General features: G+C 40.7%; 1 protein-coding gene across 5 annotated transcripts; it reads right to left on the bottom strand.

Annotated features, from left to right (window-relative positions):
• Window positions 1–48,416: 48,416 nt before the first annotated feature.
• Window positions 48,417–125,898, bottom strand: SLC6A2 (solute carrier family 6 member 2). Of its 5 annotated transcripts, XM_054840973.1 has the most exons (14): window positions 125,504–125,898; window positions 103,419–103,550; window positions 99,396–99,633; window positions 85,985–86,123; window positions 85,039–85,173; window positions 80,692–80,795; window positions 78,020–78,144; window positions 77,161–77,273; window positions 74,044–74,172; window positions 71,255–71,354; window positions 62,626–62,726; window positions 59,707–59,874; window positions 57,131–57,202; window positions 48,417–55,528 (listed from the first exon to the last, which is right to left on the bottom strand). In XM_054840973.1, the coding sequence occupies exons 1-14, from the start codon at window positions 125,808–125,810 to the stop codon at window positions 55,505–55,507; spliced, it is 1,887 nt and encodes a 628-aa protein (XP_054696948.1). In that variant the 5' UTR covers window positions 125,811–125,898; the 3' UTR covers window positions 48,417–55,504. The 5 variants fall into 5 exon arrangements, with proteins under 5 accessions (XP_054696948.1, XP_054696949.1, XP_054696951.1 ...); XM_054840974.1 differs by lacking the exon at window positions 59,707–59,874; XM_054840976.1 differs by lacking the exons at window positions 59,707–59,874; window positions 62,626–62,726.
• Window positions 125,899–144,179: the final 18,281 nt, after the last annotated feature.

Genomic DNA, 144,179 nt, shown 5'->3' with positions numbered 1-144,179 from the left:
TGGACACAAGAAAATACAAATCCTCTTACAGCAAAAAGAAACTAGTAGTGATAGAGGTTAGTGGGAAGAAACAAATCCCATAAGCACCTGTGTCATGTCTCCTGTGATTTTTTTGCCATTGATCAGACTGCTGGGATATCTTGAATTAGATGGAGTGCTGATATGTTCTGCTACAGTCAGGTTTTACACAAAAAGAAAGATAATGCTATTTGAATTACCATTTCAGGCTACTATGCATTGGTCTATTACACTACTTACTGTTTCTGCCACTCTGTCAACATTTCAGTTGAAAGGCAGTTTGTTTTCTTCTGGAATGAATGCATCTCTCACTTTCTCTGCTCTCTCTCCTTAACTGGTATCAATAGTTTTTTGTTGACAGTAATAGATTATCTAATATTGGTCATGATCCAGCTAGGGAGTTGGTGGTTCTTTAAACATCTCCCAAACTTTAAAATCTTTTCTAAGGTTTTGTTTTAAATGTTTGTTTCAAGTTCATATTTGGACATGTAGAAATGACAATTACTTAGAAATGACATTACTAAAAACAATAAATTAGGCAATTATTTACTCTCAACAGTAGAATATTTTACTACTAAAAAAATTAAAATTTTTTTTTCAAATTGCTGATGGACTTTGGCTGCAGACTGCAGTGTAGCTGCTATAGAAAATTCCAGGAAAAGGTATAAAATGCGGAGTAAAAAATGTCAAGGGTAATATTTGTTTAATGTTATTTCATTCATACGTTTATATCCAAAAATGTCTCTTTAGACCATCTGGGAGTTGTACTGTTGAGTCATGTTAGCCTTTTCCTTTTTCACATTTACTCCATTTTGTTTGTACTTCCAAAATCTATTTTATTTTTCTCATTTTCTCTTGCCCTGCTGGTTTGTTCTTTCTTGGCTTTATTTTTAATTAGTTAAACATAAGTGGCCTTTGACATAGCAAAGATTATGAAAACAGTGGGACATTGGTTACTGCTTTGAAAGAGTAAGGCAAATATTTTTGTGTGTGTGTGCTCCTTGGTCTGTTACGTCTCTCCTGGGGTTGTATTGTCAGTGAGTCAAGTAGAAGATCCACTTGAAGGGGAGAGAGGGAGTTTGTTTAGAATCTTAGTTAGCTTTCTATGTATTATGGCTAGAAACCCTAATAAATCTTAGTTCCATTGTGCTATGCAAAGCTACAAATGCGTAATGAGAGCCTCTGAAGCTTACAGCATGAAGCATTAGGATAGACCAGACCTGGCAGGGAGATGAAATTTTAATTTTATGCATGCAGAGCAACAACCAAAGATTTGAAGCCAGCATCTAATCATGTTTAAGATCTCTTGAAAATCTGTCCTCCTAGAATGGAAGCTTCTATATGGAAGCTAGCCTACTGGAAATATCGCCTTTTATAGTCATTTCAGAGTCACAGGGGGAGATGGTGACATGAGGTCTGAAAGTGTTTCCCAGCTCTGGTGCCATTCCAGCACTGTAAGCTTGAGAATATACCCTTTCACTCCAAACCCTGTAATATCCAGTACCAAATGTGGTCAGACTGTGCATGTTTCATCTCCAGTTGAGATTTGTGTTGTATTTTATTTGAAACTGCAGCATTTCATGATAACCAGAGGTGGTGGCAATTGAGGTAGCTGATTCTATTGCAAATGGACAATAAAGCTCCCTGAATACTGAAGGCATGCATACTCTTCCCTTGCTTGACTTAAAGCAAAAGATGTTACTGAGATTCTGCAAGTAAAACTTAAATTTTGTCAAAAGGAACATACAAAGTAGTCACAGAATCCTGCATCTCTCTGTACATTTCTCTGTAATGGAAATCATTTAGCCTCAAAGAGGTTCAAGGGTGTTTCCGTAGAGATTTATCAAAAGATAGAAGATCTATACTTGTGTTGTCTTCCTAGAGGAAACTGTTTAGGAATTAACCATTGCTACTTTTCACAGGGGAGAAGTATTAAATGCCTTGTGACTTGCCTAGAAGGGTCTCTATAGGTTGCCCGGAGAGGTTGTAGCTGGAATCATCAAGGTCAGGTTGGACGGGTCTCTGAGCAACCTGATGTAGTTGAAGGTGCCCCTACTCACTGCAGGGGGGTTGGACTAGATGACCTTTAAAGGTCCCTTCCAACCCAAACCATTCTATGATTGTATGATCTTTTGAATTCTGTCTCCTGAAACCAAACAGGTCTGTTTCAGGTGGCCATAAAAAGACTAGTTTTCCTTATCCTAGCTGTAGATCCCTCAGCTCTGAGATGTATTACACTTTAAGCATAACTCAGGGCCTCTTACAGTTTGAATACAATGCAGCATGATTTACGAAAGACTGAAATGAGCATGTGCCCTAGAAAATAACAGGTTTCACATCCTGTATATTAGAAAGCGTACATGAAATGTACAGTGGATTGCTGAACTTGGAGGTTTTCAGTCATGGTCATCAATACATACTAATCTGTCTTGTAATCAACCATGGTAGTCATACATGTTAGTGTGGACTCTACTCTCTGGGCCTCAAAAATCAAGGATGGGATTGGAGTTCTACTTTTGGGAAGGCCTTGAAGGGTCAATGAACCAATAAATCCTCAGGTTCCTGCAGCTAGTCAGCAGCTTGCATTTGAAATGCAGCAAACAGTCTGTTGCCCTGCTACTGTAGGTAAAAGTTAGGTGGTAGTATACAGAAGTGGAGCACTCTGAGTTCAGCTCCATGGAAATATTTATATTCTTATAAAACATCTTCCATGAAAGAAGGCTGATAACAGAAGCACTGATTCAACTGTAACAAAGCCACAACAAAGTTTCCCCTGTTGCAGGAGCAAAGTTCTTAAGAAATGCCAAACTTTTAGCTGTTTAAATAATTTTAGAATATAAAGCCCCACACTTTGAAGATTATAGAGATCAGAGCTAAAACCAAAGGAAATACAGTCAGTAGGAAATTATATTATCTGTTTTTTAGCAGTGACCAACTACAATCACACTTTTTAATGTATTCTAAGGTACTTGACAGTGCAGGCTATGAAGACTGTAAAACAAGGATTCAGAGATAATGAGCTGCTTTAACAGCCCTGTTCATTCCAGAGCTTTTATCCAATTCACACACCTGGATTTCAGTATTTCAGCAGAATGAGGGGGTTTTGCCTCTGCTTTGCAAGTAGTAGAGCAGGAGAAAAGTGCCAGTTTATCTTACTGAACTGGCAGAGGCAGCCCCCATTTAGTCCCTCTGAAAATGTGATCAGTTCTTGCCCTAAACCTCTGTCAGCCATGAGAGAAAAGGTGGGTGAAACTCGGGGAAGGAAGGCCAAGAAAGGCTGTTCCCGAGAACAACGTCTTATCATCCAACTCAGAATGTACTTAACAAACAGAAAGAAGGGCCACAGCAAAAGAGCTCGAGTACAAAAAAGAAGATTGTATACTATGTGTAACTGTGGTCCAAGCTTCAAAATCCAGTATTTCTGCTCAATATTTTATAAACTGCTTGAGTAAGTTAACTCCAAAATAATCAGGAATGTGAGTAATTTTTAGTCTAAATGTGGGCCTGGAGGCATGGGGTTTGAGTAGTGGAAAAGCATCATTTAAAGTAGTACAGTAACACTACTGTGACCTGGTATCTGTACTTTCTTTGCATGATAGTTGACATAGGTGGATATTGGGAAGAAAGTTGGAATCCCTTTTTGAATAACTCCACGACATGCAGAAACTTCTGTACTGAGGGAAATAAGTTGGTTTATCTAGTTTTTGATGCCCAAATATGTAGCTTCTTGGAATTAAAGCAAGCAAATGTTCCATGCACATTTTTAACCATCCACTGTAATATTTTTGTCTATTGTTACCAGGAAATCCTTCTACATTTGCATCTAAAATATAATCTGGCCCTTGTTTGTTTTAAACAGTGCTATTTTCTTTATTATTTTTCCAGCTTAGTTTTGTTATAATCTGAGTTTAAAGGTGATTGAAATGTCAGCTTTGTAGGTGGAAGCAAATACTTATTACTGTCTAGAGATTTCAATTAACCATTACAGAAATGAAAGTAAAGATTGAGGCTGTGGGGAGGTTGTCAGAACAATGAAAGTGATGGAGAGAGTTTGGAAGCAGTACTAGAAAGAGGGAATGCAGTTTATAGCATTTACCTATAACTTAACCTCAAACCAAGCAATCCATCTGAGGATGATCTTAAAGCTGCTCATCTAGTGATGTTAGTCACTCCTGGAAATAAAATTTACGGCATCATTTGTTATAGCGCAGAAATGAAGGAAACTAAGAAATGAACCTGATACTGAGGATTAATGTGAAACAGGAAAAATGCCTCTGTTGAGCAGTGTTTACCCAATATGTGTTGGGCTTCACATTCTTACTCCTAGATTTATTTTCATTTGTGTAGGAAGCACTTCTTTTAAGTAGTGCTTGTAAGCATATAGCTCCGTTGTGTGTGATTGCCAAAGATGTGCCTTGTTCTATTCTTTTGTAAGAAGGAATTGAGAAAGGGCTGTTAGCTACAAGCAGAGTGGGGAGAGAAGAGGAGCTTTAATGCAGTTAGCAGTCACTTAGTTTTGTGATACTGCAGATTTGTGGTAAAGGCACTTCTGAACTCAGAAAACAATGTGTTACCTTCACATATTAAGTGTGTTTGGTTTTTTTGTTGTTGTTTTTAAGATAAGCAAAAAGTACTAATTTTGGCTAATGTTATGGGTAGTGTGAGCAGTCTTCTCCTTGGAGGCCTATGGACTTTCTTCTATTCCATGGAATGTATGCCAGGAAAGCTTCTTGTGCAGAACAGTTCTCAGCCTGTACAATCATAAGAATTAATTTATGTAGGACTTCCAAGAGCTGTGTGTTGGTATTTCCCAAATACTTTAGGCTGGTGCAGTTTACAAGCATGGTCAGTATTGTCTTGTTTATTCCATTGAAATGAACGGAAGGAAAACAGAGGCTGAGTTCGGAATGAATACTTTTAGAAATATCACTGCACCATGGAGTTGGTGGTGGTGAGACTACTACCAGCTTGGCATTAGTCATGCACAGTTGTAATTCTGCACTTTAGAAATGATGTGCTCTAGGCAGAAGGAACACCAGTGATGACATGGTAATAAAAGGTACCAGAAGGGCTTCGCCTTGATTTGGTCAGGTTACTGTTAAAGGGGAAAGGAAGTAATCTGTTTGGGACATACGAGCTTGAATTAAATTGTACATAATGTTGTCTCGAATGAACTGATGAAAATGAAAAAGAAATTCCACAGATAAGTTTAAAAAAATGGATAGTGCCTTTAAAATGATACAGGGTTTCTGCTATTGTGTTGGAAATATAAAATAGTTGACACTGAAAATGTCAATAGTTTCAGCATTTGCCATACAGTTCTGACATTTTAATAGTGACCATTGGAGCTTTTATTAGTTTTAAATGCATCACTTAAATTATTTTAGCAAATTATTGGCAGTCCGGTCACCTTTGAGAACTGACATCCTCTTTTGGGACTACAGCTATTGGGGAAACAGCTCTTAATTTTGATGGTTACAGTCAGTGAAATGAGGTCAGCCATATAAAAATGGACACTAATTTCCTACAGCTTGCATTTGCATTTTACTCTGGGCAGGAAGAAAGACTTGAGAGGTGATTTTTTGATTTTTTCTTTTTTTCTTTCTGAAATGTGATGTGTATTAACCTTTCTTTAATGGTCAAAAGTTGTAAACTGGGCCTTTGGAGAGCTCATTCCTCCCTGAATTTGGTTCCTTGGCTGGCTTTTGCACATCACTTCCCTCTCTGTGCCTTAATTTTCAAAGTTTAAGAAGTTGTGATAATGACATTTTCTTAGAAAAGCATATTGAAGTTAGTGTTAGGAAGAAATTAATTTTTATGACATTTGTAGAGACTATAGAAGCTTCTCAAACTATTTTAGAAGATGACAGCTGTGGTTTCCCTATTGAGAACTTAATCAGTACAGAGTTAGTCAGTGTTTTATGACCACTAATGAGAGGCTTATATTAAAAGTTTCTTGTATTATAATATTGAATGTAAATGACACTGAACTAACACATGTCAGGAAGATAATGGGAAAACCAGCATAACTAAACAAATAATTCCGTGCCATTCTCACTTTCAGTACATATACCATATACTTGTTTCACATATAAATATACTGCAGAAACAATATTAGAAGTATATCTCTTGGGCACCTGAGTGTCCATTTTAGCCCAACAAAGTAAAATGTCTGGTGTGAGGATCCATTCCACAAAGTTTCATATCTACACTATGTGCACAGTAAAAGGAATCCCCATCCTCTGCTTCATATGGGGAAGTGAAGCAAAGTTCAAGTTGAATGCCTTTTGGCTGAAGAAAACTTAACTGCACTTGCCAAAGTATACTTAACCTACATGAAACTTTCTGGGTTGCAGCTTTTTCTGTAGAATGAGGAATTGCTGTGAATGCATAGTGTATTTTGGTTGTCGCTATTCTTGGCCTTCTTCGTAAAAGAAACAGCATAATCTATGACTGCTATTTATAAAAGGACTTTGACCCTATGCCATAGTGTTGAACTGTAAACAGATTGCTTGCCAGTTTTTTAATCAAAAAAATTAGCATTGTAGCTGAACAAAAGCTCATAATGACAACTGACTCTTTTTTAAAAATACCTATTTGGTTAAAGTTAATCAGTGTAGAAATAGTCTAAAAAACCCCATTAGATTCCTTTTATAACTTCTAAAATGCTATGTTTACGTGTTTGGTCTTTTTTATTAAATGTGATTTTTAATGTGGCCTGGAGATTTTATCTATTTTGTTATAATTTAGAGTTTTTTCCAGAGCCTGCTAAGGCTCTTGGAGTCTTGACTGTGACACCGCCAAACTAACTTATTTGCTTCACTTAAGTCGAATGTGTGGTGGGGATCTTCTGGCTTCTGTACCTGCAGAGATGAGTCTAAGATTCTTTACCTGAGCTCAACTGATTGGTTTATATTTCAGTTTTCAGAAGGAAATCTCCCATGCAATTTAAGTTGAGATTCTTTTCCCTTTTGAGGTGAACACTATTTAATAAAGGGCCTGTATAAGCCATCTCTAATTCCATGAATGGAAGGATTTATAATGATTTATGTTCTCTGGCATATCAGTTCATTGCATATCTTAAATATTGCACCAGCAACTTGAATTAAAAGGTGTGTGAATGATGGAAATAAACATGATGTTTCAATTTCACTACTCAAAAGATGGTAGCAAATGGAAGGAAACAATGAAGGGCAGCAGCTAACTGTCTGTTTTCCTATTCAGACTCAACAGAAGCACTTGTAACCCAAAATGTTTAACCAGTCCCTTGATTCAAAGAAATCTAAATTTATTCAGTGCAATGGAAGACTTGGTCTCCTCTCTTCTGCTGCTCCCATGTAGAGGAGCTGCTAAGGAAAATGACAGAAAAGTACTTACAAAGACTGGGTTAGTGAGCAATAGCATCCATTTGTTTTGTGGTCTTTGTTTCTTTGCTTTTCTATCATCAGGGCCAAACCCTCTACTGAGCCCAAATGCATAGTCTATGGCAGAATGTTTAATAAAATTAATAATTTCTGAGAGTTTTGCCCCTGTAAAATAGTAACTGCATTCGTGTGTGAGGATTGTATGTGAGAAGGGCAAGAAAGAGTTTAGCTTGCTTTACTGAGGTCTTATCCTGACATAGAGCTGTTATCTATAATGGGAGACCTTCCCAAAACCCAGTTTGGTATTTTATTTCCATCTTTCCTGTTCTGCTAAAGTAAGTGCATTAAGATTTCTTAATGAGTTTATTAAATACATGATTTTTAGTTTTGATTCAAGATGAAGGATTCAGATATCTGTTCTGTACTCCACACCTAAGTATAATTTCAGTTGACATTAATAAGATATATGTGCATATTTATGGACATAGTGCTTTAAATATTCTTTTATGGGTTAAGAGACACCACAAGAAAGGCTATTGTCTCTGACTCAGCTGTGATTATGTTTTTAAAGCAACATTTACCAAACTTTGATCTGTAGATTAATAGCCATGTTTTGATAACTTCTTGGTTTTGTCTGTTAAGTTACAAGATAAGAGTTAAAAATCCTTTGGCTTGGCATAGTTTCTTTGCTATTGTTGGGACAGGAAGCTGTGCTATTACAAATGGGCATGTAGCTGGTTCCCAGTTTTAACTATATAAAAAGATTTGAGACTCCCTGCTATATAAAGTTCAGTATGAAATGTCTTTGGTGACCAAAATCCTGTGTCCAATGATGTGAAGCTTGCCGTTGACATAACTGGTATCAAAGCTAGGTATGTTCTATAGGTCCTGATAAATGGTCTCATTAGTAAAGTACTCTCTTGTAGGAATTGTTGTCTAGAGACAGAGGGGATACAGGGAATATGAATCTACCAAAGCTGTGATACAAAGTCCTGGAATATTCAAGTGTGCCAAAAGTGATTGGCAAACCAGAAGGTTCTATGTGTGGTAGAATATGGTAGATGAGAAGAAAAATGTAGTGGAGAGATCTGAATGAGAAAACAAAATGAGTATAGCAATAGGCAAATAGTTGGTAAGTCTTGAACGGGCTGAGGGAAGTGAGATGAGAACGGAAGTGAGACAACAGCTTCCTGGCTTCTTAAGAAGAGACTGTTGGGAGAATCTAGGTGAGTGATAGATGAGAATGGCAGATAACTGATTTGGCCATCTGGATGTGCAGCGTAAAATACACACTGAAGGTGAGCTACCTCTGAGTGGAATCAGTGGGAGGGATCAGAAGCAAATCTTGATATTCATCCTCTAATTTCTTTGGAAGAGAAGGGGAGCTGGGTTTGTACCTTCCTTCCCTTCACTTTGCTGAAGTGAAAGCTGTATAACTTTGTGTATCTTTCTGGCAAACCCAATTAATCTGTCTCTTAAAGAAAAAAAAAAAAGCTTGTAGCATGTCTTCTGTGCAAACTGCAGGGAGAAAAGGAGCTGGCGTACATGCTCATGTGAGAGAGAGGCAGTCTCTGTGTAGAATGTCATGGCAGGAAGGTCATTCAGGCCCATTTCTCAAAGAAAAAGCTGTAACTGATCTTTTTATACTGTTTCTCCCCTGATACTACTATCCTTCACTTTTCCACATTGTTTGGAAGCCAAAGCAGCTGTGCTGCACTGTAGATGTGAGTGCTTTCTGGTTATAAAGGGAACAGATATAGATGGAGATGAGTAACTTCTATGGAACACACTTTTGCACACACTGATTAATTGTGCTGTGTCAGTGGCCTTGAAATGCTGCTGGAGACACTGTGGTGCCTGCAGGTTTTCCCAGCAGCTTTAGTCTCTTTGTGTCATGGAAAGATTAATGCTGTGAGACACATGACATAAGGGTATAAGCTGACCTGATATGCCCTGTGATGATTTTTGGAGTTGGTAGATAAGGTTGTTCTCCAGCTTTCTTGTTTATAATGAGCTATTATCTTTCTGCAGGATCCTGCAAATAGTGCAATGACCCCTCAGTAATGCATAGGGGCTAAAAAGATGTCCTTTTATGGTAATCTCTTAGATGTGATAGAGTTTTCAGTAAGGAGTTAATGTTGGAAGATGATTGTTGCTGCTACAGTGGATCACACAGGCAAGTTTACTTTTTGTCTTTTGGTTATAAAATCTAGGAGGAGAGCAAAAAAAAAAACCAAAACCCAACCAAACAAAAACTTGAAGCAAAGTTCCTGATGACATTAACACCTACAGGACCTACTAATGGCAGGGAAAAGGGAGTGTCAGCCTATTCCTCCAGCCAGAAAGAAGTGAATACAACAGCTGTAATTCTTCTTACTCAGATATTCAGAAAGCCTGATCCAGATCAAACCCTCCAGCGCCAAAGCTCTGAAGCTTTGGCTGTTCACCCTTAACTGGAAGGCAAGGAAGAAACAGCTTTTTCTTTGGAAGGCCCTCTTGGTATACTAATGAAATCCTTCTGCAGGTGACACACCGTCAAAAGTTTTCTCTGCTTAGTTTTCTCTGCTTCCTTTTGAGAGGATGTTTTAGAGATGTTTAAGTGGTTCCTTTAAGGACTCTGAAAATTAGTCAGGGTGTGTTTTCTGGGAGCCTTATCTATTGATCTTGAATACAAATCCATAGTCTCCCTTTGTGGGGTTTTTGGGGTTTTTTTGGTTTGTTTTCTTTGAGAATCATTGGGAAGGAAAGGGTTTGGCGAACTAGTCACAAATCTTGCCATGCTTTAAACTGTCCTAGAATGGTGCTCTCCAGCAGAACTATTTACGGTCTGTGGCTTAACAGATGACAGTATAAATTACCTTTTTTTTCCAGAAGGTGAGACTGCCAGTTACAGCTCTAGTTGCTATAAAGTATGCAGCAGGTTCTGCTTATAAAGAATCATAAAACTGAGGGAAGTTTCAATATGAGGGCACTGAATGTTGAAAAATAGTTCTCATTTCAGAGCATACTTCTGTCTTGTTTAAACACATAGCTTTTTGCATTATTCATTCTTTTGACTTCAGTTTGAACAAAATCATCCTGAAGTAGCAAGGTTTTTTCCTTAGTTTTATGTGCATTTTTATAGTCATCATATTCCTTTGGTGGCATAAGTGCCTATTTCCATATTAAAATCAGCATGTAAGAACAAATAAGGCTTTTTTAATTCGAAAAAATTACATAATATTTGAAGGATATGAATTGTTGTCCATTCTTAAATGTCGTGTGTCTTGGCAAATCTTACGACATCATTTGATTAGATTTTGTCTGTCTTTATGGACATAGTGTTAAAGTTCTTTTCAGAACTAAATCATATATTTCTGTGACTTGTGCTCTGGCTGCTTTTCCTGATAGCAACAAAGCATGAGAAATTGTCTGATATATAAAATACATATTTATTTGTGAAGACTTCAAAATGTTGAGGGCGGAGGGAAATTCCTGTAGCAATGTTTCTGAAATCTCAAAAGCTTTCCTTGCTTGCTGATGTCCTGTCACAGCTATCTTCTGCAAAGTATGCTGATAGGTGTCTGGTATTTGTCTTAACACTGTTTGCCCTGGTGGTGAATAGATATATAGAAAAGAGAGCAGACAATGATTTAGCAATCCAGACTTTGATTCTCCCTTGCTTTCCAGACTCAGCTGTTGTGGGTCTTTCTAACACTGGAGGAAAAAAAAAAGTGAGATGAGGTGGATCATAGCAGTTAGTTTAGTTCCCACTCTCCCGTTCCATCATTTGTTTATTGTTTCCTCACCTGTATGAAAGACCAGTGTCCTACCATCATGATGTAAATGGGTCTTATTAGTTGAGTGAACAGGCTGCAAAGTTGTGGCCTGGTAGTAAATATAAGTTTGTTTTGAAGTCGCATGTTCTCTTTGTAATCATTTTATCTGGAGACCTGCAGGAATCTACTATTTTGGCATTGGCTGAAATGTACCTATTGCTCTAGCAGTTGTTAAATAGACTGAACTGGAAGATTTCCTGCTTGAACAAGCTCTTAGGCATGCACTGACATCCAAGCATACTTAAGTAAGAGGACCGTAACTGGTCTGAATCAAACCAAATTAATCTTTTCAGGTGATGGTAAAATGGCTTCCTGTTGCTTTTGGCTTTTGCGTCTCACTTGCATTATTAGAGGGGTTGGGTTTTCCTTTGAATAGAATGATCTTGGTCTGATCTTATTTTCCTGAACATGCCATGTTTCCAGCCTAATAAGGATGTCAGAAATGCTGGGCAGGGAAGGTTTCTGAATAATCCACCAGGAGAAAGGCACTGATAAGATATGAGAATAATCTATGTGTAAACTGATAATGTTAGGTGATCAGCAGAGCTGGCAAAGAGAAGGCATAGTGAAGAACTGGAAGTTAGGAGTTAAAGCTTGTAACAGACTCTGTGTGTGTGTATATGTGTATATATATTTATAAAATTATCTGCTAAATTGCAAGGGGCATTTAAAATCAGTTTAGTATTAAAATTCTTTTGAGTTCTGACAATCATAATTTTTTTTTTTTTTTTTTTTTTCAGCAGCTCTGACAATGAAGCTTGTGGGGACATATTCTCATTTAGGCCAGGAGAGTTGTTACTACAGCTTAAGCTAGGAGATAGCTTGTTATTGAACCAGTCCTCCTGTTCAGCTTTGCACTAGCAGATAAGCTTTATCAGGAATTGAGAGCCTCAGTACAACTGAGAGGCAAATTCATCCCTGAGGTAACTCCATTGAAGTCAGTGGGTTACAATAGCTCACAGGGAATATTCAGCACGAAATTCATTTCTATGTAACTAATGAATTTTATTAAAGAGGTAGATTAATGGGACTTAGTTTTTAAATCTCATGGTCTATTATCTTCTTGTCTTGTCAGCCCTGTTTACTTCAACAGGAGCTGCCATTCTAGTCAATAGTAAGTAGTGTGTCTCTATGGCAACTTCAATAGAAGACTGATTTATTTGTATACACATACATTTTGTGCCTCATTTATAACTTATGGGATATGTCTGAATCACTGCAAACATAAAGATTTATAGTTCTGTCTTTTAAATAAATCAAACTCTACCCTGTTGCAGGCCCACCAAGGGAAAATACTGAGTGAGGCTTGTGCACAGAAGAGGAAACTATGATGTGCTGTAGGAACGTTAGATCCAGATGGGGTGTTATACACTGGTCCTTTACTGAACACCTATAAGTTGTACACTTGAAGCTGTGTACATACTATTCCTTTTTAATCTTTGTAATTTGAGGAGCAATTCTCAAGCTGAGCCCCAAGATAAGCCCCACTGGCTTTCTAAAAGTATCAGTTATTAGTCATAATTACTATTTCTTATTGTTAAGTATGTACAGTTATAAGCTTGTTCCATGTGAAAATACATGGTATAAAACTTTTGGGTTTTTCCTGGAGCACAAAATCCATATTTCATATCTATCTAGAATAGCTGCATTTTATTCAATTATAGTTATGTTAAACCTACTTTTTAATGTATTCCATTGCTTCTGAGTGATTTTAATCTAAGCTTAAATCTGCTTTTACTTTTACTTGTGTAATTCTGGAGCTAGCTGCTGTTTTCCATGCTTGAGCTGAAGGTAGAAGTAGACTCGAGTGGACTTGTATTGTGGAAAAAAATAGCTTAACAAACTTCTTATAAGTTAAGATATTTATAAATGTATGGAAAATATTACCTAAGTAGAAGGCTGCAACTGAAACGAATCAAGAATATCAGCTGTGTATACTGTATTAACAAGAAAAGCTGAGAAATTGCATGAAATTCACTGTGTTTCCTTTGGAGGGTTCATAAAACTTCTATGAATAAGCTTATTTCTGTGAGGGAATTAAATACCACAGCATTCATTTAATAGCGAAAGAATAAGGCATGACAAGGTTACCTAAACCTATGCCATGAGTCTGAATGTACCTCCAGGTAACATTGTGGACCTTAGTGATGTGCATTTAAAATTGCATTATACTTATTCCACATTAAAAATAAAAACCTTGGTACTGTTAGGTACTTTAGAACCTTACCTAACTCCAAATTTTGGTATGGGTGGGATATGCTACGAAGAAGTGCTTCCTGATGCTAAAAGTACTTATTTGTTAACGCTAAAGAGCTCTCGTCTGCCCCTAGATATTGTTGTCTAAGTAGTTTCTGCAATAAAAAGCCCCAGTATCTCACGTCAGGCTTGTTTATTATCATTGCTCCTAAAATTTCTTTGGTGTTATTTTTATGAAAGCCAGACAGTGTCACAAAAAAGCTGTGGAGCCCTATGGTGCTAAGAAACCCTGAAAATGAGTCAGCCTTAAATAATTTGTAACAGACAACAATTGCTCTGTTTTCCAAATATGTGAAAACTATTAGCAGTTGCTACACAAGTTAATTTGACATTTAATTGCATGGTATTTGTCTGTGAGCCAGAAAATATATAGAGCGAGCTTTGTTTATTGTCATGTTATGCACCAAAAGCATGTGTGTATCAGCTTACCCCTAGGATAAATACCAACTTTTCCAACAATTATTTTTCATTTGGGAACCCTACTCTGTGGTGGAACTGCAACTTTTAAAAACTTTTGCTGCATGGGAAATGACATTTGACCTGACTTATAGTTGGCAAGACATGGGGAAAGGGATGTCTGAGTTGAACTGAAATCATGTATGGTGTTATTGCCAGTTTTAGGCATCTGTGGCGTTCTGTCTAAAGACAGATGTCACAATGTTTGTGTATCTTGCTCACCAACATAAAGGGATGTATGTGTATTGTGAGACTGGTTCTAACAGCAGTCTTGAAGCTACTGCTTTTCCTCCTGGTCTAGCCACATCAGTGATACCCCGCAAGAGCTTGTGATGGAGATTGATTTTTGAAGACAGATTTACTGCCAGTTTTTGGGGCAGTAAAACCATTCTGCAGCTCAACACAGCCCTTGGTAGTTTGGTTGTCTTCATGTCTGCATACATGTTTTATTTATTCAGAAGGGAGCGGTCATTTTGGTTTACAGGTTATAGTTTTTCTTGTGCTTCAGATTTGCTTGCTAGGTCAGAGGCTTGAAATTCACTGCCCATGTATAGCAGGAGCACAGTTTCTGTGTTTGTAAACCCTTTAAATATCTTAATCTGGTGACTTGGGGACAATTAATAATGTTTTGGTAATGTATTTTGATAGATAGTTGACAAGAAAAATGCTATTTATAGGGATCGTATTGCATAGCCCATAGTAAACCTTGTTTATAAATGGCTGAGGCTGTTTCGTTAGAGAATGCAGTCTGATTACAAAGATGGGGAAAGGAAAGCTTCCTTTTAGAATTCTAATAATGTTGTTCCAGATTTAAAAAAAAAAAAAATTCTTAAAAATAATTCCAGCAAGAACTATTGAGGAACTTTGATCATTTGAAAGCACAATTCTATGTCAACAACCTGATGCTTGTGTAATCCTGGAGACGTTTTTCTGGGAATTTATACATACTTTTTCTTTGGCTCAAGTGAGATCATAAGAGGAGCCCATTTGTTTTCTCAGAGAAAAAGGCAGTGTCATTGTCTTTCAGAAAAGACGTCACCCTCGCCAAAAAATCAGCATTCATGCTCAAAACTGTAAACGTCCAGCCCCTGCTCCCAGGCCAAAGCTGCCAGCCCCAAAAGGCCTGCCTGCCCTGAAACCTCCCTCAGCGGCCCTCACACAGACCCACTCACATTGGGGCTGCGGGCTCGCCTACCGGAGCAAGGGCTCAACATAGCACCTTACGTCACCCTCGACCAAAATCAGCTTCCATCCTGAAAACTGTAAACGTCCAGCCCCTGCTCCAGGCCAAAGCTGCCAGCCCCAAAAGGCCTGCCTGCTCTGAAACCTCCCTCAGCAGCCCTCGCACAGACCCACTCACATTGGGGCTGCGGGCTCGCCTACCGGAGCAAGGGCTCAACATAGCGCCTCACGTCACTCTTGACCAAAATCAGCTTCCATCCTCAAAACTGTAAACATCCAGCCCCTGCTCCCAGGCCAAAGCTGCCAGCCCCAAAAGGGCTGCCTGCCCTGAAACCTCCCTCAGCGGACCTTGCACAGACCCATTCACATTGAGGCTGCGGGCTCGCCTACTGGAGCAAGGGCTCAACATAGCACCTTACGTCACCATCGACCAAAATAAGCTTCCATCCTAAAAACTGTAAACGTCCAGCCCCTGCTCCCAGGCCAAAGGTGCCAGCCCCAAAAGGCCTGCCTGCCCTCAAACCTCCCTCAGCGGACCTTGCACAGACCCACTCACATGGGGGCTGCGGGCTCGCCTACCGGAGCAAGGGCTCAACATAGAGCCTTACGTCACCATCGACCAAAATCAGCTTCCATCCTCAAAACTGTAAACATCCAGCCCCTGCTCCCAGGCCAAAGCTGCCAGCCCCAAAAGGGCTGCCTGCCTTGAAACCTCCCTCAGCGGCCCTCGCAGAGACCCACTCACATTGGGGCTGCGGGCTCGCCTACCGGAGCAAGGGCTCAACATAGCGCCTTACGTCACCCTCGTCAAAAAATCTGCATTCACGCTCAAAACTGTAAACGTCCAGCCCCTGCTCCCAGGCCAAAGCTGCCAGCCCCAAAAGGGCTGCCTGCCTTGAAACCTCCCTCAGCGGCCCTCGCAGAGATGCACTCACATTGGGGCTGCGGGCTCGCCTACCGGAGCAAGGGCTCAACATAGCGCCTTACGTCACCCTCGTCAAAAAATCGGCATTCACGCTCAAAACTGTAAACGTCCAGCCCCTGCTCCCAGGCCAAAGCTGCCAGCCCCAAAAGGGCTGCCTGCCCTCAAAACTCTCTCAGCGGCCCTCGCACAGACCCACTCACATTGAGGCTGTGGGCTTGCCTACCGGAGCAAGGGCTCAACATAGCACCTTACGTCACCCTCGTCAAAAAATCAGCTTCCATCCTGAAAACTGTAAACGTCCAGCCCCTGCTCCCAGGCCAAAGCTGCCAGCCCCAAAAGGCCTGCCTGCCCTGAAACCTCCCTCAGCGGCCCTCGCACAGACCCACTCACATTGGCTCTGTGGGCTCGCCTACTGGAGCAAGGGCTCAACATAACGCCTTACGTCACCCTCGACCAAAATCAGCTTCCATCCTGAAAACTGTAAACATCCAGCCCCTGCTCCCAGGCCAAAGCTGCCAGCCCCAAAAGGCCTGCCTGCCCTGAAACCTCCCTCAGCGGCCCTTGCACAGACCCACTCACATGGGGGCTGCGGGCTCACCTCGCCGAGCAAGGGCTCAACATAGCGCCTCACGTCACTCTTGACCAAAATCAGCTTCCATCCTAAAAGCTGTAAACGTCCAGCCCCTGCTCCCAGGCCAAAGCTGCCAGCCCCAAAAGGCCTGCCTGCCCTGAAACCTCCCTCAGCGGCCCTCGCACAGACCCACTCACATGGGGGCTGCGGGCTCGCCTACCGGAGCAAGGGCTCAACATAGCACCTTATGTCACCATCGACCAAAATAAGCTTCCATCCTCAAAACTGTAAACGTCCAGCCCCTGCTCCCAGGCCAAAGCTGCCAGCCCCAAAAGGCCTGCCTGCCTTGAAACCTCCCTCAGCGGCCCTCGCACAGACCCACTCACATGGCGGCTGCGGGCTCGCCTCGCCCAGCAACGGCTCAACATAGCACCTTACGTCACCCTCGTCAAAAAATCAGCATATACGCTCAAAACTGTAAACGTCCAGCCCCTGCTCCCAGGCCAAAGCTGCCAGCCCCAAAAGGCCTGCCTGCCCTCAAAACTCTCTCAGCGGCCCTCACAGACACCCACTCACATTGAGGCTGTGGGCTTGCCTACCGGAGCAAGGGCTCAACATAGCACCTTACGTCACCCTCGTCAAAAAATCAGCTTCCATCCTCAAAACTGTAAACGTCCAGCCCCTGCTCCCAGGCCAAAGCTGCCAGCCCCAAAAGGCCTGCCTGCCCTGAAACCTCCCTCAGCGGCCCTCGCACAGACCCACTCACATGGCGGCTGCGGGCTCGCCTCGCCGAGCAAGGGCTCAACATAGCGCCTTACGTCACCCTCGTCAAAAAATCAGCATATACGCTCAAAACTGTAAACGTCCAGCCCCGGCTCCCAGGCCAAAGCTGCCAGCCCCAAAAGGCCTGCCTGCCCTGAAACCTCCCTCAGTGGCCCTTGTACAGACCCATTCATATTGGCTCTGTGGGCTTGCCTACCGGAGCAAGGGCTCAACATAGCACCTTACGTCACCCTCGTCAAAAAATCAGAATTCACCCTCAAAACTGTAAACGTCCAGCCCCTGCTCCCAGGCCAAAGCTGCCAGCCCCAAAAGGCCTGCCTGCCCTCAAAACTCTCTCAGCGGCCCTCACAGACACCCACTCACATTGAGGCTGCGGGCTTGCCTACCGGAGCAAGGGCTCAACATAGCACCTTACGTCACCCTCGACCAAAATCAGCTTCCATCCTGAAAACTGTAAACGTCCAGCCCCTGCTCCAGGCCAAAGCTGCCAGCCCCAAAAGGCCTGCCTGCCCTGAAACCTCCCTCAGCGGCCCTTGCACAGACCCATTCACATTGGGGCTGCGGGCTCGCCTACTGGAGCAAGGGCTCAACATAACGCCTTACGTCACCCTCGACCAAAATCAGCTTCCATCCTCAAAACTTTAAACGTCCAGCCCCTGCTCCCAGGCAAAGCTGCCAGCCCCAAAAGGCCTGCCTGCCCTGAAACCTCCCTCAGCGGCCCTCGCACAGACCCACTCACATGGGGGCTGCGGGCTCGCCTACCGGAGCAAGGGCTCAACATAGCACCTTACGTCACCATCGATCAAAATAAGCTTCCATCCTCAAAACTGTAAACGTCCAGCCCCTGCTCCCAGGCCAAAGCTGCCAGCCCCAAAAGGGCTGCCTGCCCTGAAACCTCCCTCAGCGGCCCTCGCACAGACCCACTCACATGGCGGCTGCGGGCTTGCCTCGCCGAGCAAGGGCTCAACATAGCGCCTCACGTCACCCTCGTCAAAAAATCGGCATTCACGCTCAAAACTGTAAATGTCCAGCCCCTGCTCCCAGGCCAAAGCTGCCAGCCCCAAAAGGCCTGCCTGCCCTGAAACCTCCCTCAGTGGCCCTTGTACAGACCCATTCATATTGGCTCTGTGGGCTTGCCTACCGGAGCAAGGGCTCAACATAGCACCTTACGTCACCCTCGTCAAAAAATCAGCTTCCATCCTGAAAACTGTAAACGTCCAGCCCCTGCTCCCAGGCCAAAGCTGCCAGCCCCAAAAGGCCTGCCTGCTCTGAAACCTCCCTCAGCGGCCCTTGCACAGACCCATTCACATTGAGGCTACGGGCTCACCTATTGGAGTAAGGGCTCAACATAGCGCCTTACGTCACCCTCGTCAAAAAATCAGCTTCCATCCTGAAAACTGTAAACGTCCAGCCCCTGCTCCCACGCCAAAGCTGCCAGCCCCAAAATGCCTTCCTGCCCTGAAACCTCTCTCAGCGGCCCTCACACAGACCCACTCACATGGGGGCTGCGGGCTCGCCTACCGGAGCAAGGGCTCAACATAGAGCCTTACATCACTCTTGACCAAAATCAGCGTCCATCCTCAAAACTGTAAACGTCCAGCCCCTGCTCCCAGGCCAAAGCTGCCAGCCCCAAAAGGGCTGCCTGCCTTGAAACCTCCCTCAGCAGCCCTCGCAGAGACCCACTCGCATTGGGGCTGCGGGCTCGCCTACCGGAGCAAGGGCTCAACATAGCACCTTATGTCACCATCGACCAAAATAAGCTTCCATCCTCAAAACTGTAAACGTCCAGCCCCTGCTCCCAGGCCAAAGCTGCCAGCCCCAAAAGGCCTGCCTGCCCTGAAACCTCCCTCAGCGGCCCTCGCACAGACCCACTCACATGGCGGCTGCGGGCTCGCCTACCGGAGCAAGGGCTCAACATAACGCCTTACGTCACCCTCGTCAAAAAATCGGCATTCACGCTCAAAACTGTAAACGTCCAGCCCCTGCTCCCAGGCCAAAGCTGCCAGCCCCAAAAGGCCTGCCTGCCCTGAAACCTCTCTCAGTGGCCCTTGTACAGACCCATTCATATTGGCTCTGTGGGCTTGCCTACCGGAGCAAGGGCTCAACATAGCACCTTACGTCACCCTCGTCAAAAAATCAGAATTCACCCTCAAAACTGTAAACGTCCAGCCCCTGCTCCCAGGCCAAAGCTGCCAGCCCCAAAAGGCCTGCCTGCCCTCAAAACTCTCTCAGCGGCCCTTGCAGAGATGCACTCACATTGGGGCTGCGGGCTCGACTACCGGAACAAGGGCTCAACATAGCGCCTTACGTCACCCTCGTCAAAAAATCGGCATTCACGCTCAAAACTGTAAACGTCCAGCCCCTGCTCCCAGGCCAAAGCTGCCAGCCCCAAAAGGCCTGCCTGCCCTGAAACCTCCCTCAGCGGCCCTTGCACAGACCCATTCACATTGGGGCTGCGGGCTCGCCTACTGGAGCAAGGGCTCAACATAACGCCTTACGTCACCCTCGACCAAAATCAGCTTCCATCCTGAAAACTGTAAACGTCCAGCCCCTGCTCCCACGCCAAAGCTGCCAGCCCCAAAAGGCCTGCCTGCCCTGAAACCTCTCTCAGCGGCCCTCGCACAGACCCACTCACATGGGGGCTGCGGGCTCGCCTACCGGAGCAAGGGCTCAACATAGAGCCTCACGTCACTCTTGACCAAAATCAGCTTCCATCCTCAAAACTGTAAACGTCCAGCCCCTGCTCCCAGGCCAAAGCTGCCAGCCCCAAAAGGCCTGCCTGCCCTGAAACCTCCCTCAGCGGCCCTCGCACAGACCCACTCACATGGCGGCTGCGGGCTTGCCTTGCCGAGAAAGGGCTCAACATAGCGCCTCACGTCACCCTCGTCAAAAAATCGGCATTCACGGTCAAAACTGTAAACGTCCAGCCCCTGCTCCCAGGCCAAAGCTGCCAGCCCCAAAAGGCCTGCCTGCTCTGAAACCTCCCTCAGCGGCCCTTGCAGAGACGCACTCACATTGGGGCTGCGGGCTCGACTACCGGAACAAGGGCTCAACATAGCGCCTTACGTCACCCTCGTCAAAAAATCGGCATTCACGCTCAAAACTGTAAACGTCCAGCCCCTGCTCCCAGGCCAAAGCTGCCAGCCCCAAAAGGCCTGCCTGCCCTGAAACCTCCCTCAGCGGCCCTTGCACAGACCCATTCACATTGGGGCTGCGGGCTCGCCTACTGGAGCAAGGGCTCAACATAGCACCTTACGTCACCCTCGACCAAAATCAGCTTCCATCCTGAAAACTGTAAACGTCCAGCCCCTGCTCCCAGGCCAAAGCTGCCAGCCCCAAAAGGGCTGCCTGCCCTGAAACCTCCCTCAGCGGCCCTTGCACAGACCCACTCACATGGGGGCTGCGGGCTCACCTATTGGAGTAAGGGCTCAACATAGCGCCTCACGTCACTCTTGACCAAAATCAGCTTCCATCCTGAAAACTGTAAACGTCCAGCCCCTGCTCCCAGGCCAAAGCTGCCAGCCCCAAAAGGGCTGCCTGCTCTGAAACCTCCCTCAGCAGCCCTCGCACAGACCCACTCACATTGGGGCTGCGGGCTCGCCTACTGGAGCAAGGGCTCAACATAACGCCTTACGTCACCCTCGTCCAAAAATCAGCTTCCATCCTGAAAACTGTAAACGTCCAGCCCCTGCTCCCAGGCCAAAGCTGCCAGCCCCAAAAGGGCTGCCTGCCCTGAAACCTCCCTCAGCGGCCCTTGTACAGACCCATTCACATTGAGGCTACGGGCTCACCTATTGGAGTAAGGGCTCAACATAGCGCCTTACGTCACCCTCATCAAAAAATTAGCTTCTATCCTCAAAACTGTAAACATCCAGCCCCTGCTCCCAGGCCAAAGCTGCCAGCCCCAAAAGGGCTGCCTGCCTTGAAACCTCCCTCAGCGGCCCTCGCACAGACCCACTCACATTGGGGCTGCGGGCTCGCCTACCGGAGCAAGGGCTCAACATAGCGCCTTACGTCACCCTCGTCAAAAAATCGGCATTCACGCTCAAAACTGTAAACGTCCAGCCCCTGCTCTCAGGCCAAAGCTGCCAGCCCCAAAAGGCCTGCCTGCCCTGAAACCTCCCTCAGCGGCCCTTGCACAGACCCATTCACATTGGGGCTGCGGGCTCGCCTACTGGAGCAAGGGCTCAACATAACGCCTTACGTCACCCTCATCAAAAAATCAGCTTCCATCCTGAAAACTGTAAACGTCCAGCCCCTGCTCCCAGGCCAAAGCTGCCAGCCCCAAAAGGCCTGCCTGCCCTGAAACCTCCCTCAGCGGCCCTTGCACAGACCCACTCACATGGGGGCTGCGGGCTCACCTCGCCGAGCAAGGGCTCAACATAGCGCCTCACGTCACTCTTGACCAAAATCAGCTTCCATCCTCAAAACTGTAAACGTCCAGCCCCTGCTCCCAGGCCAAAGCTGCCAGCCCCAAAAGGGCTGCCTGCCTTGAAACCTCCCTCAGCGGCCCTCGCACAGACCCACTCACATTGGGGCTGCGGGCTCGCCTACCGGAGCAAGGGCTCAACATAGCGCCTCACATCACTCTTGACCAAAATCAGCTTCCATCCTCAAAACTGTAAACATCCAGCCCCTGCTCCCAGGCCAAAGCTGCCAGCCCCAAAAGGGCTGCCTGCCTTGAAACCTCCCTCAGCGGCCCTCGCACAGACCCACTCACATGGCGGCTGCGGGCTCGCCTCGCCGAGCAAGGGCTCAACATAGCACCTTACGTCACCCTCGTCAAAAAATCAGCATATACACTGAAAACTGTAAACGTCCAGCCCCTGCTCCCAGGCCAAAGCTGCCAGCCCCAAAAGGCCTGCCTGCCCTCAAAACTCTCTCAGCGGCCCTCACAGACACCCACTCACATTGAGGCTGCGGGCTTGCCTACCGGAGCAAGGGCTCAACATAGCACCTTACGTCACCCTCGACCAAAATCAGCTTCCATCCTGAAAACTGTAAACGTCCAGCCCCTGCTCCCAGGCCAAAGCTGCCAGCCCCAAAAGGCCTGCCTGCCCTGAAACCTCCCTCAGTGGCCCTTGCACAGACCCATTCACATTGAGGCTACGGGCTCACCTATTGGAGTAAGGGCTCAACATAGCGCCTTACGTCACCCTCATCAAAAAATCAGCTTCCATCCTGAAAACTGTAAACGTCCAGCCCCTGCTCCCACGCCAAAGCTGCCAGCCCCAAAAGGCCTGCCTGCCCTGAAACCTCTCTCAGCGGCCCTCGCACAGACCCACTCACATTGGGGCTGCGGGCTCGCCTACCGGAGCAAGGGCTCAACATAGCACCTTACGTCACCATCGACCAAAATCAGCGTCCATCCTCAAAACTGTAAACGTCCAGCCCCTGCTCCCAGGCCAAAGCTGCCAGCCCCAAAAGGCCTGCCTGCCCTGAAACCTCCCTCAGCGGCCCTCGCACAGACCCACTCACATTGGGGCTGCGGGCTCACCTCGCCGAGCAAGGGCTCAACATAGCGCCTCATGTCACTCTTGACCAAAATCAGCTTCCATCCTCAAAACTGTAAAAATCCAGCCCCTGCTCCCAGGCCAAAGCTGCCAGCCCCAAAAGGGCTGCCTGCCTTGAAACCTCCCTCAGCGGCCCTCGCACAGACCCACTCACATTGGGGCTGCGGGCTCGCCTACCGGAGCAAGGGCTCAACATAGCGCCTTACGTCACCCTCGTCAAAAAATCGGCATTCACGCTCAAAACTGTAAACGTCCAGCCCCTGCTCCCAGGCCAAAGCTGCCAGCCCCAAAAGGCCTGCCTGCCCTGAAACCTCCCTCAGCGGCCCTCGCACAGACCCACTCACATTGGGGCTGCGGGCTCACCTCGCCGAGCAAGGGCTCAACATAGAGCCTTACATCACTCTTGACCAAAATCAGCTTCCATCCTCAAAACTGTAAACGTCCAGCCCCTGCTCCCAGGCCAAAGCTGCCAGCCCCAAAAGGGCTGCCTGCCTTGAAACCTCCCTCAGCGGCCCTCGCACAGACCCACTCACATTGGGGCTGCGGGCTCGCCTACCGGAGCAAGGGCTCAACATAGCACCTTACGTCACCCTCGTCAAAAAATCAGCTTCCATCCTCAAAACTGTAAACGTCCAGCCCCTGCTCCCAGGCCAAAGCTGCCAGCCCCAAAAGGGCTGCCTGCCCTGAAACCTCCCTCAGTGGCCCTCGCAGAGACCCACTCGCATTGGGGCTGCGGGCTCGCCTACCGGAGCAAGGGCTCAACATAGCACCTTACGTCACCATCGATCAAAATAAGCTTCCATCCTCAAAACTGTAAACGTCCAGCCCCTGCTCCCAGGCCAAAGCTGCCAGCCCCAAAAGGGCTGCCTGCCCTCAAACCTCCCTCAGCGGCCCTCGCACAGACCCACTCACATTGGGGCTGCGGGCTCACCTCGCCGAGCAAGGGCTCAACATAGCACCTCACGTCACCCTCGTCAAAAAATCGGCATTCACGCTCAAAACTGTAAACGTCCAGCCCCTGCTCCCAGGCCAAAGCTGCCAGCCCCAAAAGGCCTGCCTGCCCTCAAAACTCTCTCAGCGGCCCTCACAGACACCCACTCACATTGAGGCTGCGGGCTTGCCTACCGGAGCAAGGGCTCAACATAGCACCTTACGTCACCCTCGACCAAAATCAGCTTCCATCCTGAAAACTGTAAACGTCCAGCCCCTGCTCCCAGGCCAAAGCTGCCAGCCCCAAAAGGCCTGCCTGCCCTCAAACCTCCCTCAGTGGCCCTTGCACAGACCCATTCACATTGAGGCTACAGGCTCACCTATTGGAGTAAGGGCTCAACATAGCGCCTTACGTCACCCTCATCAAAAAATCAGCTTCCATCCTCAAAACTGTAAACGTCCAGCCCCTGCTCCCACGCCAAAGCTGCCAGCCCCAAAAGGCCTGCCTGCCCTGAAACCTCTCTCAGCGGCCCTCGCACAGACCCACTCACATTGGGGCTGCGGGCTCGCCTACCGGAGCAAGGGCTCAACATAGCACCTTACGTCACCATCGACCAAAATCAGCGTCCATCCTCAAAACTGTAAACGTCCAGCCCCTGCTCCCAGGCCAAAGCTGCCAGCCCCAAAAGGGCTGCCTGCCCTGAAACCTCCCTCAGCGGCCCTCGCACAGACCCACTCACATTGGGGCTGCGGGCTCACCTCGCCGAGCAAGGGCTCAACATAGCGCCTCATGTCACTCTTGACCAAAATCAGCTTCCATCCTCAAAACTGTAAAAATCCAGCCCCTGCTCCCAGGCCAAAGCTGCCAGCCCCAAAAGGGCTGCCTGCCTTGAAACCTCCCTCAGCGGCCCTCGCACAGACCCACTCGCATTGGGGCTGCGGGCTCGCCTACCGGAGCAAGGGCTCAACATAGCGCCTTACGTCACCCTCGTCAAAAAATCGGCATTCACGCTCAAAACTGTAAACGTCCAGCCCCTGCTCCCAGGCCAAAGCTGCCAGCCCCAAAAGGCCTGCCTGCCCTGAAACCTCCCTCAGCGGCCCTTGCACAGACCCATTCACATTGGGGCTGCGGGCTCACCTCGCCGAGCAAGGGCTCAACATAGAGCCTTACATCACTCTTGACCAAAATCAGCTTCCATCCTCAAAACTGTAAACGTCCAGCCCCTGCTCCCAGGCCAAAGCTGCCAGCCCCAAAAGGGCTGCCTGCCTTGAAACCTCCCTCAGCGGCCCTCGCACAGACCCACTCACATTGGGGCTGCGGGCTCGCCTACCGGAGCAAGGGCTCAACATAGCACCTTACGTCACCCTCGTCAAAAAATCAGCATATACGCTCAAAACTGTAAACGTCCAGCCCCTGCTCCCAGGCCAAAGCTGCCAGCCCCAAAAGGGCTGCCTGCCCTGAAACCTCCCTCAGTGGCCCTCGCAGAGACCCACTCGCATTGGGGCTGCGGGCTCGCCTACCGGAGCAAGGGCTCAACATAGCACCTTACGTCACCATCGATCAAAATAAGCTTCCATCCTCAAAACTGTAAACGTCCAGCCCCTGCTCCCAGGCCAAAGCTGCCAGCCCCAAAAGGCCTGCCTGCCCTCAAACCTCCCTCAGCGGCCCTCGCACAGACCCACTCACATTGGGGCTGCGGGCTCACCTCGCCGAGCAAGGGCTCAACATAGCACCTCACGTCACCCTCGTCAAAAAATCGGCATTCACGCTCAAAACTGTAAACGTCCAGCCCCTGCTCCCAGGCCAAAGCTGCCAGCCCCAAAAGGCCTGCCTGCCCTCAAAACTCTCTCAGCGGCCCTCACAGACACCCACTCACATTGAGGCTGCGGGCTTGCCTACCGGAGCAAGGGCTCAACATAGCACCTTACGTCACCCTCGACCAAAATCAGCTTCCATCCTGAAAACTGTAAACGTCCAGCCCCTGCTCCCAGGCCAAAGCTGCCAGCCCCAAAAGGCCTGCCTGCCCTGAAACCTCTCTCAGCGGCCCTCGCACAGACCCACTCACATTGGGGCTGCGGGCTCGCCTACCGGAGCAAGGGCTCAACATAGCACCTTACGTCACCATCGACCAAAATAAGCGTCCATCCTCAAAACTGTAAACGTCCAGCCCCTGCTCCCAGGCCAAAGCTGCCAGCCCCAAAAGGCCTGCCTGCCCTGAAACCTCCCTCAGCGGCCCTTGCACAGACCCACTCACATTGGGGCTGCGGGCTCACCTCGCCGAGCAAGGGCTCAACATAGCGCCTCATGTCACTCTTGACCAAAATCAGCTTCCATCCTCAAAACTGTAAAAATCCAGCCCCTGCTCCCAGGCCAAAGCTGCCAGCCCCAAAAGGGCTGCCTGCCTTGAAACCTCCCTCAGCGGCCCTCGCACAGACCCACTCACATGGGGGCTGCGGGCTCGCCTACCGGAGCAAGGGCTCAACATAGCGCCTTACGTCACCCTCGTCAAAAAATCGGCATTCACGCTCAAAACTGTAAACGTCCAGCCCCTGCTCCCAGGCCAAAGCTGCCAGCCCCAAAAGGCCTGCCTGCCCTCAAACCTCCCTCAGCGGCCCTCGCACAGACCCACTCACATGGCGGCTGCGGGCTCGCTTCGCCGAGCAAGGGCCCAACATAGCACCTTACGTCACCCTCGTCAAAAAATCAGCATATACACTCAAAACTGTAAACGTCCAGCCCCGGCTCCCAGGCCAAAGCTGCCAGCCCCAAAAGGGCTGCCTGCCCTGAAACCTCCCTCAGTGGCCCTTGTACAGACCCATTCATATTGGCTCTGTGGGCTTGCCTACCGGAGCAAGGGCTCAACATAGCACCTTACGTTACCCTCGTCAAAAAATCAGAATTCACCCTCAAAACTGTAAACGTCCAGCCCCTGCTCCCAGGCCAAAGCTGCCAGCCCCAAAAGGCCTGCCTGCCCTCAAAACTCTCTCAGCGGCCCTCACAGACACCCACTCACATTGAGGCTGCGGGCTTGCCTACCGGAGCAAGGGCTCAACATAGCACCTTACGTCACCCTCGTCAAAAAATCAGCTTCCATCCTGAAAACTGTAAACGTCCAGCCCCTGCTCCCAGGCCAAAGCTGCCAGCCCCAAAAGGCCTGCCTGCCCTGAAACCTCCCTCAGCGGCCCTTGCACAGACCCATTCACATTGGGGCTGCGGGCTCACCTGTTGGAGTAAGGGCTCAACATAGAGCCTTACGTCACCCTCATCAAAAAATCAGCTTCCATCCTGAAAACTGTAAACGTCCAGCCCCTGCTCCCACGCCAAAGCTGCCAGCCCCAAAAGACCTGCCTGCCCTGAAACCTCCCTCAGCGGCCCTTGCACAGACCCATTCACATGGGGGCTGCGGGCTCACCTCGCCGAGCAAGGGCTCAACATAGCGCCTCACGTCACTCTTGACCAAAATCAGCTTCCATCCTGAAAACTGTAAACGTCCAGCCCCTGCTCCCAGGCCAAAGCTGCCAGCCCCAAAAGGGCTGCCTGCCCTGAAACCTCCCTCAGCGGCCCTCGCACAGACCCATTCACATTGGGGCTGCGGGCTCGCCTACTGGAGCAAGGGCTCAACATAGCACCTTACGTCACCCTCGACCAAAATCAGCTTCCATCCTGAAAACTGTAAACGTCCAGCCCCTGCTCCCAGGCCAAAGCTGCCAGCCCCAAAAGGCCTGCCTGCCCTGAAACCTCCCTCAGCGGCCCTTGCACAGACCCATTCACATTGAGGCTACGGGCTCACCTATTGGAGTAAGGGCTCAACATAGCGCCTTACGTCACCCTCATCAAAAAATCAGCTTCCATCCTCAAAACTGTAAAAATCCAGCCCCTGCTCCCAGGCCAAAGCTGCCAGCCCCAAAAGGGCTGCCTGCCTTGAAACCTCCCTCAGCGGCCCTCGCACAGACCCACTCACATTGGGGCTGCGGGCTCGCCTACCGGAGCAAGGGCTCAACATAGCGCCTTACGTCACCCTCGTCAAAAAATCGGCATTCACGCTCAAAACTGTAAACGTCCAGCCCCTGCTCCCAGGCCAAAGCTGCCAGCCCCAAAAGGGCTGCCTGCCCTGAAACCTCCCTCAGCGGCCCTCGCACAGACCCACTCACATTGGGGCTGCGGGCTCACCTCGCCGAGCAAGGGCTCAACATAGCACCTTACGTCACCCTCGTCAAAAAATCAGAATTCACCCTCAAAACTGTAAACGTCCAGCCCCTGCTCCCAGGCCAAAGCTGCCAGCCCCAAAAGGCCTGCCTGCCCTCAAACCTCCCTCAGCAGCCCTCGCAGAGACGCACTCACATTGGGGCTGCGGGCTCGCCTACCGGAGCAAGGGCTCAACATAGCGCCTTACGTCACCCTCGTCAAAAAATCGGCATTCACGCTCAAAACTGTAAACGTCCAGCCCCTGCTCCCAGGCCAAAGCTGCCAGCCCCAAAAGGGCTGCCTGCCCTGAAACCTCCCTCAGCAGCCCTTGCACAGACCCATTCACATTGGGGCTGCGGGCTCGCCTACTGGAGCAAGGGCTCAACATAACGCCTTACGTCACCCTCGACCAAAATCAGCTTCCATCCTGAAAACTGTAAACGTCAAGCCCCTGCTCCCAGGCCAAAGCTGCCAGCCCCAAAAGGCCTGCCTGCCCTGAAACCTCCCTCAGCGGCCCTCGCACAGACCCACTCACATTGGGGCTGCGGGCTCGCCTACCGGAGCAAGGGCTCAACATAGCACCTTACGTCACCCTCGTCAAAAAATCGGCATTCATCCTCAAAACTGTAAACGTCCAGCCCCGGCTCCCAGGCCAAAGCTGCCAGCCCCAAAAGGGCTGCCTGCCCTCAAAACTCTCTCAGCGGCCCTCACAGACACCCACTCACATGGGGGCTGCAGGCTCGCCTACCGGAGCAAGGGCTCAACATAGCACCTTACGTCACCCTCGTCAAAAAATCAGCTTCCATCCTCAAAACTGTAAACGTCCAACCCTGCTCCCAGGCCAAAGCTGCCAGCCCCAAAAGGCCTGCCTGCCCTGAAACCTCCCTCAGCGGCCCTTGCACAGACCCATTCACATGGGGGCTGCGGGCTCGCCTACTGGAGCAAGGGCTCAACATAGCACCTTACGTCACCCTCGACCAAAATCAGCTTCCATCCTGAAAACTGTAAACGTCCAGCCCCTGCTCCCAGGCCAAAGCTGCCAGCCCCAAAAGGCCTGCCTGCCCTGAAACCTCCCTCAGCGGCCCTTGTACAGACGCACTCACATGGGGGCTGCGGGCTCACCTCGCCGAGCAAGGGCTCAACATAGCACCTCACGTCACTCTTGACCAAAATCAGCTTCCATCCTCAAAACTGTAAACGTCCAGCCCCTGCTCCCAGGCAAAAGCTGCCAGCCCCAAAAGGCCTGCCTGCCCTGAAACCTCCCTCAGTGGCCCTCGCACAGACCCACTCACATGGCGGCTGCGGGCTCGCCTACCAGAGCAAGGGCTCAACATAGCACCTTACGTCACCATCGACCAAAATAAGCTTCCATCCTGAAAACTGTAAACGTCCAGCCCCTGCTCCCAGGCCAAAGCTGCCAGCCCCAAAAGGGCTGCCTGCCCTGAAACCTCCCTCAGCGGCCCTCGCACAGACCCACTCACATGGCGGCTGCGGGCTCGCCTCGCCGAGCAAGGGCTCAACATAGCACCTTACGTCACCCTCGTCAAAAAATCAGAATTCACCCTCAAAACTGTAAATGTCCAGCCCCTGCTCCCAGGCCAAAGCTGCCAGCCCCAAAAGGCCTGCCTGCCCTCAAAACTCTCTCAGCGGCCCTCACAGACACCCACTCACATTGAGGCTGCGGGCTCGCCTACTAGAGCAAGGGCTCAACATAGCACCTTACGTCACCCTCGTCAAAAAATCAGCTTCCATCCTGAAAACTGTAAACGTCCAGCCCCTGCTCCCAGGCCAAAGCTGCCAGCCCCAAAAGGCCTGCCTGCCCTGAAACCTCCCTCAGCAGCCCTCGCACAGACCCACTCACATTGGGGCTGCGGGCTCACCTCGCCGAGCAAGGGCTCAACATAGCACCTTACGTCACCCTCGTCAAAAAATCAGAATTCACCCTCAAAACTGTAAACGTCCAGCCCCTGCTCCCAGGCCAAAGCTGCCAGCCCCAAAAGGCCTGCCTGCCTTGAAACCTCCCTCAGCAGCCCTCGGAGAGACGCACTCACATTGGGGCTGCGGGCTCGCCAACTGGAGCAAGGGCTCAACATAACGCCTTACGTCACCCTCGACCAAAATCAGCTTCCATCCTGAAAACTGTAAACGTCCAGCCCCTGCTCCCAGGCCAAAGCTGCCAGCCCCAAAAGGCCTGCCTGCCCTCAAACCTCCCTCAGCGGCCCTCGCACAGACCCACTCACATGGAGGCTGCGGGCTCGCCTACCGGAGCAAGGGCTCAACATAGCACCTTACGTCACCCTCGTCAAAAAATCGGCATTCATCCTCAAAACTGTAAACGTCCAGCCCCGGCTCCCAGGCCAAAGCTGCCAGCCCCAAAAGGCCTGCCTGCCCTGAAACCTCCCTCAGCGGCCCTTGTACAGACCCACTCACATTGGGGCTGCGGGCTCGCCTACCGGCGCAAGGGCTCAACATAGCACCTTACGTCACCCTCGTCAAAAAATCAGAATTCACCCTCAAAACTGTAAACGTCCAGCCCCTGCTCCCAGGCCAAAGCTGCCAGCCCCAAAAGGCCTGCCTGCCCTCAAAACTCTCTCAGCGGCCCTCACAGACACCCACTCACATGGGGGCTGCAGGCTCGCCTACCGGAGCAAGGGCTCAACATAGCACCTTACGTCACCCTCGTCAAAAAATCAGCTTCCATCCTCAAAACTGTAAACGTCCAGCCCCTGCTCCCAGGCCAAAGCTGCCAGCCCCAAAAGGCCTGCCTGCCCTGAAACCTCTCTCAGTGGCCCTCGCACAGACCCACTCACATTGGGGCTGCGGGCTCGCCTACCGGAGCAAGGGCTCAACATAGCACCTTACGTCACCATCGACCAAAATAAGCTTGCATCCTAAAAACTGTAAACGTCCAGCCCCTGCTCCCAGGCCAAAGCTGCCAGCCCCAAAAGGCCTGCCTGCCCTGAAACCTCCCTCAGCGGCCCTTGCACAGACCCACTCACATTGGGGCTGCGGGCTCACCTCGCTGAGCAAGGGCTCAACATAGCGCCTCACGTCACTCTTGACCAAAATCAGCTTCCATCCTCAAAACTTTAAACATCCAGCCCCTGCTCCCAGGCCAAAGCTGCCAGCCCCAAAAGGGCTGCCTGCCTTGAAACCTCCCTCAGCAGCCCTCGCAGAGACGCACTCACATTGGGGCTGCGGGCTCGCCTACCGGAGCAAGGGCTCAACATAGCGCCTTACGTCACCCTCGTCAAAAAATCGGCATTCACGCTCAAAACTGTAAACGTCCAGCCCCTGCTCCCAGGCTAAAGCTGCCAGCCCCAAAAGGCCTGCCTGCCCTCAAACCTCCCTCAGCGGCCCTTGCACAGACCCATTCACATTGGGGCTGCGGGCTCGCCTACTGGAGCAAGGGCTCAACATAACGCCTTACGTCACCCTCGACCAAAATCAGCTTCCATCCTGAAAACTGTAAACATCCAGCCCCTGCTCCCAGGCCAAAGCTGCCAGCCCCAAAAGGCCTGCCTGCCCTGAAACCTCCCTCAGCGGCCCTTGCACAGACCCACTCACATTGGGGCTGCGGGCTCGCCTCGCCGAACAAGGCCTCAACATAGCACCTTACATCACCATCGACCAAAATCAGCTTCCATCCTGAAAACTGTAAACGTCCAGCCCCTGCTCCCAGGCCAAAGCTGCCAGCCCCAAGATAGGCCTGTGTGATTCCTTAACAATGTTTAGAAAACAGTTATACATATTCATCTACCCATGCTTGTATTGTGGTTGTCAAAAGTATGGAATAAATACAGATGTTCTACTACCTCAACTGACAAGTTAACAGTACAAGTTTGTTTACTCTTTCAAAATAGTATCAAATGCAAACTGTAGCCACATTTAGTGTGAAATTATAGGAGTAACTATGGTTTCAGATTAAATGTTCAGAAATTAATTTGCCATGTTCTTTATTTGATGCCTTTTCATGTGTTTGTGTAAAATGTACATTTTATAATTCATAAGATTTAAACAAAACAACTGATCTAAACAGAATAAAGTCTGAAGTTCTTCAGAGTTAACAGAAAAGCATAATCATCATGAACCGTTGACAGCTCTACTTGTCTTCTTCATGTATGAGGCTGCAAAACACAGCTGTCAAGCTGTTAGTGGCTCACAAAAAAACAACCCCTCCATCCCTCCTTTTATTCCTGGTTTGAAACTTCTGTTAAGTAGATAAAATCTTTGAATGCATTTATTGCTCAAAGTTCTTTCTCATTATATTTTCAGTGACTTTTTTTTTAATATTCTTTGAAATGGTTAATTAAAATGTGTGCTTCTTTATCTGTATCACTCAGGAGTACTTGTGTTCTCAGACTGTCCGTATCAGAAGATATGTCTGTAAACAGTGCTTTTTTGAGAGTTGATGGTTTGGGAAAGTAAAATTTGATGGGTCAATTAGGATGCTATTCCTCTACAATGTGAACATATCATACCACAACTGAGACTCATAATTAAAGGATCTAGTTGATGAAGAGCGAAGACAAAGATTCCAGAAAGCAATTCAGCCTATTAAACATCTGAATCTTTAATGCTGTCTGGGTGATGCGTTTTTCTACTGACTGCAGAGGAAGTCTAAATGTGTATACATTAGTATTTAAATTCAAATCAGAATTGTGCGTTTAACACACACTTCCTATTTGTGTCTTCTTATACGTTCTGGCTTGCATGGAGCAATATTGGAACAGTCTTCAGTGTACCTTAACTTCTGTGGTGGCATCTGCAGAAGGAAGTGATCATGCCGTTTTCAGTAATATATTAGATATTTGCCTTTTCCTGTAACTTTAAAGTAATATGTGACACAAAAAAAGGAAGGCAACATGGTCACCAGAGCTTGTTACTGCACTTTTACCAAGATGTGTGATTGCACAGCTTTGTGGTCCTAAATGACTATGTAGGAGTTTAATATATGCTATTGGTAGAATGGACATTAGCCCCTTAGGAATTTCTTTCAGTCTTCGAGAAAAAAAAAAAACCTTTCATGTTTGCAGAGACTTGTCAGTTCAAAATTTTATATTGAATTTCAATGGATATTCATGCAAGATGTTCCCCTGTATTTCCTCTGCCATATGTCTTATTTGTCTTTGTGAACATTTCAAAGGAGATTGGCTGTTTGGTGAATGACCAAGCCTGAGAATTTTCTACAGATTCTCCGAATGCCTTTCGGTATACAGATGTGGGTATGTTTACACAGTTGAATCTGGGTAGATTTCTGGGTTGATATTTTATGCAAGTATTGCTGCTGTGGAAATTTTAGGGAGAAATGAAAACCCCCTCTCTAGGGGTTCTGCTCACTGTGGTCAGTGGCTTTGAGTTTGTAGTTTATTGTAGCCAGATGTAATACAAGAATTTTCTCTCGGAGTAAACATGCATCCATCTAGTTGCCACTGGTTGGGCACACAAAGTACATAAACAAGAAATAAGGAGGAATCTATAACTCTGCATACTTGAATTGTAATAGGGACAGGATTGGAATGAAGTGCGTTCTGAGATTTGGAGAAAGCTGGAACAACAGCTGAGAGTGTTTTTTGTTGGGTGTTTTTTTTACAAAGTTCATGTTTTGTAGAAGTCCCCTAGTAAAGAAGATTTCTATCAATGGGCACATTGCATTGCTTGACATCAAGCTGTTCTGTTGTATTTTGTATCCTGTATGAATATGTACAAACTATATTAATGATTATTATATAAAGAGGAAAACACACTGCAGGAACTTTAGCTTCAGGAATTACTTTGCTTTCTTGGATATTTCTTAACTACCTTAAATTTGGGATGGTATTTAATCTTTAATATCTATAAATAATGGAAAGGGCTTTTCTGGAAGCTTGTACAAGAGTCAAAATAGTGTGCTTGAACATACTTTATCCTGCTAAAGATGTTTGACAGGTTTTTTTACAGTTTGAAAACATTCAAATAAGATCAAATGCAAGTTTTTGAGAATGGTAGCTTTTAGATCAGGAACCAGACAGATTAATGTTTTGTGAATTAGATTAGCGTTGAAATTGTCTGAATGAGTTTGATACCAGACAGCTAACCAATGTTTTTTTTTTCCCTCTTGAATTGGATTAAACTGTTGTAGTCACAGCAATTATGCTGTGGTTTGTGGGCAGTTTACTGACTTTTATTATTTAAATAAATTTGAAGGAATTTTGTAAGTTTGACCTTTTGTAACATCAGATAACAGCAGGAGTTTGGAAGGAAAGCAGCTGGCTAAAGAACTGTTGAAATGCCAGATTTTCTCAAGCATATAATCATTATTGAAAGATGGATTATATTAAAACTACGGAAGATCTCTGAAACCTCTCAAAAAAGTCTAAAGGATATTTTTCTAATTTTTTAATGTTTAGTTCACATTGTTTTTTCTTTATTGCTATGTTGGAAATGAAGCCTTGGAAACTAAGAAATACTGGGTGGTGATTTCTATTCCAAATACTTTGATACTTTACTGATGCATTTGTTCTAGCTAGGTAGTAGCTGCTTGCATACAGAAACTGTTAAATAACATCCTCCAGAAATAAAGGAAGAAAATCCCTCGTAATGTCTGACAATCTCTGTGGAACTCTTATTTATCATCTTGACTCAGAATGGAAACATGGCAAGTAGAGATTTAAATTATAAAGTTGTTTCAAACCCAATAAAAGTAGAGGGGAAAAAAATCAGTAAAGTTAATCAAAATAAATTTCTACAATTTTGTGTACAGGATCAAAATCTGCATAGAGCATTTTTTCGTATGTGCAATCTAATAAACATCCTTGTAGGTCATTTAATTTTTGGCCCAGAAATAGGAATGTAGTATGAGTTAAAGGAACTCTGGATCCAGTCAAAGTCGTTTAACTTTATCTATCATCTGTACTTATGCTATATAACATATTGTGGTCTTATTAAATATATGAGCAAAAGTTAGCTATTCAATATACATAAAGGATTCTTTTTGCTGAAACTGTAGCAAAATGTTATGTAGAACAAAGCAGTAATCTCTTCCCTACTTTGTAAAGAAAATTTTTCTGAAACAAAATTATGGGAAGGCTAGGTTCTCTTTCTTGACAGAAACTTTAACTTCTTGCCTAAAAATACAGCTATATTTTAGAAAATACTTGGCTCATAATTTGTTTTTGTTCGACTGAGGCCCTCATTTGGTCAATTATAATTTTAATCTTATAGACACTGAAGTTGCTAACAAGACAATAATCCAAAAAGTCTATTCTAGTGTAGCTACAGGACATATAGCTGGTTTGAAAATATTTCTGGAAATCAAGCTGGTATTGCTGATAGGTGCTAATGATAGATAATGAAAAATTCAGTGATAATTCATTTGTCACAGACTAGAACTCAAAACCCAGGGAAAAATGAAATATGTCTGTTTAAAATATGAAACTGAAATATCTCAGAAGTCTTTGGGTCAGGCCCTATGTAATGCTTAAAAAGGTGTTTCAAGGGCTATTACTTAAAGTAAAACATCTAGGAGGTACCTGTGAAGTTTAGTCATATGTGGGACTCCTATGTCAGGGCGAGGCGGGAGAGCAGCCTAACCCACAGAATAGAGCCTGAACTGAACTCTTCCTGACCTGAACTTGCCTGCTGTCCTCATTTGTATTGTGAGGAATGTCAAAGCTGATATATCTCCAACAGCGTGCTGCACGGAAGGGGTGAATGGGAGCAGAAATTGTTGATCATGATTTTTTTTTTCTTTTTAGCTGCTTAATTGTATCTTAGCTTTGTATACGGTGACTTTTCTGTGCTACCTCTTTCTTGATGACAATGGCCCCATGTACATAAAGGTTAATGTTGTTTGGGCTTCCAAAAGCATTGAAAAGTCAGTGGAAAATGTGAACTACTGAACTGGCATATTGCAAGGACAAAAACATCTACTCAGATGAGTAGAAAACAGCTCATTCTGTTCTTGGATAACAAAGCATATTCTGTATGCCTAGGAGGGACATTAATATTTCAGGTTTAATTTTTAAATAAAATAGATTTAAAAACAAAGAACAAAATAGTTCAAGGGATTCAGGGTCAGTTCGGTAGGTACATTCAGTTATTCGCTCTGTAACATGCTTAACAAAAAGCAAAAGAGCAAAATAGTGATTTGAAGAGGGTTTGAAATTCCTAGGCTGCTTAAGTGTTTTAAACTAGAGCAAGGCTCATATGGACTTCTGGCCTTTCTAGGTAGGTGCATTGGCACTCAATCAGCACCCAAGATTTTCTTGCTATTCTTTTGGATGAGGCAACTAGAAATTGAAAAGCAGTTTGTGCTATTCAAAAAAGGAGAAATCAAAGTTCTCATATACAGTTAATTCTCAACCTTTTTACTTTCCCAGTAGGAATGGGGCTATTGAAGCCCACTGAAACAGGAGGCCAAATTTAGTATTTACATAATAAATAAAATCAGCTCTTTCTAACATTCAAACTTCATTGTTTTCAAATATAGACCCTTGTCTATATTTTCTTAGATTATGGAGTGTTATGGATAGTTTAATGCTTCATTCTGTTTCCAAGGGATGGCAGGTTACCTTTCTCTTGTGCAACTGCTCTATTACTTGTGCTAGACCAGATGAGCTACGAGCAGTTTAAATAGCATAGGTGACTTGAATCATTTTGAGTAAAGAGGATAAGGAAACCTGTACATAGGTTGCATAGCTGGCAAACCTGAGGTGACAGTAAAGGCAAGACAGTAACCTATAGCATGGCGCAGTGCAGCTAGGGGACAGTATTAGTGTCAGCTGGCAGAGCTGATGCCAGTCAACGTGTGCCATGACCTTACTTCATTAATGCTGTTTGTTTAGGCAGCTCTCATTTCACTCTGTGAAACGTGTTTCTCACCGTGCAGCCCTACAATGCCTTTGTCCCCTTCAGAATTTTCATTACTGATGGTGAAAGCTTAGTGACAGCAGAATTAAAAATTGGCTGTAAAGTTAAATCAGTTTTAATTAGCTTTAAGGTTTGAAAGCAGAAGCTTAAGGGAAGCAGTCAGTGACCTTTTAGCAGAACATGGAAGACAATGTTGTTCAGCTTTCAGGACCAAAGTTCTAATGAAGACAGTAGGTGGCAGAAAAATCAATCAGTTATAGGAACTTACAACAGGACAAGATCCATTATTTTGCAGTCAGCGTCTGTTTCACCTCAGGCTCAAAAATTCTGCTCTGTGGTTCTTTTAATGTGTGTTCTGGAAAGAAGTCAGGAAGTGGTTCAGATACATGTGTATTTGGTTGCAAGCAAATCACCCATATTTACTTTAAGCCTTGATTCAAGATAAGCTTCCCTTCTTGGCGAGGGACAAATTAACTTTAGTTAAATATATCTTGAACAGATATCCTTTTTTTTTTTTTTGTCACTTATATTGCACTTGGAGAAAGAACATAAGCTTTCTGTATAATTGGGCCATCTGCACTCAGAAATCCTTTGAGTCAGGTGTTCCTAGAGAGCCATTTTAATTCTGTCTCTGTTTTGGTCACTCTTGCACCATAAACAAAGTATTTTTTTGTAGAGAATTTTTCCATTGGTCTCCTAGGATTGTCTCATGCATAATGGTTAATAGCCATAATTAAATCTTTGATCTTTTATTTTAGATTTTCTGGTTTTCCCCATATAATTATAAGAATGAAGCATCACTCTTTTGTGGTACTATTTTAAATCTGTTAAAGTGATTTTTTTCACTTGCATTTGTCACTTGATGGAACACTAGGTACCCTGGCAGGTTTGTGATGGTCACTGTCTGGATGTGAGATGGCAACAACAGTGGAGAGTAAGGCTTGTTCTGTCACAGGCTGTATTTGTCACAAACTTTCTTCAGGAGGAAAATGATATTGTCAGGTGGCTGCTGTATTGCAGTTCATGGACTCTCATTCTTATCAACCTGCAGCAGCTTTGCCAAAACTGTAGTCTTATTTCCATGTCCCTTGTCTGCTTTTGGGGTGAGATGCCAGTATAAGTTTTTTGTTGAGCTCCTCAGTTAATAATTGACTTGGAAGTGAATAATGGTCATAATGACATCCCTGGACATTTTGATCTTGCAGAGATTTTTTTTTTTGCCTTTGTGTTCTTTCTGTTCACCTGTATATACATGCGTATGTGTTGATATGCAGTGGGCAATGGGAGCAATTGTCTTGGAAGACTTTGTCAGTAGCTTCTACTTTATCTTACTGACTTGAAACATCTTTTGCAAAATGCATGTTTTGTTGTCAATTTTTTCATCTACCAAAGAAGAAAATAATTATTTGCAGGAAAACTCACTGATTTTCAGAAAGAAAAAATTATCCTTAAACTCTACTATATTTATACCTAGGCATTCCCTATTAGAACTTTAGTGGCAAAAGATCAGAAGTAAAATATTCAGCGTTGTTATGATCAAGCTTACAAGGATGTGTAGGATAGCTTTCCTAGTTGTAAAATTTTATTGGTTTAAAGATAGATGTGTTCATATTCTTCAGGTGGCCCATTGCTCATAAGCAAGTTTCTCAGCTGCAAGCACTAATGAGAAAAGATAGATACCTGGCAACAAAAAGAATGCTGTTGGGGCATACATCAATCTGCAGATTAGGTGCTTCAGCTGCTCTAGCAGAGGTTTTATATGCAGATAATCTGTGAGTAATAGGTAATTTGTATTAGGTATGGTCAGCAGTAGTCACACAGCTTTGCTAGTGGAGGTAAGCTGCTTCAGGCTTTTTGAAAGGTTGTGCCAATATGTGTGGATTTTGTGTGGTTTTTATTATTAAAACTTCTTGACACTTCCATTCTTTTAATAGGCTTACTATGTGTAATAATAGTATGTGGGTTAGTGCTGAATTATATTAATGACAAGTAACATCACACGGCTTGTGGTTTTTCACAAAATTGTCTCATCTGGCTATGATGTTAGTGGGGCATCCAGTATGCTTCCATCAGAAGAGAGAAAAATTTTGAAAGTACTAGCGCAGGAGTGTGTTGCTTCTGCTCTTCTAATATGTTCATTAATGTTGGAAAGAATAATAGTGCATGATTTTCTTGGATGTAAAATTCTTACTGTATGGACTATTACATTTAAGTGATCTCTCATTGTAATTTTTAAGAGTTCCTCAGACCATAAGGTATCACAGTAAAGTTTGGGTAGCTGTGGAATTTTTCCTTAAGGCTGTGTGAGAGGAGAGAGGGAACTATGGAGACAGGGTTAAATCCCACATTTTGTCCTATATCTTCTGAATCCTTGGGAAATTTCCTCCATATTGAATTATGGTATCTGAGCCTCTCTGCAGAGGTTTTCAGATTGGCAGCTTTTGCTATGGGAGTCAATACTATCAGAGAATTCTACTATGGCAGGGATGGAGATTATAGTAGAAACACCATTTTGGTTTCTGAAGTTTTTCCTGTCTATGAATCTTTTTCATTTTTCCAAATTTAAAAAATGGCTGAAAATATGCAGTATCAATTATGAAGCTTTCAACTTTGCAATTAAATAGTTTCCAGGCATGATCAATGTCAAAATGTACAAAAAAGATAATGAGTTATGAAAACCAAAATGTAATTGCAATATATTGTTATAGGTGAAACTTTCAAAGGGAATGGAATTTCCAGTCAAAGTTATAGACAGGTGACAGTAACAGGTAACAAAACACAAACTGCATAGGTTCAGAACAGAGTCAGGAGCAGTTCATTGTAATATTTGTGCTGAAAACCAATCTGTGGCACTGAATCACAATGAATAATGTTCTATAGATGGTCAAACAATTTAAGAGATTAAAAGCAGGTCTGCTTGAATTAAAATAGGATTTGGACCTAATCTCTTGCATTCCGCACAAATCCCTACCTGTCATTTGGATACAAGGAGTCAGGAATACAGCAACCTCTTTCTTTATGTCTGGAGAGTATGCACATGTATGAAAAATTGAAAGCAAGACATTTTCAAAAAAGTGTTCTTGCTTTTGCTTGAGCCCTATTCTGTAATGTCCAGAAAATGTTGAATTTGCAGGTAATAACTAACACAAATTTCACTGTGTTTTCTCAGTGTTCCCTTAAATATGTTACTTTCATGTCCCCTGATCCAAGTTTTGGGGTTTTTTACAATATTTGGAAGGTCACTGGGAAACACCTTACTAAGTTTGTGTAGGTAACAATTCTGTTCTTGAAATTAAACTGCCAGTCTGAAACTTAATCGATCATTTGGCAAATAGGATTGTGGCTTTTTAGATTTTGATTTTTTTTTCAAAAATATCTGCTGCAGCATAATACAGCTATTAGCTCTAGAAGCAATCTGTTGCAGTCAGATTATTGTATGTGGTTTATATCTAATGGGACCTCAGAATTGGTTATTACATCTTCAGAGAACAGCTTCATTAAAAGCCACACACTGCATCTATATGATGAACTATTATGCATGGCTGAGAAACGTGTTTTTCTTATTTCTTTAACAATGATATAGTTGGTCATTGTAGTGAATATCTAGATGTCATGTGCATCCTTTAAGGGAATGATTTGTGTCGATCACAAATGTCTGAATAATCATCCTTTGAAAGTAACACAGAATAAGCTATTATTATTATTATTATTATTTAGACTTGTTCCTTTTTTCTTTGTCCAGTTTATACGATAAACAAAGCAGTGACATGAATTAGATTTTTTCCTTAAAAGCCAAGTAGCGACCCAGGTTCTTTCACAAGCTTTCTTCTACATGAAAATCAATCTTTTTAAAGTACAAATATTTCAAGAACAAATACTTGCATGAACTGGGTTGGAATTACTGAGCTGCAGCATTCAGGTTGGGAATGCTTCCTTCTGAATCTTAAACTCTGCCACAGATCTCTTTGAAATAATTACACTGAACTAAAAAGACAGCCTGTTTAAACATGTTATCACTCAGTCTTTCAAGTTGAAGAATTGGGGGCTAATAGGCCAAACAGGGCCTTAATTCTACCTGCCTTATGTTCACTGAGGCTGACCAATCTAGAGAAAAAGGTGTAATCAATCTTCAAGGACTCTAATAAATCTTCATATGAATTAGGCTAGTGTAGCTGGTCCTTCACCATCCACAGCATAACAGGCCTGGAAAATAAAAGACCGGTCACATGTCAATAATGGCTAGTCACCAGCAAAATCCTAGTGCTTGCTTGAATGCACACAATGAAGGCTCCCTGTGAGGGTACTCTGAATTCATCCATGATCCTCGTGTTGTTGCTCAGTTGTCTGGAGTCAGGGAATTGCAGAAGTTGCTTTACAGCAGAAATTGTTTGGCAGGAGAAGAGCACAAAGTCATTGAATAAAAGATATTCTGTGTGTTAGAATAAAGGAGTGTGTCATGAAACTTGATGACAGAAGAGTGGTTTTTAAGTGCAGATGTATGCAATGTGGAAGTTCACAAGGGTCTAGAACACTCCTCTATGGCACTGGAAATGCAGCGTCAGCCATGCAAACAGTCACGAGGACCAAAAGTCAGCCTGTGAAACTGAGTAGTCTAGTGTTGTACTCAAATGTCTGAATTGCAAAGGCACAGCTGAACAAATATTTCCCAAAATTGTTTATGAATAACCACTTAGACAACAATGTCAGTTTTGTTCTGTTTGTAAACTGTTATGTTCACATTTGTTAATATTGTTGCAAATAGTGGCTTGCAGAAACATCAGTAGAAAGCAAGTGCTGGTTTTGGATTAAACTGAAAACCTAATTCTGAGCATTAATCTCATGAATCTATCAGGACTGGTAATATGTGTCAATTAAGACAACTTGAACTTCAAGTGTTGTTTTACAAGCCAGTCTGTGGAAAAATCATGACTGTAGAAAAACAGTATTGACCAGCAATATTCCCTGCTTGATTGTTTTCTGGCTTTGGCAGAAATAAAGGTAATTACAAAAAATAGATTTTAATTTTAAAATGGTTCACTGTTATGTAGGTATCTTAAATGATGTTTTGGTTTTTGAGTGTCAGTGACTACAGGTAATAAAACCCCAACATTGCCTTCTGAAAATGCATGCAGTGTCATATATCTTGGTTAAAATTGACTTCTGTCCATGTAGTTTGAGAACTAAATCTTCACTGAAATGGAAATCAATGGCTTGACCATACATTTTTGCTGGAAATAACAGTAAACATTACAATTTGTTTTTTAACAAGACACTAAAGAGATGGATTCATGGTGGCTGAATTTTTAGTCTGCTTATGTGTATAAGGAGAAATTAAGATGAGTAGACACTGGTGTTAAGCTTTCCAGTTTGGTTCCATGATAGTGATTTGCCTAATGTGGAATACCTGTTCATTAAAATGTGGAAATGTTTCCACAGACACTATGTAGACATGTAAGAAAATTATTGCCTTGTTTCGATTCTTTATTGCAAACCATGAGAAGTGGAAAATTAACCCTAGGTCTCCCTTATCTTGCACAAGTGCTACTTACTCCAAAGTGATTTATAAGAGGAGGGACTCCTTTTCTGCAGCTAGTTTTCTATGTCTGCATCAAATCAAAGCCCCCAACGCCTAATCTTTCCAGCAACTCAAGTTGTATTCTTAAATGTAGTTTTGAGGAAAGATTTTCTTATTTAAACATTTCATGCTTTTTGGAGGGGATAGTTCTGCAGTTAGTGTCACCATATTTTTGGAGTAAGTTGCTCTAGTTGTCCTGTGGAGATGATGTTACTCTGAAAGCTTGAAGGAGAAGATGCCAAGTGGCAGGTGGGAGTTAAAGGAATAAACTATTCAGCACACATTTTTCAGAGAATTTCCTTTTGTGTTTCATAATGGAGACAGCAAAAGTGTAATGAACACCAAACAGCTGTGCTTGCGTGTGTGAGTAACCCTGGTCATCCCAAGAAGTCACAAACCTCATCTGACCGATTTGAGCATCAGAGGAACAGGTTACTTTTCTTTAGGGTAACTCTGTGTAGGAATAAGAAAGAAATTATTCTGATTGTTTGGTTTTAAGATTATTGTGTTGGAACAGCAAATAGGCTTTGGGATACAGTGGAAAAATATTTTAGAATGAATCAAGCAAACTTGCAGCTGACAGTATCATCAGATGTAAACACAACAGCCCATGTTTCTGCAGCATGGTATGCTTGTTTGGTGTCTTGGGGTTTTGCTTTTCTAGAATGATTCCAAAGCAGGATAGTGATGCCTATGTGAATTAAAATTCTTCCGTGCTGTAGTTAGCACAGGTAGGAAATTAAGTTCATATGGAAGTCAGTTCATATGAAAACAAGGGTTGCTAGCAGGTTTAGTATGCGTGGTTAGAATTTGATTAATTTTCTGTGCTAGGAAATGAAGAGTTGTGAACAATAGATTTGACTTGTTCCTCTAGAAAATCTGGTAGTTAGATGATTGAAATTTGAAGCACCGAGCTTTTCTATACTCTAATGGGAAATGCAGTTGTATATCTGTAAAGATCATCTAACTTCAAATACACTGACAAAATTACTGTTTTGTTAAGTATTCAAACTATAACTATTTTAATATTTTTCTTCCATAACAACAACAAAAAAAAAACCAAAGAAAAAGAGCAGTTTATCTGTAAAGAATTTCAAACTTCATTGTTTTTTGTCAAGAAAAAATGCAGGAATTCTTGAAGACTAAAGGTATATATAATTCACCTATCTTCTGGCCAATAATTTTTCCTGTTATTGGCTAGCTGAGTTTTGAATGCCAAGTGGGCTTTGGATCTATCTGGCTGAATTTCTGCCCAAGCTAATGTGAATTGGCATTGTGTTAAGATGTAATGATTTTAAAAAGATCAGCCAGTATTATGAAAATCTAAACACATACAGTGCAGTAAGGATAATACTTAGCTTTTACAGAGCACTTTTCATACAATGATTTTAAGGTACTTCATAAGATATCAACTCCCTTACCCTGGTTAGCCATTCTGTTGAAACATGAATTGATAGAGTGTAAGCCCATAAAGAATTATTTTTACTTGTGACTCCTTGTGTTATTGCGGTGTCTCTTAACCTTTTAATGCTTCTGATGTTTAAAAACACACTTGCTATTAATGTTTGTTTAATTTGCAAGATGTATTAAGCTTCTGAATTACTGAAATATTTTATAAGGATCTGTTATGACTTAACCATTCATGTTTTCACTTCCAAAAATGCTGCAGGGTTTCAGGATAGATTAGGAGCTGTTAGCTATAGAATCAATCCTGCTGTTTGAAAATTTGTGGTTATTTCAGTTCTGCAAGAACTTCTCTAGAATGTCTCTATATTCTTGATAGTATCTCAATTTTTACCTGTTCTTTTGATCTCATAAGAATCTGTGCTTTTCAAGTACTTCAGTCCCATAAACGAGGGGAGGGCAGAGCAGTGTACATCTTCAGCCTTGTAAAAGCTGGAACAGTGGTTTTGAAAGTGGAGAAACAGACTTGATCTAAAGTTGTTTGAGTAGACTTCAAAACTGGTTTATTTTTGTCTTTCATCTATTTTTAATGTGCATAAATAAAAAACTCTTTTAGCCCTTAAATGCTGAATATTTTTTGTTTTATTCTTTTTTGTTTTGTTCTTTCACCTCTGCATGTGATGCAAGGCAATCAAGCTGGAAATTCCGTTTGTTTATTTTATTGTATATCTAATTTTTTGTTTTGAAAAATGTTTCTTTTACTATAGGAATGTTTGGGTTTAACTTCTGTTTCCTATATATTCTGCTTTGTCTTCAGTGCTATGAATCCACAATTCTGTCCCTCCAGGATGGAACACTTCCATATTTTAAACCTCAGCTTTTCTTTCCTTATGTATTTCAAGCATTTAGAATGGTAATGCCTGGATATGAGACTTTCTCTGCATTTTTAAGGCATTTAAAATTTAGTGTTTAAGTCAGAAGAAAATGAATTCTCTAGCAAGATTATCCTGCAAAAGTAATTCTGAAAATAATCTAGCACAATAATTTATTTAGTCATGGCATGAACTGTGTATATTTGTCACATCTCATCCATTCTGTTTGTAGATTTGCCCACAACTGATGTTTTCCAATCTGAAGTAAAAGCAGCCGTGCAGATTATGCTTGGATCTGGCATAACGTTTTTTTGGGTAGATATCAATTTTATGCAGCTCTAGAATATGTCAAGTTATTTTGAATATGCAAGTGGAAGATATGATGGCTGTTCCCTTCAGCAACTTATTTGTGCATGTTTATGTAAATGATCTCGCTCCTTTAACAGGATCCATGCTGGCTCCAGATTTTCATTGTTGGCTGAGGGGGATAGTTAAAACTAATGAGCTTTGTGTAAGACCAGAAGATTGGTTCCTTGTCCTGTTACTATGAAATTTGAGAGAACTGTGCTTCACAATGCTAAATGTCATCTGCTATCTAGAATAATTCAGTGGAAAATATTCAATATTTGGATGTACATGGTGCCTGGACCTATAAATTTATGGCATGCTGTTTATTCCTGTATTCTGAAGGAACATAGTGGGCACTGACCTATTCTGCCATGCCCAAGAATTATTAATCTGGTAGCAAGAGTATGAAGATGATTTTATGGGAAATGGTTAAACAATAAATTGTGATAGCATAGGGAAAGATCGTATTGATGTAAGAAGAAAACTGTAGTAGTCCCTCTAAATGTGACTCTTTCTCTAAATTCAATTTAATCTTTTATATTAACAGCACTTTAAATACAGAGGTGGATACCTGATCCAATTTTGCATGTCTCTAACTTGCATCTAGAAGCATAACAAGAAACAACAGAATATAACTTGACAGCTGTAGTGGTACATTAGCTGAAGGGTTGTGACTGGCAATTCTTTTCCTAGTCTGTTTTACACGGTGATTTTGCAAGTCTGTCACTGGCCCTGTGAGATAATTTATCTCTTTTGCAACTTTGGCGAAGTTTGAGGGCAGGACCCACGAGGGCACTTGGCGTCCTAGGGCATAGTTCTTCAGTTCTTGACTCTCAGACTGGAATCCACAGGCCTGAGTTAGGCAGTAAGCTTCCTATGTGTGTGTGTGTGTAACCTTCTTGTAGAGGGAGGAGATGGTGGACTTCTGAGATTGTGGGCCAAGGCATGTCCAAGATGTATCTTATGGATCGGGACGTTTGTCTGCCTGGGACTTCTATAAGTGACCCTAATAATACGCTCTTAGGAGGACGTTAGGAAGATAAAGGCACAAAGAGGCTACGTGGTTGCTTTCAGGAGGGTACTAAAACCCCCACAAAATTCATAGGTGACTTTGAAAATAGTGCTGAAGAAAATAGACATAAAGGAAGCTGGCATATGGCTGGATTGGGATAAGAGGTAGCAGGCAGCAGCAGATAGTTTCGTTGGAAAAGATTGTTGAAGTTACTTTCAGAACCAGGTAAAATGGAGACCCTTTCAAATGCAAAGTGCTTTTGCCACTTGAATGATTTAAAGTCCTTAACTGAAAATAATACTTTTCCATGCACATGTGAAAGAAAGCTAAGGCAAACTTCTTTCTAAAATATTGGAGAGTTTATAGGAGGGTACAACATCACAAGTTTTTTTTGTGCTTTAGTAAGTTTTAATAACTGTAAGAATGAAGCGTTCTAATATTTGGCTTGTGAAAGCCATTGCTCTGGTCTGTCTAAGATCTTGCAAAACTTTATAGAGATATGCAATATTATCACTGTTTTTACAGTTGAGGAAGCAGAGAGCCTTTCTGTTCTCTAGGAATTACTTCTGATTTATTGCTGGAATTACACATTGGTGGATTATGCAAGTGAGCATTTCTGGTTCTCGATTATAGCAGTTTAAAAAAAGGCCGAACTGATTTATCTTTGAACCTTTTTAAAAAGTGTTGTTACTTGTAGTTACTACTTTTAAACACATTGCATCTGTTTTTCTCTCTCCATTCTCTTTGCATTTACAAGAGTGTAATGTTTTAAATTTTGGCAGCATTGTTGATTTGCGTTATAATGAAAAAAAAAAATCAGATGTATTCTGACTTCTCCCCAGCCTTCAATTTTCTTTTCAAAGAAACTTGTTGTGCGTCTGCATTTTAAATTAACTTAGGCTATAAATATTAGCTTAGGTAACAGGGCAAATGAAAATTTCGTGTTTAATTGTATGAATTGAGATGCTGAAGAATGAGACGTGGCGAAGCAGTTGTCTTTACTACTAACAGCATTGGTACCTGATCTGCCTCTTCTGTTTTGGGTGTTGAAAAAGGATGTGACTTAAGTTGCTGCTTTTAGAGTAAATTAGGGGAATATCAGAAGAGAAAATTAGGGGAATATCAGAAGAGATGTAGTTATCCATAACCAGACAGGAAACTTGGTTTCTATAGGATTTCCAGGAGGGCAAAATTCCTCCATTATTTTAAGTAAACCCTGCCTAGTTTTACTTTAATAATATGCTAACGCTGAGACTGAAAGACTTACCGATTCACTGATGCTTGGTGAAAATGTGGTAGTGAAAAATGAAAATTTTAAAGAGGCTTTTGTTGAACAGCAGAATAGATTAAAAGTGAAACACTTCAAGTATTTTTGAAATTAACTTTGAATTATTTTAACACTTATTTGTGGTTTTAAGTGTTTTACATTATTTAAAACTGACATATCAAAATTTCATTATTCAGTTTTTCAGATGTATAAAAAGTAATTTAAAACACATTTTTCTTACTTGCTTGAAGGCAGTAGAGGAATATAATCAATCGAAGGCTGTACCTTAACTTTGAGATCTATTTAAAAAAAAAAAATCAAAACAAAACAAAAGAAAACAAAATGCTGAGGGAAGTAGATTAGTCTCTGTATGTGCCAAGTTATGTATGTAGATAATTGAGATTTCTAAAGGTACATTTTGTTAGGCAATAGTGCTTCACATCATTTTGTGATGTTCCATAGGGAAATAAGAAAATGGTTTGGTTTAGTAAAAAAATCATTATCTATTCTTCCTTTACGTCGGATAAGACTAGCCTGTTCCTGGTTGATCTATGCGTTAAGAATAATGCTCTTACGGCTATTACAACTTATGGTAAAGTTAACAGGACAAAAGGAATTGCTTGTAAAAAGGAAAACAATGTAGCCTTGGGGAATTACAGCTTTTGTGCTATGCATTTTGATTCATGTACCTAGAAGATCTTTATTATTTCCTTTCAATGTGTGGTTGTGAAAACTTCATTGTATTACTGTAATTACATTCCTGAAAGGAGTTCAAATGTAGAAATTAATCTGTTCACAGCATCCACTGGACACCAAAAAGATGTGAACTATCTCATGAAGGTTGAGAGCTGAATAGGGTTCCTGCTCTCTGGCTTTTGTTTTTAGTTGTCTGCTAGTCTTTAGAGTCAGCTCAAGGCTGGCTTCTAGAAGCCCTTCCTGCACTGCTGTTAGGCAGCCCTGCTCCAGGAATGCCTGTCCCTGGGAGGCAAGTGTGCCACCGCTGGGGAGACCTCTGCAGAGCCAGACCCGTTGTCACTATGAAGCTGTAGCTGGGAATAGTGTTTATAACAAGCAAAACTTTCATTTCAGCTTTTAATTGACTGTCATAAGTAAATTCTTGGTACATAAGACTTTTCTTTATACTCTTTTTATGTGCATATTTATCAGATTTTATTTAAATAATTTTATACACAATATTGGAATAATCTGTTACATTAATACACAGCTTAAAACAGTTCTTATTTACACTGATCACAGAAAGACAGACGAATGAAGACAAATACTTTACATTCACCATCTTTATCAGCATTTTAAGTATAGTTAACCAGCACACATCACACACATCCATATCCATATTTATAAGAAATGTAGTTGTTTCTAATTACACACATGGGCATGTGTCTCCCTTGCAAAAAAAAAAAAAAAAAGAAATGCCTTTTCCCCCAGATAACCAAAGACTTACAAAAAAAAGTCAAATGGACCTGCAGATTGCATAATTAATGGCATCAGGAATGGAAATGTGGTGGCTGTGTTTGGACATTTTTGGTCACTGGGGAGCTTTTGGAGATCATTTTTACTGTTGGTGTGTTTTGAACTCCTACGAAAACTTATTCCTGAAAACTGCAATGTGATCTCTTGCTTCGGAAGTAGACCTACTGGACACTAACACATTTGGTTTAATGTTAAGTTGTCTAACAACACAAAATTGCAGCCAAAGAATGCTCTGAACTTTTTTGGTTTTTAGGATATAAATTAAAAACACATGACTTCCCTTTATGAGATTAAGGCAGCAATGGAGAATATTGTGCTACAATGTGCATTTAGCTGTAGATAATGTTTTATTCTCCTTTATCACATTTTTACATTTATAATCAAAGGCCAACATATTATTGAACTAGACTGGCTGACTACAAAATCTTATAATGGAGAAATAGGTCTTGTGTGATAACCTTGTTACATCAAAGTTGAATTTCTCGCCTTACAATATACACTTATATTCTATGAAAATTAAAAAAACTGGTAAAAATATTAAAATATTTCCTATACAGAGGTACCTTTATCTAAGGTAAAGTCTAGTCACTGCTATAAAAAGGCATTAAAAATTAAGTAAAACACTGGTGTAAACCAAGTAAATGCTCACTATAAAGCTTTTATTTGTAAGGCAAATCTTCATTAGACCTATTAGAAGTTATTTTCAAAATGTACTATTTGGACATTCTCCCTTTAACTGATACTACCCATAGGAAACAAAAGCTAAGTCTTGCAGATAGGCTCACAGAGAGTGCAACATAAATTACAAATGCAGGTCACCTGCAAGTTTTGAGGCTTCTTGGCAGTGACCAAGAAACAACATGACACCTTTGAGAGCCAGCTTAAGGCTTAGTAGTTTTCTTAGTTCACTGAATTTATTCTGTTCCCTTATTAAAGAAATTAAGCAACTTTTAGTATGGTGGCAAAAGAAACACCTTTAAAAAGGAGGAAAGCAAAGCACACAGGTGGCCCAATCTTGCCATTGGTGCTTAGGTAAAAAAAGGCCCACTGTTCACACCATGAAAACTAATGACAGTAATGGCTTTACATACATGACGGCTGCACTGCTGGACTGAGGCTTAAGCCTCCCCCCTTCTTGGCTCCATCCCAACCACTTGCATCTAGACACCTATGTGTTCTTATAAGAAGGACAGTTGCACTGAATACAATAATGGTATCTCTGTTACTTAGTCTTTTGGCTGTCTTCTGTTTCTGTGTGCTTCTACTAGGTTAGTCATACAGTGATTGCAATTTGTCTAGACATATTCTGTTTTTAAATTGCAAATTCTGATCAAATTCTGTACTTAAAAGCAGCTATATTACACTGTTAGGTTTTTCTACTGGTTCGAATGTCTTTATCTGCCATCTAGTTCTCTATATAGTAGTCTCTGATGCGTGTAGTTGTATCTAAATTCAGTCTCGGGCAGTGAACAGTACCACTGTACAAATTAATCACTGGCTGAGGATCTTGGTCCTACATTGATTTAACTTTTAGTAGGAAAAATGTGCAAAAATCTGACCTTTTTTGGCCTAGGAAAAGTTTCTCTGTGCATGGCATGGCTTGCAAGTCTTGTCATTCCCCAGTTAAGCTTAAGCAGGCAAAACCAAGTAATTGTATATCTAATCACAGCTAAGGAACACATGTGTGCCTGCTCGGTCAGTATGAGTGGTCTTGGCTGATTGTCAGCAAAACCTGTCCTTTGAGAATATGGATTAGAGGGGGGCAAGTGCTTAAGTGCTCAGCTGATTAAGTTCTAAGAAGATTTCCCAACTGTTTTGCAGTATCCTGCACTACATTGTACCTTTTCTCTAAAAGAAGTGAGAATGGCAGGCTTTCTCATGTACCAGCTAATATTGGCTTAGTAAATCTGTAATGATTTAGGTGTCCAAGCAGCTCACAGATGCCTTCCTGTATGGTGATTTCTGGCCAGCTTTGCTTAAAATAGTCTATATGCTGCTTTCAGCTTGTATATAGATATGAACCTAGTAAGGTCATTTCAAGGTCCTGTTTCTGACTTCTGTGATGTATTATAAACAGTTTAGCTTGATATTCTAACAGCTTAACTTTCCACCTATAAGCTAGGTCAGGCCAGAGTCACGAACAGGAACATGGCTATAAACCAGAGGCAGATAGACTGAAAAACTTTTCCTGTGGAGGAAAGTTTCTGGAAGTGTCTCTAGAAGATCTGTTTCCCTGTACTATAGCCAAGACTCCAAACTTGTTTGAGGGTCTAATCTGAAACATCATGTTGGCCTTTAAGGAGGTTGAGTTCTTGCACATGAGCTGATCTGCGGACCATAAATATTAGTCCTGAGAAAATAAAGTGTATTAGAACACACTTATTTTACTGCTCCAAGAGGCTCATCAGAGTGCACACAATTTCTGCAGGTTGATTATATACTGTCATTTGAGCTGTGATAACTGTCTTATATCTGAGTCCTTCAGGCCCATTTGAAAATCTTTTAACAGGGCACTGCAAATAAAACATTTATAAGTCTCATCGCTTTTGAAATTGCTGGTCTACAGTTTAAATCTGGTTCTTAGGAGAGAAATTCCTAAATGTTTGCCAATGCCTCATGAAACTTAATGAATCAATCCAGGATATGAATGAAAAGTACCTACTCCTATAAAAGCAAGTATCAGCTAATTGATGCTGTTTGAATTGGAAGAACTGCAAAAGAGACATTAAAAGCAAAAGAACTTTCTATGTGGCCTTCTACAATCTAACAGTACAAAGTAAACTTAATTCATGTTAAAACAATAGTGTAAGAAGTAGATGTATATACAAAATGTTCGGGTTTGACCTTTTTAAATAATAGCATTTAAGTAGTATTTTGCTGAAAGAAATGACCAATTATATTGAATTTCCTCTGGGAAAATTACATACAACATACATTGCACGTGCAGTTAGGGAACATGTACAATAGTAACAGCCAAGTATTTCTCCTGCATTCTATATTTAAAATATCACGTTTGATCTTGGATTTCCTGCAAAATCCCTCACCAGGGTAAGATGTCTTTCAAGTGTTGCCAGGGTGTATGCCTCAGGACATGACAGAACACAAGAAAGACTGACAACAAGGGCCGAACACTAAATAGCACTAGTGCTTTTTGGACTGTTGCCCATGAAAGACCCACTGTTTCTACCAGAAATCTAAATTTCTGGAGTTTTAGTAATGTAGCTTTAGAACAGTGACAAGTACATGAAGAATTAGTCTGCTGAATGACAGCAGGAGTACAAAGGAAATAGAGAATCTCTTTCCTTGGTGCTGACTTTCTGTGGCTTGATGAAAACGTATGGATCACAGGCAGGTCTCTTTCACTGACAGGAAGAAAGGGCAGGAGGGAGATGCTAGTGTATGACAGCTGCTTCCTTTATCAGATTACAAAAAGGCTTTCAAGAAAATATTTTCTAGAACTGTCAAATCAGCTATTTGTTTCACACAGTTCTTTCCACTGGCTTGTTACTGAAACAGCAGCACAATTAGCAGGCAGGTGATACTGCATCTTGAATAAGCTTGTATCCAAAATTTTCTTTCTTTGGAAGTGGGTGGCCTACTCCATCAGCATATACTTGCCATCCTATGGGGATATCTGGGAGAACACCAGTCCCCAGAGTGGGTCTGTTCCCACAACAGGTATAGCTGAGGGAAGGAGTGACCTGCTTGGCTGAAAATTCAAGACTGAGTTAGAGGAAGACTTGCAGTTAAACTGCATGGGTGATAAGGACCATTTAAACTACAAATGGTTGAACTGAAGGGACATGAGTATCTTAGTGGCATTTGATGTTTTCCATATTGAAAATGTACTAGGCAGTTCAAAGCAGGTGCCTAAGAGGAGCTGAGTGCTGGAGCTCTGGCTTATTGGACTCTCTGTGCCATATCACTTAGTCGAGGAAAAGAATATAACCTAGTCTTCACAAAGGTATTTGTCATTTGAGTGGATGCTAGTTTGTGTCTAAGGGCATCATTTATTGTCCAAGAGGCATGAGGTAGTTGAACATCTTATTCTGTGGAGAATTGAAGACATTGTTCTTCATCTCTGGGACAGAAGTCGTATTATTTTGGGGGGAGACTTCCTTTGGGCGACATCTTGAACTTAAAGCCTTGCTGTGCAGTCATGCAATGTGTATTATCTTTCTTTTTCATTCGAGCTATTCCTGGTAATAAGATTCCTGCTTTCTCCGATTTGCCTATTGTCTTCTGTGTAGATTGCAAGTTATTTGTAAATGAAACCTCAGAACAAGATGGCAATAGTGCAGTGGAGTCCTGAGCTATAAATACTACACTAAACCTAAGAAATTATACAGTAATAGAAATAAAAATAATGTAGTAGGTAATTGCCTTGGGAGTTGGTATTAAAAATACTATCAAGCCCTAACATGCCGTGTAAAGCTGATTTCACTCGCATGTTAAGATAGCTTTGCTCCTGTTCCAGAGCTGAGAGATGATGAAATGTAACTCTTCCTGCATGGGTTTTGCTATATGGATGGTGGTGATGCGGTGTCTCACAAGTGAACATTGATGCAGGTTGTTAGCATTTCCAATCATGAGCAAACCAAATAATGTATAGTAAGACAAGCTATTGAAGCTCCACATTAAAGAGCCCCCAAGAGTTTCAAAACATGGTGGTAATTATGTCTATGCTAAGAAGCTTTTGAGCCATGCCAAGCCAGTGACTGAAGCAGCTGTGTTATTGAAAAGTAAGCTTTGTAACAATGAAAAGATTCTCATGTAGTTTAGCAAACAATAAAAATGGGATTAACTATGAAGTTGGTGGGATGACTTTCTTGAATCCCTGAACATATTTTCACTGTTTGGTCTTTTGTGTAATTACAGAACTAGGACCGCAACATTTGAAATTCCTTTATTATTGAAATATATTTAATAACAGGGTTTAAACAGCTATTGGTCATCAGCTGAGCCAGAAAATATGACTTCCTTTGTGATTAGAAGAAAGTATCTTTTGGGTTTAAAACCCTGTTTAAGTAAAACTGCTATTTGTCACAGAGTCTTTAAGAAAAGGACCATACTTGATATGTTTCAAAGTATTGATTAGGTTGGAGGAAAAGGATAAATAAGGAGAGAAATTTCCTTTCCATTATTTTGAACAGAAATCAATGCTAAATGGAAACAGCCAAAATCACTTGGGACTTTTAAATTGGGCTATTTTTAAAAAGGAAAAAAACCCTCAACAAAATTTGTATTATAAATAAAAAAAGCCCCATCCTTTTAAATGATCTTTTTAAAAAGAGGAAGCACTACATACATTTAAAAGACAAGCTGAATTGAATGTATAAAAGCAAAAAAAAAATTCAGAGGTAGGGTCCAGAGGTAAACTCTGGGCTGGATTCAGCTGAGAAGCTACTGCCTCTGAAAATTACTGTAGATCTAATGATAAATAAGTACAAGAAATAACTCAAAGCTACCAAATCTAGTGATCACTGGAAAGATACTACAGTGATAAGTGACCACAGAAGAAGAACAGCACCCAAATGCAGAGTTTGTTCTGTATCTTCTACCTTGCATAATGCTACCAGAGAGAAGAGCTGGAATAGGCTTTGAGAGCTGAGTATGCCTAAAATACCCTTCTAAATTATTCCACACAATCTTACTACGGTTTGGTAGATGAATCCAGGTTAGATTATAATAATAGCATGTTCACAGCAGGAGAATAAAGTCAAAGTTTGGTATTTTGGTGCCTCTGGGTAGACTATGTAATTCTAAAAGTCATCCTCTCTATTTATTTTACATTCTTTGTTTGGAACAAAATATAACAAAAAGATGTAACAAAGTCTGTCTATTTGCATGTAACTTTCATACTTAGCTGAAAAAAGTCTGTAGAGTATGGATCATATGACAAAGCCATTTTAATTGTTGATATAAGGGAATATATTTTTCATTAAGTACAGCGTGGTAGTAAACTGTATTCTGTACCTAGCTGTAACAGGAATTCTGTTCCTGCTGCTCTTCAGCTTGTATAATTAAACTGGACAGAAAATGGCATGGACATATACAGACAGCAAAGACAACCTTCTTCACCAAGAGAAGAAACTAGTAACAAACCACTAAAAATGAAACACTGAGACTTTGCTTCAGAAGGATGCAAACTCATATCCCAAAGGATAGTATGGCAAGAAAGCTAATGACAGTAGTACGTGGTTAAAGTTGCTCTTTCCTCATAATTGAGATGTACTCTTTCCTTAGATCTAGAATGTTTCAGGTGGTGTTGGTTTAAAATGGGTTGTGGCATGAATATCTGAAGTAATTATTACTGTCAGAAAAGTTTAATTCACTTCTTCACGATAAAAGAGCATTTAACTTATGCTGATTGCTTTTTTCCTCTCCCCCTCCCCCCCGCTCCCCCACTTCTGCCAATAGCAAAACTCACAAGGTTTGGTCATGTAGAGATCTCATGGCACCAAAGGATATAAGAAAAATGAAACAGAGTCTTTAAAGATCATTTGAAGCCAAGTAGTAGAAGGGAGGCATTGAGAACAGAGAGCAGATGTCTTCCCTCAAAGAGTCAGTAGATAAGCTCTGAGCCAGCCTGGTCCAAGCATGATTGAGGGAGCTTTGAACTTGACTTTTCTGTATTCCCAGTTTAGCTTAACATATTGGCTTTTTTCTCAACCTGTTGGTTGTCATATTGTTAGCCAGTGTTGAAGCTGTAAGGGAACAGAAGTAGTTGTTTAATAACATTATTGATTCCAATGATGATAATGAGAGATGTTTTAAATACGTTAGTTGACAAATCTAGAGTTACAAAGAGGTTTCAAAATCACAGATAGATTATAATTAATTTCTGTGGATTTGCAGTGAGAAATGTGCTGAAAATAAAGGCTATTTAGTCAGCTCTCAGTTCAGTTTTAAAAATCAGAACTGCTGAACATATATGAGAAGAAAACTGTTGGGTTTGTTTGGTTATGGTAGGCAGTGTTTACAAACTTAAATATCATGAACAAATTACTAACTATGCTTTAGCAATAACAAAGCTATTCCTAGCTGTTCGTTGAACACAGCAACAAATTAATATGCCCTAGTGTTTGGCACGGTTTTAGGCATCATTAGGAATTTACTTCTAAGTACAGTCTTTTCTAATTTAAGTGAAATTAATTTGCTTCCTTTTTGCCATTATAGATTTGGGTTCAGAAGACTGGTACTGTGTAGGAATGGGTGTTTATACCCCATTCAGACAGAACATCTGCCTCTGGAAAAATCAAGTTATTACTTACAGTTGGAACATTAAGTCTTCAGACAACTGAGGGCAGGAATAGGGAAAAGAGAAGGCAGGAAGAGGTGCTGTGCTACTACTTATTCTTGGCCACATCAAATAAATTGTGGTGATGGAACAGGAAGCCTTTTCTTCCTGCTTGCATTCTGCATCCCATAAATCTACACTTGGATTATTTCCTTTAAAATTCAAAATTATACTTCAAACAGTATTTTTCAGAGTAAGCAAAAGGCAAATTTCTTTTTTTCAATACCAATATACGAACCACAACTATAAAATCTGGGTCATGTTTTGAGGTGATGTGCATAATTCTAGTTGCTTTCAACTTTGAAGACAGAAAGTGGTCTGGCATGAATGCTGATAAGTGTAACAAGCTTCATATTTGCATCCCTTTTATCTTCTACAAAAAGGACTTTATTTCAATAAGCTCATTTTATTTGCTAAAAGGAAATCAGTGTTTGGAATCCTGTAGCATATTTTTCATGGCTGTTTAAGAAGTCTCCAGCAGTGTTTTCAATCAACCGTAGGCCTATGGGGAAAGCCTATTCCATATAACCTAGCATTTTATTGCATCATGGCCATTATTTTTAAGATCTGACAATGGATATTTGTTTTGCTGTTTACCATGTGTTGTGGTACATAATTGGAGTTTAGGAAACATGATTTCAGATTGCTGTGCAATAACTGAGGGAGAGGCTATGACCTGTTCAAATGCACATGATGGTAATTTGGAAATACATTCATCTCTTGGTAAGATCTCACTGTATTCAGATACAATTTAAAATATTGGATTCAAGTGATCTGTACAATTGTAAGTTCTGCTTAGTTGAGGAAGGAAGGTGCCAAAAGCCTTCCAACAGAGTTGATGTGTGTGGTACTAAGCCTCCTGCATCTTGTCATGCTGGCAGGGAAAAAAAAAGAACCACAGACCTGCAAAGGTATCCGCTATGAGGAAATTGATGCAAACCTGTAGCTGTTGCTAAAGTCAGGAAAGAGTTGGTATCAGAAGAGGAAGCATGGTGAAAGGAGTACAAACCTTAAACTGCCTGACATTTCCTTGGGCCACGAGTTGGTGCTCATTTTCAGGTGTGATGCAGTAAGCTAGTCTCTAAACCAGATGGGAAGAAGAAGAAAAAGTCAGCCATATGAAGTGGGATTATGTCTGTAATCCCCAATCTATAATGGGGAAGTAGCATGAACTTTATTTAAAAAGGTAACTTAAATCTTTAATATCACTGCATCATGTGCCCTTAACTCAGCCACTGAGTGAACAAGCTTATTATAAGACCCTTGGTATTAGCCTTTCATATAAGAAGCAACAGTAGAAAGTTTATGCAAATACTAAATCCAAATATTTAGCGAGTGCATATGGAAAAGGACATCAGGAACAAGTTGGTATCGCAGGCCTTATCCCCTAAATTCACATTTTTCTGTTAGTGCTCTGCTAAGGTTGACTAGTCCTAGTGGGAGAGGAAGGAGTTACTGTTTCCCAGCTCATCTCCCTTGTCTAACCTACGCTGTGCCATTTTGTTTCACATGTAGATTTTGATTTATCGTGAACTTTCGACCAACTTAAGGAGTTCCAATTAGAGTAAGAGCATACCTTTTCCTATACTTTTAAAAGCCACAATTTAGTGCACCATCTCTTATTTTAATTATTTGGATGCAATATACTAGGTTTTTTGCTATATTTCTCATGGGGAGACTGAAGAGTTGCTGCCTACAGGAGCTGTAAAAGACAAACCAGAACTTGCTAACACTACAGAATGAATGAGCAAATGTTTTTTTGGCCAAAGGCTTCTGCATCCCAACATCAGTAAACTTGTGCCAGCTGGCAAAAACTTGTGCAAGCTGGCAAAAGCCAGTAGAAAATGGGTTTGTAAACCCACAGGAATGGAACAAAACAGAGGGCTTATAGAATTGCTGGAAGTGAGAGCTAGAAATTCTGTACAACATTGAGATGTCAGAGATGATGAAAACAGGGCGGGTGAAGAGGAGTTCCTGCTTTGGCCTGCATTTCTGAGGTGAACATTAAGTGCGGTGACTGTACTGGTTCAGATACTAGGCATTTATCCCTTTGGGCCCGCCAGGTCAATGCAAGGGGGATGCACCCTATCTAGGTAAAGGGCGAGATCCTATTTTCTACTTAATTGTCTGTGTGGTAGTGGTGGTTCAGTGATTTTTGCCAAAGAGCATCAATATCTTGCTACACCATTCTGTATCTCTAGCTGTAGGAAAGGAGAGCAATAGAACTAGGTATAAGTCAGAAAGGCTAGATTAGGTTATAAAATTACAACATATGATAGGACAAAAAATGCTGTATGGTGGTGGTGAGTCTTACTTCTGAGTGCTATTAGAGATTTTAAGACTATAGATAATTTCCTTTGACAGTGATGGTGAAATTAATATGATCAGTGAACTTTAATCCTGTGCCGTTTTGAACTGATAAAGTACAGGGGAGTGAACTGTTAGGAAGTATGGATGGATTTTTTTTTTCCCATAGAAACAGATTCTTTTAAATAGGATTAATATATTAGTATTACACATAAATATATAAATGAAGTTAAAAGAACACTATTCAGGTTGCAATGTTAGTTCTTGCTGTTAGGCAAATCATTAAAATAAGATGGTCACAAATTCTTTCTCCCTCAGTTTCTGCTTTATTCAGTGCACGCACCGAGCATATTATGCATGAAGTGGGTTTATGTAGTGCAAGATGCTGCTGTGTAGTACCCTGGTTCTTTTACTGGGGTAGTTAAAAAAACAGGCTAGATGAGATCATAAGCGGTGCCTATATCTGAATTTTCTTGATTTCCAGATCTATTTCAGCACCTTGGTCTATCTTGAACATTAAGTTTCTTCACGCATTTTGATACTAGTTATGAACAAACAGAAAAATCTGCATTAATTCTAGCCTCGGCCGAATGTTGAAATAATCCCAGTAAATAGAGGATAAGGATACATATTTGACAGAGAGAATGAAATACAAAGTGGATGCTGTTAAAGACAGAATACCAGGCTAAATGGATCTCTTGCTGTGACCCAGTAAGGCATTTCTACTGTCCTTGCTGGATGCTCATTAAATGAACAAAGGTCTTCCTGAACACAGGGTACTTGGGGGCACATCCCACCCTCCCAGCACGTGGATATGTTTAGAGACTTATAATGCTAAGATAGGAGAGGTCTGAATTAACTTTGTACATATAACAGTTTACAACACTCTAGTAAAGAGTGAATAAATCATACGTTGGACTGATCGCTGTTTAGTTAGGACTGTATGAAGACCATACCTCAGAACTGAATATGGAGATACCATAATTTGTATATTTTTTGTTAATAAGGAAAAAAATAATCTCATCAATTGGATTAATTATATCAAAAAGATTTTTTTTCAGAATTATTATGGCGCTTTCTTGAAAGCTAATTTCTATCTAGAAACTCAAACAGCATGTGGTAATCCTACCTCAAAACTGCAATCCATCTGACAGTTGGATCTGAAAGGTCACTCATAAATAATAAGTTTCAGGAGTAAGAGAAACAAACTGCCAACTTAGATCCAACCATTTCATTTCATAGCAACATTTCATGACATTTTATTAGCATTCCACTTACTTCTTTAAAGGTCCCACGCACATTCATAAATTTATAGATAATATAGGCAGGCACAAGTATCATTGAAGATAATGCTATTCCCCAGCCAATGCGATTTGCCCAGAGAGGGAAGGTGTAGTCATCGTAGGTCAAAGGTTTGAAATTTATTATGCTGACTATGACAACAAACTAGGGAAGAAAGAATAAAATGAACCACAGTTTTGAGATGAAGAAACTTAGTGGAAAACTGATTTCATGTGTTTTATTAGGCAGCCACCCTAAGGTATATTTCAACCAAGCTTTACCATTTACCTTCATCCTCTTTACTTTGTGTCTTTTACTGCTTAAACTGTTGAAGTTCTTGATGCATTTACTAGTATTAACAATTCAATTTAACTACGCTGGACACAGCTTATTTGATATTTTGGTGGGAAGATCAGGTGGTTGTCTGCTACTGCTAACTAGTGTTACAGATATAAAAATGGGATTCCGTAGTCAAGAAAAACCTCTGCAGGATCCATTGTTTTCCCCTTCTTTGTTTCTCAGAGGCATTAGGCTTCATTTAGAAGTTTTGTACCCGTTTTTCAGTGAGAGGCATGATGCAAACTCCAGCATGATACATTTACTGAGGAAAGGTCAAGCAGCTTTCAGGCCTGGAAAACAAAGTAGTTGTTTTTCTCCTGCTGGTGTTAACTCATCCAGTACTAGATGCAGGAAGGAAAGAGTGGGGTACCACCCTATTTCCCTCCTGCTAAATGTATATGGGTTATGTAATATGCAGAGTTCCTTGATTTGGTTCTCTGGGCCTATACATTCTGCTCCATATAGTTATTTCAAGTTAAAGTATTTTGACTGTAGGGTTTCAAAGGCTGCACAAGGAGAGTAATGGTGTAGGTTAAAGGAAGCTGATAGTGTGAAATCCAGTTAGAGAATCCATTTTGAGATTTTTTTCTTGGGATGATGTACATAGCTGCAAACAGTATGGAGAAAAAGCTTCAAGGAGATATTTCCTAATACCAGATACCTGACCAACCCCAACTTACCTTTATCTTACAGAGAACTGTATTTATCCTTAGCAACTGCTGTAATACATTACCAGTCCCAAACAGGAGCAACTTTGTGCTAAGCATGCATGGGATTGTTAGGGCAAGAATTATACCGAAGTCTGACAATTTTATAGCCTTTTCCATATTATCCTAAACTATATATATATGTATATCTCCAAGGAACTATATCTGATTTTTTTTTATTTGTATTTACTATGCTTATAGTCTCGGTCTCTTCTGGTGAGGCAGTTTGTATGCTTCATACAGGTGGTATAAAAATGCTGTTTCTTAGCTCAGTTGACAAAATTTCTAGAATTTGTAGTTTTAAATTATGTAGGCTAATTGTGGACTGCCTTTTTCATGCTAGTGAACATCTTTATAGTTTTTAACATATAAATTACTAAGTTAAACCATTTTAGTGAATTTAATGTAATTTGCTTTGTTTTCTTACTGTATTGAATAACAAACCCAAAAGATAGGCTGTAAGAAAGTAAATTATATATACTTTTCCCCTATAACTCAAGATTGTTGCCTTTTAGAAAATTAAGAAAACATACAGCTATAGCAAAACTGCCCAGTGTCCTCCTACCCAGTATGATATCATTTCCATGGGATTTAAAATATATTGGTACCCAGTAATTAAGTTGATATGTTCTCAAGTTAGCACTTCCAGCTGGAAAAAAAATTGTGCATTGTGATGGCTGAAGGATGCATTACCTACAGATTCATTCTGACCCTTATGTTTAGAGGCTTTGGTAGAAAGGTATCAGGGCCATTTTCACCAAGAAATCTTAAGCTGCCTGCAGGTTAGACTGAGAATCACTTCAGCTTTCTCTAGCTAGTTTCTAGAACTCTGCTCTTTGTAAAATTTAAATTTTCAACAGTCTCCTAGTGTGCAAAACCTAAGGATGTTTGGTGCAGCATTTTTCCGTTCTACTTGAGTCAGCCTGTTTGAAGTGCTGCAGGATAGAGTTCCATACAAGCTTCTCTATAGAATAGTGTTTAAAAGGATAATTAATACATGCTTGGTAGGTGCTTAGTGATGAATTAGGGCCAGAAGCTTTTATAGAAGGAAAAAAAAGTGGACCTGAAGGCTGTCATAAAAGCCTACCCAGTGTATCTTTGGAATACCAGTACTGCATTAAGAGTGCACAGCTTTAACGCAATTAATAGTCTCGTAAAATCATAGCGAGGTCAAATTTCCATATTATTCATCCTGACCTTTTGGTTTACAAATATGCATAGGAAGAGATCACAATATAAAACTGTAATTTAGTTCTGAATCTAACCTTTACATAAAGCAACCAAATTCAGACTGGGGTTTTTTTTTCTCTCCCCCAAAATGTAATGAAGCACTTGTTTTTCACATGAAGCAGCTTACAAGGTATATTTAATACATCTCTTCAGTGTTTCACATAGCTAATTACTGAGTGTAGTTGCATATTAGTTATTCTAAGGTGTCATCCCACAATTCGGGGATCTTGGTATTGTCCAATGAAAAATAAATTCTTGCTAACACAGTCTCTTATCCCCGGTTAATTTATTTCCCAAAAGAACAATTTATGTTTCATATGCATAGATGCTGGGGGGACTGGGAGAACATTGCCTAGGTGTTCAATGTTCCCTAAAGAAAACGGCTTTCTTTAAATCCTGCCAAAGTAAAGGAACAGAAGATGACTACAGCCACAAATAGCTTCTCTTTCATGACTGAAATGTATTATACAAAATATAACCAATGCCATTAAGGAGAAAAAAGAATTAAATCGGAGTGTCTTCTGTTCATCCTGACAACATCAGACATAGCAATGAGTATTGTGCTCTTGATACCTCTTGTATATTCTAGCAAGCAGCGTACTATCATCCTTTCCGTGATGAAATAATTATCAACACTTACCAATAAAAAAGCAGGGCTAACAAATTTCCAGCACAGTCTCCAGTAGAGGCCTGGCTTGAAGCCCATCATTTGTTGGATATCTTCACTGAATCTGTCCACACCTAGGAGGGATGTGAACGTCAGACAGGTGTAAATCTAAACTGATGAGATGCTGGCATACCCCAGAACATCTGCTTTTTCAGAAAGCAGACAGTAATAACTTCCAAATCATATGATATATAACATGCCTGTGAGCACTTATGGTCTGTTGCAAATAGCATTACCATTGAAAAGTGGCGTTTCAGAAATATCTAGAATTTAAGTTGTGAATGGGACACATATTTTTTTAATAGTTTTGGATAACTGTAACCTAATTACTCAATTTTTTTTTATGAGTACACTGAAGGAGAACCCAACCCCTTATTCAAAAACTGCTTACTCCTAATGAGGTAGATTCATATGATTATTAATTTATCAAAGGAACTCTATTTGTTTCACTTAATGGCATACTTCACTTATCTTTCACTGTTTCACTAAATACCACAGATGTTCATTATATCTATGACAAATGTCATTTTACCTTTCATCACCTTTCCAAGGAACCGGGTAGGTACTTCTTCTGCAGTGTAAGTATGCACAAAACCACAGTAGCTAGAAACAGGTGGCCTTTTTTAAAGTATCCTGTTTGTTTTTGAAAATTATAATACCAACTAGAATTTTCTAAAACTGTTACCTCTGTATGTATCTAAATAACTAGTAATGTAGCTGTTGTAGATATCTTAGAAGATACATGATTTGTTCATGTGAGTAAAACCCAAGAGTAGTCAGAAATTTTAGCTGCTGCAGTAATTAAGACAGCAGAGGATAACATGAAAATCATTAAATGAAGACATAGATCAAAGGTAAGGCCTGCTAATTGTACCGGGAATGTAGAATATGGGTTTAGAAATGTGGATGGCTTGATTGCTTGATTATTATCAAAACCTTGATAGTAATATACAATATTTCAGTATAAGACTTTGTATATTAGTGTGCAAGAAGTAATGTACAAGATTTCTATTGTCAGGAAAACAGTATTCTATTCAAAATCACTCAAACGTTAGCTACCTGCAGTGGGATTCACTGCACTGCAAAGAAACAGAGGCACCAGAACAAAATGTTTTACAAGTGACATAATGACCAGAGGGCAGAAGAGCTGCAAATACCCAGTTCTCAGTCTGTAATACTCCATCTGTTCTGAGATTTTGTGTGCGTGTGTTGACACATGTGTGCGTATTTAGTACTTATGTCATTTGAAGTATTAATAGTTATAAAAACAGTGTAAATAGTTGCAGTATAAATCTCTTCCCACAGCCAATGCAGAGAGGAAGATTGTCTGACCATGGTGACTCCCCTTCAGAAACACTATCTAGGCAGTGACTTCAAAATCAGAATAGGTCGTGCTGTGCAGGCCAAGGTGAAAACAAAACAATGTGCTGTCCTGGGTGTCTCAGGACAGAACAAATTGTGTAACAGCAAATAAGGAAAAAATGGCACTTCAGTCAGTGTCTTTCAATTCCTTATGGGTTTTACACATTTAAGTCAGTGTTACAAATTCTGTGTCTGAATACTTTAGGAAGCACTGCACAAGCATTATGTGCTTTCTGTTAGTGGCACTAGCCTGATCTAGCTAAACATTTTGAGTAGTCTACAAGGGTATCAAGCTGTCTGTATCTGAGAAATGTTTTTTTTTTTTTTTTTACTCTACTAATAATAAATGTTAACTTGCATGCTTTGAACTTTCTGGAAATACTCTGGTCTTCAGTGGGACATTTTCCATCTTTAGCATTTATTGGAACACTTTTTTGCATTAGGTAATTTATTATAATTTACTATGCAAAGCAAACATGCATTTTATCGTGACTGTAAAACATCCATTTGAATGGTGGCTTCTTCCCAGTGTTTTTAATTGATTCTATTTTGATTGGATTTACCAGTATGAGATATCTTGCAAAAGTTTAATCTAAGCCTGTGCTATTTTCTACACTGTATTTTAGAATGGGATTATTATCACTGATATAAAAATGGGGGAAAAAAATGTCCTTCTCAGTTATCTTTAAACAGAAAACAATCTCTGACTTTGCACCCGAGAGACATTGGCTTGCAGAGTAGTTTTCTCTAGTGCAATCTGTCGTGTCAGACTACTAAGTTTGTAATTTGTTATACTTGATGTGTTCAGAAGGCTTACTTTTAATCCTGAACCCTATTAGGTAAAGAACAGAAATGTGGCTTTTTGCCATGAATATTTGTTTTTTAGAGAGGATGTATAGTTTATCATAATAATTGTTTCTTTTCACATGGAGCAGTTCAGTAGGATATATATAAAGTATTTAATGTAAATAATTATGACAGCTTGAGTTAGTCCTTTACATACAGCTAGGATGTAACATATTTACAGGGTCTGGACATTTGAGTGTAAACTTCTCTTTGATTTCCACCCCCCACAATATTATGTACAGGTGAAGCAAAGTAGCCAAAAGAATCTGCAAATGCTCTTTAAATTTAATCTAATGCTATTTGCAATGTCTTCTGTGAACTTTAAAGTGACTGAACTTCAACTGCTATGAATACTGAGTGAAATTTATCATTGTGCAGAAGGTCAAAGACAAGGACTAGATATTTCCAAAAATTTTATTCATAGGTTTCTAGACAGATGTACCCAGAGCTCAAATAATGCTTTGTGTTCATTTTCTACTAAAAATGAGGGACAAGGAGGCCATGTTCTCAGGCTGCTTTTTCAACAGTATGCTTTTTCAATACTATATGTCTTCAAATAACTGTTCTAAGAATTGACCTGTAAAGTAGAACATAGCTATAGCTACAGGTGTACGGCTTGGTTTTGTTTTTGTTTTTTCCTAGTTCTTGAAAGCATTTAGCCAGGTTTTTTGTGAATCTGTAGGATAAACCAAAACAGTGGGTGACTTGTTTAGTTACAGGAAGGAACTGGTGTACCGCAAACAACACTCCAGATTACTTGCTGGAAACCTGGTGTTGAATATTAACATAATCTTGCTTCTCCAGTGAAAAACAAGTAAGAGATACTTACAAATTATGATACTTAAAATTTATGCAGACTAGGAAGAAAGTGAAAAGTAGATTTGGCTACAAATGCAAGTTACCCTCCTCACATGGGGACAACCTTCTTTCATTTCAGTGATGCAGAGATCAGAGTTCAGATCGAATGAAAGTCTGCATGTTACCAGTACCTCCTGCACCTGCTGCCTGCTAGACCTTTGTGAGTCATTTTGCTGTATAGGCTCAGCCAATGGCTTGCACAGAAGTCTTTGAGCAGGTCCTGGCCCTGAGGTGAAACTGCTCAGTGGCGGTAGCTGAAATCATTAGTGGGCATGTTTCCAAAAAGTAGTGTCATAGCTCCAACAATCATTTGGATCCCTACAAACAGTCTTTGTATGTGTTGTTTTCCACTCCTGTCTTGTTTAATTATGCTATGTTTGGAATTCTTTTTAATTTGAAAAGTAAAAATTAGTAATAATGCCTTTAATGCCATACATATGATTTAAATGAATCCAAGAAATTAAATGAACTACACTGAAATAGTAGTAAGAAAAAAAATATATTGGATCAATCTTCAAGTTATTTTGCACTTAATTCCCTTTCCCTGTGAATGTTCCTTCACTTTTTTTCCCCCCCATATTGAGTTTTAATTCTGTGGATGTGTATAGCAGTGTGTGAGCTCACACAGTTTATACGCAAATGAAGAGTTGTAGTGAAACTGCTTCATTGATCCATCCTATATTTTGGCCCATGGGAATTACAGTAAATCACAGAACGATCAAATTATTTGTGTTGGAGGAGTTCTTGGGAGGTCTTTAGTTCAGCCTCTTGCTCAAATCAAGGTCAGCACAATTCAGAACAGCTTTCTTATGGCTTTGTCTGTTTGGGTGTTGCAAACCTCCACGAACAGAGTCAGCAAGCACTGTCTGGGCAAACTGTTCCAACGTTTAATTATCCTTATATAGAAAAATTATTTTTCTCCTTTCAATTTGATCGTGATCCCCTGTCTTCCCATTGTGTACCTCAGTGAAAAGCCTGACTCTCTTTCTTGATAACTTCCTTGTAGGTATTGGAAGACCACTGTGAGGTCCTCCCTAAGCCTTCTCTAGGCTAAATAAGCTCAGTTCCCTCAGACTTTCTTCACAAGGCATGTGCTTTAGCTCCTTAATGTCTTCGTGGACCACCACTGGACTCTCTGCAGTTTAACACCACCACCTTTTAGTGCAGGTTAAAAAGAGGATGCAGTATTCCTGGTGCAGTTTAACAAGTGCCACGTAATAGAATAATCGCTTCCTTAATCTCCTGTTTATGCTTCTGGTAGAGCTCAGTATGCTTTTGGCCTTCATATGCTGGCAGGTCACCCTTCTGACTCATTTAGCCTGCTGCCCACATCCCCAGGCAGCTCATCTTTGAGTGCGAGTAGCAGATGCAGAAGAGCATCACTTCTGGTTTGCCCACTTAGCATCTATGCTAAGAAGTTCTTCTGATACCTTCATCTCTAAGAACCAGGGTCTGATCTGGACACTTTAAGTTGCCTAAAGAAGGCTTCTTCCACTTCCTGACACTGATCAGGTGCTCCGTAACGATATTCCCCGCAATGTCACCCTTGCCTCTGCCGTGACCCACAAGCACTCAGCCATCCTGTCATCCATTCACTACATTGAGTTGCTCTTCTGCACATAAAGATGACACCTGCTCCCTGCTTCTGTCCTAATGAGCATGTATCTATCAAATGCAGAACTGTAGTAATACAAGCCTTCATCTAGGAGAAGATGAGGAAAGACCTGTGTTTTTCACGCAATTCAGCGATCATTGGCATTGGGAACATGAGAAAGAAGGGATAAAAATAATATAGAAGCCATTGTGTGGTGCTCATGTGCAAGTCCTACAAAGCACGGAACAAAAGGTATCTGTTGATTAGCCATGTAGTGAAGTAACAACAACCGTCCCTTCTTGTTCCTCCTAACTCTGGAGTGATATTGATATTTGGTGGTGGTGACCCTCAGCCAGTGGCAGTAAAGGAGTAAGCCATACCAGTACCATTCCCAGAGAAGGGTAGCTGTGCTAGTGTAGAAGCAAGCAGAACAATAGGAAATATTTCCCCACCATGGCAGTGCACTAAGCTCTCCAAGTTGGTTTGCTCCATTTGTATTTCAGTTCTATGGAAATGTGTGCATTTATTCTTGTCTCTTGTGCCAGGCACACATCCATACAAAAGCATCTGTGAGCAAAGCTGAGTTCCAGCAGTCAGTACTTGGTTAATTTCTTTCCTTTTTGCAAAATCCAACAGTCTACCTTAGATTTTTTTTTTTTTCAAATAAACGCACCTTTTGGTCTGAAATTTCAGCCTAAGGGATCCTTTTTGGAAATGATTTAAGTAAACAAAAGCAATGAGATTACAGGTGAGGATGAAGATCATTGCTAGCTCATACTGAGCTTATTCTGGTCATTCAGGGAGATGTTCACATTAAAATCTGACTGAGTAGAGATTTTCCTGCAAGTGAAACTGAAGAGCAGTTTGTATTAGTGGGAGAGATGTCTGGCTTTTCTTAGAATATTCATCAGAGGGATGATATCAGGGTTGCACAAGATGAAAACTAGTAACAAGCTAGCAGTCATAACTAAAATACATCTGCATAATAAAACAAACTAGCTCTCCTTTCTCTTACACATACAGGTGGCCTTTGCAAGAAGAAACTTCACAGTAAGTGGTCATGGGTATAATTTGAACTAAATTTCCACCTTTTTGGTCTGTGTCAAAATGTCAATGCTTGCCTTCAGGCGGGCTTAATATTCAGCTGGGTCATTAAGGCAACTGGGGTCTATCAGAAAAAGAGAGGTAGACAAGACCATGTCAGATTTAATCAGTTTAAATAGCACCTGGGGCTGTAATAAGTTCTTTATAAAGCAACAGGTCATGCTGTGTCAGTAAAAATATCTGTCAGCTGCTTAAGACAAATGAGTAGGTATTTTCCTGGTTATGGGGAGGCAGGAGGGAGAAAGGAAAGGGTGATGAAGGACAGAAGATGCAACAAAACCAAAATTTGACTAACCTTGGCTTAGTCTGTGAACCGCATACAGAGCCTAGCTATTGTAAAGTGCAGTAAATCCTATTTTAATAGCAGCAGATAATAACTTGCCCTTACTAACTGAAGAATATTTTGATGCCTCTGCTTCCAAGCTAAGCTATGATCGCTCCTCTGCATTCAGCTTTTACAAGGATTAAAGACAGTTGTCTGTGAAATCTAGTGCCTCTGCTATTTTGAGAGAGAACAGCATATGAGCTGCTAGCTCCATGCTGATGTTGGGTGGCAGAATTAGTACATTAAAGGTAAAAACTATTTCTTTGATTGAACAGCTTTATGCATGAATGCCCTTCTTTCACCTCATTCACTCAACAGTTTTTAACTGCGAGAGTTTAACTAGAAGAACATGGTGGTGCAGCAGGGATAGATAAATAAGCAACAGAGGGAGGAAAATGGCAGTAAGTGATAATGTCTAAGAACATTCCGAATCATATGTTAATTACAAACACTACCTCTTGAATAGAAATGAAGATGACTTTCAGGGGAAGAACAATCTTACTGGGAATTGGGGCAGCTAGTTCAATACGGACTTCAATGGGAAGAAGATTTGCAGGCTGCTATGACATTGAAACCTGGTAATAATGAAAAGAGTTGTGACCAACTAGAAAGTATGACATGGGAATTAACAGGAGATGAGGATCAAAAACAAAAGCTCAAGAAACTTGATTAATCTAGCAGCAAGCAATTTCAGAGATAACTGATAGTATGGACAGTTGCAGTGAGACGACTTGTGTAAGACCCAAGATGCAGAATCCTATTGTTTTACTTGGAGAAAATGAGATATTCTTTTTTGGGTCCTTATAATTTTACTAACCCTGTCTGTTGCAAGACAAAGAACTGATAGCATTCTCCCCAAAAGAAAGGTAAAATCACTTTCAATGTTTCTTTAGCAAGATATACCTAATTCAGATTACATTGTGACTTGGTTTTTTTCCTGTTTGATTTGTGACTTAACAGCACTCTAATTTCTGCTTTTCCAGAGGTGGCATCTTTTCCAGTGATTACTTGAGGCTATGAATTGCCCTACCTCCCTCTATGATAGAGGAAATTTTGAATTCTGGGTCAGTGCTAGAACATAAAGTACTCATCTAGGTTGGGAGTATAGGGGAAAAAGGAAATGTTTGAAACACTGAATTCAGATATTTAAAAACACCTCATCTATTAAATGCTGAATTAGGGATGGGGAGAAACCTACAGGCCAGATACTCTCTCATAACTTTAAAATTGGAGGTTTAGCAGGCTATATATATAATCAAATATTCAAATATTTCTACTGTAAGTAATATTCAGTTTAACCTTTTTGTTTCTCTTCTTTGAGAGTAGTAGTAGTCAACTTCATCACTTATAGCAGAGGATTGGGTTTTTTTTTCCTTGGTGAGATCAGACAGCGCAGGACACTTCACAAGACTGTGGAGTTCCTGGAGGCTAAGGACTGAGCTCGGGCAGACTGAGTGTCCTGCTGTGTTGCCAAAGTCAGTGTTGTGGTGGAAAACACAACTTCAGTTTGGGTTTTTCCCAGTTAAGGTTATCCAAGTGCATTCATATGGGTTTAGAGCAGTGAATGTGGCTGTTTGCCATCATTGTGGTCATTTATACAGTGGGAAAGAAAAAAAATGTTTTTCTTCTTTCTTATGAAACTTGTGTATCAAATGTCTTGCTTTTTATTTATGTTACTTTAGGGAGTAGAAAAAATACTAAAGACCAAATAAGGCCAGGGAAGTTATTTAATAAGCTGGGCTTGTCTTCTGAGACCTGACTAAAGTTGTGAACCATATTTTTTTTTTTTAGGGTATTGTAGCACATCACTCTGGCGCACAATGTTTCCAACCTAGTGCCACATATCAGCTGAATACTCCTAAAGCCTGTGATATTGAGGATAAAGCAAATTACTGCACCCTTTTTGTAGCATAAATTAGTATGAAATAGTACTATTTCTACTATCTAGGATGTTGGGTATTCCATACCATGCTATGAAATGAGATCAATTTTAAACCACTAGTGTTTTACAATTAAGTAGAATATTGTCTCAAACAAAAGGGACTAATGTAGAAATTATTATAACTCTGTAAAGGCAAACTACCTTTATTTGTATTGCAAGGGGCGAGCTTGAGATTGGTCCTGGGGGAATCATGGAAAGGAGGGCCAGGTGAGCCTGTTTTAGGTTAATGTACTTGCTGTGAAACTACCAGGTATAAACCTACTACTGAAGTCATTTGCTATGTTAACAGCTGCAAAATACTGGCAAAAGTAGCAACATTTCCTTCCCACTGCAGTCTCCTTCACAAGGCAGTTTTCTTTGGCTTTGTGCAGGGTTTCAAAGTCTGGCCCACTGAATGTCTGCATTCCTGTCGCTATTCATAAATCAGATGAAAATCACTGTATGAAACCTGGCTTGTCATGTTCTCATGTGCACAAGGCTGGTCCATTTTCCCTTAAAACAATGTGTAAGCCTTGTTGTGAGCGCTTGGAATTTTAGAAAAGATTTTGCAGGTGTAAGATGAAGTGCTTACCATAAAACCAGGAAACTCCAATTGCCTCCATTAGAACAGCAAACAATATCGAAGTCCCAGCTGCAAATGTGTCCAGGAGTGTGAGCACATAAATTCCACCCTAGGATGGAGGAATTAAAAGATGCAACAAAGCAAAGTTACAAATAGAATAATCTCAGTAGTTTAGTATCTAGTTAACAGAAATCTGCTTTACTTGAAACATTATCTTAACCCAGGTATTTTAATATGGACATGGGTTCATATTTGCATACAAAATAGTGGAATCAAACTTGAAACTCTTTAAAAGAGGCTTTCTTTCACCTATGTCCCCATTGAACTGGGGAACAGAAGCCTCAACTTAGCATGATTAATGAGTGCTCTTGGCACTGGTTGTTTTCAATGGAAGTTGAAGGCACTGGCTGTTCGGGGAAATGCTCAGCAGCTTGTAGGACAGGGGCTGTCTACAGCAGTTAATAAAGATCTTCCTAAATTATTGGCAGGAATGGAGTGCTACAAGAGCTTCTGTTATTACTCAGTTTGTTCCTAAGGCAAATTATTCTGTAGTCCATTGAATCTGCAGTCTTAGACTGATGCCTCCTTTTCCCAGAGTGCCTGCATCTCTCCTTTCCAATGATCCTGCAAAGGGAGCAATTGCATGTTAAGTCTCTGTTACCAGCCCAGCATGGAAGCAGCTTTTCCCTGTTTAGGTTCTTTGCTGTGGTATTTGCAAGCCTTTGTTCAGTGGAGAGAGCAAACCAGATCATCTTCCTTCCCAACAGTGCATTTCTGTTCTTCAGTGATTCATGACTGAGAACCAGAAATGCATTACTAAAGTCTTGTTTCACTGATATATTATTTTTTTTAGCTGCAATTTGACTGCTTGTTGCCTCTTTTTACGATGTGGTATGAATTTGTGTAAATGACTGCTCAGTTTATTTAGTTCGAGCTAATGAGGAATGGAAGACCATCGTATCTTTACTTGTTTCAAAATGAACCTGAATAAAGTGTTCCACTAGGTTCTTTGTGACATGTAAACAACTGAAATCTTTGCAGTTGCAGTAGACTGTTGTTAAAATCTTTTTTTACAACCAAACTTAGTCTGACTATGCCTGTTCAGAAGAGGAGGAACAAAGGAATTATTTTCCATGTTTTTACCACTGGTATAAACAGCACTTGTACTATTTAGATCTCTAGGTGATTTTAATCTCTGCAATCAATCAGTTTTCTTTTTTCTTAGAAAAAGATGGTTTTCTGAAACAGCTGTGCATATTTACAAAAATAGAGAGAACAGTACTTAGGCCTTGTCTAGGTTTTTAATTCTGTGGGGACTTGTCCGGAAGCTGAATGAACTTTGGTTGTTGTGTTAGAAAGAAAATGTTGCTTATTGAATGACATTTGAGTTTGACCTCTTGTTTTTGCTCTACACCTGCTCTAAATGAATGCCTTTGCTATTCAAACTTAGTAAAGTGAATGACAAATATGGTTTCGTAAGAAACATGTTTTGAAAACACAGCCTTAAAATTTCAGAGGACAAAATCAAACAGATTAATGTATCACAAGGGTTTTTCTTTGTATTTTGTACACATTAGAAATGCTGTTCTTCAGTTATGTGAACCAATACATTTGGACAAGGCTGGTCAGTTGTGTGCATTCCAGCTGCTGGGGTGAACTTAAGTCTAAACAGGTGCCATTATTTAAAAGCTAGAGCTAGGTCGTTGTCTTGAACTGCTTTAGCTCACTGGAAGGCAGTGGAATTGCACCCATTGGCACCTGCTCAGGTTCTGAACCACTGACTTTCTTCTGATCTTGTACTTCAGGAAATTTTATTCCAGCTGAAATTCTTTAGGTAACAATGGAGATAGCGTGGTATTAAAATAATAGGTATTTTAAATGTTATATCTATTTTTAGTGTCTCAAGTGTTTTCCAGTTTGAGGAAACTAGAGTAAAAATATTGGGGTATTCTTTTAGTGTGAAAAGAGCTCTGTTATTTATAAACTTATACCATTTCAGTAATCTTAATAATAGATCTGGAAACCATTTCTAGGGAAGGAGAGAGCTTCAGCACATCTACTTCATCATGGCTACCTCAAGTTTCAGTTGTTTTCTGACACTTTTGGCATTTTTGCTTATGGGGCTTTTTGCTTTTTTGTCAAAAACCAACCAACCAAAAATCAACGAAAAGTTCTCTCAACCTAGAACACTGTGATTCTCATCCTTCAATTAGTCATCAAAAGCCTGGTGAGGCAACTCATTCAGGATGATGGTAGTGATAAATACAGGTTACTAGATGTTCAGGATAAGTTATCTGTGTGCTTTTTATGGTGTTAACAGTAAGAAATAAGATTCAGGTACATGAAAGAACATTAAGAAACACATGGGGGAGAGGAGATCATTATTCTAAACTTCTTTCACAAGAAGTGAACACTTATTTTCTTCAAGAAGAGAATAGCCAGATGACTAAGGGTCTGGTTACTCAAAATTCTTAATTCCTCACACAGGAATAAACATGCAACACAGTTCTATTTAATGTGATTTAAAAACAAAACAAAACACACAAAACCAAACAAAACCAACAGTAGCACAGACAGTTCTTTGGAACAAAGACTTGGAGGTTCAGTTGATAGATAATGATCTTGTGCAAAAAAGCAGAGAAGCTTCATGTAAATAAGACTAAAAATACTGTTCAGACCATAAAGTTGTTTAACAATTAAAAATTGTAACAAGTTACCTGAGCCTATTGATATTTCTATCTGATGAGGTTAACTGTATTTTTAGGGTAGGTTGTCGATGGAAACTTTTTTGTACTTACTTTTGTGATGCAAAAAAGGGCAAGTAGGAAAGTGCCAAAAGAAACACCAAAGGTAAAGAGCTTTCTATGCTGCTTCAGAATTTGGAAATCATCTGCCAAGCCAGTGATGACAGCCTCCATTCCACCCATCTGAGGAAGGGAAGGCAAGAGCTCTGGTTAAATGCTACTGACTGTTGTAAATACAGATTGAAAAATGTAAAGCAGCTTGTATAATTAATTCCCAACTACTGTATGATTTCTGACAGTTCAGCTGTAAATCACTGGTGTTCTGAAGTATAATTTATTTTCTTGTCGTAGAGAACTGAGTCAGGGAACTGGACGTTAAGTGCCATGGTTGTTGGCTCAATAGCCATATACTCTGCGGACCTTTTGCTAACTTACGAGGATAGTAAGTAGACAGTACTTTGGGAAAAATAATATACATTTTAATATACTTTGGAGAAAAAGCTGATTAGCTTAAATAACCAAGCTCCTTTATATTTCTAATAAAGACAGACACAACAAGCACCTAGGGGAAATGTACTGAACAAAGATTCAGTTTAGCCATTGACTAACCAAATCCAGTTTGACAAAAATCTTTAAAGACCTGGAAGAATCACTACATAGGAAACATGATGTAATTTTTTATTTTTGTGACAACGTAAAAGAATTTTACTTTGTTTCCTAGAAGTTAATGCTGAACTATATTGCCATTGTTTTGCAATATAGGAGAGGTACTTTCCAAGTTTTCACTGAAATTGCTGGGTTATGTAGGTGGTTATGAATTTTAATTTCCTTCCACCAATGAAAGCATTCTGCCTCCCCTCCACCAAGAAGTTGTGAAGAAGAATTCCAGTCTCCTGTCATGATAAAGAAATTTATTTAATATTTTGGGGAAGCTGGATTCTGTGCTTTTTCTGAAGCTAAGAGATCATGGCAAGACCGGGAGTGCTTGGTGCAATACAGTAGTTAGTTAGCAGGTGCTGACGTTGCTTGTCCCTTTCCTGTAGGAATTTGATGAAACCAACATTTCTGGTTGAAATCAGTAGCAGAGAGTTATCTCTTTAGAATTTGAATGATTCCTGTCTAGAGTCAAACTGCTAGGGGCAGTGGACCTATTTTTTTTTTAAAGGTAACTAAAGTTCACAAGTAAAATGTTCCAAAACCTTGTGTAGGCTTGTATTTCCTCATGTCTGGGGGTGCATCAGTGAGTGCCCTGCAGTTAAGATGGGTTAATATCTGATATTCTTAGAAGTTGTTACCGTGTTGGCACTTAAATGGTCTTGGAGAAGTTGAGATGGAAAGAGTCAGCTTGGATTATTTTGGCTAAGGACCGCTTCTTAATGTATCACAATTTATTCCCCTTGCTAATTCCCAATGCCAAGCTAGCTAGATACCTTGTCAAAATAATGTTTGCAAACATATATTCCATTTTCTGTCCTTTTCATTGTTGCTTGCTTAAACTTGCATGATCAGATTTCTCATTGCTTAAACATTTTGACAGTTCCATTTTTGTACAGATGTCTGTATTTCTGTGCCAGTGCAGGCTTATATGCATGAATAAAAGTTTTCATATTTTCATAATATAATTATTCCTCTTTAACTTTGGGGTTATTTGACTTTTAGCTTTTAAAATTTTAATTTTCCCTTCAGGGACTTAATCAGTCAAATGTGAGAGGAGAGTTGAGAAGACCACCATAAAAAATACTGCATGACCTGAGTTTTCTTGGGTAAATGATGAAAAATCCTGAACAAAACATGAACAAGCAAATCCATCTCCTTTTAGAAAGACTGACCTAAACTGTGCTTAAACCCTTCCTTTCCATCCTTCATGTGTGCTTACCATTGAAAAATGGCCAAGCTACGAACCCAGATACAATCTTGCCTCAAACTTTTCAGTAAGGATCCAGATCTTAGTGTATAAAGACAAACTTCATTGAACCTGAGCTGGAATCCAAAAATCCAAACACTTCGGAAGCATTTAGACCTGAATCTGACCTTTACAGCTCAGAACTCATTCCACGAGATCTCGTTCCACTATTTGCCTGTGCTTATCAAAGCTTCCTGCCGCAACCTCTTTTTTCTTAGTTTTGCTCTCTGTATGTCAGTTCATTCTTTCCATTTCTTGTCCTTGAAAATAAATGAAGTTTTCTGAAGCTGTAAGCAATGGAAACTCTGGGGGTTTTTGCCATTTCCAGCAAGAAATTCCTAGATCAGCTGTGTACGTTCAGAACTACCAAAGAGACTTCTGTGCTTTAGAATAGTAAGAAAACCCCTACCCTACTAAAAGTTATGAATGTTTGTTCATGGTTTGCTATTCCTTAAAGACCTTGTTTGTTTTCCCCAGAAATTAATCAAATTTTAAGCTAAATATAACAGGATGTCTTGATGCCTCTTTTGGCAAGAACAAAGCAGTGCAAATGTTGTAAGGGGACTTAGGATATTTTCTGGGCTGCAGATTCTGTGACCCTGAATATAATGGTACAGTAAAAGTCATCACATTATGAAAAGAGCAAATACACTCATTAGACTAGACATTTTACAGTAAGACAGTAGTAAAATGAAACCTCTATGGAAATATTCTGCTGTGGTTTTTAAATTGTGACTAAATTTACAGGAAATTCGGTATCATTGCTTGTAGGAAAAAATCAGACTACCTTCAGACATTTTCTGTCTTGAGCAGATTAATGAATTTCAGCACATGTAAAAACCTCTTCTAGAAACCACTCTACACAGTCTTACTGTGGCTTGTGTTTTGCAAGTAGGGCTCCAAAACCTTGTTGCAGGTTCGTAGTAGTAATAGTTCATAACACTGATGCTGGGTCATACATTTAAATAGTAATAATTGTTGATGAACAGCCCCTCTGTAAGGTCATAAAAAACAACAGTGAGTAATTATTTGCTGGCTTGTAAAAGATTTGATCTTTTCCTAAACCTCTTAAATATTGTGACGCTTTAAATATACTGCCAGGTGTAATACTATTGGTATGTTGGCTGTGACTGTGAAAACAGATTCAGGGAATATACAGAATGTTTATTTGAAATGTAATAAAGCTCCTGTTTAAGGCTGATACCTCTCCAGTTACAGAATATAGCAGTAAAGGAAAAATGTCAAGTCTAGAAGGAAAAAATACTCACAGAACTGTCGATGCCAAGAGTAAGGAGCATGATGAAGAATACAACAGCCCAAAAGGTAGATCCTGAAAGAGTTGAAATTGCCTCTGGATACAGGATGAAAACTAAACCAGCTCCTGAAATAGGAGGGGGAAAAATGATAACAGGATTGCTAAATGATGTTTCTTAGCTTCACAAAAGTGTTCATTTTAATCAATTTAAAGATAAATCATGACAAAAGTTGACATGTCAGTCCACATCACACTCTGAGTAGCTGTTAACAAAATTTGCATTACACCAAAAATATATCCAGAATACTTTAATAATGTACTCATGACAGTTTTGTACTACCAAAAAATCTATCCTGTTCTTTTCTGCTTCTGATAATCTTTTATGGGATTCACAATTTACTAACTATTTTTCAACTATGTAGTAGAGAAGGAACCCCGTGGATGTGAACTCCACTGTTTGGCAAGAGAACTCTTGAATGTGATGAGAGATACAGGAACTGAAATCATGGGTGACCTGTTACCAGTGAAAGGACTCTACAGCTGTGCTTACCAGAACCATCCGAAACAGTAACCTGTGGCACTGAACAGCAATACTTTTGCAAGATACTGTGCAGTGATAAATGCCTGTTTGATGCACAGGCTGAACTTGGGGGCAGGATGTTGGGGAACCTCAATTCAGTGGACATGAGATGAAACAATACCATTTAGAGTTCATATTTCAGCAAGGCATTTACACACAGAATTTTAGTTCCAAGTAATTTAATTCAGGTCACTTCCATGAGATTTTCACACGCTCATTTGAAACAAATAAACACATTTGCAAAGACATGGTGGACAAAAAGGGGTAAAACTTTATAAAATGAACTTCCTACCTTCAGTGGCTACATCCTCAATTTTAACTTTGTGCTCATGAGCCATGTAGCCCAATATGGAGAAAATTGCAAATCCTGAGATGAAGCTTGTGACACAGTTAATGGTACTAGTCAGCAAAGCATCCCTAATGGCGGAAAGAAGAACAGCCCAGTGAAAAAAAAACACTTTAAGAGCTAGATGGGGATGATGTTATAGTGATAGGAAGATTCTTGTGAAAACGCTAACTGTGCTATTGTCCTGATGATCAAAAGCTCGTATCAACATACTATGCTAGAAAGCGACATACTTCTGTTTGCTATTTTGATTTAAAACTGAGTTCTGTTAAAAAAAAAAAAAAATTGAACAAAGCTATATTAAATATTAAGATATTAAGGAGTAAGGTTATCGTCCTAGCTGGTAGCCATAACATAGTAAGAGTGGTCTGAAGTGAAAGAGCCTTACTATTCATCAAATCACGTGAGCAATTATTCAGGAGTATTTTTAGCAAACTGTGCTGCCATTCAGATGGCAGTGGATAATCATCCTTAATCTGTAATGAGATCCCTTCATCTATGAAGTCAGCTAGGCTCTTCTGAAAGAAATACAACTCTTTTATTAAATTGTATAATATTTAACTTTAAACTAAATTCACTATTGTAACAATGTGCATCATATAGTATTGATTGTACAAAGTCGTGGGTTTAAATTGATCTGCCATGGTATTATGATAGCTGTGTGAGTTTTCCTGGGTATTAATAACCCCTATTCCCAAACGTAGCTTGAAGATAAGTAGACCATACATCTTTAGATGTCTACCTAATCTGCACAGTGTCTGGTATGTAATGGTTTGCCGCATATGACCTTTACAACAGACGACACGGCTCTGTGAACATCAGTGATGTTTAATAAGCAGAAAGTAAATAGGATTTCTTTTCATCAGTTACACTATCCAAAAACATAGGTGTCATACACCAAACTTGCTCCTCTTCCTTATATTACTTTATTTTGATAACACTGAAGAATTTATGTCCTACAATTCTTAGGGTTTTCCTGGTGGAAGGCTGCAGGATCAAGAGATACCAGATTGGACCCATAAACTCAAATTCTTCTCAGTTATTAAAGAAGAAAATTGCTAGGTATTTATCCCTGATAAGATGGCAACAGTATTTCTTGTTTCCCACAATTCAAAAAACATTATTACATAAGTGAATAATGCTTCTTTCTACTTAGTCAATAGCTAGATTAAGTGATGCTTAAATCCTTATAAACTGAGCTGAGCTAGTTCTCAGTATCTTCCATGTAAAACTAGATCATAATTTAAATACAAATCCTCATATTTTCTGGCCCTGATTTTCAGTATTGTTACCCTACCTTACAATACTGACACTGTTCCTCTCAAAAAAGGTGTGTTGAAGCATAGATGGGACAGTGTAGTACTGAGTCATGGCTTTCATTTGGAAACAGTACTATTTTCAATTCGTTCCATTTCAAGAAAGCCTTTTGAATAAAATGTGTCAGCACATTATGGAGTTGCTTGACCAAAAGAAGGATATTTGTGTTGTAAATGCTACTGAATTGAAGCTTGCTCTTATGGTTAGAACTCAAACACAGTAGTTAATGAAACTACAGGTTACTCTTACAGGGAAGGCAAGGCTTATGAAGCAACACTGAACAAGTAGCTGCTTAGTAAGCTAAGAACTAAATATTTCACATATAGTCTGTGGTCCTTTCTTAGTTTCAAGTGGATTTTTTCCATTTCAAAGCAAAATTAGAATACAGAAGAAAAACAATTATAAAGGACCTGCTATGAATTTAATGCAAAATTATTTGCAGAAGAGACAATAAATGTTCTTTTGGAAGATTGCGATGGCTAGCATTCTAACTGAAGGGTTCTCAAACCTGGTAATATTACCTACTGCAAATAATCAGCTGGCAACCTAAAGTCACTCTGGGTTAAGTACAAAGCGCTCTGAAGTTAGTGAAAGTATTCCATGATTTTGGCTTTCAAACTATTTAAGGCAGTTCAAATCTATATATTTTCTTGTGCCTTTTCGTTTTAATGTTTTTTTGCCATCCTTCAGTTCACAATGTAATACATATACTTTCTGAATTTATATTTTATGAGAAATTTTAAAATGATGCTTGTTTTCATTCCAAAATAGAATGTTAACAAAACTTCTAAATATCAGATATTCTCAGAAGCTGCAGAACAGTTCTGGTTGAATTTCCATGGCAGTGATTCAGCAAAACACAAACTGACTTGATTTAAAGTGCATTCTTAAATTGGAATTAAAATATCAGAAGTATAATCCCAAAGCACAGAAACAGTTCTGGAAACTGGAATCCTTCTGCTTTTAGTTCCTGGACCAATAAGATTTCATCCTGTGTTCACTGTTGCTCTTAATGGTACTTTTGAAAGGCAAACACAAGCACAGTTTACACAGCTGTATAAAGTCCAAACCTAATCCTATTCTGTTTTGCTGTACAGAAGATATCTTGGCAGGTTCCTGTTGCTAAAATTTCAGTAAGGAAGACAGTGTTTCAAGATTTGGGTTGGTTGCTATATCCACACAAGACTGGCCATCATTAATAAATAACTGAAGATAAAAAGATAGCATAGTACATATTCCAGCTGCAGTTAGAGAAAAATAGTATCATTCTGAAGCAGTAATGAAAGAATAGGCTGTCTTACCTGTAACAGTTGTTGTCAAACTTATTGTAACTGGCAAATGCAATTAAAACGCCAAACCCAGCTCCTAAGGAGTAAAATATCTGAGTAGCTGCATCAATCCATACCTGCATAACAACACCAACATTGTCAGTTCAGTCCAAAAGACACATCAGGGAAATGCAAGAGTGTACAAGAGAACTGGCTTTTGAAAAATGATCAGCACTCATGGGAGTGTAAGTGTTCTCAACCCCCATGAGATGTCACATGGAGCACAGTCATGGTCTGGAATGGCTTGGGCTGAAGCAGTGGGCAAGTTCTCAGTGCATGCACGCTGCTACCACGGTGGGGTGTACCACCAGTTGGATCTGTGCTTCTGGGCTTTTCAGAGCACTGAAATGATTACATGATTTTTTTCTCCTGGGTGACAGAAATACACTTCCAATAGTTCTTGTTCCAAGCTAGTTTGGAATGTACAACCAGAAAACTAAAAATAGTTAATGGGTCAAGAGTTACAGGACATTTTCTTTCCTGTAGGAGAGCTTTCTTCATGGGATTGTTAGTACATTTTATATGATGCTTTCCTGTTTCAGAAGCTGAAGCCTGACTGACATGCTGTGAACAGAACCATGCAAATTATCTCTCACCTGTCCCACTTAAAGATGGAGTTATTCCTGTCACAGTCATTAAATTTCAGTTTAGATGCATCTTGGTCATTTTAAGACATTTCCACTAGGGAAAACATGTTTTTAATGCTATAACATTTTCTAAAGTGACCCTCCAGCCCAACATCCACTTAAGATATGCAGACAGTGATCAGGAACAATACCACAGTGCTGGTCTCCTGAATCAGAAGCCTGAAAATAGTCTACCATGGTTAATGAGGGTTTCACTTATTCAGTTGTTACACAGAGATATTTAAACAAGCATCTTCACCAGGGTGATAAATTCAATGGAGTGGATAATACTCAACATTTCTCAAAATGAGATCTTCAATGTTTGGTTAAATCTGGCAAGTGCTCAAGACTACAAAAAGCACTGGATTTCATCTCTATCTATCTCTACGAAATCAGCAGCTTGTGAGCTCCATCTGCATTGGGGTTTTAATGCTGAGCTTTCACGTTTGGCCCAACGGAAAGAGAGTGAGTGCCTTATTCCATCCTAACATGATGTATGAAAGCACTTATGCTAGCAATCTATTTTTTCCCCTCTACATAGATGACAGATGCTTTCAACTACTGCCTGCTGAAAACCGAACCTGTTATTGAACTCTGGATTTGTAGAGAAACTTAATTTTATGAACTGTTGAGAGTTAATTACTTGAAAGATAATATGAACAACAATCTATGATGTGTTTATTGCAAACCAGTGGGTAGATGGATATGATTTTTCTCAAACTGCAGTTCATACAGGACTTTTGGGTATTGTGAATTTCTTTTACAAAACAATCCTGTAAAATTAATTGCTTGCTTGTTCCTTTTATATACCCACTTACATATTCATGTTCTATCTCCACACAAAGGTTGAGATCAAATAGAGTTGTACTCTGGAGAGTGTTTCTGTGGATAAGAGTGCAGAAGGAGGGATGCAAAGCCTCCTATAATTTTTCTTTAAAACTTCTGGTAACTTGTGTTGTTAACAAAGTGCCTTATTTTTTTAAAAAGTAATTTTGCTTAAGCTATAACTAGATCTGCATGCTGCCACCATAAGGCACTTGGTTTTAGTGGTTCTCTAGATCCTTCGTGTCTTGTCAGTGGAGTTGTACTCATTATACTTCCCCTTTCTTACTATTCAAGCACCATTAAGCAGATGTTTAAGTCCTATTGATTCAAATGAGAGGGTAGCACCTGCTGCCTACCAAAGTAGTTATGCATATACTTAAGCATCTGTTGAGTAAGAGTCTTGGCTCATAATAGCTGATTAGGAAACAAATTGAGAAGATCAAGGTGAAGGGGATAAAAGAGCAGAAACCAGAAATTCCTTTAGAACTAAGATTAAATGCAAAACATCCCTTTTTTTAACTGTGCAGGATGTGAAACAGACAGCGGGACTGGTTCTTCTGCAGTTTACACTCATGTTCTCTGTTCACTTCAGCTGAATGGCTTCTGATTGATGCATAGTCTAATATATTTTATGGTAGGATATTGGTTTTATATGCATTAAAAATGAAGAAATAGAAACATTTTACAGGAGGCAGTCATCAATATTTTCAGCTTTCTTCAAGGTTGTTTATGTCATTATAATTTTTGTGCATATTCTTTCTTGGATTTAAAGGATTGCTATGTTGTGTGGAGCGGAAACATTGTGTGCACCCCCAGATATTATACAGTATCTTCAGGAAACTTGTTAAGGTGTATGAAAGAGAGTGTCTTCCTCATGTCTGATTTAACTCTGTATTTAATGCCGATTCCTTTAGCAGAACAGAAGTGTAGCTGCTGTTTTACACAGATGTTTAATGTATCCATTTGTGCAGTGCAGATAAGTATTATGACTTTGTAGCTTCTGGACTTTCAGCAAGGAATATAGCTAGGCATTGGTCTAATTAAGACGTCTTCAGGTGAATATTTTTCTCTCCTTTTTATAGATACACCCTTTGTGGATTCAATATCCCTGAAAATGAAGTGTCTCAGGGCTTGCTCAGTGCTGTGCAGTATGTGGCCCTATAAAATGAGGCAGACCTTGACATTGATCAGGATGTTATAAGGTCTTTTAGAAGACCATTTGCAAAGCCCTCTGTAGATCATTACTGTTTGTGACGTACGATGTTTCTTTGTTAGATTCTTCATTTGGGAGAAAAAAAAGTAATAAATCGAAAGATTCAGGGATGCATTGACATAGAACTGAAGCAGGAGTTTATTCTTTGGAGCCTGAGGACAAAGATTAAACACAGAAGCCTATTGCAGCAGCAGGAATCCTAATCTCAGAGCAGGAGAAAGGCTGACGTGACAAAACACTTCGTGAAACTTTTCCTTATAACTGATCTTTAGTCTTTTATTATTCTAGAGCAACTTTTTTTTTTTTTTTCTGTCTGAAAAGTATGGTCTTAGAAACCAATAACTTTAGGGTCATCCAAATAGCAGCTGCAGAAATATTAAGCCAAGAAAGAGCAGTGCACAGAATATCCTTCCAAAAGCAGAAAGCAGCTATGATTATAGAGGCCTAGATTCTGAGCTGAAGCAAGCTGGCACAGCTCCATAGACATCTAGTTGAACTTGTGATGGCTTTTTCCAAACAGCACTTAAAATATATAAGAAAAATTTAAGCACCTTCTTTGTTCATCCTTGCATCTTTGTATTTATGTGCATGCATAAGCATGAATTACTGAGGTGGCTACTGCCTTGGTGACAAAGGGGGATGAAAGTCCCATATTTGAAGTTTGGTTTGCCTATTCCAACATGGAGTGAGATGAGGTCTGGGTTCTGATGATAACTTCTGTTGTTGAAGAAATGCCAGTTTCTAAATTCAGTATTACAAAACCAAGAAAGAATTGTTTTTTTAAGAGTATATAAAATAGGGCTGTATTCTAACACTCACGTCTTTGTCTGCCTTTTTTAATTATTCAGGAAAAATCAAGATAGGATGCATAGGAAATGTACAGTGCAACTATGTACAGACTATAGACATCTCTGAAAGCTGCAAATTTTAGAGACAGTTAATTTCCTTCCAGTTGAACTATGTCCTCACTTTTCAGTTTTGTAACCATTTGAACGGCCTCATGACCCATCCACAGAGATACCACTGTCTCTTAAATTATTTATGGTATTTCTAGAATAGCACAGTGGTCACCAGATCATTGTTCTCTGTAGTTCTGAAATGCTGGTGATTTCATGAATTAGTGACTATACTCGTAGAGGTTGCTTTACAATGGATGAAATAATTCTTAGTTCCAAGGTACTCCACAAATCAAGTTGGTTTGGATATATTTAAGGAGAATGTCTTGCAATGTTGTTAAATGATAGAGTGAAATGTACATTACTTTCAATAGTAAGAGAAGAACACCATGCTATTGAAAATCTTATTTGTATGCAGGACCATGATTAGGCGAGTTAGTTCTGACTTAGAATGTTTAGCAAGGTTTTCTTAGGTGGGGATTTTTGTTTACCAGGTTAATATTAGCCTAGTGATTCAAAAAGCAAGATTTTCTTCTTGAGGGAATTCTTAGCCTTTTGAGAACTAAATTTTTGCATCACTCAATTTTCATGTATAAAGGATACTGCAGCTTACAGGGTATGCAATCAAAGCATAGACTTTAAGGGACTGTCACACCTGAAACTGTCCTTATACAGGTTTTTTTATTAGCTCTGATATTTGTCAGTTTTAATGACATTGGCAACAGGTTTACTAATAACAAGGGAAGAAGAATAAACTTACTGTGGCTTCTTTCAGTCTTCTGAAATCTATGTGCAGGTATGCATTTATTCCATTGTATGCACCAGGCAGGGTTATTCCATGTATTAACAAGACAAATAATACAACATAAGGCAGAGTGGCTGTTATCCAAACAACCTGCAGACAACAGAGATCCCAAAGGTTAATCAGCTGTTACAGAAGATTTAAGAATGTGTGAAAATTACAGCTGGCACTTTCTTGGTTTTGTCCATTCAGTTCGATGGAGAGGCTCTTCATAGGATGTCTTGGGTGAAAATGCTGTTATGTATCATGATTCTTTAGGTATGTTTACAGATACCAGTAGGAGACAGTTTTGACAAACAGAAGATTTGGAGTGCTTATACGTTACCAGCATGTGTTAGACTGCCGGTTAGCTCTTCAGCTATATATTAGTTTACTAAAGAAGTGCAGTCATTGCCTGCTATTAGGTGATGCTTTCATGATAATGTGCAAAAAGGTCTCAGATGTATCCAGCCCTAGAATTTTTGTTGAGGCATTTTCTGAGGGATGTCAGAGTAATTTCAAATTACTTTAATCAGATATTTCTCTGGTCATGGAATTTTATATAATAAAACCAAAGCATCTTAAACCATTGAGCCATTAGAACATTTGGCTAAGAATAGGAGACATGTTTAAGACAAGTTAAAGTCTTTCAAAATATTTTCTGGATGAGACCGCTAATGTTGGATTGAAAATAATATGCTAATAAAATTTCCAATTAGAACATCACACAACAAAACTTGTTAATCCCGATTCCACCTTTATTTTATTGTGTATTTCCACTGTACATATATGAAGGCCTCTGACATGGTTTGGTCCCTGAGGATCCCTCAGAAGCAGTGATTTAGTCTCTTGCATTCTAAAATTAGGAGACTTCTTAAAGGAGACAAAGAATGTACTTGAGATAGAAGGACAATATTAGCTCTACCTTTCCTGAAGTCTTCACGCCTTTCCACAGGCTAAAGAAAAGAATGATTACCACCACCAAGAGGCAGAGGGAAAGTTGCCAGCGAGGCAAGCCAAGGTCATGGATTCCACGGCTTTCGTGCAGGTGCAGAACTCCTCGCCTATACACCAGATACACAGAAACAAAGCGAAGTCACTGGAGGGAAAAGGCTTTTACCTATCTCATCCTGTGGACAGCAGAAATGGATGCTGCACTGCAGTAGTAGCTGCCCTACTGACATCGCTAGCAGTTAGTGGAACCTGTTTCGTGAAGCCATGTATTGTGCTTCTTCCCACAATGCCTTCATGGTGTCACTGGCCCATCAGTGTTTGTGGAGCATCACAGTGCCATAATAACAGGACTCTCTCCTTCACTGAAAGTGTTTGAGGATTTTGGAAGTGTCATTTGTTGATTCTTGCTTGAACACTGAACGGATGCCCAGAGACACTACAGAACCTCTGTCCTTGGAGATTGTAAAACTTGGCCAGTAAAGGCCTTGAGCAGACTAATCTACTTTTGAAGTTAGCCTTGCTTTTGGGTAAGGAGTTGTATTGGATGACCTTTAGCGATATCTTTCAGCCTAAATTATTTTGTGATTCTAGATAAGCAAACAGCTGGCTTCCTGCAACTTCAGCAGTTCCAGAGTTACTTTCAATTTCTTTTTGAATAGGCTATTGAGAGGGTGCAAATGGGAAAATTACTTGGAACGGAAAAGCAACAGTTGGTAAATTTAAATTGGATATAGTGCTGAGATGTTCATTGAGACAGTGGAGTGATAGCAGAGGAAATTCTGTTGCTTACCAGGGCAGGTAATTCTTTTGAGATCTATACAGTGAAGTGGATTGAAGTGTAGAAGAGTACTTGTCCTCCTGACTGGTGATATCTACAATTAGAGTTGCCAAAACACACTGCGCAACAGGCACAGGGATATGGGAGAGATATATATTATAGTGGATCTCACGTCCTTTAACTCAGTTCTGTGCTATTGAAGTGTCTCTCGCTGCTTTTTCAGATCTAAAAAATGCAGAAATAGTTTGTTTTACTGAAAGATGTATTTGCAGAGAGGAATGGCATTGTGGCTGGAGGCCTGCACTAGAGAAGAATTGCAGAGCTAACTCCTGGTTCTGATGTAGATCACAGGATGCTGGCTCAGGGATTCAATTTCTTAGTGTTTCAGTGCCCATCCAGATAAAATGGTCATGACCTTCCTTGTTTCCTCTCCTTTATTACCTTTTATTTGCTGTGCACTTTTTGGGTAAAATAGGAAGTTGATTTCTGTTGGCTTTTCTGAGCACCATGATAGTACAAACAAATTGAATCAAAGAAGCCCTGTTTGCTGGAGGACCTTGACATGTTTTATGAAGATAACTAAATTTTAGAGAAACTGAAGTACTGAGTGATTTTCCCTGCATGACTGCAGACATTTAGAAACTAAATTCTGAGGAGTATAATTTCAGCCTTATTGGCTATCTCCATACAATCTCTTACTAGATAGATGGTGCTTCAGAATTAACTTAAGCACTTGTCTTATCAAGTTGGAGATGAGTGACATAGTTGAGTAAGTTCCCAGATAGGGTAATCCTGTGTCAACTTAAATGGGGAAAACTGAAAAAGGTCTCTGTACTACTAAAACTGTAGAAACATGCTGGGAAAAATAAGGCCCATCTAGCAATAGGAGAGTTGCATACAATTCCCTTTTGATTCCTGAAGCATCAAGATATGATCAACTAAGAACTGTAATAGTTCTGCTTCTGTAGTTTTTACGTTTAATAAGAAATGCTGTATTTTTGGACTGTTTCTATGATTTATCCCAGTTGGATAAAAGATACTTGTAGAAAGCATCCTCCTAAATTAAGCAGCTGATCTGTTTGTTGCATTGTAAAGCTAATAACAAGTGAGACATTAAAAGAGTAGTGACCATGTGTTTGTGGCATATATTTGAGAATGTTCCTATTTAGAAAGTATGAGATGAGTTTAACTCTTATTATACAACAATATAGCTGTACAACAATATAGCTGTTACCTGTGGAAACAGTAAAACATAGAGGCTGACTTCTTGATATCTCACCTAAAAACCTATTATCTTTAATTAAATGTAAATAATTAAGTAGGTCTCATTCCACTTTGGTTAGAGTGTGAGTGAAAGCTACTTGTATTTCTGCTGATAAAGTATAATTTGCTAGAGGATCCACAGATGTAAGTGAATCCTGGACAGGGATGCCTGATTCCATTCTAAACTTACCAGCTTGGGCAGTGATAAGCATAGCTGGGAAAAGCTTCACAGGCTTCTGATCAGAACATTTGTCCAGGATCTTGGGAGGGTTTTGGCAGTCTGTGCTATCACAGTTACACTGCTATTGCTATCAGAGCTGGATTTTGTAAAGACAGACCTCTGGATTATGATGTGTAGATGTCTACTCAGACAAACAGAATCTGAATTTGCATTCTTTGTGCCCATTTAATGTTTTATTCTTCTTGCCCAAATATTTTCCTGGATTTGTAAAGAAGCCTGCTGCCTTGCGTGTTTGCTTTCCAAGAAGCAGCGAGCAATGTGTCTTACTGTTTGGAACACTTGCCAGAACTGCCATTTCAAATGTGGGATTCCCAGGATTTTCAGGAGAATCTCCATTCCAAGAGTTCTTCTCTCTTAATCAGGGTAAGGGATCATAAAATAGGAAGAGAAAAATACTTTTGTAACCGGACAAAACAGCTGTGTAACTGGGCAGCTAAGCAAGGAAATCTTCATAGACAGCTGCTGTTTCTGAGCTGTAATTCTGGCGGGTTTTGCTTCCTTTTCCTTTTTTTTTTTCTTTGTAACATCTAGATAAGTCATAGAAGCTTTCTGAAAGATGCCCTTTTTGAAGGTTGCTGGGAAGTAGTTTGTGAATGTTTACCTATTAGAAGCTACATTTCTGTTACAGCAGCACCATAAAATATAAAAGATCTAGTGCTAGACTGCGATTTAAGTTAAGATGTGCTGACATATGAAGAGATGGAGGAGAGAAGCAGCAGCCAAAGTATTAGATAGACTAAACCTTACGGGTTTGAAGGATAGAGCTCTGTAATGTTCTTTGAAAAACAGTCATTTTTTGGAGAAGAGCAAATTTGAAAAGAACTTTGCATTCATCATTTTCATCCAAGTTAGCATACATCAGTGATGCTATAGAAAATCCAGTTAACTCAATTATGCAACAATTATTCTTGTTTCACATCAAGGAGCAGGAGCAGCTGAGGCTATTTTTACCCTGCCTCTGTTAAGGCAGGTTGAGCGATAAATCCCTGACTGGCTCCTTTAGATTATACTCAGTCACTTCCATTATACTGGCCACAAAGAGGAAAATGTGAAGGAAAAGATACTGCAAGATTCCCCGTTCAGGAAGCTCTGAGGTCGAAACACCTGAATTTTCAGCCTTTTGATATTACAGCACAATAATGCAATGTGGCCAACATCCATTCCTGAATTCACTAGCTGCAAGTTTGTCCCATTTCCCAATGCTAGAGACATGTACACGTCATAGACAAAATGGCATGAACTGATCTGTCTTACATCTCTAAGCCAGGGACCCAGAGGAGATGCAGCACCAACTATTATCAGCCCCTGTTGTCTGTCAACTTCTTTAAACTATGTCTAAAGCTTCCGAGAATGTCCTAAGTAAAAGCTTCTGGAAGTGATTCTTGTTTCATAAGAATAGAGATATTTGTCCAATTCTGCTAACAAAATAAACTCTCATAATTCAGAACTCTGAGTCAAAGAGAAAGGAAAAAATCAGAGGCAGTAAGACAACTAGAATTAGTATTTTGCCTGCAGATTGTTGTTATTGAGAAAAGAATGAAAGTAGATGAGAAATATGTGCAAAAAGGTGAAGAAAATGTTATGGGGGGGAAAAGACAGAAAATAAACACTAACAGATGGAGCTGACAAAGTAGAACAGGGACCTATTATATTATGCTGAGCAAAATACAAGAGGAGCTAATAAATTGTTTAAGCTTTCAGATAGTCTAGTCAGTGCTCTAGCAATATTTAGTTAGTACAGCACCAAGAATCAAAGAACATGCACTAGAGATAAGAAATTAACTTTTTTTTTTTAAAAAATCAAGGATTTGTGCAAAGGTGCCTGATTTATGCAAAGACTGCTTTCCATGTAAGGGAGTATAAATTACATTTGCAATGTCTTTGACACCGTACATCACTGTAAATATGGGTCCCAAGAGTCTTTCTGCCTATCTGCAAGAGGAACAGGAATGTGAAAGGATTTCAGACTGAAGCTGCGTTCAGATATTCTGGTTTCTCTTTGGGAAATTTCTTCTGGTCCTCGCCTTCCCTGTGCTCTCTGCTGGGAACATTCCCCATGTCACCCAATAACTCTGGCACCAATTCTTGCCTTACTTCTACACTGCATTCAGCTAAAGGGAAATAGTGCACCTCTGTTGAAATCAGCAAAGGGCAATTTGCTGGTACCACTGTGTTCTGTTTTGTCTTTGTGCTGCACTTGGTGTCAGATCGCAAAGACCACCAAAAGGCCAGCTGTTTGGTATTCACACATAAACCCTGCAGAAGACAAATTATTGAGGACGCAGGAGGGCAGCTGCTCAGTGGGACTTAGTAAATGAAGGATCCAGTCACTGTTCTAAAATAGGTAATGTTGGAACCAATAAATTCTTTTCTGTGTCCTGGTGTTCCCATCTATAAAATAGGGATTATTATAAACCTTTGCTTTGTCTCCACTCTGAGCAATTCAGAATATACTCTTTATGGAAGTGGTGAGTACTGGAGTATAAACAGAGAACCAAACCCAAGGAAAAAGAAATGCCAAGGGTCGTGATCTGAAAATTATTCTGTATCTTATTCGTTCCAAAACATTTATTCCATAGCCAGAAAACAGGAGGTAAGAGTTTTAGGTGTAGAATTCTCCCAGACTTTTTTGTCAGACTGGTTCTTTCTAAGGACTCTCTTGTATTATTCATCCCTAGAGAGATTTACACGACTCTTTTGGAAATTTAGAAGGTTTTGTACAAGCAGATCAAGTTAAAGATCTTGGAGTAGGCCTCTTTTTTCCCAGTCCCAAATCAATTATGATTTTAGATTTCAATCCAAATAGGATTACACAGCTCTATAAGCTCATTCTGTTTCTTTTCATTAAAGGCAAAAGTTATTTGCCTAAATCTGATGTGATCAATAGAAGGGTGTCATTCATCTAAACAATTTTTAGATATGTTGTATCACATTTGTTCACATTGCAAAAATGTCATCAACTTGTCAGCAAAGTAGTATGTTAACTAACAAATACATTTGTTAGTTAACATATTAAGTACTTATAAAAACTTAAGTCCTTCTAAGAACTTCCAAATACTTTTAAAAGTTTGTAGTCACTTTTATGGGATCAAACCCAAATGGCTCGCATAGACTAAGTATCAGCAAATTGGCTAAGATATAAATAGATACAGTCCTGGTCTCTTGAGCTCTGTTCCCTGTTCTGGTAGTTAGACTAGTTTTTTATCATTTAAAACTTAATGCAAATTGTAGATTGAAGATGCTAAAAAGACTGTCAGTGTATACAGCATGCAATCTGTAGAAATTAAGTTACATACTCAATTTAGAAGGCAATTTGAAGCATGATAATTGTACTCAATTAGAAGGCTCTCCGACATGCATCTCTTGTGTTATATATTTGGGCAACCATAGTTCAGTTGTCATTGCTGCCAATTTCCTTCTGAGTATAAAATACAGTTGGTTCTTTTATCTATGGAAGGTTAGGTTATCTGCTTTAAGCAGCTGTGGATGGAGTTCCTCTTACACAGAGTTTGCCAGGCTCCAGGTATTTTTATTCAGGTATAGCACTGCTTAAATTTAGCTGTACTGTTTCCACAGCAGTTTGCATCTACAGGGTGTATATCCACAGCTGTGTGGGGCAGAGCTTGTGGTACAAACCCTGCAGACCTGAGTTCGCTCCATGCAGATTGAACACCAGTGTCTCCTCACTGTAATTCTGTTGCTAGGGGTGCAGTGCAGAGATAGACCGATTCCACAAGTCACCAAAGTGCAAGAGGGTTAGCCTGGCTCAGACCAAGCTCTGCCATACATACAGCTGCTGTCTGAGCTGCTTGAGTGCTTTGTAAAGAGCTCTGGGTATGGCATCGCTGCAATGCAGAAGGATAGCCTGGGTCCAGGAGAGTGCTCTCCTGTAGCCAAGAACATAAGAAAGCGGTGCCGAGCCATCTGATGTGCAGTGCTGTATGTGCACTATCTATCTGTCCCCCACCCTGGAGCACTGGACATGCTTCAGAGGTATGCTGGGGGCTCTGCAGCATCCAGCTTGGGTTCAGCTGGATGTAGTCACTCCAGCTCTGCGGGATACTGCATTGATTTTTGCCAACACCTTTGTTGTCTGAGTTTTTCTGTTTCTCAAGATATTTCAGCTCCCTCTTGTGTTGGAGAATGGAGCTGTGTAATGGACTTCAAGCTACGTTTTGGCAATCACTTACAAAAAGATAATTTACCAGTAACACCCTGGTTGGCGTATTTATTACTTGTACTGAATGAAATGGTATTTCTTTTTGAATCATGATAATCCTGAAATTATGTGTGGCCACTAGGACTGAACTCTTCATTCACTGAGAATGTTTATCTTGACTCACTTAAGTCTTTACCCAGCTTAATTCTCCTATTAACTTAATAATTCTGACCTCCCTTACCGTTTGTGCGTCTCTTCAATGCATTCAACTCTGCAAAGCACTCTGAAAAAAGATTTTCAAAATCTGCTTTTAAACCCATTATATTAAGATTTGCAGATAGAATGGAAATGCTTGAACTTCGCCCTTCCATAGATCTAATGAATACTGAACTCCTGAAAAAAGTTTATTGTTTGAGGATACATGGCGAAGCAGTTAGAGCACACGTGCTGCCAACTGCCCCAGCCCTTAGTAAGGTAAATGGTGCTTCAGTCAGCGTTCTTAGTGGGCCATGCACTGCCCTAGACAGGAAGGTCATGAAAGAAGAGCCCCAGCCTCTCCAAAGGAGCTGTTGAGCTTTCATGAAGCTTTACTGATTTCAGAAGAGCTGCATGGAAAGACAGAAAGTTGTCAGAAAAAATTTAACCATAGGAATAGGTCTGTGTACCACAAACTGAGGACCTCTGACACGTTTAAACAAATGAATGCTCACTTTATGGTTCAACATTTGTTGTAATGCTGGGTCCTTTACACAATGAGGTTAGGTCTGTAGCCTTTTCATAGATTAATGCTTAGATGTGATAGATTTGGATGAGCTGTAGGAAGCAACACATAAAACACTAGTGGTGATACTATGTCAGTACTGTGTCTTAGAGAACATTTAATGAGAAACAGGTGAATACAAATACATGGCTGTTTAGTTGTGTGCGACACCTTTATTGGCTTTGCCTTGAGCAATATGTGCAGATGGAGATGTTCCACAGAGAAAGGCTTTGTTTCTGCTTGCCAGGATTTCAAATGCAAGGTAATATAGGGGAGGTGCTGCAGTGCTGACCTCAGCTGCTGTAATTATTGCTCAGAGCCTGGTACCACTACCAAACTGCATAGGATTCTGTATGTAAAGATAAGCAGTTAGAATTCCTCCTACAGGTTAGCACAAAGCAAGCCAATTGCGTGCAGTGTAATGTGCAGCTCCTGACATTTACAATATCTCATAAACTCCCCCTGCAAATTTAAGTTGGCAAAGTGGTCATTGTTCCAGTCTTCTGGACTTGCTACACAAGGGTGTGTTGTGGTTTAGGAAGCATTTCCATAAAGCTGTCCAAAGCCTCCAAACATGTGTACATACTTATGTGGATTGACTTCCACCGTACTTGCATCTAATTTCTTTTCAGGTAAGTAAATGGTCAACAAATGTGAAGATACGAACATACATGAAACGTGAATTTCAAAGCTGCACATGTAAATATTTTTAGAATAGCTGTTTTTATTTTATGCACATAAATACTTGTACCAGAAATTTCTGTGCACTGATTCAAAAAAAAAAAAAAAAAGATTGAGTTACTTAATTGAGTCCAAAAAAGTCAGCACAGTCAAAAAGTAAATATACAATGTGTAGGGATGCAAATATGTTAGTCTGAAACTATGGATGTGTAAACAGTGCACCCAAACACTTCCTAAATATGCCTGTGCAGTTAATATAGAATTGATTTCTAAAGCAGCCTGTTTATTGCTATCTCAGCAATGTGGCCATAAATTTCCCACACAAAGTATTCAATAAAGTGCCTGATTCTAAGTCCACTGAAATCAGGGCAGTTCTTCTGTTACATTCAGGGGATTTTCTAGGAGTGAAGTTACAGAACCTAGCTAGAATTATTGTTAGTCTTTGATTGCGTGATGTCTATGAAGGTAAAACAGATGACTGCTACTCAACTTCAAACCTGTCAGAAACATCTGACGGCTTTCCTTTCAATTAAGATGCAAAAGATGAGTAAGTCTAGAGAGGTTCTTAATTTCTTGTTGCTTACAAACTCTCAAATTAGTTTAGAAGGTATGGATGTTAAAGAAGCTTCAGATGTATTCAGTGGTGGTTTGTTGTCCAGGAAAGTGGTATATCACTGAGAACTGCTGATCATGTTTAGCATGAGCTTAGAAACTTTTCTTACCAGATGTGACTAGCAGAATATAGGACTATCCACTCTCATTAGTTCTTGTTGTCTGATTCAGTTTTTATAAGCATTTATAAGCAGAATTCCTTATGCTTACTTTTGAAACAGTGTTTTCTCTCTTTTGGGAGAGGTTGCTTCACAATCCTCACAAATTTGTGTTCATAAAATATGATAGATGTAGACTGCCGTGACTGAACATTGTCTTTACTTCTTGTTCTTAGGTAGCTTTTTACAATTACTCACATCTGGGCAGACTTGTGAATTCTGTGAATTTCCTTTACTGAATCTGGCATGAAAATTTCCCTGTAAAAATGTGTTTTATTTCTTACACACAAAGAATGGATTACAACCCTGAGAAAAAGTACTATCAGAGGAAAATAGCCATAGCTCAATACATTTGTTGACAATTTCACTATTTTGTTTAAAAAACTGCCAGGATTTGTTCCTACAACAGATCATGATTTTTTGCAGGCCTCGTGAGAAGAACAGTGCTTTTGTTCCTCCAAACTCGTATTTTTTAACTGTCAGCATAAATGAAGGCAAGATGGTAACAAACTTTTCCCAGACACAAGAATGGAGAGAACAAATATAAAATATGCCTGTATTCAGATAAAGTATTTAAATAGGAGTGATATAGAGTAGCTAGGGGAACTTTTTTTGCAGTGATGCACTTGTGTTCTTCAAAAAAAAAAAATGTTTATAATGAATTATTTTAGCATATGTTGAAAGGATAGAAGGTCCTTACATTTTGTGTGTTTAATTCCAAACCACTGAAGAGGGAAGTAATTAAAATAATGTGTGTCTCCAAAGAAATGTGGAATTGACATTTTATTCCTAACCAGATTTCTTTTACGACTGACTGTTACTAGCAGAACGGCACCAGTTGTTATCAGATTTTGGAGTGCTTGCTTTGCTAAGTTTGCAGTGTACAAATATTTTATAATTGATTTTAACCATCTCTAATGAAGTATTGTAGAGGTCCCATTCCTTCCTGTTGTAAGCAACTGTCCCGTTGATGTCAGTGGCACCTTGGCCTGAATTAAGCCTGAATGACTGAAACCAGACTTAGGCTTTCTAGAGTGTTTCATTTTACTAAGTGGAGAACCACTTCAACCTGAATTGTTGCCCAGCTCTTAAGGCTTGAAAACAAAAGCCAAATATGTTTGTCAAAGTCCGCCTGTCACTCCCTTGGCATGGAAATTGCAATTTGAAGTGATTTCTTCCAAGTTTGAGGCTTAGAGGTTTCTCCCTGCTTTCCTTCCCTGCCAAATACTGGACAGCTGAAAGATTTGGCCTGGATTCTTAGCAAGTTTTCCCTTCCCTCACTCAATGTAAGTGGTGAGAATCAGCATATTTCTGTTGAACTTAGAGGTGCCTTTCTTGAAGTATTAGATGAACTAACACATCACAGTACTCCCACCTCTTCCAACGGTTTGTTCCTGCACTGGTGGAGACAGAAACAGTCAGCTCTGTCAGCTGCGTGGTTTTAGGAAATATTCTACTCTAAATTCATGGTCAGGCTAGCTTTGTGTGAAGAAATTTTGTTCCAGAGAGAAGTGTCTGTTTCTCTCAAGGGTAACCACACCAGCTTTCTGCTTGCGGCCTGTTTTGGAAATACCTCTTTTCAGTCATTCTCCAACTGCCAAATAGATGTTTGGTGTTTCTGGTCTTCCTGCTTCCAGTTCAGCTTGCCCAGCAGAAGACAAAAGTTTGCATGTGTTCTTGATGTAAATATACAACCTCAAGAACCAAGTTCAAGCTGTAACAATTCCCCTGTAGTGCTGAGGCTGAAGACATAAGTGCTTGGGTGCATTTTAGCATCCTTAACAAGTTTTCCATAAGCCGCAGTGCATACACAGAGCAGCAAGTTCTTGTTACGCTAGTTACTGTGGTTGAACACATGGGCCCAAGTACTCCAAACTGGATGGTCTCCTGTATGCCTTAGGAGTACTGAGGAGAATAATGGAACTTATTTTCACCTCCACCGTCAAAATCACTCCCTTTCTATGATATTTTTATAGTGGGCACCAGTGCTATTGCTGTTTTCAAACCCTGTTTTAATAATGCTAATTATCATACCTTGTCATATTAGTGCAGAGGCTGGGCTTCCATAGGTATCCCACTGAAGTTTGAGTGGCATAGCTTGATTTCCCTCTGGTATAAACGCAGCTGCTCTATTTCCTTGTTTCTTTATATAACTGATCAAAACTCAAAATCTGAAATCTGCCATATTAGATCTATTGCCCAAAAAGTAATTGTTTCTGTTATTGCACTGGATAGCAGTACAAACCTTAAGAAAGTAAACATGATCATAGAATTTGGAAACCAGTGTCTTCATGATGTTGTTACTTAAAAACTCTTATTTATCCACAGTATTACTGAGGAAGGATCAATTAGCTATCCAGTTGATAATTTAGGATTTCTAGCTGTAAGGAACAGACTGACCTGATACAAACTATTCCATCAGGAACTATAGTTCTCCTCTGGCAAAGATTTGTTGATTAAGAAGTGACTAATGTCTATCTACCTGGAAGAATCAGCTGTGATTGCTACACAAACACTTGGGCCAAGTTCAGCAGTCGTTCAGACAGTAGTGCAATATGGTATAAGGACACTCAATATTCTTAAAGGAATATTCAGCCTTTACTAAGGGGTTTGCAGAGGGAATGTAGCCAGTCAAGACCCTTACTTGAACTGTTACTTAACATACTACATCCGAAAATGGTGTGTCATTTTGTAAACCCACTGTACTGATACAAACTTAATATTACATCATCACTTATATTTCCTGACTCTGTTGCAAATAATATGAAATTTTATAATCAGAAGATTCAACTCTCTGTGTTGTAAAAAGACCGTAGGAATGAGTTAGGTTATTTGATATAAGAGAAGAAGCACTGTTTTCTGAATTGGGCTGTCTTTATTAGGTTGGATCTGAATACACTAAAACTTTACACAAGTTTGGGTCCACACCTGAGCTGTACAGCTGAACTTGATGAGCTAATCCAAATACTGGATAAGTGAACATAATGCCCCTTGTGTTTCCTTGTTTTTACAGCTGGGGAAGCAGATGTTAGATTGTGTTATTTGAGTGGTTATTCTTCTCATTTTTGCATTATAATCTAGTTGCTAGTAAGTACAGGGCCTAGGGACTTAATTATGGCCCCAAAATTCAGGGATCAAAGCGTAATGAAATGTCAGATTCCCCTTTTATTCTCACCTTCTGAAAACTGCACCTTGAATCTATTTCATGGTGAGGGAAGAACCCTAATATTTCAAGTTTCAGTGTACAGATAGAATCACAAATTGAGCTGTTCCCCAGATCAGTGGAACTAAATCAAAACATCATGAATAGATTCCACCACCACCTCATCCACTAAAAAGTCAAAATCATACCCCAAGCATGATGTGATAACAGAAAATGCATAGAACCACTTTAAATCATAAAGGAGCAAAGCAAGAATATAGGGATTGCATTTTGCTTTACAAAGGGTTAAGCATAAGAACGTGACAAAGAAAACCTTTTTTATAATGCTGTTCAAATGAAAGTTCTGTAATGTATAATTTCTTATAGTTCACTTCAAAGTCAGGTTCTTTGACTACATGCGTATACAGCCTTTTGCTATAAATGATCTGTCTTTACATGAGTTATGAACACATCATATATTGTCTTTGTAAAGGCATTAGATTTCCTAGCTGTCATTATTTGCCATTGTAGTGAGTTCCTTTGAACTCAACGCCCCCTTATTGTTTTCAAAGCACTGAATTTAGTTTACCCAAACCCCTGCCAACAGTTTGTGTATTGCTACTGGTCTTCCACTGTGCTGTCTTCAGAGGAGAAATAGCAGCCACAAATGTTTCAGAGCTATAAATGCAGACCTCAAGATGCCTACTGTAGCCAGGCATGGTGTAACACACACGAGGTTATTTATGGTAACAGTGGTGTCCCTTTGTTTCTACAGGGTAGGACTCTCTGCTCGGCAGGTGTATGCCCTGATATCCTTCTGTTCCCAACACAGAAATATTAACTGATTATTCAGATTAATTCAACAGCTGATTCAATTAGCCTGATGCCCATCCTCCTTTCTTTATCCCAGTCAAATCCTGTTTTCCCCTGGAGGTCCATAATGTAATTATTTATACACAGATTGATATTTTTGTTTTATAGTTCAGTTGTTAATTTCTATACCTTTTTGGTTTTGATTCCAAGCATTTGTTTTGAGTGTGCCTTTTCCTGTCTTGGCCATATTGCAGAATGCTTTTTTGCTTAGGAATTAGAAAAAGCCCATCTTTCTACAACTCTGATGCTCTCCTGCTCAGTGCTTCGTCTCACTTCATGGAACTATTGAAGTAGCTGAGCAAACAGAGGTCTGCTCTGAGATATTTTGCAAGTAGAGAAACAGGCCAAGCCCGTTGAACAAATGATTATTTTAAAGCCCTGAAGTCAGCTCAGTTTGGCATGTCAGAATATTGCTGTGTTTCCTTGCCCTGGCAAAGTTGGTGCAAGCAAAAGTGATACGTTGGGGAAGATTTGTCTCTTTTGTCCAATTCCATTTTGCTCAGTGGCAAGTATTGCGTTTGTACAGGAGAAACCAAAGCTGGCAGAGGCAAGAGTCTTAATCGCACAGGAATACAGATCAACATTACAACTGCATTTTAACCTTAGTCTTCTGATGCTTATTCTAGAGGCTGGATGCTAAGCTATTTTACCTTCCAGAGGAAACATTCTTAGACATAGAATTTTGAATAAATAGCAAAGTCAAGTCAACACTTACTCATAAAATTCAGCTGCAGGAGTGAGCTTGTACTTTGAGTATTTGGTACCATTGCCAAGCACTGATGCATTGAAGAGTTTGGGATCTGTACAGTTTGGGCTGTTCCAACTGTTGTCGCAGTTTGTCCAGGGGAGCTCAAATGTGAATGATGAAAATAGATAATACAGAGACCAAGCTATGATAACGTTGTAGTAGAAACCCACGTAAAGAGCTATGAGTATCACTGCATAGCCTACACCTAAAGACAAAGGAAAACTAGATTACACATTGCATTTTACACGCAACAGTATATGCAAACACTGGAGCTGAACTTAGCCATACATGGTTGCAAATTCATTTTAGATCTTCAGACCAATAAAAGGAATTTTTAACATTTACATACACACATGCGGACAAAGTGTCATTGACCTTAAAACAAAAAATTACATTAAAGATTTTGGAAAATGACTGGCTTTTATCAAATTCACTTGTTTGCCAGAAAAAGAAATTAAGCAGTGCGATATAAAAATTTGTTCTTGTACAACTCCATTGCTGATTTGCTTCCAACGCAGAAGATTGCAAGCCCATGTTAAGAGTCAAACTTACTTCATCTTCATAATGTCAGAGTCCTTGGCAACTTTTCTTGGAAAAGTAAAGCTCAAGACCTAAGTGAAGTTTCCCTATGCCTCATGTTCCCACCCTGAGCTAGTTTGGAACAGACACCAATCCTTCCTCTGTTTCTTTCCCATTGTTGCTCTCCAGATTGGCTTCCATCAGCGTGTAACTAGGTCCAAACCATGCATGAAACAGTCTGTGCTGTTCCACTGAGGGGCTCCAAGTGGTCCTTGGGCATGCCAGTAAATCTTGGTGAATATCAAGCTTGAGGCTAAACTGTGTGTGGACCTTCAAACCATTTTATTATCTCCCCAGGATTACAGAATCCCCGCTGTAAGCATTATCTTTTGACTTTGAACATTTGTTTTGTATTTTTGTGTACTGAGAAGTGTGTTTGGAGTGTCCCTTTAACGAGAGAGCCCCAGAGAGTGCATGTTCTCGTCATGAAAGTGGTACATTTTCCAATAGTTTGGGAGGAAGCTTTGGTACTAATGTCAGAGCAGAATAAAAGTTAGTTGCCAGAATTGTTCAGGAAGCTTGCTTTACCTTGGCTTATATAATTTTTCCTTTACTCTGTGCGCAGCATTGTTCTCTGAATCCTACCCCAAAGTTGTGTGTATTACATATAACAGGAGGAGACTACAGCTGTTTTATGACTATCATCACTGTACTGTCGCAGCACCTAAGTGTAAACCTTTACTTCTAATTTTCTTCAGTTTAGTTTTTGGAGATACTGCCTTGGAGGCCTAGCAGTTGGAGATTATTAAGCTTTTGTATTTCTTGATAAAGCAAGGAAGTAGCACACACTTTGAATATTAATCCTTAGTTTAAAATTTGCATAAGGAACAGATGCTGACCCTGAAGGAGTTGGCAGTTCAAAGACTGCTGCATACAGCAAAGTTACTCTGCTCTTCACGAGGCTTTTAATACATAGACCAGTTTGCACATACATAACATTGGGGAAAATATTGTGAAAGTAAAGATGAAACTGTATCTTCAAATCCTTGGTGCATAAATGAATCCAGTACAGTAACACTCGAACTCTAGTGATACATTATGATCAATAGAATGGAGCGAAGTGGGGAATCACCCAAGGGGATAATTCTTAAATATTAATGTGAATGTTAAAATACTAAGTACATATAATATATGTTGCACTGAAATTGGATGATTTCTGTTTGAAAAAAGTGTTCCTGAAATTTCTCCAATTCAGGAGGACAATGATAGATATTTAATACCAAGATTAAAAAATACTGGATCAAATGTATCTCAAATGTCACTCCTGAAATCATAAGAATGTTCAGGAATTAATTTGCTTTCCTGTTTCCAGGTCTAGTTTTTCTTAAAAGTAATGCTGCACCACCCACATGCTAAAATAGACCCTGGAAAATGCAGAGATGAACAGTCTGCGTTGCAGAGGTTACAGGGTATATTTTTAATTGCATGTGTTATGAGAGCATCTCATTAGAAGTAGAGTTCTTAGAGTTCATAGTAATAATAGTAATAGCTAAAATTAGTACTATAGTGCTGTTCATTTAGAGAAGCTGCTATAAATTTGTGTAGACTGTGTACTTTTCATTTGAGAGAGAGATTTGAGTTATTCCAGAAACAACTCAAAAACGTTAGCAGTAAAATGTATTTGTACGTAATCAGAAGATTTGGTCAAAAGTTTAAAAGTACTGAGTTGATAGTTGTGCTAAGGTGCAAATACAATTCAATGCTTATTACATTTTGAGAATCAAATAGTTTATGCTATTCTATATCCTAGTAATAAGAGCACTTAAAAATCAACAGTGATGTATGTTTAGTCCACCTTGAAAATGTCAGCTTAAAAACACAGCTGGAATGTCAACAAGACTATATATGAAATAAGTTCTATTTTCCTTTCTCATCATCTTTTCAATCCTGAAGTCAACAGATAGAGTACCTCTGAGCACAGTGGTATTTGGCTCAAACACTTTGAGATCCTTAAGGTCTAATTTTTGCAGTTAGGTTTTCAAAATCCTCATTGCCATCCAAAGGTATTAACTGATAGCGGCAGGAATTTTGATTGAGCAAGGGTCTTCAGGTTCCCAAGTGCTGCGATGATTTTTTTTTTTTTCCTCCCATGAAGGGATTATAGAAGGGCTAGGTAAATCTATAGGAATTAATTTTAAAATTTTGGGGCACATATTTTATTAGCTCGCTTATTTATTTTGCTGTTAGTTTTGGGTTCGACTGATAAGAAAAAAACCCTGCAGTTTTCCTGTTCTGCGACACTAGACTCCTTGAAGAGGAACGCTGTATTTTGAGAAAGACGACTAACATTTACTCAGTGTAACCTATATCTAAACACCAGATCCGCCAAGTTTGGATTGCTATTGTTAAGCTCCTCAGCTTTTGTTAGTCACAGGATGAACATGATCTGAATTTTAAGCTTCTAAGATCAGCTGAGCTTGACTGGTTTCAGATATTTCAGATAGCTCTGGGTTAAGAAGGCTTTTACATAAGATTTTAGATACAATCTAATGTAGATAAAAGGGAACTTACAATTTTTGCTGGCAAGAAAAGCTTAAGAAAATTCTTGAGGCTCCTTAACAAATACTTGTTTCATGTATGGAAAGCATATGGCTTCTTTCACCCAGGGAGATCCCTTTATCCCTAGTCGATGCCAAACACCCTATCAGTTGCCAAATACCTAACCCCAGCTATTGCTTCCTTGCAGAGTGATTGCAACTCAGTGCACAAGAGAACGTTACACAGCCTTTTATTTAGTGATGATGGAGAGTTAACCCTAGTGGAAGACACTCAATAGTAATAATAATGTTCAGGTTTTAATAAGTGCTTCTCATTGCTAGATTTGAAAAACACTTTACAAAGTCTATCAGAATCATTGCTCCCATTTCAGAGGCAGGAAAACTGAGGTACAGAGCCATAGATGACTCGTGAGGTGTTACAAGTGTAGTGGCTGAACTACAGTCTTTGCAACTCTATTTTAGTGTTCTAGCCACTGTGGTACGCTGACTTCCGGAGAGAAATCCCCACACGATGAACTGAATGGAGTCAGTGGTTATCTCAGTCACTAAGGGAGACAGGGCTGAACTGACCTGGATGGGATTTGGTATTTCCAAATGTTTGCATTGCCAACCCTTCCCTCCACCTAGAGATACCCAGTTCTCCCACTCCCCAATATGCAAAGGAAAGGGAGGACAGGGCTGAACTGCTGCTTATTGCTCTCTGTCGCACTCCTCAGCTATCACCCTGAAGATGATTTCTGTGGCTTTTCCCATTTTGTGCTCCACCTGTGATAACAAAAAGACTTCTGACTTCAAGGGTTGGGGAAAGGTCAGCAAATACCATGCTGTCTGTGGAAAGGTGAGAGACTTTGTTTGTGATCACAAGTGTGCGGCACCCTCACGGTGTTACTCAAGTGAGCAGTGGGACACTTACCTTTGAAAACTGGACAGATTTTCCACACAGTGGCAGCCCCTTCTCGGTTGTACTGTCCCAGCGCTAATTCCATATAGAACAGGGGCATTCCAGCAATGATTAAGAAGAGGATATAGGGAATAAGAAAAGCACCTGGAAAGAGAATAATTGGACATTGTAGTCTATGTTTTGATTACGTTTTGCTTTCTCTATTGCTTACCTTTACTGGCTAAAGACAAAGCCACTGCCTTTGGGAAGTAGAAAGGAAATACCAGCAAGGAAGAACCCATGTTCTCTTGTTTCTTTCCTATATTTTTTTTAAGGTCTCAGAGACAGAACCACTTAAAAAGCTGTAGACCATGGCTCCTATTTGCCCCTAATGTTTCCCCTCTGCTTTTGGGCTTCAAAGGGGAAAAAAAATGTGTCCCTGAAAATTAATCCCTAACTGAAGAAGAAATGATGCTGAACACACTTGCAGAGCTAAAAGGAAAGGGACTATGAATGGAGGCCAGCAACAGAGGAAAAAAAAATGTCATGTGAGTTCCTTTAAGTGTGGTTTAAATCGTACTGTGTAAGGTGTCTGCAGGAACCTCTGGATTGATAATTAATCACTACTAGTCAATCAGAGAATTTGGACTTCCATGGCATATTTTGGGTTTTGCTATAATAAATTCCCTTATTCTTATGAAATGTGATTAGATGACACACCCCTGCCCAGCCTAGTACTAGGTTTCACTGCTAGGCCCAAGTTACAGCATCTTTATATTGCAGCATGCCAGTGCCAGGGCTGCTTGCACCTTCCTGGAATACATAACTTTACTTGATTGAAGGTTCTCCTGTGAGTTCATACCACAGAAACTGTCACCTGTGGAAAAACCCTGATGTGTCAGTGCTACTATCGTAAAAAGTGTTGCCAACTGAAATACAAAAGGATCATCTAATGTAGAAAATATCTGAAAATTTCTTAGCTGTTTTATGTGATCCAGGTCACAGAAAGACGACTCCCCCAGGGCATGGCTACATATGATACTATAAAACAATTATAATTGGTGTCATGTTTAATAACTAGATGGTCTGTCAGTCCTCTGCTTTGTGGTAGCTCTAAAGCGTAGCTTTTATTGTGTAGCTTGCTTCATCCAGCATAGTTCATGTCAAATTGTCTGTATAAAAAATTATTAGACATTGTTTTGATAAATAGGGAGCTGACAGAGTAACTGCATATCCTGAATAACTGACTGCAGTCCTTAGGAGTTATGTATGAAAAAGAAACTAGATTGTGAAAATCATGGTTAAATTGTTCAGCAAAAGAAAAACAGCAGCAACTGCCTATTTCTCCTGATAGCAAGTAGTAGGAACTTTTGCAAACCTTTAAAATCTGCTGGTTTAATAATTTGAAAATTTTCCTTGCAAAAGGAATTAAGTTTGCATTACTTCTAAATATAAAAACTCAGAGAAGATATGTGTAGTCTAGAAAAGTATAAAAGCGTGACTGTAGCTATCTAAACCATTCCAGTAAGCAGAATAAATTGCATATTTAAAAAGTACTTCTGAAATTACTGTCGTGCTTTTAAAAGTCTGAGTTGCTCCTTTACCTTGCGTGTTTGCTTTTCACAGATATTACTAGCGTAAGTTGCCTAGCATGACTGTTCAGAGAGGGAATTTTGAGTATTTGCTGGAGAATAAGAATGGAAAACCAAACTCTGTTCACTTAGTCATACCACAAACAAATTACTTCTAAAAGTAACGTGCTGTGACGTGATGGTAAGGACAGTGTATTCAGCATTCAGTCATAAGTTCAGGCATTCGAAAGTTGAAATCTTGCGATGAAACAGAGACAAGGTATATAAACAGAAATAAAAAATAGCTTAAAGCTTTGAGAATGTATCCTAAAAGCTGAATTATATTGGTTTGTATCACTTTGGGGGCAAGAATCTTCTTATTCATTATGTTTCTGTGGAGTGTAGTGTGAATGCAACCTGCATTCACATAAGCTATACTACAGTACCAGTGATACATGTTTTAATAATATTTCAGTGTTGTTTGTAAGCTGCTTTCTATGATTGTCATGTTGAACTGTCATAGGTTTGAATACTGTAGAGAAAAAATATTTGTTTCCAACAGATACTTGATGTCCTGCAGTTCTGAGCTCTGTTCAGTGTTGAAACTTACTCAGCTAAATCAATCTGGGATACAACATATTGCTTTCACTATATCTAGAAAAATTATTTTAGGTGGTTTTACTGTCAGATTTCTTGTAAGTGACAGCCTTTGAAGTGCCACACTTGTCTCGCTTAGTATTACAGCGTGTGGAGCTGACTCACAAACTTGGCTTGTATTTGGGAGGTATGGAGTTTGCACAGGGTGCTGTTTGATTAACCTTAATGTCAAGAGACTGTGGAAAACATGATGCCACAAATTGAATAGGGAAATTTGTGTTTGAGAAAATGAATTCTGGAGATGTGTAGTGGACATACATATTAAATGCTAGTTTAAAATACGTGGTTTTTAAGTATGACTAACACCATGATGAACTGTGAAGTGTACTGTACTTAGGCATACTTGCTTAAGCGTTGTCTATTTGGCTGCAAGTCATTCCAGGCTTCAGTTAAAGGAGGTTTCTTTCTTTTTTTTCTTCCCCCGCCCTGCCTCCGCAAGGGATTAATAAGGTGTGGTGTAATTTTCAGCAAAGAGCAGTTACACAGTATGGCAGGGTTGCATAGCTGGGATACTTTTCAGGTAACAAAATGATTGAAGTATTTTGAAATTGGGTTAAATATCAAAGTAAGGGTGCTTAGTCACATTAAGTTGACTTAAGGTTTCGGAGACTTCTGGAAACTTCATTTAGCAGCTTCTGATTAGGTAAAAAATACCAAAAAGTCAGGTATCTTGTATATATCTTGATATTTGCTCTTCTCTTCCTAGCCAATATGCATAATCAACCTTCATGGTGTTCACTGAACCCTTTCTGAGATCATGGGCACTTCAAAGGAAAACAAATGATGGTGAAAGTATCATTCAAATTGCTGCAAACTACAATGGTATGCAAATGCTTATAAACAGCATATATGTGATATATGATCAACCTCACTCTGTGACTGCACAGGGGTTTCATCACAGGACTGATTTGTATACAGTATCTTATGAACAAGTGTTGTTTGGAAGGAGACTTCATACTGTCCTGCATGTGTGAACATCCTGTGGGCCAGGGAGGAGGCAAACCAGCATCCTGGTGGGCCTCTTGCTTTAGGTGCACTGGTGTGAATTTGAGCATCATACCAGACTTCTCTGAAGGAGCAGCCTTGCTGCTGATAATGCCTCCCTGGTATATGAGATCAAAATGTGTTAGGAAGAGTGACACGATGCCAGCTGTGTTGCTCCTGCCTGTGCCACTGGCCGCAGAAACTGCTGTGCTTTAATTGCATGAATCCAAGGGGCCAGTCAGATCTGTATAGCCCAGACAGCTGAACTCTTTGGGAGCACGCAATTTGGCTAATGCTTTAGATTAGCTTGCCAAGATCTACCTACCTCAGAGAGCTGAGGGAATGCAATCTGTGGGATTGCTGCACTGGCAGTAACATACTGATAGCGCTCGAGGGGATTCCACTCCCTCACTGTGTGATGGGATGAGGCTGAGCACGCAGCTGCATCCCACAAGGCAATACCGGTCTCAGCAATCCCTAATGGCTCCTAATTTCCCTTTACAGTTAAAAATCTGCAGTAATTAACATCTGTAATACAGCCCTCGCATAAGAGCCGTACTTGACTTGCTACTGAGTCACATGCAGCTCAAAAGCCACAGGTTGGCCTTGGACTGTTGCGAATTGCTGCATCTCTCTGTTAACAGATTTCATGAGACCTATGTACATCCCTTAAGGTACCAGTGTATACATGGAGTTAAGGCAGCCTTGTGTCTTATGCAAAACTAGATTAGGTCAAACCCTCAGCTTGTACAAGAACCATCTGTGTGAAACTTCAAGTGGAAACTTACACAGAAGTTTTTAAAAAAACCTATTACATTTAATTAGTGGAGGACAAAATATAAGACAGGCTTTGCATTCCTGTGTTCAGTGCCAAAACAACTTCTTAATTTTGGTATAATAGAATCCACGCAAAGAGTTTCTCCTCCCTCTGTTCTTCAGCATTCACAGCATCCTAGGGGGTGGGAAGCAAAGAGGAATACATCTCTAAATACTCTTCTTAATCCTACAAGGAGGTCTCATCTTGCTTTTAAATACCAGAAAGAAAGAAGCATTAATTTACTAATGACTGAAAAAGGAACGTTTAAACAGCTGCTGTTATCCTAAAAGGATTTGTTGATGCACATACAAGAAGCAGGCCAGGCCAGGAGTAGTTGAAACAACTTTGAACTATTTGTGCTTGTTAGCCTTCTGCGTTTGTTACCATGGTTATTCTAGTCAAAATGTTAACTCTGCTAAAACAACAAACTTTGAGCAAATATTGCAGTATATTTTCAGAGAGGAGTGTTTCCAGTATTCATGCAGGAAAAGAGTCTAAAAACAAAGATCTCCCAATTGGTGAATTGAAATACAAGCTAATCTCTGTATCTGATCCACACCGCTTGGTTTTTTCATACAGAATAAATAGTACTTCAAACTATCAGCAGACAGTTGATAGAATGCAGTATGTTTGCTCGGACAATGAGGAAAACGGGTGGAAACTCTAATCTGTGCAGACTCTTGCGAATGAAAAAGGCAGTCCCCAATGCAGAGATATTGAAATCTAGATTGTACAAGATCACCATGAGTAGAAAAACTAGGTAATCGGAAAGGCAGGCATTTCTTAGTACATGAATGTGAGTTCAGGCTCTTCAGCAGACTGGCTACCAGCTGGCTTACACAGCCACTGAGGTCACCTCTGAAGGAGGCGAGCTCGAGCCTGCTGCTTGACTCCAGGGAAGAAGGGGTGGAAGGCTAGACCTTTACTGACCTGAGATTAAAATCAATAAGGGTTTGCATGGTGCAGCAAAGAGAAGTCAGAGATACAAAGTAGCATGATGTAACCTCAGTGTCAAAGCCAAGATGATGATTTTAACAGCAGCTGTATGATCATGTTGAGCTCAGCCAACAATAGATTATAGTAGTCAAAAATAACATTTTTCTGCAAAACAGATTGCATGACATACTATAAAAACTTCAGCAGCACTTTGCACATATAAAATCCTCAAAGTATGCGATAAAATCTTCCAAGTATGCAACCTTTTTCATGGAAAGTATTTCTGAATCATAAAACCAGTAGACCTACACCATGGTGAGTGACATGTTTCTTTTGAAGCCCTTATATTTAGCTGCTCCCTCTAACAAACCGTTGCTAGATTTGAGCCTATTTATATTTCTACTCTCAATTTGGGCTCAGAGCCTTCAGTTTTTCCACAATTCCAATTTTAATAGTGTTCCTTTCACTCAAAAGAAAGTGAAAATAAACAATTTCCAGAAATGGTTCAATGCTGTTCATGGGCTGATGCCAACTGAAGCCTGCATTTTTTGTCTTGAGCCGTTAACCTGCTACTGCCTTGAAATCACTTGAAGTGACTTGAAGTGCAGTGTATTTATAAGCTGATCACGGGCTTGTAACAGAAAGGGTTACCCAAGCCCTTCCGTGCAAACCCAGTCATCTCTTTGGCTTTTTGTTACAAGCGTAATGAGCTATAGAAACCCATTAGTAGCTATTTTGAACAAATTAATGAGAGTTAAATATACCCAGCCACTCAGAGCAGCATGATTCATTCATAAATAACACCCAAGTCATTGGTTAATGTCCTATTTACATATATTAATGAAATGATCACATTTACAACAGTGTGTAATTTAAAGATAACCACAGCAATATACAAGAACAGAACTCTGGCCTATGTTGTTTGATAGGAAATTAAAGAATAAATGAAGAGACATGGTGGGTTTGAGAGAATATAAATCAGGTTGGTCCAAGATGGCCAGTGTGGCAGTGGGAGATCTGGAGCTTTGCAGGAGGTTCCTGCTGATGACCTTCACAATGCTGTCACTGCTGCTAGCATAGGAAATTAAGCTGTTCCCATCTTCTGCTGTGAGTCTGACCATAGAAAGTTCAAAAATCTGCTTTACAAGGTTGCAGTGATAGCTTTGGATTTTTATATCATGCCTCCTCATAGCAGAGGTACTATTGGAGCTGGCCCTTTGGTTTCTAAATAAATGAATTAGCATCAAGGTGAGTTTTTACAGTAGTTTGGTAAATAAGTACCCTGGACTTTGTAACAATGTGAAGGTCTAGCTACTAACATTCCTGCCCAAATCCATCTTGTCGATTTTGTGCCTTTTTTAACTACCTACCTGGTTTAAACAAGAAATGAGAGTGTGAGCTGGAACGTGAAGCCAGCTCATAGACTGTTTTGTTATGTGATTTATGAAATCCCTATTACTAATGTTCAACAGGAGAGGGTTTGTAGGAGTGGTAGCATCCTCTCCTGGAACAGCTAGCACTGTTGGGAACAAACCAGCAAACTTTCTAGTTCACAACCTCTTCAGAAGGTGCTGGTCAGGGGAAATGCATAGTACTGGGCTGCCAGGTCAGTGTGCAGATGCCTAGCTGGAGAATGCTGCTGCTGCTGCTTCACAGTAGACATGAGCAGAAGCTTAAGAGATGCTTAATTTAGAGGAAAAAATACTATTCTAACATTTTATTAATAGGAGTGTTCTATTTGTGTTTTTTCCCCAACCTTGCAATTATTAAGGCTGGCATAAGGATATATTCACCTGCAATTGCATATCAACAAAACCACCCATGTAAGGTGTAGGCTGTGCTTCAGATGTACAAAATCAAGTGTCTGTCAAAATGTACCCTGATTTATTGGTGGCAGAACATCCATGGCTAAAAATATTTTTTTAACGAAGACATCAGAAGCTATTTGCTGGGAGCTTGTGGATCAAGATAAGCAGTTTTTGCTGGATTCCAGCACTAGAAAATCTGTAATAACATAACCTCATGTAATAAGTTTTCTTTGAAATGTGTGTACTAAAAAACTGGTTTTTGGGATGTACAGAATATAGTCATGTACATGAAAGGAAATGCTACTTCATCAGCTTGAGCTGTCTCTTAAGTGTAGGGAAGTCCTTGCTTGGTGCCAGGGAGATTTTGGCAACTACAGATTTACTTCGGTTCAGATACAGACTGTTAGTCATAGTTTTCTCTCCCTTCTCAGAGAACTTGTATGTTCATTTCTGTGTTTGTTTTGTCTCAGTCAGCTGTAAACTAAAATGAATGTTTCCAAAATTCATGCATCCATCTATTTCGATGCCAGGATGGATTGTTAGATACTTTGATCTAATTTTCTGCCAGAGTTTCAGACAAAAAACCATACAATCCTGATTTGAAGATACTAGGTAGATCCTTTGCTTCTTTTGGTAGTTTACTTCATACGTGAATAACTTTGGTATTGTAAAAAGTATTTTAAAAAAATAATCATTATTTCTAATTTGAATATATCTGGCTTTTGATTGTGGCAGTACTGATAAATTAAAATACCCTGCAATCCTTTCTGTTTCCCCCCTGTGAAGATGCTTAAGCGCTGCAATCAAGTGTTTCAGCCTTCTTTCTATAATCTGAAGAGACTCAGTGAACTAAACTAACGAATTACAGTGTAATAGTGATTCCTGCTTTTCTGTCCAAAATTCCTGCCCTACAGGTATTTTTTGGTGTAGCAGGTTCATGTATCGGCAGGTTGAAGAGTTATGTGGGGACTTTTTGTATCCAGTTATGGTACCCACTTTCTGAACTGCGCATTTGATGCTTCAGGAATGCCAAACTTATATCCCCAAGATGTTCCTCCATCTCACTAGAAAAGAGCCTGAGAATGAATCCTCTGGATTTCAGCCTCTCATTTAGGTAGTGTTAGTCCTTGTTTTGTTCTTTCTGCTCTTTTTCACATTCTCAGGATTGCCTTTGTGGGAGCTGCTTGCTGTCCTGTGTGCGTTGTACAGGGTATACACGGGGAGACTCAGCTCCTAGTTATGCCACCTGCACTGGGTGCCTAACACAAGGTGATATGACTGCCCTGGCAGAGCTAATTAGAGCCACAGTAGTAGCTACTGTACACAGTGAGACAAGGCATGTTAAATGTGCTTTGTTCTGCACATGTAACAGCGCAATTTCTGGTTCACAGCACAACCTCAGATGGAGGGTGTTTCTCTTAAAGAATGCTTTTCTTTTGAAGGTTGTCAAAATAAAAAACAGGCCCAAAGTTAAGCACCCTCTGGAGAGGACACAGTACCCTTTTTAGGCAGCATGAGATTCATAACTGTGCCAGGGTAAAACAAAGTGCTTAAGACATCTTAAATCAGCTCTAGACAAGTGCCAGGCAGCTTTCAAGAGGATTAATGTACAAACCAATAGGAGGTAAATGCCTTGAAATTCTGCTAGAGAAGAATCAAGTATAAACACTCTGAGGTACACTTAAAACTTGCCTTACCATTTTGTGATTAATTCAATTTTAAGTTGTAACTCCAATTTTTGGACTCAATGACCAAAGCAAAACATTCCTTTTCCTTCTAGGCTTTATTAGAGATTTATTTGTAATAGTGTAATACTTTCTGTACTATCTTAATCTTTACAAACTCTTGCACAACAGAATCCTCTAAATTCTACCTATCAATAAAGGGTTATGTTCTATCATTGAACTATAAGACAGTTATATGTTCTTATCTGTAAGAATTCTAGTAAATCTAACCTTTTCTCTCAGTCATTATAAAAGAAGCCTTCAGGATGATTGTCCTTTCTGATTCCACTAAAGGAAGCAGAATAACTATACTGTTATAACAGATATGGTATATAATAAAAGTTTATACAGGGCTTTAAAGCAAAAGGCAAACAGCTACATACACTAGAAAGCCATTTTCCAGGTTTTATTAAAACCCACCTATGTTTTCTGTCAACACTACTGGGAAGTATTCTTTATGTACAGTTTTCTGGTACATCTAGACATGCTATATAAACTGCAAAGTACAGATTTCACACGTATTTTGAAATGGATAGTATGCTATCTAGCCATAAATAATATTTTCTTATATAAGATGACAAATGTTGCATCAATTTATTTGTAAAGTTTAATGGCTGTGTGTGATGCTGTTAGCAACAATTTTGGCAAATTTACCATTACAGTGTTAACTACTACTGCACAACTGCCTAAAACAGTGCAAGCCTCTGTACTCTTATCAAAGATTATAGTTGCTATTGGATTATGCTAAAATTTTGTAGGGTCTGGGCGAGGGTAGCTTCCAAATGGCTGTGGCTTCTTTACTTTTTACCTTTCTATTAGCACTGAACACAAAAATTTCACAAAAAACATCACAGTATTCTTCACAGAAAACCTTTCCATTTGGACAAAACCTGTATTTGGTCTAGGGTAGTGCTGGTAATATTCTGTATGCAAGGCAGAGCCATCAGGTGGGGTCTCTGAGAATTTGGGCATTATGGGCACAAAGCAAAACTTTTCAGTAGTGTCCCTGCAACAAGTGGACTATAAGAACTACTTCTCTTGATGTTCCCTTGCTCCAAAGGGTAAACTGAGTCTCACCTAGACCAATATGAAACTACAATACTGCTGCATCAATCTAGCTATACTGGCTAGCAACACCCTTCCTTCATTTTCTGTCCAACTACTCTCCCTCTTTAGTGGGAATTACTCAAAAAATTGTATTTAAGTTTGAAACCTGAGCTTTATGTTTGTTCTTATTTAGTGGACTATTTTCCTAATAGGCTTCAAGCAATGAAGCAAATTTTCCCCTCAGCCTAAGCTGTCCATTACATACTTTATCACTGCCATTCTGCACAGGGCCTCCTGGCTTGAAATGCCATAGAAGAATGTGAAAATGACCTCAGGGCCCATCATAGCTCACTGCCAAGATGAAGCAGAGGCCTATCAACAGTTTGAAGCAAAATGCTGCTTGTTTCATCACAGTGCAAACTTTTGCTAGGGCAGGTTGTGGGGCAATTTTGTTCACATTACTCAGACCTTATGCTAAATCAGTGTGGCTGAGCTTGGTATTTTCAACTTATCACACAGCTATTTTTTGGTTTTTGTACTTCTAACCAGCTTTTAAACACATAACACCTCATGACAGTAAAACAGTATTTAGAAGGAAAAATTTAGGTGATCTTTAAGATGTCCAAATCTCTTAATTTAGGGTTACAGACAGTGATTTTTGTCGTCAGCCTCTATATGCATCAATGAAGGATTAACCTGCAATTAAGGAATAGCCTAGTAACTGTTTTCTGTCACTATCTTTTAGGGAAGAGTCAAGGGACAGAGAGTAACCGATGCTAGCTATATTACTACAACCACCAATATCAAAAGTTCAAAACCCATGGGTTAGGCCCCCAAATAATTTAAAATGTCTTAAAGATCTTCTAGTCCAATCCTTTTATTTGCCTGCTGGCTTTTAGTTGTGTACTTGCTTTGCATTTTCCCAGCTGCTCTACTCTTTAGCCTTGAGAGCTAGAAAGCCATTCTTGTCTAATCATTTGTCTCTATGAAACTGTGAGAGTAAAAAGCACTTCTTAAAATAGTACTTTTTTTATTGCTTGAGCCCTACATAGTAGAATGCCGAGGTCATAGTCTAACTCATACAGAGTAAATTAATTTTGTGTAATAATCACCATCATCCATGTAAGTCCTGACATTTTGCTTATTAGGTAAAGTACTGAGCTATTGCACTGAGTGAAGATCAGTTATTAGTTAGTGGAAGACTTCTATATCAGTTTAGTTTGCATAGTTTTTTATTACTTTGTTTTTCTTCTCACATAATTCTTAGTCTGGAAATTCTGTCTACTTAGGAGTCCTTAAGAGAGAGACGTCTGTTATTTGGGTTGAAATCCTGGCTCTGGTGACGTCAATGGAAAAAAACCACCCATTGACTTCAGCTGGGTCAGGATTTCTCCCTTGTGGTTTACAGATCTATTGATTTTAACTAAGGCTGCAGAGCCATACATAAATTAGAAAGAAACTGCAGAAAAGGAGCAAATAGTCAAACTCTTCCCCAAAACAAAATCCTGGAGTGTCTCTGGTCTCACCAACACCTGCCTCATGATCTCATGGACACATCTGCATTTCTCTTTAGAGAGGAGACAAAAGCACTGCACAGCACAAGCTATTCCTTAGTTTTGTGATAAATCTTATTTATAAGATGCCTATTTACAGCTATTTACAGGTTTTGACCTTTCTTCCAGCATCAGTCTCATTGGACATCAGTAGACAGGTACAGTCCTGCATGCTGACAAAGAATCATGTAGTAAAGACACTTTTGAGTAGCTTCTAAGCTGTGAACTTGATGTTTTGATAACAATTGACCTTGAACTTTCTAATATCATAGTTAGTCCAATATACTTAATTGTCCTTGCTCACTGAAACTTTTTGCTTTCTGTTACTGGTGGTGTGAAATACTGATGCTTCTGCCAAGAAGGCAAGGCACTGAGACCTGCTGGAAGGCGGGTTACATTAATGTTGAAGAAAAGAAAAAAAAAATATCATGGCTCTATTGTAGAATGGTAGTGAATGGTGTATCTCCATTTTAATCTGTACTCATTTAAAAAATGGTGTGTTCAGAGGGTAACATCTTGTTATCAGTGGATTGCCTCCTTGCTATCATTGTGGCCATGCTGACAAGTGAGCTCCTTGATGCCAGATAGGCATCGCTAAAAGCTGCCACTCCTATAAGGTCCTAAGAAATGAAATGAATCAGGAAATCCAAGAAAGGTCTGTTTAGGAACAATCATTGCTATTACTGGGCAGCTCTGTATTTGAAAGTCATGAGACACTCTGCTAGGTCATCCAGTGTTATTTTTTTTTCTATAACTGCAGTAGGTTGCTGTTACATTGATTACCAGGTTAGGATCTACTAAGATCTATGAGGATCTACTGCTCCACCTTGTGGTCTGAAAAAAGTTTTCCGTTATTCTACTCCGTAGAATGGTGTGTCAGAAAAAGTCCAGCCTCTCCCCCTTTTTTTATTAAACTGGAATTTGACCGGAATCAGTATCATACTTTTCCCCGAGATATGGATCTTAAGGGCAAGTAATGTGTTGTCACCTTTGGCATGCTTCAGGATAGACATTGCAAGAGGTGTTTGATTACAGAAGACAAAAAGAGAGAAATAGAAATAAAAAATCAGTGAAGAGTGCTATTCAGTACATGTAGTTCAGAAGGTGCAGAATAAATTATAAATAGCTAGCAAAAAATAAGATACACACTACTCAGCTGCTTTTTTCAGTATGTATGCTAGGCCCATGGTAACAGCTTGTTTGTATGGTCAGTGAGGCAATCAGATAGGGTGTATTCTTCCATGCTGCCGATGGGCCAGAAAATCAGCAGCTTCCCACAGTTCTGCGGAGTTCAGTAAAGATGAATACTATGCAATTACCCGGCCACAATCCTTCCTGTACATCAATGCCACAGAAGCTGTTTCTCAAACTAACAAGAGTGCTATAGCACGACAGGGCTTTTTACTCACTCCGTCACTAATTGCAGTGCTTGGAAATCATACAGTATTTTTTTCCAGCTCTAAAATAAAGACTGTAAAGGAGTAATATTCTTCTGGTGTTGAAATCGCAACTCCTGTGTACTTCAGTGGGGTGGGATCAAACCAGTACTGCTCTTCTGATGCTGGGTTTGTTCTAGGGAAACAGTTTATATCAAAGCTGTCCAAGAAAGGCTTTATATTTGTGTAGTGTAACACCGCCAGTCTGGGAGCATTGGATCCTATTTTGGACACTTAAATTAGCATATATTCTTAAACAATAGTAATAGTCAAGCAATAGCAGCAGTTAATGTATTAAGAGCACAGCTTCTGCAGTCACTTGTGCTTTTGGAAGTGAGTGGTTGTGCTCATAAAGCCTTAAAGAGTAGGAGCACTGGAAAAATTACCATCTTCTATAAAAAGGCTTATTGTATAATAAGGGCAGCTTGTCTTACTGCATACCAGCAATCGGAACGCTTGTCATAAAAAACATTTATGGACTGGCAAGAGAGAACTGCCTGCCTAATCCTGTCCAAGTTTTGTTTAGTAATATGTTATCACGGAATTCCGGGCACTGGAAAGTTGGTAGTGTGCTTTGGATGAATATAAGTGTAAAGAACTGCTGACAGTTTCTGTTTCTGAATGGTAGACCCCAGTTTGCAAAGTGGTGTAATGTGCTGTCACCTTTGTCATGCTTCAGGAAAGAGATTGCAAAACTTGTTTAAATAGAGAATAGGGGAAAGGAGAAGGAAGAGTGAAAATAAACCAAAGGATAGCTTTGACAAGTAGTTAGAGGTTCTTTCCTATGGTCTTCGTGAAGAATAATATGTCACAAGGCAAGGAACTTAACTGTTTCCCTTCCATTCCCCCCCTCCCATCGCCTTCCCCCTTCTTTATGGATTAAAGGTTTCAAAATCTGTATGGCAAAAATGAAGATGTTGAATCTATACAGAAGTTAAGATGCTGAATTATACTACAGTTATCTCTCCAGAATTTCCATGAGAACAGGGATTATTCAGCATTACTGGGGGTCTAGGCACTTTTGGTGCTGATTTCCTGAAGGACTCGGATATCCATCTTTAGGAAGTCAAGTTTGGAGCGTCAGTAAAGCCTTTCATTTGAAACTATTCTGACTTGGCACAAGTGCATAGGATCTGTGCAATTAGGATGAAATCTTGCCATGAAAGCTTCGAGACTTAACTTGGAGGCAGGGAGAAGAAAAGGGGAAGATTAAGGAGTTGTAGTTGGAGGAGGGAATTACAGGTTGTCAAGATACGGGTTACAGGCAACTAACATGAATCCTTTGTCTTCAGATGCCCTGAGGAAGGGAAACTGAAGGTTTATAATCAGTGTGATATTCCTGGAATCTTAACATACTCTTCATTGAAACTGGATTGGGGCAGTGGAGTTGGCCTGAGTACAACTTATTTCAACTTTAAGAATAATAATTTCTTGTTGTCACATTTCAAGTCAAGAAGTCAAGAGTCAGTTGCAAGATCTCCCCAAAATCATTATCATGGTTTTGTATATTTTATATGAAGAATATATACAGAGAGAACAGAAAGTACTAAGAGCAAGATAGTAGTGAAAGATCTAGAACTGTATTACAAAGACATTTCATTTAAATTTGTCTCCTGCCTCCTGAATTACAGTATTTTAATATAAATACATCTCTATGTATAGATTTTATTTGGTTATGGTTTATTATTTTGTAATAGTGCTGAGAGCAGTTAGGTGCATCATCATCTAATAATTACAGCATATGTAAATGCTATGGAGTTTACAGTGCAAACTGATATTAGAGCGCCATACTACAGTTCTTAACTTTAATCAATTGGTTAATCTGGGACAAAGGCTTTAGAACTGGGAGTTGCTGATGTGCTTCTGAATAGACATAGCAAAAATGAAGGCATGAGCTATTTGATACTGCTCCTCAGAACTGCTCAAAATGCTTTAAACCATTTGTTTCCATTTTAATTCACAGCAGGAGGTTCAGTAATTTGTGGACTGATTTTAATCATCATTTCCCTCACAGCATATCTAAACACTCACTAAAGCTGTATGTTCCCTCTGATCTTATGTGTAAGTAGTTGTATTAGCATTCTGTTTCATATTGGTGTAAGTATGAGGAGGAATGTATCTGTCTTGAAATAAGGTATTTAGACCACTGGAGCTGTATTCACGTATTCACTGAACTCACAGACAAGTTTGTGATATTTCGCCAAAAGATGAAAGGGCAATTCTGCCCCAAAACCATGTAGACCACGTCTCAGTCTCCTTACAGATATTTTGGTTTGTTCAGTAAAGAAGGGCTGTTGCCTGCTACACTGCTAATATGGCCTTTCTATTTTCCATTGCTCTCAGCGAATTTAATAAAGAACTTAAAAAGATGTTAGTGAGAAAACAGACTAGAAACAGATGAAACTTAAGTGCCCACTATTTCAGCTTGAATGAGTATCCAAAACCTGAGATCCCTCACCAAACGATAAGAAACTCCTGTACCTGCTTTAATAGGTGTTAATATGAACGTAGAAGGCTTCCTAATGCGACTTTCAGAAACGTGACCTCCAGGAGGGATATATATCCTATTGGAATGGCTTTCTAGGGATATTTCAGTACTTCAGTTTCTTGGCAGAATTCAGAAGGGCTTACAGGAATGAAGGTGGGGAGGGGGGAAGAGACCTTAAGCAGAGATTTTAAATTTCCAAACAACGGAACTAAGTTTACTACTTGATGTCTCTTCTGCCTCCTACTTTAGAATAAAGTGCCTCTGAGTGTTCATCAAAATGTGTTCATTCAGCGTGCTTAGAAAGAGGTATCTTTGCTTTTGTCGGAAGTGCTCATTTGGTCCACACCAGCTTTTTTATTGTCTTGGTAACATGGAGCAGCAGAAGTGGAAAACCAGTTTTGATGATTGACTGGAGCACCCTTTAGATCAGTTCTGAATGTTTGCCCAGCATTGATCACAGGATGGTCCTTTTAAGGTGTAACATCAAGCTAAATACTATGAATCTTGTCTAGAACCTTTCTATGCTTCTGTATCTCTAGAACCTTTGTAAAATTGTCAATCTAAGGGCTGCTAGAATTATTGAGGGACAAATAACTTCTCTGCTCAACCAGGTATTTAGCTGAGAGTCCGTACAGCGTACCACTTGTACACTATTTCATGGTATCTTACTCCAGAGTCAGAAACTAGAATTTTAGAATTGATGAAAGATTTGGGTGACACCGATTCAGTTCTTCCTTATCAACTGTTCATAATGCTTCATATATAGTAGGTGTATGACATAGTAACCTATAACCCTGCAGACATTACAGTTCTGAAGATTTATTTTGTGGAGGCACGCAGAGGGGAACAGGGAATTTCAGAGAAGCAGCTGGCAACTGGCATGTGAGCTACAATGCTGGTGAGCCTAGGTGAATCTATGCTCTGTTTATACCAGATGATTACTGGCTGATCAAGGCAAGGAGAGAGAAGTGATGAAGTCACGTGGGAAAGGGAAGAGAGCAACTGTGAGCTGGCCACTGAATCCAGCTCTGGGGAAGGAGATACTGGCACACCACACAATTGAACGTTGTCCACAATGTCACACGATGCCCAAAGCTCATGGCCACAGTGTGGAGATCAGCATAACAGTTTAACCTGTCTAAGGTCACTGGTTCAATGTGCTAACAGGAATTGAAAACTCCTTATTAGGAAACCAAAATCACTAGATTTGCATCAAAGCTTTGATTGATTGATGAGTCAAACTCTTGGCGTAGGCTTTGCAGTGAGATTACTTCAAAGTTGATTTATTATTATCATTATCAATGCTATTTTGGATTGCCTGATATTACAAGGCAAAGGTCATCCACCTTTGAAGTGTGAAGTGCCAGATTATATTCTTTCTCCAAACAATGATTACATTTGGTGGCAGACACTTGGCAAAACACAGGGGGCAGAGCCTAATAGAAAGGCAAGGTGCTGCTGGTCAGCATCATAGCTTGTCTTTGGTGAGGCAGAGTGCTAGCCAGGCTCACAGCTCTGGGGAAGGTGATACTTTCACAGGTGTCATTCTCAATGTGTGACAGCTCTTGGCTCCTGGCTTTGTGCTGGCCCTGTTTGGGGATACTCGGACTTGGTTGTATGCTGACTTTGGTAGCTGTGCTGTGGATTGCTCAGTCTTGCATTACAGCTTATGGAAGTATGAATAGGAAAGGAAGCATTAGGATAAATTGTAAGATACTTCTGTCTTAAAGTGTATTGATTGCTGGCAAGCTGTTCTTTGAAGCAGACAATTTCTTCTAGAAATACTGTGGTCTAAAAACACTTAAAATAATGCTTCAGAGGAGATTAGAAGTGTATATTATGATGGCTAGAGAACTGTTAAAATATTTATCTGCAGCTATTCATAAATTCATGAAAAGCTTAATCTGATTCTTATGATATGGTAAGTCTCCAGTGACTAATCCGACAATTACATGCTTCTTAATAAGTAGTCTGAACATGACTGACCTTGCAAATACTTTGGCTCACAAAAAAAGTACTTTATGCTGGTAAATTCTTTTTCCACAAATTTCAGTGGGAAATACTACATTTACCTATGACTATGGAGGAAAATGAAACAAAAATGAACGTTAATACTAAAAGTATCATGTAAAAAGACTACAGTAGCTTTGTTAACTAAGACTGAGCATCATCCTCCCCCACTGTGAGCTCATCAGTTAATCATACTAGGCATTACTCAACTTCATTTGGCATCAGTAAAATTTTAGATGTAATCCAAATATCAGGGTAAATCTTTCCCTACGTTGATAAGAGTCTAATTTTAATACTTATTCTTTAATTCAGCATAATGTCTTAGAGAACTGGGGAGCACTTACAAGGTTGGATGTGCTATAAGGACTTGTTTTGAGTACATTGATGTTGACCACTTACAGAGTTATACAGCTAGGGAGTCTCTTTTTAAAAAAGAAAAATGGGCTCTTGCCAGAAATGTTATAGTGAGGATATAGCACTTGTGAGAATAGCCAGTAGAAATGATTGTATTTGATGATTTCTCCAATGACATGCCCTGTTCCTTGAAACTCTCGCAAATGAACTGCACGAAAAGTATTTGATTTGCTGCAAACAGTGCTTTTCCTTTGTGCTGTGAGCAGCAGTCAAATACATGTAAGTTGTGGTGTTTATTGATCAGCCAAACTGACAAGGTGATGTTTGAGAATTGCCCCTTCTGGAGTGTTGCCTTATCTACTTAATGAGAGCTTGCGGAATATCACCATCCGTACAGAGCCTCCCTATCATTTCATAAACTAGTTCAGAGCACGTAGTGGGCATATCCTGCTTTCACAAAGTCAGTGAGGGCAAGATCTCGTCCAGTCTGTTCATACTAAACTGTCCTGAAGGTTTTCTGTGGCCTGTTTCATACTATAATACAGCCACTGGATCTGTCTCTGCCCTTGTAAGGCAGGCAAATCCTATGGAACTGATACAAAAAATAAATGCTCTAGCTTTTTAGGTCTTACTAAAGATTGGGGATTTTTTTTTTTTAATAGCAGAAGAATGTTTCCAAAAACCACAGTTGTTCATAGAAGGGTTACATTCTGCCATCTATCTTTGTGCAGAAGTCCCATTGGGGTCTCTCAGCAGGCTACTCCCAAAACACAGATGTTTCTGGCTATTCATTCAGCATTTTAGTGCTGCTGGATGCTTCTTACTCTCTAGCTTTTTGTTACTGGGAGCTTGTTAAAATACAAATAGGATTTTTGTTAAGACTGCTGTCTCCAAAGTTACCTAACATAAAAAAAGTCTATATAACTACCACTGGGTGGTGTATGCCTCATGGAAGTAAATCTCACTGAAGTAAACTATCCGAGTTTTGTATGTGTGGAACTTCCAGATCTAACCCAAAAGCTTGTATGTCTAGTTTTTAATCAGGAATTTCCCCTGAAGTTTATCAGAGAAAGAAACTCAAGGATTTGGCTAGTAAGAAAGTGGGGGTGTATATGCATCCATGTCCTTGTAAAATTCAACTTTGAATGAGGGAATACAGTGTATATTTATACTTTCCTTCTGAATTCCTGTAGGTTCTCAGGCTTTATTGAGAACCACCTATTTTTACAAGCATGGAAAGGCCCTTAGTGTGTCTGCTGGCATCTTAAATTAATCATAGCCAGTCTTAGGAACATAACAGTCCACACGTCACCCACATCACTTTTTTCAGATGTGAAGGGGGATGCCATTTTCTACCACTTCCATGTCCTTGATGCTGTTGTTCAACATCTAAGAGCATTTTAGAACCTTTGTGGGTGTAGATTTTGGAAGGATAACACAATTTCTTTTTGCTAGATAGCACAAGCTATGCTAAAAACAAATGTTAAAATACTTTAGTGGTTTAGGACTTACGGCATTGCAACATGCTTCCTTTTCACTGCCTATTTTGTACCAATCTGTTGAAGACACACAAGTTCATAATCCACATTTGACTATCTTTGTCTAAAGTCAGCTCTAGTTAAATTGCAGAGGCTGAGTAATTGCTGAGGCTTTCAGAATAAAGAGAAACTGAGGGAGGAGGAGGAAAGGAAACCTTTTTCCTTCCTCTGATTTACTTTATACACACTATCCAATTCAAGTTTAATCTGCTTTGGTTTTTTCCCCCCTTTATCTAGTTAGCTCTTTATAGATATCAAAAGGCAAATTGTAACCCTATTATGAGCATCTTGTAAAACTTTTTTTTAAGAGCAAATCTGAACATGCTATACAAGTATAGAAACACCAGCTGATTTTGTCTCTTTAGCTTGCTCAGCAATCCAGCAAAACTACTAAGATAATGAAATTAAATTTTCTCCATGTCTATTAGTATCTTTATTTTTATTATATCTTCTGTATGGAGATATGTAAGCCAGCAGTTCTATGAAACCCATTGGATTATTCTTCTGAGGTAGCAAAACTTGCTTTAGTGCTAGAAAGGTTCCCTCCATCAGTAGCAGTGTGGAGAAAAAGAAAATGTTTAAGAATATCTGTAATTTAAGACTGGAAAGATCACAATGAAATCCAATGATATCCCAAAGCTCTGCCCATTGCCTCCTGTTCTTTGGTCTTGTAGGAAAATTTACCCATAGAGGAAACAAGCTCCCAAACCCAGTTTGAAAGAGAGAGGGGACTGAGTTGGCTTGAAACTCAGTATACTATTAGAGCCTGAATCTCATACAGGAGTTTCTACTAAATGAAATTGATATATATGTCCAACTTGGGAGGCAATAAATGGAAAGTTTTTAAGGTACCATAGAGACAATTGTTATAAAGAGAAGGAAGAGGGCTGTTAACCAGTCCCTGGCTGTATTGTCATTGCCTACTTCTCAGCACAGGGTCTATCCTGGAAATTCTATCATGACAGAATACTATTAGCTGATATGCTGATGGCCATACTCTATCAAACAGCATAGAAAAAGAAAAATAATCTCAATATCTAGATATGATTGAACTTCATTAAGCCAAACACCATCAAACTGTAAAAATTAGTTTGTCCCCCTATTAGCCACAGCCGATGTGTCTTTGTCCAGGTTAGCTAGCTGTGGTCCTCCATGAGAACACCTCCTTAGAAAAAGCCATCGGGGTTATCCCATCTTTCATTTTATGGTAACATAAGTCTTTTAAGCACCAGTAAAGGATGTTGTGATATTATGTATGTGTTCAAAAATGGCATCCTAGGTGTTGATTGAGATGCTTCATACTGCCATATATTCTCTATTGAAGAGCAGAGTAAACAAGTGTTTATAATCTCTGTATCAGTAAGCAGTTCTCAGTCATTCTGTAGACTTTGATAGCATCGGGTCTCTCTATCTTTGCTTGTAAAGGTCTGATTTCACTTTGATGGTATGGGAGAATTGGTGCAAACTTTTCACTGAAAGGTGGCTCTTGTAGCTGTGAAGTAGTTAGCTTTCTCTCCACTGCAATTTGGAAGTATTTGAATCAAAGATGCTAATGAAGACCCAGGCTTCTCTAGCTGAACTGATCTAAGATAATACATGGAGACTAAACAAAATGCAAGAGAGTTGCAGATTGTTTCCTCCTGTGCCTGAGCTAGCAGCAAATTAGAAATGAAGCAGGTTAGGAAATCAAGTCACCCAAAATATGGTAGAAAAGAGTTCAAGCACTCTGGGTGTCACCTTGTGCAGTGTGAGATAGGGGAATATATATCTTTCCCTAAAAATTGCCAGATGACCTGGAGATCTGGCCGTGGTGCGTATGTACTGAGTGGCATGAATGATGCTGCTGCTACACCTGCACCTGACACCACAGAAGCCTGCTGGGTTCATGATGCATTGTGCTGCTGTAGTGTGAATTGCTAGAATTATTTTTGGACATCATGAAATAAGGATGGAGGTTATTTTTCAGTACTAACTACTTTCTTCAGCCTGTCTGGGTGGTAAGCAGAGAGATTTTCTCATTTCCTTCAGAAGTTTGGGAGGTACCGAACTAGACCAAGTGTTTCAGTAACAGCCCTTTCTATTACGCTATTAAGTTCCAAGGATAGGTGTAATTCCATGTTAACTGATAGGGATTTTCCCATCCTGCATTCCTCTTTTCACAGGAAGCAAGTATTTTATGCTACAAGCGTGAACCATTAGCCTTTATCACCAGGCAACCACATTATCAAGACATACATAACTATCTTACAGAACATGCTTTCTATCTAGCAGTTCTTCTATCTGTATCATTCACCATTCACACAAACAGTCCTCCATCTGCTAGGCTGGGTCTGTTCTTCCTATGTGTGATTTGAAAGCACCCCAGGCACCTGCCCGGCTTGCAGATGGTGTTACTCCATCACAGTGTGGAGTCATCACTGACAACACAGCGTATTTCAGGAAGATGAAAGGGGACAATGGAGTTAAGGTCTTACTGAAGATGTGCCAGACAATCTGAGCTAACTGTAGTTATTGTGTGTAATTTTTTTTGTGTTGCTGTCATTGCCAAACTGTGCAGGAGGTGAGGTTTTGTTTGTAACAAGTCTTCTACCTACTTTGGAGGGGGGGATAACCCCAAACTGCAGAATAGAGGGCAGAAATCCTGATCCCACGTTAAAACTGCCCCCAAGAAACCTTTCAATGGTCCGGCACTAACTTTTCTAGATGCTGTTTTTCTGCTCAAGTGTTTTTCGTTTAGTTTGGTTTTTTTCCCCCTCTCTTGACGCTATTTTTTGCGAACGAAAAAAAGTGCTACGCAGGCTGAAGTGGCAGCAGAAGGCAAATACGCCCGTGCTCAAAACTAAGTTCAACTCCGAGGGGTGTGCGAGCAATCCTTACCGTGAAGGATTTGAGCGGCACTGCGGGGAGCGGCGCCCCGTGTGCTCTCGGGGCCCGGAGCCGCGGCGGGTGCCCCGCTCGCCGGGACGCGCGGTGCCGGCTGGCGAAGGGAGGAGCGGGAGAGCGCTGGGGCAGAGCGGCAGTGCCGCCGCTCCTCCCTTCGCCATCCGGCACCGCTCCCGGGCGCAGCGGGATAAAGCCTCGGCTCTTGGCTTTTACCCCTGACGCTCCGGGAAGAAGGAGAGGATGCCGCCCTTGCGGCGGTGCGGCTTTAGGGTTTGGGGCCGGGGAGAAAGACCTCGCAAGCGGTGCTCTTACCCCCTCCATTTTTGTAGCAGAGGTAGGGAAATCGCCAGACGTTGGCCAGGTCCACGGCGAAGCCGATGACGGAGAGGAGGAAGTCGATCTTCTTGCCCCAGGTCTCCCTGTCCTGGGCGCCGTAGTGCGGCGCGGGGGCGGCGGGCAGGAGGTTGCTGCTGGTGTACTGGACCCCGTTGTGCTCCTTCACCAGGATCAGCTCCACGTCCTTCCTCGGGGGCGGCGGCCCCGCGCGCTCCGGCAAGGGGGCCACCACCGACACTTTGCGGTCGGGCTGGATCTGTTTGTTCATCCTTGCCTTAAACATCCAGAGAGAGCGAGCTGAGGAGGGGGAGCGGGCGAGGCGGGGTGTGGGAGCGCAGATAACGGAAGTGCACTTCCCGCTGGAGGCGACTCCGCGCTCCAGCCCGCCGGTGTCAGCGCGGCAGGAGCGAGGCACGGCCGTAATAAGAGCCATGCAAATGAGGCGGGAGAGGGGGGACCGCGGCGCCCGCGCCCGCCGGGGTGCCCCCGGGGAGCGGGGCTTCCCGCGCCCTTCCTCCGCGGGGGAGCGGCCGGCAGCCGGGCGCGGCGCCGCTGCTCGCAGCCTGCCGAGCCGCGGGCGCACCTGGGACACTCCGGTCGCCGGCGGAGACCGAGCTGGAGCCTCCCGACCCGCGCTGTGAGCCGGCTGAGCCAGGGAGAGCGGCGCCGGCCGGAGACCCGCACCGTCCGGCCCCGCGCAGCCCCGGCGCTGCAGCTTGTCCGCCGGCGGCAGTTTCACCTTAGCGTTAGGCAATTAGGGCTCGTCCTGCCGCAGACTACGGGGCGCTCGGAGCTGTTCCTTCCCGCGAGGCGACATACGCGTCCCCGGTCAAGCACTCTGAAAGTGCCGTTAGCAGGCAACAGGTAGAGCTAATTTGAATTGCCCACTTCCCTTCTTTCCCGGCCGAGCTGCAGTCCAGAGGCAGCTTTCCCCTGTCTGCTAGCGTGGCTTTAGTTAAACGGTAAAATTTGGCTTTTGACATCAGAACGTGGTGGGGTGCAGGTTGAATGGCAAAGCTGGACACTGCTTATACTACCAAGCCAGGATTGATGGGTGCTCGACTTTGTCTTTCCTGGAAAGAATAGGGCCGGTGGGATTCAGTTGTCAGGTCGAAGTATTTGCAGGACATTAACTATTTGCTGCTATTCTAAATGGGGACCTGGGTCTTTTAGGTGTAAAATGAGCAAAGAATTAGCTGGCAGAGCAACAGCGATTGGTGCCAGGAGTTGGCTAAATATTGCTGCAGAAAGGGGTTTTCAGGGGCTCTTCCTGTTACAGCTGTGAGCCGTAACTGTATGTTCTGTGTCTGTTTAGGGAATAAAATTTGAGCACAAAAAGCAGAAACTGGCTTTCCCCTCCCTGATGTTAAATAGCTTCCCTTCCACCTGACATTGATGAGAATAGGTCAGATGGCAGAGGATTCTTGGTGGTGTTACAGCCTACTGTTCTTAGTCACTCTGCTAGGACTCATAATGCAGTATTATAATTGTAATATACGAAGAGGAGCTAGTCAGAGTTTGCAAGGAATACCAGGAATGTGAAAAAGAATCCCAACTCCAAGTTAAAGCTTGCATATTGGCATCTTCCTCTCTTCAGGCCACAGACTACAAAGATGCTAGGAAGACAGCTACTGACAATTTGCAGATTTTCTGCCTTCACAAAAAGCTTTCAGTTCTAGCTCCAAGATCCAAGCTGTGACTTGGATCCTAAAACCCTCATCTGGGTGAAGTATTTTAGCAGTGGCTATACAGTTTCAAAGCAATTGCATGCTTAGAACGTGCAGCTCGCATGCTCTTTTTCTGTTACTCCGTGGTTTCCTGCCCTCATCTTCTCTGAATACACCACATAAACCCGCTTTCTCTCTTCTTTTTGATAGTTCATGCCATACGTGCTGCAAGTACTTCCCCTGTGCACAGTCATTACATAGTACCCTATAAATACTCACTGTTTGCCCATGCAGTACAACCCACGTTTTTACGCTCATGTGGAGCTACGCTGCTGCCTACTCCTCATACCATCCATCAGTCACTGCCACCAAATGCATCAAATACATACCCGTGTTATAGGCAGTGCCCCCAAATATGCCCACACTCCCCTGTGTTTCAGTGAGCCTGCACACCCATTCTCCCATAGCAAATAAAGGACAAGCTCTGCTCTGGGCATGAGGAGAGCCTCCACTCCCAACTGCAGAGCCCTGAAGCCATCTTGCTGACAGACTCACCAGGTAGCACTGGGGATGTCTCTGTCCCATTCCCTGGTACCTATGGGGAGGGGGAAGATGACTGAAGGGGGATTCCTTCTTCTTGGTTCCACCACTCTGGGACTGCAGTCTCTCTGGGAGCCGAAGCTGTACCCTTGCCAGTAAGGAGCTTTTTAAACCTGGTTCTCCTCTCTCCACGTGACTATTACTGCCTTAATAATCTGCACAGACTTCCTATGCCAGACAACAGCACTCACATATTGCTTCTGGAAAAATAAGGCTTTGCAAAGGAACACCCTTTTCCCCACAAGGTCTCAATTAGCTGAGCTTGATCATGATGTCTATGGTGGGAGGAATCTAGAAAGCCCCCACTTATTTCCTAAGAGAATTAAGTAACTGTGCATATATATATGCCTTTAGTTCTTGCATGGAAAGTGTGCACAATCTAGTTAATGTAATATCTGCTGCACCCTCAAGGTAAGAAAGTCCGCAATTGGATTTTATAAAAAAGTTGCTTAATCTTGAATCTGTCTGGATCTTGTTATGCCTAATGGAGCCTGACAGCGGGTAGAGTTGAAGTCAGAGAAGTATTGTATTTAGAAACCTCAATGGAGCCAGGCAAGATGGCAGACTGTTAGTGATATTCCACTGTTGACTGGCAAATAGGCTATAGTTTACCTTAGAAAATAGTTGAGTGTTGCTAGGTTAGTCTTCAATTATTCAAATTCTTGTCTATCATTCTCTTTGCAATGTATAGGAGAATATACCGCATACTGTAACAGTAAGCTGGGATTGTCGCTCTCATGTTAGTGTCTATGAAGAAAAAAACACCCCAATGAACAACAATTTAGCATGTGCTTCCAGCTGTCTGTTTGCTGCTAGTGTGAAGGCTTATTGTGCTTGTTGGCAGCAGGGTTTGAATTCTCCTCCTTCGGCAGCACAGCCCTCTGTCACTGATATTACAGAACTACAGGAGCTGGCTACTGTCCGTCCTATGAACCAGCTTTTGAGAAGGGCTGCATCAAATGGCGTTCGAATATGTTGGAACTCACACTTCACTGCTGGTGCATCTGAAAGAGTCTTGCTTCATGTTATGTCTGATACACTTGATGAAAGAGCTTGGCAGTTGAGCCAAACAAAACAGTGACTGAGGGGGGATATGATTGCTTTATAAATAAATTGAGGTAACTGTCACTGAGAAAAAAACCCAACCACAGCATTTAAACCAAAGGACAGAAGAATAATGATAAATTTAGTTGGAAAATGAGAAGAAGAGTTCTAACCATCAAAGCAGTGAATACAGTGGGAACTAAAGATCTGGGTTTAGGATATTGTTTTATGAACAAGGTTGTGTGATGAAGTTGCTTGTGAGCTGGGATTTGGACTTGAAGACCCAGGACATCACTTTCTTATTATAATCCAATATATAATGAAAGGAGAGAAAAGGGGCAGGAGATATATACACCAACTATTCAATTTTACGTCCTGGTACATCCACAGAAGCTCTCAGCTTGTTCTGGCCTTGGGGCTCACCAGCACTGAAAGACTAAACATTTTTCAAATGAAGTGCATAAAGTGAATGAAGTTAGGTTTGGTTATTCTGTGATAAAAGAAACACGGGGAATAGCCAGTTGCTGTAGGAACTGGAAACAAAGTAGACAGCAGCCTTCTGCTGAATCAATGTTAAAACAATTTCACACTGATAGGAACATGGCAGTGGCAGGGGTGTCCATCTTTCTAGGTTAGCAGCTAAAGGTACTACGCTGTAGACTGTATCAAACACCTTTTGATGACAGATATATTGGCTCCAGCTTCTTGCACTGTTATGACTGGGTCGGGCAGATTTGCTTCATAGTATCTCTAAAATCATATTGCCATTCCAAAAGTAGTGTTTACTTAGTATTCAAACACTTTGTGTTGTATTGTTAGCAGGCTGTTGTCATAGTATCTCTTCCCTAGAGCCAAAGAAATGCATCTCTTGCACTGAGAGGGCCCATTTGGGTTGGTCTAAACTTGTATTTTGACAGTCAGCATCTGTCATGCTACAAACTGTCTTCAGACTGAAAGTAAATGTTACAAAAGCACTCCACAATGTTTTGGTCTTCTATTTATGCAAGAATGACAAGTTCTAGGGAAAGACAAGGTCTCTCCCTGTTTCTTACAATAGTAGCATTTGTGTCTTCCTTGTCAGGTTGCTTGAGATTGTCATAAATACACACCTCTCAAGCTCATTTTACCTGGGATCTGCTACCCCTGGCATCAGGTGACCACCTTCAAGGGATCCATCAGTGTCACCCAAGCAAACTATCCCATGGCATCTTTATAATTTTATCCCATATAAAATATACGCGTGTGTGTGGAGAGGATGATGTTGAAGCCTAGAAGATTTATCCCTCACAGTTTCAACGCTGCCCCTTTTCTATAGGTGCACCCTCTTTACCTCACTTTGGCCTCTCTCCAGCCTACTAGCACTCGCTATCTTTTAAAGATTATAACTCTACTTTGGAACATTTCACACCAGAAGTAGTAAAGTTTCAGCTTCAACAATATTCTTTCTCACTACCTGTTTTGAATTGCTAGCTCTTGCTGCTTGCTTTAGCACTAGATTTATTCTATCTCAGAGATAGTTGTATGAGAGAAATTTGCAAAGCTGTGTATAAGTGGGGTGACACTGGGAGCAGTCCCAGTTTCAGTCTGACTGTGCATGTGGTGCACTCCATACTCCTCCTGACATCTTGGCTTGTGCAGGAGGGAATCCAGGTGCAGGGTCCAGAAGGGAGCAAGGGCACACCCTGACCTAGCCCTTGCTTTGAACAGTAGGAGAACCAGAAAACTTGGGTCCATCCTCTTGGTTCACCATGTTGTATGTCCATGTAATCTCTTTTCTAGTTGTAATAAACCTTTCCATAACAAAAATGGCCTAGCTTTCAGATGAAGTCTTACCAACATTTAATGAAACAGTAATAAGTCCCAGGATTATCAGCCAAGAGTTTAATGAGAAGGGGATCTTGCCTTTTTCACACCTGTATTAAATATTTGTCCACAGACAGAGTATAAACACTCAAGTCATTCTGCTCTGTCATTTCCAGATGATGATGTTGGAGTTTACAGAACAAATTCTTCTTTCTCTAATCCTTGACGACCAGGTTTAACATTTTATTCTGTTTGCTTCCATCCCATTTCTGTTACTCCAGGATTCCTTTTTCTTCCTGTGTGAGTCCCATTCTTCACTGATTTAATATTGCCTGCCAACTTCATCATCTCCAAATTTCATTAGCAAACACAAACTTTTGGGTACATATTATTAGTGCAAATATTTAATAAGCTCATTCCCAATAACAGATCTTTCAGGATGTGTAATCTCACTCCAAGCCTGTAATTATCCTTATAGCACAACATAGTATTATATCCTCTTTAGTCAGTTCCTTTCCTGTCTTAACAATTCTATTTATCTCCATCTCCTCTGCTCAGACTAACAATTACAAGTGTCATTGTAGCAGCTGCTTTTCTGAAGTCATGATATATTAATATCTACCACATTTTCCTTGCTTTTATAAAAGGCAGTTATCAGAATAAGGTACCAGATTAATCTGGCTTCTTTTGGGAAGCTCGTTTTGCATGTAGCAGTCTTCTGTGCTTATATGTCTATGGGTAGAATTCGTGAAAAGTGTTTTAACTTGGGAACTCCATGTGATCATAGGATTATATGCATCTCCCTAAATCGAGGCTTTTGTAAGATGCTTCATAATTTCTGTCATCTGCAGACCCTGAACAACACACCTCGCTCAATGTCCAAAGCTAGACTGAGAGATGACCCAAAATATATCATGATATGAAAACTCATTGAATTTCGGATGATCCTAAGATTAGATTTTTTTACTGCACTGCTGATGGCAAGGTGCTGGGTATTATTTTCCTCCTGTTGAAAAGACTAAACAGAAAACTAGAAGCAATCTGTCCTTGCTTGCTGGGAAGACCTGTCCTTTCTCTTGGTGCCAGTCTCTTGCTGATATCTCTGCTTGTACAGCAAGTAAAATATGTCCAATTGTGCAGGCTGCAAAAAAGGCTGAGAATGAGCACTAATATCTTAATTAGAAATATGCACCTTAACATGGGCTTCTGATCTTAAGCTTATTGTGTATTACACCGGTTATTGAATGTATTCAAAGCCAATCTTTCTGTAGCATCATTCATTTTAAGGGGCATCATGCACCTATATCTGAAGATGCAATAGGACTGATTCTTTTTCCAAATGCAAAACAGTTGATTTCACTGGTTACACTAAAGCCCAAACAAACCGTGAGAACGTTTACATTATTCACTGTTGGTGCTTTCTACTAGGCCTAATATTAACATTTAGGACCAAACTATTTCCTTTGATATAGAAACAGAACTCCCTTTGTGACCAGTGAGAATGGTATACACAGATCTGGGGAGGAGATATGTGGAAATGAAAGCCTCACTTATCTAAATTCTATTTGTCATTTTTGGCTTTTCTAAGAGTACTCAGAAATGAGTGAATTGTGCTCAATAAAGTTGCCTTTTCAATAAGGGAAGGCGTGCAAGCAGCAGCTCACACTACTGTTGCCCAAGGCTTACACTGCAGTTACGTCCAAATCAGAGTTCTGTTGTGCTAGACGCTGAACATGCATAAGCACAGAAAAAAAGTCAGATTCACCTTATCTACCTAGAAGCAATTAGCTTTCCATTGCTGGTAGCTGGAGAGAAAGGACCATCGTGTCTGTCAGTGATCCTAAGGCAACTGATTTCCTTAAGCTTTTGATATTGTGATTCCGTCTCTCTGAGAGAGGAGAAAAGAACCCAGTAGCTAATTGAAAATAGTCTCCTCCAAAACACTGAGCAAGACCAGCCCTTTATTTCTTTTAAAAACAAAGTGAATCTGTAAAAATATAAGTGTTCAAAAGGATCCAGTTCTCATCATGGATATTAGTTGAAGAGCCAAAAATAATCTCTTCTCAAAGTTTAAGAACTTTTCTGCACGTTTTGCCTTATGTAAGTTTACACATTCATCTTACAGGTGTTTTCATGTGGTCACCTCATGTATAAATTTGAATGTGTTTTACTTATTTTTGCTGTCCAAAGTCTTTGCAACTCTATAGCAACAGGTCCATCAAGTTGTGAACTGATTTAGTACTTGGAAACCTTCAGTTGCCCTCATTTGTAGCATTTATCCAAGTGCAGCACCAAGTAGCAAATCAGCTTCCCAGCTAACATTGACTAGTTTGGACAGTTATAAGTAAATTGTTTTTGTTGAGCTGATTGTTTTAAAATTAAGCCTCCAAGCACTGAAAGAATCAGCAATGCCAAAGGAGCCTCAGAGCCTGTCTTCAAAGTTATGACAAGTCAGGCACTTGGCAGTTTTCACAATGACCTATATTTTAATATGGGCTATTGGATTATTTCTAAAGAGGCTTCTTAGCCATAAAAGAATTATGCTCATTGGCTGGGCTGTGGCAAAAATACAATTGAATTAAGGATTGAAATAATTTAGGATCCAGCTGGACAAGTTGTCCCTGCGGCTGAGCAGTAACAGATGTATTAAGCATTGGAAATTGCACAGAAAAAACGGTATAATTGATCTAAGGTAACCTCACTACTTTATATTAAATAAATCAATGCTGATAAGCTGAAAGGTTAGAAGCAAGAAGCTGAACTGAAGGAAAGCGGACCTGGGAAAGAGCAAGTCTAGGTAAAACAAGTTAACTTTTAGGTCCTAAATGTAGTAGGGACTGTGGACGCTCGAGCTCTGCGAGTGCACTGGCTACGAGTTTCGAAATCAGCAGGAACACTGGGGTGTGCTGGGGGAGAGCAGAGGGGGCGATACCAAATTGCACATCCCTGCAGAAGGGACACATTTTCTAAGAAAAAAAATATAATTAGCCATCTCTATATTAATTTGTGCATCTAAAATAATTGGTCACTGAAAACCGTAGGCGACCTGCAGTCCTCGCTCTCTGACACACATATGTATCTGTACCTATCACTGCATTTCAGCTCAAGGATTGAAAGGGAAGGCTGCGCTATCACAACCACGTTATGCAGAGCAGTTGATGTTTTAGGAGTCGTGTGCGTGTGTGTGACTAAAATGTTGGCCAGTAATGTAGGATACAGTAAATTCTAGTGCCTGAACACTAACAAATGGAGCAGTACTAGAGTGAGAGGGTATAGAATGAAGAAAAAATATTTTTCTAGCTATATCTGTTCTTTGAAAAGTCAGAGATAAGCTTTACACAGTGAGAGCAACTTCAGATAAACTCGTGTATGTGTTTCATGTAGATGGAAATACTGAAGGGTAGCAGAAGACAGGATTTCCCTGTTATTACTCACTTAATTTCTAATTCCTTTTCTGCATTTCCAGACTAAGCACAAATGGTTTCATAGGCATTAACCTCATTTTGCAAAGAATGACCAAAAAAAAATATTACTTGCGTTATTGCTTTGATTGTACAGATATGAAAGTGAACTTATACTTGCGTGACTCTTACTGCTTTGGGTGTCTGTATATTAAAGTGAACATATACTTGCATGACTACTGAAACCGAGAAAAGGAGGCATGCAAATTGGCAGAGACAGTATTGCCTCGATGAGGATGTTGTGGGAAGTTCTGTTGCCATGCGTCCCGCAGAGCAGATAAAGCAGATGCCAGGATGGGGTTGCGTTTGTCCAGATCAGGGCTATTGAGTGAGTGTCCAGAGAGATAATAATTACAGTGCTTTGGCTTCTGGTTTCTGAAGGGCTCTGCTCTTCTGGCAGGAAGCCTTCTTGCGTGGCTGGCGGTGGGGATACAGTTAAAAGCAACTCTCAAGTAAAAGCTGCGGAAGGAAAGCCAAAAAGTGTCCTTTTTGATTGCCCTGAAGCTCCACCTGCTGGTTGTCCTTCGCTCCGGCCTCGGGGAGTAGCGGGGGGGCTCTGGTGCGGAGGGGACAGGATGCGCAGCAGCTGGGATTTCTGGTACTGCTGGACATGGAACTTCAGCAAAGTCGTTTAAGGGAAGCTGGGTCTTGGCTTATGTGCCTGTTCTCTTACTCCTGTCAAATACTGGAGACTTCTAAAAAGCTTAAGCTCAGTGGTTTTCTACAGAAATGAAAGGCACCTGCTTTGAAAATAAGACAGACACAAACTTCCTTAACAATGCAGCAAATATGCTGATTTAAAGCATATACTTGAGACCTATGAATGGCAATGTTAAAAGCCGGTCCTGGCTGCAAAGGGAAGCAATCAAAGTTTAGTAAATGTTGTCAAGATAATGTTTTTGCTAAGATTTTGCTGTGGCACAAGCGAATGGAAGAGCTGGTGTTAGAACATGGCTGTGCCCCTGACATTTCTCTGACAGCCAGCCCTCTCCCACACCAGACGTCTTCTGTCTCTCTGCCATTTCCAGGAATTGAAACTTTTGTGACCTACTAATTCCATGTAGATTTCCTAGAGCTAATACCAAATTTTGCCTGATTGCTCCTTGTCCTGAGCAGACAAGAATCTTTGACGTAAAAGGAAGGGGAATGAAAATGCTGATTTTGAAGTTAGATGTAGATTGGAAGAATCGGTTGTTTCTTTGTTCATTTCAAATAAATGAACTGAGATGTAACCAGCAGGTAAACATGCAGTCATCCCTCCTTGCTGTGATTATTTAGTTTTCAGTCTGTTCTTACTCAAAGTACATTGCTTGCGTCTCAGTAAAACATAAGCATAGAAATGGTTAAACATAAAATTATGTAATTAAATAATATGATGATACTTTGCCCAGCCAAAGCTTCAACTTTTGTTTCTGTACTGAAGGAGTAGTGATACCAGAAGATTATTCAGCATGAGAGATTCTTTGTGAGACATTACACTCTGAAGGAAAGATGGGGCGTTCAGATGTATCCTCAACATTAAAAAGTCTTTTTTGCTTTCTGAAGATTTGCATGTTGCATTCTCTTGGTGTCCAAGTTATGATGAGTGTACAATTCCTCATGGTCAAGGTCAAAAATGATCATTCATTGGAAAACTATGATGGGAAAGTTGAATATACTCACCTCTATACTGTCATCAACAACTTCTGTGCTGTTTCTGAGAGAATATTGTGATGTTTGATAGCAGAGTCTAGAACCCTGTGGTAATAGCAAGTCTACAGTGTTAAAGACAGGGACAGAAGATTATGGTGGCAACAGATTAGAGGGAGAGGAGAAGAGATAAATAAACACTGGTTCAGATTATGTTATGGAAGAGGTCATCTGCTAGTCCATGGACAGAATCAAATCCTCTGAATGTTAGTTCTTACCTTTTCTATAGACTGAGGATACATCTGCAAACTATACAGTCTCTGTTCTACCCGAAATCCATCTCTTGAGTAGCTTAATATTGGGATAATTGCTCTTCATACACATTGGAATATAGCTTTTAGCATTCCCATGTCATGGTGGCAAGTACAGTAACACTGGGATTCCACGTTGGAGTCCCATTGCACTTCATGAGGTATAAGGCAAACTTACCTGTTAGGAAGAGCTGGCAGCCGTGCTCCTTTTCTTCCTTAGTGAACACCTGCATTTGCAGTCTCCCCATTCTCTGTCCCACTGGCGGGCTCTTAGATCCCTTCGCAGATCATTGTTATTAACTGATTAGTCCGTGTAGTCTCAGCAGAAGATTAATCTGCCTACCTTCCCTGTGTCTGCAATTTGGATTTTTCAAATTTAGGCATAGAGAATATGACTGTGCACTAGAAAGGCAAAGTAAGTTGCTACACAGCTTATCTCCAAGCATGGCAGAACATTGTGCTATGCGCCCGCCTACCCTTCATCTGTGCTTTTGCCTGTGGTGAACTGCAGCCACTGCTCTTTGAGGGTTCGGGTACAGAATGGGAACCCAAATGACACCATTCACTCCTGTTTTCAGTGACACCATTCGTATAGTAAGGATGGTGCAGTGGGAATGGGATGGGACCTGGGCCTGCCTTCACTGTGTAAGGGAAGGAACTGGGATGATACAAACATAGTCGCTCACTCTGCTTGCCATAGAGAGGAACCCAGAAAAATGAGCACAGGGTGGAACAGCAGTGCACGCTCTGAAAGGATCTCCCACAGAAAGGAATCTCTTTTAAAAGAGAATCTGAGAGAATGCCAGTCCCAGGGAGTGCCTGGCAGCGAGGCTGAGTTGGAACAGAGCTGGGGAGGGCTGGTGGGTGGTGTGGCCTGGTGCAGATGGGCAGATACTGCAGCTCCCCAGGGATCCTCTGTCTTTCTGGGTGGGCCCAGGGCTGCCAGCTTGCCAAAACCTCACAATATTTGGGGTATAAAGTCCCACCTTCTGAATTCACGTGATTCTAATAGAAACCTAGCTTCCGTTCAAGAGTGGAAAGTTACATTTCTAGCTCATAAGCTTGAAAATGTGAACCAGAAGGGCTCAAAAATGGAAGGATAATAAAAATAAATGCCTTACTATTTTTTGGAAGGAAAACAAAGATGAGTTTAGGAGGGTTTTTCAGTGTGGTTTTGAATGTGTTCAGGAGAGGGAAACCACTTAAGCCTCTTTCTGTGCATTCAGGGAGACATCTCAGAACCTAAGATACTTCACATTCTGCAGGTCTATCATGGTAGGGAGGTAGAGATGGGGAAGCAAATGGGATCATGCCCTAATTACATCATGTTCTACTCAGTTGTGCTGTCCTGCAGCTGTACGGTGCAGAAATTTCCTGCACAAAGGACCACATGGAAATTTTAAAAACAAAAATTAAAAAAGAGAGGGAGAGAGTGAGCTGAATGTGTGAAAGGATGTCAAACCAAAGGTAAACTAGCACATACTACAGAAAATCACGGTGTACAAGCATACACGGTGTGAGTTACTGAGCAGCATAGAACGAGTTGTTGTACATGCTCACTCCTGATTCCTCAAAGAAGCTTTTGTTGTTAATGGCAAGCTGTTGTGAATTATTAGTCTGCATATCATTAATGTAAGCAGTGCTGTTTCTTAATACATTCTTGGGATCTAGCGTTTTCTGTTGTTTGTTTGGGGTTTTTTAATTTTCAAAGTTTGGACAAGGATCTGCCTGAGCTTCCATACATACTGCAGAAGGAGACCTAAGGGCCAGTCTTATCCTCCACTGGGGGAGGGAGTGTCGAATATATTCAATACCTCTTTATGAAGGGCTCAGACTCCTGCTGGGCCACACAGCAGCATGGTTTGCCTTGAATTCAACTCCAGCCAGTTCAGAGTCCCTCCCTCCAGCAAGGGCTCTGAGCTAAGGCTGTCTGAGGCAGATGAGTTGAGTTAGACTCAAAATTTCAGAGGAAGTTGGGAACTGTGTTTTCTCCTTTTTATTTTTCTTTTTTCTTTAGGACAGAGAAAAAACGAAAAAAAAATAAATATAGGTACTGCTTGGTTAGGACTTGGATGTGCTGGCAGCTTAAGAGCTGGTTTGTTTACTTAGGTTGCAAGAAGGAAGAGACTAGGGTATTTGCTGGACTCTGATTTCTGGTTAGCACAGGAGCCCTTTCAATAAATTAACAAGTACAGAGGAAATTATGGGGGAGTTTGAGGACAAGAGGATGAGATGCTTGAGTGTGGAACTTCTCTGAAGCTTCCTGCATCTTTTTTTATGAGGGCTGTGCTGCAGGAGACCCTAGGTAAAATTTGGAAGGCAAACTCTACTTTGAAGCAATACCGTGTATTTAGTTATGTCAGTATATGCTGGCTTAACAAGACTAGAAGAGAGAAAATGAGAAGATAGAACAAAAATAAGTTGGTATGGTCAATAACTTCATCAGGGAGAGGGCTACTGAAGCCAACACTATCTATATTTTACTGCATCTTGGTCAAGTACTAGTTCTCCTGCCTCTGTTGGTTCTAGAATTGCTGCAGTTGTCTTCAACATCTCCCTTTCCTCAGGGCTGCAGCCCCCGCAATTCTTAACCTATGTGTCTGTAAGGAGACATAAGCAGGGTTTAATGCAGCAACAGCACTGAAGTATTCTCTTTCTCAATAAATTAATCATTAACAGTGACCACCGACTCCCATATTATTTATCGTATACTTTTCCATGTTTCCTCTTACCCTTATTCTTTTTTCCCCCCTTCTGAACTGATCTCAGCAAAACTTGATTCTGGTCCCTGTTGTCAGGTAAATCTCTGCAGCCCCTACGGGGAGAAGGAGAAAATGGGTCAAAGCTATGAGGCAGCAGCAGGGCACAGTCGTCTTACTGGAATGAGTATGAGGACAGGAACAGAGAAATGCTGGAAGCTTCATGCTGTGTTTCTGTGGTATAATAACACAGCTCTGATGGCACACTAATTCATTTTTTTTACTTTTAGGAACCACTAAGGCAGTATTGATGCTTCCTTAAGTGTGCTAGTTCATTATCATACAATGTAATTATCTGATTCTGGTATACAGTTTGTAGGACCTATTTTCTGGAGCCTGGTTCTTGGCAGATATACCTGATAACGCAGCTTCCAAAAATATACATTGAAGGGTCAGATTGCTGTGCTGAATATATTATTATTTGTATTTTTGCCCTGTTATGATAGGCTCTGTAAAATGTCTAACATAAGGCCAGTCCAAGCCCTAAAGAATCCAAGTTTAAAAAAAAGAAAGTAATAGGCTCAAGTCAAAATCCCAGCCTTTTGGAAGGAATTTGGATGTAAATGGGAACCTGGCAACTTTGGAGGGTTTATAATTAAAAATGCCAAATAAAACTCTGGTAGGAGCCTTACCATGTCATTGCTGACATTAGCATTAGACTGCCTTACTGGGATTGATAGAGCCTTTCTTCCTTCTTGTTTAATAATGTATTTCCTCTTGGAGGAAAACTGTGGTGGTAAAACTCAGCAAAGCCAACAATGTGTATCATAAACAAATTCATTTCCTTCTTCAAACATTGTTTCATTCAAGAGCAATACATTCAAAATTCCTTTTAGGACTGTGTCTTTAATTGGTTCCTTTTGCAGGAATGAAGCAGCCATTCTTTGAATCTCCCTTGAAGTTTGCCGAATTTGTTAAAATCTGCTCTGTTATCTCCTGTTGGGAATGCATCCTTTACTGAATTGCAGCAAGGGAATGACCTTGATAACATACTTGATGTATGACTTTATTTGGAGTTTCATAGGAAAAACCCACACATTTGTTTTTAATGGTGAGCATTTGCCTGTAATATGTAAAAAAAAAAAAAATCACCCTTAACATGTCTCTAGAAGGATGCAGTTGAGTTTGAGGATTGTTTAATGATTTTTAAAAGAAGCAAGCAAGGAAGACCTGTTCCTGGAGTGAGGAGATCTCATTTCATCTGTCTCTGAGAAAGCCTCAGATGCTCTGCTTCTCCCAGAAACTTATTTAGTAAGGCCCAAGGAAGGGGTAATAGGGTACTTTCATTTGTTTAACATTAGGCATAGCTTTTGCTGCATTTCTTGATTAATTTTTTTGTTTTTTCACACATTACTGTAATGTACAGATGTGATTCGAATACAGTTCTTTTTATTGCAACTATGCAGTCTCTTTGCCTCCAGTTGGTAAGTGTAGTTATTTGAAATGCAAACGTATCTGATTTACTTCCAGTTTTTAATGTTCTGTATAGAGGAGAGACAGAGAGAATGAAGGTAAAGGAGAAGTGATACAATCTACATAATTTTGTGGCTCAAGACTTGAGTGCTGTCTAAACCTGGGAGGAATAAGCACCTGATTGGGAAGTGTTTCAGCAATTAAAAGAACTAAGTTCAGTTTATTATATTCTGTAGGAACAAATGAAATTCAGATTGCTAGTTGCCAGACATTCATTAAAACAGTGATGCAACTAAAGTTACCTTGATTTTAGTGTTATATTGCCTGAAGAGCATTAGTATTTCCTGGAAGGCTGCAGTTTAGGTTAGTGGTGTGTATTCCCTTCTTTTCTGGGATTATTTGGGATTTTTAAAAATATTTTTATCCAATCAAGGAGTAGGGGACATACCATGCGATTGCAACCACGTAGCAGGAGTGGTAAGTACGGCTAAAGCTGTGGAAGAAGGTCCGTTGTGTAACCCAGGGCTAAATGTGTTCAACTAAAACTGTTCGTTAAATGCTCTCTCATGAAGATGAGAGAGTCGGAGAAAATCAGCACTGGCTTTTGAACCATTTATCAATTAATGAGAAACGAAAGTTGTAATGATTCTGGTGATGAACATTGACTAGTTATAGTAGAAGCTTGTAAGCAAGAAGAGGCCAGAGCAAAATACGGCACCGTGGCAATGTTTCCTTACCCAGCCCTGAATAATGAAAGAACTAAATAGAAGTTGCCTTTGATGGAAGAAAGCCGACACACACAGACTTGCCTTCTGAGCCAGCACCAACTTTCAGTAGCAATAACTAAGTCAATGTGCTGCTGTGCCATATAAATGAGATGAGCTTCCTCGCACTTAAATGAGGCTTTCAGCAAAGAAAATACACGGGGTTTGTTGCACTGGGTGGCAAACATCTGCCATTACCTCCATAGCATTGCTAACTGAAAATTACTTGGCGTTTGGCAAGAAGAGATACCTGTAAGCCAAAAGGGCTGTGTTATCCTGCTGCTCTGCCTCTAGTTGCACTTGCCTCATTACCAGGATGAGAGTTGTTCTTCCGCCAGTTCTGTGAATGCTGCCTGGCTTCTCGTCAGTCTTGGTTTGTTCTAAGCAAGCAGTGGGGGAAGACCAGCTTGTGCTTTTTTTACCAGTCCTGTCCTTAGGTCCTTCAGACACTTTATTTTCACAATTAAAATGGAGTTAACAGGGATTTTCTTCTCTTCTGTCACACCCTCTTTGTGCCCTGTGCTTGGTTGGGCTGTGTTTTCTGAAAAAGACTGAAAATGTATTTTAATGATACTTGGTCATCTAAACTATAGGTGGCTTTTGGAAAATCGTATTTTAGGCACAGAGGTACCTTTGAGCTTTAAACAATGTGACCTTCTGTCTCTGGGTGCTTCCACAGAGAATTTATCTAGAGCTCAAGGTAAATTTTTACCCGAGATGCTTCCTCTGAAGTAACTGCTTCTGAAGAAATAGAAAAAAAGCTCAATTTTTTTTTTTAATCATTCTGACTGTCTGAAAGTGGGTGCCACCAGTGGGTCACAGGCATCTGTCTGGTGGCAAACTTCTAACCCAAAATGAATATTCTTATTTGATAGCTCATTTCACCACTAAAGACATAAGCTATAGAGTTCTAGTAGCTGAAGACCCCACATCTATATGTGTTTTATTCCTTAGAGTTTGGGTGACCTGATTGCAATAGCACTGTTCTTAGAGAGAAGAGATGCTAACCGTATCATCCTGGCTTTATTATAGTTAAGGTTGCATCTGAAACAATTGCCAAGGTGGCTTCTTTACTGATGTTTTTAATTAAGAAGCATCACCAAAATAAATTGGGTTCAGTTTTGCTACATCAGTATCACTTATTATGGAGAGCATTGTGAGCTGAAATATATGAAGACAGCTAATAACTTAATGTCATTAAGTTATTTTATATTTTCTCAGTTAGAAGATGGTAGGACACTCTGATGGGTAGGCCTGATGTAGGATCAGAATAGGATTAGAGTATTTTTTTCATCTAAGAATAGTGTGGGAGTTTCAATATTTTAAAGAAAGGGGTGAAATACTTAATATTTCTTGCACTTACAGCACAAATTACTTTCAGAGAAACATCCAGTGATTGGGAGTGATTCAGTCTTGATGAATTACCCTGCCTTACACAGTGATATAGCTAAAGGACACTTCTAGCTGGCTTCGTTTTGTATGACCAGTGTACTATATCCCCAAGAGACAGAAGCAGTTTCTAAGGAGGGAATACATTGTCCTTGTTGCATCAACAGTCCTTTCTTGGGTACATTGTGACATCCTTTTTGTGGGATGTGTTTGTCATCGTGCTGTATGGGAGATGTGTGCGTAATGAATCCATTGGAAATAAACAGTGTTTTCCCCCTTATGAATATTTGATCTATGATTTATTTATCCACCCAAACTTGGACTAATAGCATGTCAAATGCTGCCTGTTTGTTTTCCTGTTGACATATTTCTATCAGCAGTGTCTTCTGTATTATGGACAGGAAAAATATTAGCAGACTTATAAAACAATGGTTTAACGAGACCAATTCTTTGATGTAAGCTAGATGGACTCCACTTGGGAAAATAATAAGAGATTAGGTGGAGGGGAGGGGTTTTTTTGTCTACTGTGAAATTGTTCACATTAGGCTGGAAGAAGAGTAAATTGAGACTGACTGACTCCACCAGAAAGTCAGACACTGACCAGTGCTGGCAGGCCAGTGTCTGCCAGGGCAGAGCTTGCCTGCGTTCCCCTGGGTAACTAACTGCATGGAGACCTGAGATCTCTTTTGTACCTTAGTATGCACCAAATCACGGTGGAAAGAATCAGGCTTGATATCACTGAAAATGCCTAGTAACAGCAAGCAAGTCAGAGATAGCTGCAGGTAAGAAGTACAAATATTTTGATAGGGAAGGAGATGCTAAAAGAGGCTAAATGCACCATCTTGCCGTAAACGATCAAATCTGTTTAATCTGTGCTTTTCATGATCTGATGTTGAGTTCGCCTTCTCACATCTGAAAAAAAAATTGAAAAAATTGGTGGCAGTGTTAAAGCAAAGAATGTCAAATTTGATTACAGGGTTTGGGACACCACAAGCACCCAAGGGTAATTCACTTAATCAGAACTCTTGCATTTCTATCTCTGCTATGCTGGTACCCTCCTGTGTAACTTTTGGCAGGGTAGTAGCTGTCCTTTTGCCTTGTCTATTCATAAACTGTCAGATATCCAGGAAAGGTAGAAACCCTCATTATGTGCTTTATACAATACTTAGTTCAATGGCTGTTTCTTCTGTTAGACTTCTGTGAAGTCCGTTGTAATAAGATGAATAATAATGGAGAGTTTTGTCAAAGATGTCTCCTATTACTTGTCATTGTCTGAAGGGTTGGTTCTCTTTGGTCCACAGAGTATCTTTTCTACTAAAAGAGAAGCTTCCACTATATAAAGCATAGACTTTTGCCTTTAAAATTGGCAATAGCAAAGGTAGAAATAATGGCTCCTGCTCTTATTTATTTCAAAGGTTGTTTTAGGTTTAGTGTAGCTTTGAGTTAATAATAGTTCAAACCTATATTCAAACTGCATAGGTGAAAATCCTACTGTTTCTCTCTCCCCAGTGTATATCGACAGTATATTTTTCTGCTTACAAGAGTCAGGCTGTCAAAGACATGTAATTCAATAACATTATGGAGGTTGGCATGCTTTCATTCAAAAGCCCAGTGTACAAAATCTAAACATTTTAAATTATTTCTGCTTTGAATGGCTGCTGTAGTTCACGGCTGGTTATCTCCAGTTTCAAAGACTTCCGGCATTGAGGAAAACAGCTTTCCTAAAAGCTGCTGGCAGTTCTGGTATGACTCCTCCTAGTCTCCTACACTTTTTCCTGTTCATTTCTTTTTTACGTTTTAAGAAAACATTTT

Source organism: Grus americana, chromosome 13 (genome assembly GCF_028858705.1).
Source record: "Grus americana isolate bGruAme1 chromosome 13, bGruAme1.mat, whole genome shotgun sequence".
NCBI lineage: Eukaryota > Metazoa > Chordata > Aves > Gruiformes > Gruidae > Grus > Grus americana.
Note: the sequence above shows the minus strand (reverse complement) of the source record. Positions and strands in the feature narration are given on the sequence as shown.

Excerpts from the sequence above, each read along its gene's own strand:
- SLC6A2 (XM_054840973.1), bottom strand. The coding sequence starts at position 125,810 with ATGTTTAAGGCAAGGATGAACAAACAGATCCAGCCCGACCGCAAAGTG. Across the intron at positions 99,634-103,418 it reads AATCTGTCCAGTTTTCAAAG|GTGTAGGCTATGCAGTGATA; the intron begins GTAAGTGTCCCA and ends CTTTGTCTTTAG. Across the intron at positions 85,174-85,984 it reads GCGTGAAGACTTCAGGAAAG|GTTGTTTGGATAACAGCCAC; the intron begins GTAGAGCTAATA and ends TGTTGTCTGCAG.